The sequence below is a fragment of the Indicator indicator genome, chromosome 3 (genome assembly GCF_027791375.1).
Source record: "Indicator indicator isolate 239-I01 chromosome 3, UM_Iind_1.1, whole genome shotgun sequence".
In the NCBI taxonomy this organism is placed as follows: Eukaryota; Metazoa; Chordata; class Aves; order Piciformes; family Indicatoridae; genus Indicator; species Indicator indicator.
In genome coordinates this window covers 41,977,572-42,121,750 of record NC_072012.1, presented here as the reverse complement: position 1 = coordinate 42,121,750, position 144,179 = coordinate 41,977,572, and the positions used below count along the sequence as shown (strand labels likewise).

At 38.3% G+C, this 144,179-nt stretch overlaps 2 protein-coding genes across 5 annotated transcripts in view; both read right to left on the bottom strand.

Moving 5' to 3' along the window:
* Positions 1-54,417, bottom strand: part of MON2 (MON2 homolog, regulator of endosome-to-Golgi trafficking) — a 73,351-nt gene extending 18,934 nt beyond the window's left edge. For 2 of the 3 annotated variants that reach the window (XM_054399606.1, XM_054399605.1), the window contains exons 1-26: positions 54,307-54,417; positions 35,619-35,682; positions 30,884-31,011; positions 29,968-30,099; positions 27,066-27,195; positions 26,431-26,528; positions 25,240-25,365; positions 24,307-24,501; positions 23,451-23,575; positions 22,939-23,078; positions 21,648-21,801; positions 19,488-19,720; positions 18,089-18,170; positions 17,205-17,386; positions 15,862-15,974; positions 15,170-15,274; positions 14,843-14,923; positions 14,684-14,757; positions 14,519-14,609; positions 13,192-13,293; positions 10,293-10,403; positions 9,256-9,431; positions 5,425-5,587; positions 4,636-4,929; positions 3,718-3,916; positions 1,725-2,353 (exon numbers count right to left, since the gene is read on the bottom strand). In XM_054399606.1, coding sequence (XP_054255581.1) covers positions 1,725-2,353; positions 3,718-3,916; positions 4,636-4,929; positions 5,425-5,587; positions 9,256-9,431; positions 10,293-10,403; positions 13,192-13,293; positions 14,519-14,609; positions 14,684-14,757; positions 14,843-14,923; positions 15,170-15,274; positions 15,862-15,974; positions 17,205-17,386; positions 18,089-18,170; positions 19,488-19,720; positions 21,648-21,801; positions 22,939-23,078; positions 23,451-23,575; positions 24,307-24,501; positions 25,240-25,365; positions 26,431-26,528; positions 27,066-27,195; positions 29,968-30,099; positions 30,884-31,011; positions 35,619-35,682; positions 54,307-54,417 — 4,038 coding nt within the window. Of the gene's footprint in view, positions 1-1,724; positions 2,354-3,717; positions 3,917-4,635; positions 4,930-5,424; positions 5,588-9,255; positions 9,432-10,292; positions 10,404-13,191; positions 13,294-14,518; positions 14,610-14,683; positions 14,758-14,842; positions 14,924-15,169; positions 15,275-15,861; positions 15,977-17,204; positions 17,387-18,088; positions 18,171-19,487; positions 19,721-21,647; positions 21,802-22,938; positions 23,079-23,450; positions 23,576-24,306; positions 24,502-25,239; positions 25,366-26,430; positions 26,529-27,065; positions 27,196-29,967; positions 30,100-30,883; positions 31,012-35,618; positions 35,683-54,306 lie in introns of all 3 variants that reach the window. The other variant, XM_054399607.1, reaches the window with a different exon arrangement.
* Positions 54,418-73,175: 18,758 nt separating this feature from the next.
* USP15 (ubiquitin specific peptidase 15) lies at positions 73,176-138,411 on the bottom strand. Of its 2 annotated transcripts, XM_054399729.1 has the most exons (22): positions 138,323-138,411; positions 122,325-122,452; positions 117,631-117,761; positions 114,800-114,926; positions 109,348-109,493; positions 106,809-106,870; positions 98,151-98,234; positions 91,585-91,729; positions 86,081-86,254; positions 85,576-85,734; positions 84,671-84,895; positions 83,514-83,597; positions 83,332-83,426; positions 82,334-82,522; positions 80,404-80,519; positions 79,999-80,274; positions 79,627-79,697; positions 79,138-79,253; positions 77,022-77,171; positions 76,335-76,438; positions 75,393-75,481; positions 73,176-75,139 (listed from the first exon to the last, which is right to left on the bottom strand). In XM_054399729.1, the coding sequence occupies exons 1-22, from the start codon at positions 138,409-138,411 to the stop codon at positions 74,954-74,956; spliced, it is 2,946 nt and encodes a 981-aa protein (XP_054255704.1). In that variant the 3' UTR covers positions 73,176-74,953. The 2 variants fall into 2 exon arrangements, with proteins under 2 accessions (XP_054255704.1, XP_054255705.1); XM_054399730.1 differs by lacking the exon at positions 98,151-98,234.
* Between the last annotated feature and the right edge of the window lie 5,768 nt (positions 138,412-144,179).

The window sequence follows — 144,179 nt, the reverse complement described above, 5'->3', positions numbered from 1 at the left end:
TGGACACAATACTCAAGATGCAGCCTCACCAGGCCAGAGTAGAGAGGGGAGGAGAACCTCTCTCGACCTACTAACCATACCCCTTCTAATACACGTTTTAATTTTTGTTATTATTCATTTCAGGATCAGTGGAAAATAATTTCAGATGCTAGTTTTTCTATACTGGTGAACAAAAGCAGTGCATGAATAGCTTTTTACTCACCACATTTTGTGAAACTCTGGTAAAAACTTTATTTTACAAATAGAAGTATTTTCTACCCAGTCTACTAGGTCATTTAGTTTTGAAAATTCATCTAACTGGAGTCGCTTTTCAAAGAGGTTTATGCTTCAGACTGACACCAGTTAACTTTAACTCAAAAACAGCCCAGCAAAGTGTGTGAAGAAGGATGTTGAAAGTAGCTTAAAGAGCTGCATACAAAACAGAGTAGTACTTTACTACATTAAGTGCACTGATTTACATACCTAAGTAAAGAACTATTTATAAATTAAGAAGTAATAGGCAACAATAAAACACAAAACTCAAAATAAAACACCCTACAGGTCACTGTTTGTAATAAAAATTGTCAGAGTACTTTAGTTTCAGAAACTTCTGCTGTAAGGCACTCTGCAGTTTAACATCTTGACAAGAACAAGAGTATAAAAAACCATGCGAAAGGGCAGAAAGCAGACTTGGGCAGGGCTTAGCAGACTGGTATTACAACTTCATGCTATTTATATCCCCATATACAAAACTGAGATTTAATATCAACTTCAAATCTTAAACCTCTGTTCTCAAAAGACATTCATGAACATAAACTAAAGGAATGACAAGACAATGATTTTCCCTTGCTTGTGGGGTTTAAGTAAGTATAAGTCAACCCACACAAAGCAAAAAGAAAACAAGATACTGAACTACTGCTTATTTAGTAGGTACCATGTGTTCTGTGAGCTAAATGGGGCAGGATCCTGTTGAGAGCAGGACGGTATGACCATGTAGTCATAACATGAAAGCCCAAAGGGCATGAGAGCTTTAATTCTGACATTTCTCAAGTAGGTTTTTTTGAGGGGTGTTTTTTTTAAAGCAGTGCTTAATACAAATGCACAATCTCATTCATTTTCAACTCCATGATACAACTCCAGAAAAAAAAAAGAATATTTTTTTTTAACTATCCAGGAAAAGAGCATCCTGATTTGTTGTTCACAGGTTCACTTGCATGAAGGGTGCACTCTGAAGATGAGTTCTACAGTAAGAATTAAAAATTTTTCAAGAGGTCCAGCATTTTCCTCAAACTACTGATCATTAACAAAAGACAAGAAGGTAGTTGGTCTGCCAGAGAATTTTTTACATTTGATGTTTTGCAAGAACTCAGAGTTCTCATACTTACTCTTCTGCTAGACTTTGTTTATGGCGGCACTTGGGACAACATAAAGGAATACTGTTTGTGGGACTATTTGTCCATTTCCATCTCCATGATACTTTAACATTAGACAGACAAGTAAATAGCTACGCAGCACTACACTTGAAAGTGTTTCTGCAATTAAGGAAAAGTGCATTTCATAAAGATTCCACCATTCCTTTCAAAGCAGAGCACCTGGGTTGTACCAGGAATGGAGTTATGATTGTTCTAATTCAGTACACCGCAATTCTAAACTTGATTTTTTCAGTTAAGTCACCTCACTAGTTCTGAGAAGCATTAAGACAGTGCAGTTCACCTTTCCCCACACATCTGAAGTCACATTATTACCTTTTGTAAAACATCTAAAGCTGTAAGCACCGCTTCCTGTAAACTTGTCAAAACTGCTTCAGTGTAAGACGGAAGGATAAAAGGGGAAGCATCCGAACTGATTGGAACTGAAACAGCACCATGCAAAATGACACCCAGCTTTTGGAGATCATCCATGCTGAAACCAGTTTTGATGTGTTGGTAAAGAGCTGGGAATATCTGAATTAAAGCTGTAAGAAAAGGCTGGCTGGGAATGAAAGTCAATTTATCACAGGTAAGTGGAGGCCTTGTACTTTCTGAACCAATCCTATACCAGCTGTTCCAGGCTGCCCACCACAGATTCAAATCTTCAATTTCATCCGTTACTACAGGTGGTTCAGCTCCGTTGTATCTTCCTATTCTTTCTCCTATGGAGTCAGTTCTCATGAATGATCTGCCAAGGCTAGTGGCAGTTGTTGTACCTACGACCACAGGTACTGAAACATTGATAGCAGGTGGTGTATCAGGCTTCTCCAAGTCTCGGGCAGGAGAAACAATCTGTAAGATCTCCTGGAAGCTTTTTAGTGCAGCCAAGGAAACTTCATTATTTTTGCTGAGTGCTGCTGATTGGATGTGATCAAGAAGAACATCCCAGGCTTGGGAAAAGTCTCCTATTTTAAAAAACAAGAGGGCGGGGGGAAATAAAATCAACTCAGAACTGGCTTAGTGTTCCTCTTCCCACCCACACTGTCGCTAAAAGGCTGTTCATGTACTTGGTAACACAGAAAAATTTCATGAGGTTAGGCAACGGCTTGAATGACTTTCTGAACATATAAGTTCAGCCATAATCAGAAAGAATGTGACTGAGAAACACACAAATACGAAGAGTGAAACAAGAGATGTATGCTGAATTTGTAAAGAAAAAAAAAAAAAGCCAGCCATATCTCATCAAAAAATACCTTTTTATTTTTTTTCCATTCAGGATAGTGAAACTAATATTTTTCTTACAAATACCAGATGCCTGTTGATTTCAAGAAGTGTTAGGTGTGTATGAGGAATTAAGGTTCAAATTTATAATCATGCAAGTCATTTAGAGAGATCTGATTTTAAAATGATCTGATAATTACACTGTGGAGCAAGATGTTATTTTTGGAGTTTGAGTTTTTCATTAAATTTAGCCTTAAACGTCGATCTTCTATGTCACTAATTACAGAGTTTGAATAATTAAAGTAGCCCTGTAATCTTTTCATTTTTTATTCAGTTTTAACTCAAGTTTAATATAGTTTAAAATCTACTACATTTCTGCAAATGACAGATTCTGTGAAATACTCTTAGTAGCTATTAATGAATTGATTCTGTATCACAAATAACCAAAAATTAAATAATATGCAACCTATTTTTTGTTAGATACATTAATTGCATACTAGGGGATGGTGAACGTGTATTAGTGTAATGGGTAACTTTCTTTGTGAGCTATACATTCCTCATTTACTTTTCACTTTCTCCTTACAGGAATTAAACATTAGGTAATTTACCACACTAGTGTAAAATCTTATTACATACAATTGAACAATGCAAACATCTAATACTTCACTGACTTCACAAATGAGTTCTCTTTACTTTGTTAAGAGCACTGTTAAACTCGACACACTGATGCCACAAACAGTTCCAGGCAAGTGTATAGCCCTAGAAAGGCATGAGGAAATGTATGTTTTGACAACCAAAATAACAGAAAAATTCCTATTGTTATCAGGCTGCTATAAACTATAAGCTATCAGGCTGCTCTTTGTCACCCAAAATTCTGGCTAGCAAAATTTAATCTAAAGCACCATGATATAGAAGACAAAATTGGTACTTGAAATCTTTTGGCTTTAAGGAGCATGAACTAAAAACTCCAGAATTTTAATCATATTTAAGGTAAGATGCACGTTTAAGCTAAGATTAACATTCTTGCCCAGTACTTTAACTTGAAAAATACACAAAAGTAGAAAGTTTACTATTGCACCCATCAATAACTTTAAACCATAAATTTTACCTAAAGGCTGCAGTAAGTATCTCCTTGTGTTAAATATTCTTGCAACTCCAGCCAGTGTCAATACCCATGTCTCAGCCCACTGCTTCTCAGCTGTGTCCCTTGAATGATGGATAAGAATGTTGCCTCCTCCTGATTCAATCTTCTCTTTGTCAGCTGTGGTAGAAGATTCTCGAACCCTATCCAAGAGGTGAAATAAGACCTGAAATTGTCACAAAAAGAGTGGGGTGGAGAAAGGGAACTTTTCAAACAATTTAGTTGTATTCACAGTGAAATAGCAAAACTCAGTAATTTTTCAAGTGGACACAAATTCTGTGTCTCCTTGAGAACTCCCTCATTTTAAACAGTCTCTGCTACAGCTAAGAATAAGAATCAGCCAACTAATGTTCCCTTGAGAAGGGTTAGAAACCACTAAGAACAGCATTAGCAATACAAGGCTAGACTCATTGCACTTGGATACTTCACTGGGTACAACAGGCAGACCCATCTATAGCCTGATTTTTTCCATAAAGCACAACCAACATGACTGTTATCTAGAAGAGGGTATTTGACATATCCTTTAAAGAAGAGAGACAATAGAGTGCCAAGTAAACTGAATCTAATATCCAATCAGTCAAATCTCATGACCCTCACATATCTCCATGTTTTTGCACACAGAAATGAGTCATTCATCCTCGTAAGAAAGGGAATAGCCTTTTAATCCCATAAAGAGATTATCAAGATACAAAAACTACACTTCGTAAGAGGCTTTAAGGGCCAGAGGAGTGTAAAAGAACACCCCCAAACCCCAAGAAACTGGACTTCTGTCACAACATGCGTTATCTTTAAAATGTCTTAGCAATCTAGTCAAATAGCACATCAATGGTTATTACAATGTGAATGCGATTTTAAAAACCTTCAGTGGAAGCTTACACATCATACCTTCCATATTACTGTGTGCCATGTGGAATGCTGCAATAAAGTTCCATGAGCACCAATTGTAGAAAACAATGTCTGCCCTGCACTCTTTCTAACTGCAGGCCGGGGATCCACACACAGTTCTCCAAGTTTGGCATAGAGGCATAACCAAAGACAGTCAAATGGTGGTGCAGGATGAAAAGGTCTATTCAGCACTACTCCCTTTTCTTCTGCCTGTTTCTGCAACACTGCTTCTTCTTTGTTTAGGTCCTTTTCAATTATTTCACCTCTTTGGAAAAAATAATCTGAAATATTCCACTACAAAATAAAGAAAACATATGCTGTTGTACAATTAAAACATTATAATGCTCTTAATGATCACGAAATAAATTGTTTCAGATTTTAACATTTAAAAGTATTTTGCAAAGTATATCAAGATAGTACTACTGGAATAAGAGCAGCACATAAAGCAAGGTGCAGAAAGTATTTTCCTTAGCCTCAGCTTTTAGGCCTCAGTTACACATGAAGTACTAGAAAGTGAAGGAAAGCATTAGGACACTGATGAACATGGTTACAATATAATACTATTTATTTAACTAACCCTGGAGTCATGCAGACTAAAGAAAAATTTTGCTCACTCAATTTATATACTATTCCTAATGACAGCATGGAAGTTCAGTAAGAATTTACAAAAAAACCAAAAACAAATCAGGATTTGGCATTCCTTTGCAAAATTGACTACAGATTAACTTTCATAAACAAAAGAAAATGAAAGGTAGAAGCAGCATCACTGTAAGTTAACATAAAACTCACCAACAAACCAATTGAAGTTAAGCTAATATTTAGCTCTTGATTGTGAAGTCCAAAGCTTCCTGCAACTTCAACAACTATCTGTAGACAAGTACACGGCATTGTTGGAAGAAAGTCTGTCACAACCAACTGAAGACACTGGAATGCAGTCCGTATTAAGGACTCTCTTAAAAAAACAAAACAAAGACAAAACACACACTCATTTCAAATTTCTTCAAGAGCACAGGAATGTTTTGAATACAATATCTCAGAAAATAGCATTATTTTTAAAAAAGGGAAAAAAAATTAAAATCCACTTAATGTTTTTTTTAGATGAATTTTCAACATTTAAAGTGTTTCACTTGGATTTTTTTTATCACAGAATCACACCACTGTCAGGTTGGAAGAGACCTCAAGGCTCATTTAGTTCCAACACCCCTGCCATGGGCAGGGACACCTCACACTACATCATATTGCCCAGAGACACATCCAGCCTAGGGATGGGGCTTCTACTACCTCCCTGGCCAACCTCTTCCTGTGTCTCACCACCCTCACGGGGAAGAACTTTTTCCTAACATCCAATCTGAATCTACCCATTTCTATTTTGCTCCATTCCCCCTAGTCATATCACTTCCTGACATCCTAAAAAGTCCTTCATCAGCTTTCTTGTAGGCCCCCTTCAGATACTGAAAGGCCACAATAAGGTTTCCTTGGACCCTCCTATTCCCCAGACTGAACAATCCCAACTCTATCAATCTATCTGCACAGGAGAGGTGCTCCAGCCCTCTGATCATCCTTGTGGCCCTTCCCTGGACACGCTCCAGCACATCCATATCTTTTTTGTAATAGTGGTTCCTGAACTGGACACAGTACTCCAGGTGGGTCTTCACGAGAGCAGTGTAGAGGGGAAGAATCACCTCTCTCAACCTGCTGGCCACACTTTTCTTGATGCAGCCCAAGATACGGTTGGCTTTCCGGGCTGCATACACGGAGATACATTAAGCTGAAGCTTCAAATTCTGTAGTACTGTAGACCATGTTAACTACCAAGTGAAGTTCAGCAAGAAGTTCAGATTCTCCAGTGGTCCTGAGCTAGTTTTATATAGCAAAGTCCCACTTCTCTGTTCTAGAGTTCTACGACTTCTTAGTTCAACCACGTCAGCTAAAACGTTCTAAAAAGGTCACAAGAGACAAAACAAAGCTGAAGTTTAAGCACGATAATCTTCCAAAGAGTAAGATGTTGTGAACACTTTCTTGTATCAGCAGATAGAAATTACTGAAAGTATGCCAAACAGGTAGGCAAAACGTCTTTTAAATATTATTAGAAAAGATGCAAACTAATGTAAACGATAGTCTCACTTCTTACTATACTGTATTATGTTAGACAAAAATATTTTCAAACTATCTGCCATTAGATAGATCTTCAGTAAGTATTTTGCCTTTAGAGTCTGAATGCCAACATAAAACAAAAATGCAGGTTTGTGGGAAGGAGCTTTCAATAACCAAAACCTTGTTTGAGACTTAAAATGAAGGAATCATAAGAAGCAGTGGAGCATGGATGAAATGAAATAGTGAAGCTGCATTTAAATTTCATTATAGGTTGGGTTTTGGTTTTAATCCTTACGGTACCAAACATTTGTTCCTTCAGAACATATATCCCAGGAAAAAAATTAGAATACAAAGATGTCAGTTACATATTTCAGAATCCTAAATAGAATAATAATTTTTCAATTAAATAAAAATTAAAGTCATAGGTAGGCCATTTCCACTATGTCAAAACAGCCAAGATGATATGGAAGTCAGAAGAAGGCACAAGAAAATTCACTAAGAAAATAAAGGAATAACTAGTAATTCTCTATTATGATGCATACTGCAGAGAGACATCCACCCTGCCACATAGAATCAAAGGATTTATCTTTGCTATACTCATGGAGGAAATGCTCATACACTACTTGGATCCTGTACTAGTTACAGCAACTCTATAAAGTGAAACACACCCAAAACTGCTGCAGTTCCCTCTCCATTACAAAGTTCCAGAGGTGTGTGTATGCCTTCAAGGACTCTTAGAAGGGAATGAGGCAGGAAATGAAAATAGAGTTACACAACTCATTTTGAAGAACTGAGTTAAAGGGAAAGTAATCTTTCTAATCTTCAAATGAGAGACCACTAGAACAAATTCAAAAGCATTCATTTAGTAGTTGATGTTCCACACTGATATGTGTTTGGAGAAAGGTTTCAAAGCCCTCTGTGCAAGTAGCAACAGCAATACAACTCTTCAAAATGTGAAATTGTCCTTAATGTTACAAGTTGCCTCCAAAAAAGCAAAATACAAATGCAAGAAAACTTAAGCTTTGCTCAAAAACTTTAGATCATAAAGGGCTTTATCTATCTTTAAAAGAAACAGGGGCATCCCATTGAAAAATTCTTCAAAGACAGATCTTCTTTTGTTTGGCAGGCTAGTACCATGCAGTCAAGAAGTACCACTGGCTCTCAAAATAGCACCTTTTAGCATCCTGGCAAGATCTCCTGGAAGGTAAATGCATTTCTGTCCTCAAATCCAGGATGTTCACTAACCAGAGAGAAGACACTTGTAAAGAAAGCCACATGATCAGAAAGTTTATATTTAAAGTATACAGCGAAAACAGTGCCTGCATCCTGTGCTCACAACTGTGAGGTGAGAAACTCCATTCTTTCCCAAGATAAAGGAGGCATGCTTAATTTTTTTTTATCTCCTGTAGTTGATATGATGTGTGGAAGCACTGCTATGTAGTTGAAGGAAAGCAGATTATCCTATATGCTTTGTAGGAGGAGACTAAAATATAACACAGGATCTTAGTAACATCTGTCAGTGAGGTACAGGTTTGAGATATAAAGAAATCTGACGACTGTCTTGAGACTGAGTCTGTGTTGGTTCCTATCCAGTGAAAATCAAAAGGCATGTAGGGATCACGGAACACATTGCACCAGTTATAGAAACAGCAGGTACCAAAGGAACCATGGTTACCAAAAAGAGGATGCTCACAACCAGGAATGCCAACATGTTGGGGGATTTTGGCAAGTACTACCACCAGTGCAAGCAAATACTGGGACTGAAACTAAGGTGGGGCAAAAAGAGTGATATGCCAAGCTGAATTCTTCTGACACCCACCAGAGTTATTTGATGATTAGCACCAAAGAAGGAATAATATGGTCTAAGTGTGTGGGTATCTTTCCCAGTGCGTAACAGTTCAGGCTCATATGTTCAGTTCAGTTCCCATTTCAAAAAAACACCACCCTGCAATTTCACCTCTAACCTTCCCTTGTGGGCAAAAGGACCAGTTCACTAATATTCCTCCTCTGCTAGTACGAATCAGCTGTGTTAGTTAGTCAAGGGATTTACACAGCATATTCCATCCTTGTGCTACCAAGAGCCATTTAGGGAGGAAAGCTTCAACAAAGAGAGTGTGTTCAGAAGATGACACAAGCTAGGGACTACCCAGAGAGATTTAAGAAGGAACAACAGAGCAGCTAAGTCATACAGAATTATCTGCAAGCATGAGAGATGTGTCCAACAGATGGTTAAGATCAAATGAATTGGTACTGAGTACTCCTCAGTGTATACTGCATGCTGACCACAGAGAGGGTGGACTGAAACAATAATCTGGAATTCAGGAAGATTTAAGTCAGTAAAATAAAACTGTGCTACAGGGAAGAAAAAAAAAAAGGTGTTTTTTGAGTAAAATTAGTGATAAGTTAAAAATTACAATGAACGTTATGGCTGCCACCAAAAACGGCTATTAAAATAAGAAAATAAAATCAGACTTCTTTCTACTGTTCTTACCTTACATGACTTTAAAATTTTATTTTCACCACTTACCCCTGATCACTTCGAATTGCCCCCATGACTCCAAGCACCAATGGCCAGCCAGGTCCTAAGCTGTCACCTTGACTCTGCAAAATCTGTAGCACACACTCCAACTGCTTGATTCTGATATCAGGATGACTAATGTTTGACAGTTCCTTTAGTGGATTCAATAAAAGCAGCTGCAGTCTCTAAAAGTAAACAATAAAGCATATTAAAGATGCTAAAGCTTAACTGATCTTTAATTACTTTTATGTATAAGTAAAAATACATAATACCAACTGAATATCCATTAAATTAATTCAGTAATTCATTTATTAAATTCTCAAATTCAATGTCAGACTGGCCCTTCAAAAAAACTGTTTCTAAAGGATCTCACAGCAGCAATCTACCTTTTTTTGTTAGGTTTTGTTTGGGTTTTGTTGTTATTAATGGGGGTTTTTTTGGTTTGTGGGGATTGGTTTGTTTGTTTTCCCCACAACCACCTGTTTTCTCCAGGTCCCTCAGAAAGCAGCTGTCTGTCACAGTTGCAGAAAAGCCACCATGCAACATTTTGCTCACCCAGTAGGGCTAGACTGAGCTTCTTACTAAAGTTGAAAAAAAAAACCAAATCTACCCACTGAACCTCAGTAAAAGTATTACAATGTTTTATTAACAATGGATCAAAATAACTGATTTAGAAGGTTTGGAAGTTTATTTTTCACTGCTATCACATCACATGTGTATTTCTAGACATTTTGGAATTGTTTTGCAGTCATTAGGGTGATCCATAATCTATTGTAACAAATGGGCACAATATGAGAACATCATCACTCTCTGTTACGCATTTGAAACAGGAAGGAAAGAGAGTTCATTAGAATGCATGAGGTGATTCTCAACAGTTACATCTGAACATTACAGCTGTAGGCTTTATAAACTCAATAGTGAAGCTGCTTTATGAATTCCTCCTAATCACTGAACTGTAGAAAAGTTCCTCTGGGGAAGATTTTGATTTCATGTTCATTTTAAGTTCCAGGAAAGGAGAAAAGCAGATGCTCTTAAAGTTACTTTACCTGATTTTGAGATAATGGAGGATCGTGGCTGAATGTCAGCCCCGCCTTAATGAGAGAAGTTAAAGCTTCTGCTCCCCATTCTCTCATTCTGGAGTTTGGATGCTGACAGACCTGAAAACACAGCGATGTTTTGTTTAAAGTCCCTTTTATTTAATCAATATTTGAATATATGTAACAATGATTATATTAGAATTGACATAGAACATTAAAATAATATTTTAAGCAAAAAATAAGTAAATCTCTAAATTATAAAAATGAGGTTTAACAGTAAACAAATATTTATCTTATGAATAGACATACCTTCTGAATAAGGAAGCAATAGGAAGCAGTGAAAGACACAGAAGGAAACATAATGAAAACCACAGCAGTTCATGCCAATACACTTTCCAAAATGAATATACTAACTGCTAATTCAGATAACAACTGATTAAAAAGCACCAAACAACTCTTCAAAGAATGCCTGAGAACCTCAGGTTCGACTTAGCCTTAAGCTACTATAAAATTGAAAGTTTCATCTTTCACACACTGCTGAACATAATCAAGTGAAGAAGCATGACAGTAGCCAACACAGAAAGTGTCTGCTCTTTTATATTTTCAAACACAAAAAGTAACTAAATAGTGAATGTAAAATAAGCCTTACACTCCAATATTTCAAAGGCTTGACACAACAATAGCAAACATTATTTCCATCTGAAGTTTCAAACATGTTTTCCTTTCTCTGTCTTATTATCTAAACCTGACAGGTTCGCTGATTTTTTTTAAAGAACAGAAAAATTAAAAACATTGTGCAAACCCACTGCACAGATATCCAGTATGAACCATACTCCCATATTTGATATGTTACTCTCAAACAGGTGAGATAAGACTACTGTTTTGTTGACCTCTTGCTGTAGGTTAAGGGAAGTCAGGAGTTAATTGATATAACCACAAAGAAAAGTCCTCCAGAGGCTTAAGAATCCCAGGGGGGTGGGCAGTTCATCCCAGGGTAAGGTAATCTGTAATTCTATTCCATTTTCCCATATTTCTCTATTTAAGAGAGTGTACAGCCAAATCTCTCTCTCCTCCCCAGTCAGGATGCACACTCTTATCTTTATAGTTCGTCGGGGAGAGCTTTTCTCTTGGCCAGCGGTGAATTTCCAGCTACACTGCTGGGCCTGTTGAAGTGTGTTGTAGACCTGGGTGTAGCTGGGGGCAGAGGGCAGTTTGGCTGCTCTTGGGCCTGCTGAGGCTGAGTCTGGGGGAGGTTTTAGGAAGGCTCTGGAAAGTTTTGGTCTGGTAGGAGCAGGTGGAAAATCGAGCCTAATTTGTGAATGTACTCCTTTTACCTGAATACCTTTTGTATATATTTGTAAATAGAATTCCCATTTAAACTTCTAATCCTGTGTGAAGCATTTTCATTTTACTCCTTGGGAAAGGGGTAAAGTATCTTTTCTGTCCTTTTGCCCTGGGCAGCTTGTGGCTCAAAACTAGGACACCTTTCCATAATTATTTCCATCCACCCTTCCAGCCACAGCTCTGATTCTGGATTCACACACCATCTAAGTCCACGGCAGCCCCGTAAGGAAGGCTGATGGTTTTGGATGGTGGACTATTCCCTTATCAGCCACTAGTCAAACTGAAAAGGAGGACAATGCAGAAGAGCCAGCTTAACGTTAAAAAATGGTGGCACAAAGTAGCTGCCCTCCTGAATTACTTATATTTCTATTACCTTATATAAAAAAGAAAAGTTAAACTACTTCATGATGCTCTGAATCTAACCAGATAATCGGTTCCAGAGACAGGGAACAAACTCTTCCCTCAGGTTGTGTTTAATTGAATTTACAGCTGGTGGTTTCTCCTTCTTTATTGTGCCTCAGTGACTTAAGATTAAAAGGAAATAAGGCAGTACTTCAAAAGAAACTGAAATAGACTGTGTATTTTCTACAAAACAGTGGCAAATACCCACAGTGGATAAGAGACTGAAACAGACTGCTTACTAGATAAAAAGACAAAGTCTCAAGATATGGATGATAAACCTTGTCCTGGAGGGGGGTAGGTGGGACAGGGAAAGGCAAGAGAAAGAGATGTCTGTGATTTAAGTCTTCATACACCTAAGTATACAATCTTTTTCTCCTAGATATAATATTATGCAGAGATGATATCCATAGAAAAGGAGAGAGACAGCCAATCCTTAATACTGTTTGAAATAACGTTCTAAGGAAGTGTCTGATACTTTCTGGAAAATGAGGAAGAAAAGCTTTGTCCTTCACCCACTTTAATCAAACCCTGTTCTGGCATTTCACTCTTCTACATATCTGTGTAGAGAAGCAAAACTTTATGATTATATTCTGTCACCTTTTGTAGTTTAAAATTCAGTATTTAAGATTTTTTTTTCTTTCATGGATCTTTCATGTTGAAGTTAAAATACTTAAGAAACTGAAATGAGATTATGACATCTATTGTTGTATTGGTACAGTATTCTCTTGATAAGACCATTCAAAATGTTATCTTTAAACTTTTTTAAACAAATAAAGTGTTTGTTAGTAAATCTAACAGCCTCAATCTTTCTGGTAAGGACACAAAAATGTACCTTAAGATCGCCCTATGTACTATGAGAATTTAAATTTAAATTTACTGTAATTATAACTCATACATGAAGTATAATAAATTGATCGTTTTAAACATTGCTTTGTTTTAAACATTTTAAGGATGGATAGCACCATAAAGACAAGGTCAACAAGAGATCAAAATACTAGAATATATAAATTGAATTCAAATTGTGATGCAATCAAGTTGCAAAAAAATAGTGCACGAACCAAAAATTCAGTATGTTTTTAATTACACTTTACAAATGCATTTTCACAAGACCTTCATTAATACAAATTAGGTTCTAGCACAACTGATGAAAGCAATAAGTTACCTCCAGAAGATGACCAGTCAGAGGTCTCCAAAGAATCTCAATCCTGTGCATGTTAACTAGTCCTGTTTCCAGTAATTTAGCAACAGCAAAAAGCGAAGGTTCCTTAATAAAACAGAATTTAAACACATAATCTTGAGGGAAGCCAGATAATGTCAGAGCCTTTTGCTACACTATAACATACAAGTTAAGATACAACTAATCACACTGAAATACAGTTTCGTAGGTTGTGAATGCTGTTACAGCAGCTTCGGGAGCACGGCTGGAAGCTTGCACAGCATTTGCGGTACTTCACGAGAGGCCACAAGGGGGTAGCAACAGCACACCATGAAGACTTCTGTCAAATTTCTTACATTGTTATCCCCAACTTTTGACAACCACCAGAGCACTGATATTCCTTTCAAAACTCTCATTTTTACACAGTCCTCCAATCAGTTTTGTAACACACTTTACTAGCAAAATAGCCTTTTTCTCATCACAGCTTTTAAAATTAAAATTATATATGAACAAACTATACAAAGTATATAAGGATTCTTCAGTGAAATATTCCATCTTTCACTGGCTTCATAAATGCCCTGCAGGAATCTGATAAATTCCCCCTTTTTATTTTTTTTTAATCAACATATAGTAAAAATGGCTGCTGCACTGGAATTATTCTGTTCCCATTTCTGATAATTTTTTGTTCTCATTTTAAACAGAGTTTGTGTTTAGAAACAGTTGATTTCAAATCACTCTTTGTTGCTGTAATATTATAAATGTATTTTCTGTCATCATTATCTCTAGTGAAATAAATCAAGGAAAGTTTTCCAGAGCATCTCCTCTGGGATTAGATTATAACTAGGAGAATATATGCACAGGGCCTTTAATCTTTCTTGACTACAGGTCCTGAGGCTGACAGGTGTATTACCATTTTCACAAGTAAATATGAATTATCAGAGGGGTGTTAATATCTGAACTGGCAGGCTTTTTCTGAAGTATATTATAAAAGAACATTGAGCAGCTCACAGAAAATGCTATTCAGAATCCCTAACCTCTGAAATTACGAGGGCTTTTAAGTAGTTTTATCCACCACCAACATGATTCAGAGAGACAAATGACATTCCTTAGTTAACTAAAGCCACAGCAGGAACACAATGAGAATGCTCATAGAATTTAGTAACCTTACGAACCATAATAAACAAAACATTTCCTGGTTCATAATTTACTTTTTAGTCTAGAGTATCAAATGTATTACTGTCTTAATATTAGAAATAGAAAAAGGATAAATGTACAAGTCTTCTGCCTGTTTCACAAAAACATCTAGAAAGAAAATGAAGAACTCTTTTCTTACCTTATTGTTGCCGTAGGCCATATCCATGGCTTCCAGAGACAAGGAGCAAAGGGCATTTATTAAGTGATGTAAAGATACATCATCAAGGTACCTGAAAAATAACAGCCATCAAAACACTGCCAAGTTTGATACACGCTATTTTAATTGTCAGATAAAGTTTCTTACTGTGAGCTTTCAAAAAGCCTTGATAGTATGTTGGATATAACTGGCAGATCAGTCATAACTGCTGTAGTCAGAACCTTGAAAAAGAGACAGAAATGCATCTTATAAATTGCAACAGAGAAACACTGCATAATCTCTAATTATAGAGAGAATCGTGCTTACTGTGCTAGGCCCTTCTACAGCTCTTCCAGGTTTTAATGCACCCCCAACACCAGGCTTCAGTCCCAGAATCCACACAAGATGCTGAAATACAAAAGAATCATTTTCATCAGAAAAGCCTTTCCAAGCAGAGAGGAAACTAACATTGTACTCAGGCTAGCTGTCAGCCTTCCAGAATTCAGGGGAAATGCTACAGCACTTACTCAAGGCAATTCAAAGTACCCCATGAGTTGAATCAAAGGTTCTTCTATTGCTTACATAAAAGCTCAAAACCAAATTATGGCAAAAGAGCAAGGCATAAAAGCAAGGCATAAATACTTCCTGTTATACCTGAAGAGTAGCCAGCACAAGTTGCCATGATGTACCAAGAACAGCTCCATGGCAGTGAGCTAAGTTAAGTAATGTCCTCATACACTGGATATTTTTTGAAGTCAGCTGAAAAAAAAAAGCAACCAAAGGACCACACAATTTTTACTATTTTACAATAAAAATGTTTCTAAGAAACATGCAACTTTTTGCTAAGTAACTTAAAGATTACATTTTATTTGCAATGGTAAAACATTCTTTTTTACAGAAGTAGCTCAGTATCTCTTTTTTCTCTGAAGTTTTATCTTGCTAGGGTTAAATATGGCTTGATCACTGCCCTTTCTTCCCAGATTCACATTATCAAATACACAAGTTCAAGTACTCCAGCTTTAAGTGCATCTTCTCACAAAAAAAAAACAAACCAAAACAAACCAAAACAAAAATCCCATGTAGAAGTGAACCTCCACACACAGGCCCATAACAGAGCTGAGACCACAGGGTTTCCAAACAGAAGGGATGGGAGCTGCTGAGCTAAGAATTGGGCACAAAACAAGTTGTCTTTAAAGTCAGAGAACTTTGCTGCCCAAAGCTACTCCAAATTGAAAGCTCAGGATAATACTTCAGATAAGTACTATTTGCTTATCTGTTGCCTCGTTTTGAGACTCACTGAGACGCAAACAGAAGCAGTTAAGCAGGATGAGATCACTTGTACTTACCATTACCGTTCCCTGTGGCTGAAGAGCTAAGGGTTGCCCTACGGCTACAACTTGCTGATGAGACTCACTTGAAGGACTGATCATTTGAACGTTCTGTCCCTGAATGGAATATGCTGGAGGGAAATTGAAAAGAAAAGCAATCTAAATTTAAAATCCAGTACTTACCTGCAGTAGCAACCACCTTGTGGCAAGCATGCTCCAGACAATTTTTTCCACAGCATTCGCTTTTAAGGTACTCACTTTGAGACCTTTAGTTATATTTAGATTATCATGTCATTGCCTTACAGAGTTGAAGGACCCAGTAATTACTCCCTCTCACTAACTATTAGATATTGCTTGCAATAAATACATTTTATGTTGAGAGTTAAATATTTGCAGTAAGATGAGAGCATTACACTATGTCTCAATTCAGTTTTCTGTGGTAATGGTGTGTTAAATGGTATCACTGTGTGCTACTATTATAATTATGTACTCAGAAAATGATGGTGTCATAAATGCTATGTCATGATGCTTTTCCCCAATACAGGGCTTCAGGACATCCATTTTATAACTCATCTATAAAAATAAGACTAACCTCCATAAAATAACTTCAGTTTACTGATTCATTTCCATAGAGATTTGTGTAGCTCAGTCATACATACTGCTTTACTGACCTAAGATCTAATAATACGCTTAGCTTATGGGCTGGAGTAAAGGTGCCGGTCCTTGTTTCCAGAATAAGGTATTTTCAGTATCTACTAAGAGGTCTAATGTTACATCCATCTGAATATTCTCCATGCAGTTGCATTTCTTGGTATATAACTCCTTCTCAAAATTATAAACAGAGTACATTCTCAGCTGGCATATTCCATGAATTACAACATTCTCTCAGAATGTAGAAAGCCTCTTCTTGCAAGCTGAACAGAGCTCAGAATTTAAGACCTTCCATTTACACAGTAAGCAGTACCATCACTAGACAACCGTAGAAAAGACTGAAGTACACCACAAATGCAGAATGTTCTAGCCAATTCGTAAGTATCCGAGCTGGCTAGAGACCATTTCAGAATTTGAATGCCTTAATTACGTATCCTGACAGATCTTTGAGATGACAGACAGATATCCTTTGAATACAAAATTCCAACATGCCAAGCATTCAGTAAGTTTTCGATTGACTAGGTGGATAACCAGCAGATGCTACAAGACCTACCAGTTCTGGAAAGACAGTGGTCTAGATCCTGTCTGAGGATTTTAACATAACTTAGTATAGCCAAATACTACAGTCACATATTTTTTACAATCACATCCAGAGAAATTTGGGGTTCACAATGTGTGAAAACACAATTAAGGAAAACCTAAGTACTTACATTTGCTGGACAGAGCTGCAGTTGTGCTGTTTAATACAGTAAGGGCATAGTGAGGAGGCAGGGATCCTTTGCAAATGGCAGTGATAAAAGCATCTCTTGATGTTACAAGACCCAGCCTTCCACAAAGTGCAGCCATAGTCAGTTCCGCTTTTAGAATGTTTTCAGTGGCAGCTTCATCAGTGCTGAAAGAGCACACATCATTTAGGAAGAATTAATCCAAGGCACAGAAGCAGGCAGCTAATCAAAACTGAAAGCAACGAGAACATAAACTTTAAACATGTCAACACTCTAAATACTGAAGAGAAAGCACCACCAGTGAACAAAATTCTTCAGAACCACTTCCTAAAAACCCAGTCTTCAGTTTTGAATGATTTGGGAAAGGAGACTATCAGGAAGTATTTTGCACTAAAGGTGTTTGATTTAAACAAAACCAAAAAAACTCTTTCAAAGAGTTACCAAAGTTATTAGTAAACAAGTTTTTCCACTTCAAAGACTGCATATTGCTAACAAGTACCAAGATACTATTCAGTCGCTTATCAACAGTAATCAGGACACGGGCAGGCTCACTTCACTGTGTTGAAACATTTAGACAAAACAAAAAGGAATAAAAATAATGGCCTAAATGCAAGCTTTTGAAAATTTAATTAATTGTCCTATAATTAAGTACATTAAAGACTGATGTGAGACTTCTGGAGACTTTTGTGTCATTTGCTCTTAACACATCCCCATGCAGTCAAGCTATCCCTAACCTACAAACCTGTCTGCTCTGGTGCTACAAACCACACTCTGTCATGCAACTGTCACCTTGACCAGTATAAAAGTCAGCAAAAATATAGCTAGGAATATCATTTTTGAAAAATTGAGAGAAATGAAAGACCAAATACCTTGCATCAAGCAGGAGGGATAAAGCAGCCAGAAGACCACACCAACAAGCATTCACCATTTCTTCCCAGACAGCTCTGCTAACTTGAAAGAAATACATATACTTGTCGATAGCAGAAACACAGTATTTTACTTAATAACTTTAAATTAATTCACAATCAAAATGATTGCTACTGCATTTTTTAAAGTGTGGGGTTTACATGTATGTTTACAAAGACACATATATATGCATAAACAAGCACACTCACACCAGTACCATTGAAACAGCTGCATTTAAGGTAACATTGCTAATGTAAAAGATGTCACCACGGTAATGCTTATTCTAAACGATACCCCAACAATTAAAAAAAAAAAAAAAAGGAAAAAACCCTTACATATACAACTATTTTTAATCTTTGTCTGTAAAAAATAAAAATTCAGAAGTGCATAAATGTGGGACAAGATATTGAAATTTAGCAGCAATGGAAAAATACTCTCCCCTGGCATTTGCAATTCTCTATATTGTTTCATTTTTTTAATTTAATAGGAAAAACTTTAAAAATTTTTAGAAGTTTAAAGTTTTAAAACTTTAAAAGGTCTATCAGGCCTACTGCCTTCTCCTATCATTCCCACAGCACCCTCCCGCTACTACGCCGAGAGCCTGGGGGCCAGTGCACAGCATGGGCCTGCAGAACCATGGAGAGCTCTTTTTGATGGTGCACAGTAATAAGGAACAAAGAATGGATACAAACTTGAACATGGAAGGTTTCACCTCAACATGAGGAGAAACTTCTTTACAGTGAGGGTGATGGAGTACTGGAACAGGCTGCCCAGAGAGGTTGTGGAGTCTCCTTCTCTGGAGACTTTCAAACCCCATCTGGATACATTCCTGTGCAGACTACCCTAGGTGATACTGGCTTTTGACAGGGGGGTTGAACTTGATGATCTCTGGAGACCCCTTCCAACCTCTAACATTCTGTGATTCTATGATTAAAACCTTGCACTTTTTATCCTGTTACTAGAAATCGGACTATTTTAGAAGAAAAATCTAACTGCCACATTTCTCTTAGGTTGTCTCTTTTGAACTTGGATCTCAGAGTCAAGCAGAATTAAGGACACAGGAAGGAAGACTAATAATTCTGGAGAACAGAATGCCTGTCATCTCTCCCTCACATTCACTATACATACATGTAAAACAGCATTAATAGGCCATAAGGAGTCTATGGCTAAGGTGCTATAGGACAGAAGTAGTACATCCAGTCAAGTATTAAGTTTTTGGGAGACTACTGTTATTAAACCTCACATCATTAGAAGTTTGCATATGCAACTTAGAAATAAATGTAAGCAACAAAGCATGAACTGTTTTAATCCTGCTTCATGTAAAACTGCTGTATTTTACATAGTGTTTGCATTTTCAAATACCTAGTTCTTTCTCTGACTGGTCAGACACAGACTGCAAGTCTTGCTGCTCTGAAGACTGTGCTGGTAATGCAGTTGTCTCTGCTGTGGCTTGAACGACTGTTTCTACCTCTCCCAACTCTCCTTCAATCATGGAAGTAATACCACGGACAAGATCCAGTAAACAGTGAAATGCCACCGACATGGCATAGCCTTCAGGAATTGTAGGTGGCTCTACTTTGTCCAGCATTTCCAAACTAAAAAATTGAAAACATGACAAGTAAGTGTGTAACAGCACCAGTGTGATTCAAAACAAAAAGACAAGGTTCCAAGTGCATGCTAAGTAGAAACAGGCCCCAAATACCATCCTTCAGTATTTATAGCAACTCAAGAAAAAAACATCTTAAGTCATCAAGAGTAAATGAGCCACTAAATAAAATATTACATGAAAGGGTACAAATCCACCCTACAGTATTCAGATCTGAAAATATTTTTTTTTTTAATTAGCACCTACAAGCAAGTGTTACTGAATTAATTATTTTACTTTATTATTTTACTTAAAGCCTGCAACGGAACTTGTTCAGAAGAACGTAAGTGGAACAACAAAGGAACAACAGAGGAAATAGGTCAGAAAGTCATGATAGAGTGAATATAGTTAGGACAAGTTCAGAACAAGTCAGACATTCCATTATTGTTATCTTTGAGTCCATATGCCCGAAGAAGCCTGTCAGGGCTAGGTAATATATGGCCAAATATGTACAAAGGGGAAATGTCCACAATTCACTGCTGAAAGCCATGCAATTAAAGCATCACTGCTAGACCTACAGCCTCACTGTCACTTTGCTTCATATTTCACCTTAAAAACACATAAAAAACTGCTGAGTTACAAACCCAACAGGAAACAGATTGTAGCTGCCCCAGCAGCAGCATCTACATAAGGAGAGACAGTCTGTTACAAAGACTACCTGCTACCCCAGGAACCACTATTTCATCACTTGCTCTACAAACTACTCTTAAAAAGGCTAAGCATTCCAGCTACTGTATACCAAAGACACTTCTATACTGTAGTGTCACCAATTTTTTGCACAGATGATTTTCCTTCTCCTAAACATGCAACAATTGAGTTATTACTTCTAATTTGATGACGATGGCTGCCTTAGGTACTTGAAGGCACGGGCAATATAGGTAGATCAAATGGTCAGCACTTCATTCTCTCTCTACAAACAAGCGTGTGAAGATATGGCTCTAATCAAAACTCTTAATGGGTTTTACAGTTACCATGTACCTGTGAGGTAGAGGTTAGGTACTCTACTTTCAAAGCCAGGAAAGCAACTTATTGATTAAATGATTTTTTTTTTTTCCAGTTACATGAAAACTGTCATAAAAATCATGACTAGTCTTTGTCTGTTCCTCTCAAAAAAACACTTACTACCTTGTGTAAAGAAGACAAGAAGGCCTCATGGTTTGGGAAAAGACAAGCCGACACTCACAAAAAGGCATCTGCTAGCTCTGGTCACAATTCGTACCTCCAATTAAATCATTGTGTAAAACCATAAGATGTGGCTTTTGTATGAAAATTCAATGGCATTAGTAGGACAGAATCAGTAATAGTATGTGACCCAATCTACAATCCACTGCTGGAACAAAGTCAAGTCAACACATACATGTTAAATTACTGAAATCTGAAGATCAATTTTGCATCTCAAAGAGAGATAAAGGCGTCTCTCCCACTGATGCCTCATGTTTGCCAATACACAACCCAACAAAAGATATTCCAAAGTTGTTATATACTGTAGTGAGGCTGAAAAATGAAGAGTTAATAGAGCAACAGTATGGTGGAAAAAAAAAATCCAACAGATGCTAAAGCCGTAGGAATCATTTGGATCAGAATCCAGAGCATTCAGACAAAATAGCAACAACTCAGAACACCTTATTGCACCAACAAAAAGAACACATGTCAGTGAAACGAAGGCCTCAATATTCGCTAATAAAAAAAAAAATTATTAAACCATCGCCCATCTGGATGCATTTCTGTGCAACCTGCGCTAGATTCTATGGTCCTGCTCTGGCAGGGTGGTTGAGCTCAATCTCTGGAGGTCCTTTCCAACCCCTAGCATCCTGTGATCAAATTGAAAATAAAAATATTTGCTGTATACATTTTCAAAAAGATAAAAAGTTGCTTACTAGGTAGCTTTAGCACTCCCTTGTACTGTTACATTCAGGATAGGTATCCAAGTGCCTCTGTACTCAAAGGCAGGTAATACAGTTGTACCTCCTCCCATTCCAAGAACTCCTGGGTTAGCTTGTGCTGAGCCAGTATTCCCCAATGCATTGCTTCCTGTGCAGAAAAACAAAGTGATAAAGTTATCCAATTTTAGCAAACAGCAAACATCTTTTTTCTCCATTTGAGATACATGGATTAATCTAACATGCCTTGCTTGAGAATAAAAACCATCAACACCACAAAATCTGTTTTTGAGCTCCCTCTGCTGTCTGAACCATGATCTTATGTGCAAAGTAGTTAGCTTAAAAGGTGCAGATGATTGATGCCAACTGCCTTATTTTCAGTCACAATAAAAGGCTTTTGTGAAAAGAACAGCAGCATTCATAACATTCTGTGAATGAACTAAACTTACATGGTCTCAATAAAGCAATATATGTTTAGTGATGAGTGAGGTATTTAAAAGTTAAAAAAAAAAAACAAACATATCAGACCTGGAAATACTTGCTTGTCTCAAGCTAGCTTTTCACCTCAGTGAACACAGAAACATAGAATTGTAACAAGCAGCTGAATATGAGCAAGCAGTGTGCCCAGGTGGCTAAGAAAGTCAATGGCTTGTATTAGAAATGCTGTGTCCAGCAGAAGTAAGGAGGAGATAGTCCCCTTTGTACTCAGCTCTGGTGAAGCCACACCTTGAGTATTGTATTGAGTTTTGGGCACCTCAATACAAGAGAGATGTCGAGGTGCTACAGCCAGTGCAGAGGAGGGCAATGAAGCTGGAGAAGGGCCTGGAGAATAAATCTTATGAAGAGTGACTGAAGGAGCTGGGGCTGTCCAGTTTGAGGAGAGTGAGGGGAGACCTCATCGCTCCTTACAGCTACCTGAAAGGACATTGCTGGTGCTGGTCTCCTTTCACCATTACTGATAAAACAAGAGGGAACAGCCTCAAGCTGTGACTGGGTAGGTTTAGACTGGACATTAGGAGAAAACTTTTCAGGGAAGGAGTGGTCAGGCATTTGAATGGGCTGCCCAGGGAGGTGGTTGAGTCACCAACCCTGAATGTATTTAAAGGTCATTTGGATGTGATGCTTGAGGATATAGTTTAGGGGTGAACCTTGTAGAACACAGTTATCGGTTGGAGAGTCTTTTCCAACCTAAATGTTTCTGTCATTCTGTATATATTGAATCAAACCAGAATTTATTATTATAAGGAGATGCTGGAAAATTGAAGTGTTCGTAAGGTCAAGGCTTTACCAGTTTGGTTTGGTGTTGTTGAAGTGCATCCTGTGCTTGGTACAAGAAATAACGACTGGATGAAGGACCCCAATGCGTTCACAATGTCACGGAAAACTTTAGTGGAATGTTGCTTCATATCATATGATTGACAAAAGGACCTGGAAAGCATTTTATAAAATCTAGTCAGTGTTTCACAAATTAGGGACTAAAATCATATTTGAATAGCAACTTCCCTCCTCACTGTAGACTAACCAAACATTTTAACTGCAAATATTTAGGTAAATAATAATATTTTGTGTTAGGTAAATGCTCCTCTGAAACTGGTAAGACAGAGCAGTTTTGGAATACTGAACTGCAGTTCAGCCCTTACTGGATAATAAGCATTGTCTAATGTTTTATAAAAAAAATCATCTTGAAGAGTTTATTGCATCAAGTTTCTACAGATTTACAATGTTTTAGGAAGCATTTACCATCAGAGGAAAATAAAAATATTTCTTATATTTTATGTATGTATGTAAAATATTTAATACCTTAATAGCTGAGGTTGCACACAGAGCCTGTGAATAGATTCTACTGCAACAGCTCTTAGCCACTGTGGTTTGTCTGCATCCAGAAACTTAACCAGCAATGAGAGAAAGATTTCACATTCTGTTACCTAAAAGATATAGTTTATAGTCATTAAATGAAAAGAAAAAGCCTCCTACAAAATAATTTCTCAAAAAACTTCCACGTAATCTTAGGAGTCCTGTCTCAGCAAGTTTTGCAGGAGATCTAAAAAAAGTACTTCAACAAGTATTTAATCAAAAATCATATTTAAAAAATTACCTAATAATCTTTTTTTTTTTGTCAAATTAACTCCATATATGCCACTGTACTGAAGGAGTTAAATTCCTCATGGGCATTACAGTTCTTATATGTACTACAGTAAACAAATGAAATGTAAAAAAAACAAAAAATAGTTTTTTTAGCAAATACCTAAAATCCAAGGGGTAAGAACAATTGAACAGGTGGGGGTTTATGCACATTCTGTCAACAGCTTTAGCAACATGAATTAAAGGCCTCTTAGCAAGTACTAACAAGACACAGCAGTTGATATTATCTAAACTAAGGAAACAATGTCAGATCAAAACATTGCCAAAACCTTAAATGAAAGGCAATTATGTACAGAAAACATCTAATCCAGTTTGAGAATTTATACAGGCCCATGCTTAATAAAAATCCTACCTGTAGAATACACACAGACACATAAATGGAAAAGAATAACTAGACTTTTCTTCCCTCACTATGCAACGTTTCCAAGAACTAATTCATACTATTACTGATCACGGCAGTGGCATATATGTAGAAAACCAGAATTGCATAAAGAAAATTTGAATACATTCTTACCAGCAAACTGTAAAATTGCTTAATCAAAACAGAAACTACTCTCAATAAACGCATACAGATGGGGAAGTATGGTTTTTCCACTGGTGCTGGGGAAGATGACGTGCTGGAACCTTGCCTGAATTTGATATTTGGGGAGAAGAGCTTTATAACAAGAGGGCATACTCTTTCTTTAAGAAGAAAACTGAATTCCTGATGCTGAAAAAGAAAACAGAACAAATTATAATCAGGTATCCATTAACTGTTACTAGTAGCTCTGATTATGCATCTTATTTACCTTTACTGCTATTAACAAGCACTCTGCAGTCATCTAAACCTTCGTATAAATTACATGCTCAGGAAATTAAAAGGAAGAATAATAGACAACATTGTAAATCTACCAGAAAGCATGATGAAGTGACATGGTCAAATTAGTACCATGTACCCCTCTTGTATTTTGCAGAGTGAAACAGGCTGTTAATTCATCATTTATCCTATATTTATTTTTTAAATTTAGCTATTGTCTGTTAAATATATTACTGTAGGATAACAGTGCATTGAGATGCAGTAGATCCACAGAATTCATAACTGTGATTCTTGCTGCTTTCCAAGTGGGGTGAGGTCAATGGTTTTGTGGAAATAACGTTACAAACTAAGTTACAAAGCTGTCATAAATCATGCAAGACAAGAAAATGCATCTCTGGAGGAGATATAAATGGTATAACAAGAAGTTGGAATAAAACATAGAATACAGCATGCTCCACAAAATGCACAAATAAATGCATTTGAATAGAAAAAAAGTGGGCAAAGAGACCACTTGGTTGATAGAAACTCAACATGTAAAAGCTGTAAGTCTTTTTGAAGAGTAGTAATTGGGCTAACTTAGATAAATGAAGTGTAAATCTTACTACCCATGCAAACAAAAGCACTACTGTTTTCCCTTCAAGAGCTACTCACTTGTAAAAACACCTGTGGAAAGTCATTGAGGACTGACTCAAGAAGTTCAAGGCCAAATGTCCGGGTCATTTCTGTCATACCCACAAGCCAGTAGGGAGCATCAGCATTAACTAACTGACAAAGATCCTTAAGAAGAAACAAAACAGCATTTACATTCTCTGCACAGTACTGTAACAGCATACATTTTCTGAGTCTACAACAAAATCTACACTATCTTGTGCTTTTGTCACCAGTAATTTTCCAATTTCAGCATTTTTCCTTCTACATAAATTGTCAGGCAAAAAAAAAATCTTGAATTTTGCTGGTATTCTTGTAGCAACTATGTTCATTCCAGCTCTCAAAAATATCCAGAGAAGAGCTACAAGGATGATCAGAGGGCTGGAGCACCTCTCCTATGAGGACAGGCTGAGAGACTTGGGGTTTGGAGAGAGTTGTTCAGTTTGGAGAAGAGGAGGGTCTGAGAAGCCCTTATTGTGGCCTTCTAGTATCTGAAGGCGATCTACAAGGAAAGTGGTGAGGGACTTTTCAGGGTGTCAGGTAGTGATAGGACTAGGGGGAATGGATCCAAGCTAGAGGAAGGGAGATTTAGATTAGACATTAGGAAGAAGTTCTTCACCGTAAGGGTGGTGAGACACTGGAATAGGTTGCCCAGGGAGGTGGGGGAAGCCCCATCCCTGGATGTTTTCAAGATCAGGCTGGATATGGCTCTGGGCAACCTGATCTAGTGGATGGTGTCCCTGCCCATGGCAGGGGGATTGGAACTAAATGATTCTTGGAATCCCTTCCAATCTTGACAATTCTGTGATCTGTGGTCTCAAGATTGTTGAATTTGTAATGACAAGACTTTTGTGTGTAGAATACAACTACTACTTTTCATCATATATTCAACTTTAACATACAATACAAAGCAACAGAAGCAAGACTGAACTACAGTAGCACTGTTTGGCTCATGGCAAAAAGAATCTTGAATTTAATGTGGGCATATTTATAGTAAAACATCTTCCAAAGTGACTAGGAAGGGTCCAGATTTTCCATTCATGCTCCTGGGATACAGCATATCATTGCCAAATACAAAAAATGTGCATAAGGAAGCCTGAGAAGGACCTTGTCAATAAGCCAACACAAAATTTTTGACATTTCTTATCCAAATGTAGAAGCACCCCACCATAACTGCAGATGCTCCCCAACTACCTGAAAAAGCATATATGCATCTTTAGCACATGGCTTCAGTGTGCTGACAGATCTTCTGTTACTATTTCCTTGAACTGCAACTGGCTGGTCAATAGTATCTGTGTAAAAACAAAAATCAGGTTTGCTGACAAAGGAACTGCTGCAAATCAAGTATGTCTTAAGTGTTCTAACAAAAAGATTCAAGGATAATGGCCAGTCAATTCTCCTGCAACTTCTCATATCACAAAAATAAACCTTAGATTGAATACGAAACAGCATCAATACCAAGTACTTGTTTCCAAAAAACGTTCTCTTCAACAATACTACTGCCACATAATTCACAGTAATCTAATTTGCCTTCACCATAAATGACACTCTCATCTCAAATGTCTTCACAATACTAACCTGCAGACAGTTCTCACAGCTTGAAAAAAATCCAGGTTTCATATACTGCTAGACTGACACAATGGCTAAAGATTTAATCTCCTTAGAATACAAGTACATGTATAAAAGACAGTAAAAAGTAATAATGTCTGGCTTTTTTTTTTCCTTTTTTTTATAGACTTTTTGCTACTTCTTTATCTGCTAAGATAAACATTGGATGTGTCCAAAGCAAACAGGTTAATAGAAGCAAGCAGAGTAAGAAGTATACCCACCTTTATATCGTTCATCTTCAGCAACCACCCTCTCAAATACAACAGTAACAACCTGCCGCACCGTAGCTGCCGCAGTGTTATTGGTGATATTATCTTTTGTGAAGTGCAATCGAAAACAAAGTACAATTGCCTGAAAGAAAAAAAATAACATCAAATAAAGCAAAGAATCCCCTTACATCAATTCTTTTAGCTGAGTGGAGAATGCTTTCTATTACTACACTTTGTCAAAAGGTTGCCTGAAAAAAAAAATTTAGTAATTTTAAATTTGAAGAACTAGAATAAATTTTACAGATTATCCTAACCAAAAATCTCTTTAATAATCCTCCCCAAAAGGAATCTAGAAGTGGTATTAACTGATGACATTACAGGAAGCCAATAAAACTGCACTTGTCATACAGAGAACACAGGGTAATCAACCACATAAAACAACCTGTATGAATACTGATTTCAAAAGGACACGAGGATTATACTGTTAATTACAGAAAGGTCATTCAACTCCAAAGCTAAAATGCCATTCCTGTCCTACATTAATCACAATACTTTCACAACCATGTTGCCCTGACTGCTATTAGTCCTCTCTAAGGTGCATATTTTAGCATGTCATTGTGCTGGCAGTGACCTGAATACTGTTTCCCATTGGATTTCGTATCACCTCTAACACGTAGTTTAATATTTAGTTTATAAGAAATTTTTATAATTAACATCTGTATGTGTAGTGAAACTTGTACTCCTTGTTCTGTTGTCCTTATTCCACGTTCTTGCACTTAATATGAACCTCAACCACACCTGGCCATAGCACTACATGCTCTAAGCCATACAAGATTCAGAATTTTCTTCTGCTGCTTCTTGCAAACGATTTGTAGACTTGGCTCAGATTAGAAGTTATCTTCCACAAATTCCAGGAACCTCCTAGACTGTTTACTATTGTATTTCCAGCTGGCACGTGCTAAGCTTAATTCCCACGTGAAAACAAGGGCTAGCAATTGAGAGACCTCTCCCAGCTGCTTATAAAATAGTTCCTCTGCTTCTTCATCCTGGCTGGGCAGTCTGTAATAAATTCTCACCATGGTTATCTGCCTTGCTGGCCTTTTCCTTTTTCACCAAAAAAAAAAAAAAAAGTTGTTTTTTTTTTTTTAAATTCTAACAGCAGTGCCTGTACAAAGGGGCTTTTTAAGATGATTTACGAGTAGTTGTCTTAATTTAAACCAGTCAAGCTGAAGCATATTTATACACGTCTGTCTCAAACTGATTTTCTCTGAGGATTTCTTAACATGGGGGGAAAAATAATAATTAAAAAATAATTTCAACTTTCAGACATTTCTCAAAAGAATCTCAGGGGCAAAACCCCAGCCAGACAAATCATTGCACCATTGTACCCATGCCAAGTAACATTTCCATTTGGTTAACTGAGAAACTAACAATTTCAGGCCTTAGACAACACCAAGAAATTTTACAAGAGATAAATATTAGAGAGATGAACAAATAAAAGATTTTGAAAAATGGGTTTGGAACACATACAAAAATAGTTAAGTTAAATAGGATGTAGATCCAAGAATCCAAGAAGAGGAGGCAAAAGTAGGTGGATATATAGAGGCAGGGGAAAAAGAATAAACAAGGCAGGTAATGAGAAGCAGACAGACAACATGCAGAAGGGAAAGGTACCTTGGACTTAAACGGCAACTGCCTCGATCTAGAGCCTAGATTCAGACTTGATAAAACGACAAGGTAGCAGATTGTTAAAGAACACATGCTACCTGGTTCATGACTGACAATTCTACTTTCTAAAGTATTCCCATTTTCATCAAATATCATGCTTCTGCTCAATATCATACCACCTCATCTGGAAAATGAGTGTTATTTGGAACAAAAGACACAAGATAGTGACATAATCTGACTACTCAAGTGAAAAAAGAACCTACTGACAAACCATTCAATCCTTAGTAAGTTTCTATTCTGCCATTTATAGACTTTACAATTTTTCCATTATCTTCCTGCCTTCAGCAGGACCTTTGCAACTTAAGTTTTGTCTTCCTTTCATGTTTTCCCTTCCCACGGTTAAGTAGATAAAGAGTGATACCTAAAGATTTAACAAGCTATGAAATTATCTCATTAAAAGGAGAACTGGAAACTTTCCACTAGAACAGAATACCTTCAAAAACATTGTTCAGTTATACTCTCTCAATTAAAAAAAAATAATTAAAATAATTGCTCTGATACTAAATACTGAAAGCAGACTGTAACAAAGATAGCAATTTAGAATGATTTGGTTTTAAACAAATCAATCTTTCTTAACCTAAAGAGAAAACATTACCTCCAATCTAGAAGAGGAACTTACTTTAAAGAGAGCTTCACAATTCATGGATGGACAAAGAACATTACTGCTTCTAAGAAAAGTATCTAGTAGTTTCAAATTAAACTGGATCAAAATCCTTTTTTTTTTTTGTCTCATTTGAAACATCATATTCAAAATGTCACATGCAATAAAGTTATTTCAGTTCTGACTGAAAGTGTCAGAGAGAGAACTGGACTGCTTCAAAAACAGGTCTAAGGCAGGGTGCCAGGCAGCTTCTAATATTTGCTTTATTAGTGAGCACTCACACTGCACTGTGCGACATACATATAATGAATTTAGCTGATGAGAGGGACAGGCATTAGCTCAGCATTTTTAATTCAAGTTCCCATTAAGCCAGAAATGTCTTATTGTGAAGGAATGAAAAAAACCAGGTTGAAAAGGAAGCTAAAAGAAATCCTGTTTTCACAGTCTAGATATAAAGCCAAGCACACAGAATCAAGAAAGCCCCTTCCTCTTCCAAATACTTACAAATTCCTCACATGTAAAATTTCTCCTTGTAACTCTTATTAAGTATTTTAAGTACAACAGTCGGTACTAGCAAATTCTTACCTTGGACAGCGCTTCATCATGCACAACTGTATTAGTTGTTAAAAGAACAAGAACTGTCTGGAGCAACTTAAGTTCTTCAAGACTATTTTCCATCAGTTGCCAAAGCATATTAATAATGTTTCCCGCTGCAGCCTAGAAAAAAATAATTTGTTGCCACACAATTAAGATGTTCAGGTACATGTGTATACATACAAGAATATCCCCCTCAGAAACACATCTCATAACTGAGTTTGCTTGTCTGTCTACACCGTTGAGAACATAAAGCCAATTTCATTGTCACAAGCTTCCCAAAGTACTCTTAAAGAATTGACAGCAGACATCTCTCAACGTGTAGTCCAAATTAAAGTGCATACTTCATTTTTTACTTTGAATTATAGAAGAGAAAGTACAAAACATTTTACCCCCCCGAATTAATTCATATCAGAGTAAAATCAGTGTGATTTTACATTACACAAGCACAACTGAAGGTATATTAGTAATATTTTCATCAGCCTCTTAACACCTTATATAGGCATAGCATAATATATAATAACAGCTGCAGGAAATGTGCATCTATTTTATCTTCTTTTAAAAAGTAAGATGTAACAAAAACATAATGCACAATGTTATCACAGAGTAAATTCTGTGGATGTAACTTGAAAAATTACTTCTATCAAGAACCACTACATGTTCTGTTCCTGCAGTGTAAGAATACAAAGCAAATGAAGTCATTTAAATTTCGGTGAATTTGCTTCTCGAAGTTATTGTTTCCTCACTTCTTGTGTTACAATTTTTAAAAAACAGATATGAGTAAAATATTTTACAGACTATGATAATTATAATACAGTCTCCTAAATAAAAGGCATTCATCTTCAGTTTGCAGCCTGTTATTTTTCACACTGAAATATTTACATGTTTATATAAAGGTTGATCTTACCTCAGAAACAACTTCATGGGACATGAGCCTCTGTATGGCTGCTAGGCATAGCTGAGTGATCTTTGGTTCCTTTGTTCCACAACCCATTAGAAAAGGCTGAACTACCTCTGAGCTGTTCTCTTTTAATGCTTTCAAAGAGAGATACAAAAGCAATCACTGTTTAATACTTTGAAGAATACAGTGCAAAATTTGTTAATCATACCTATTAATAAAAAGCAGCCTTGGAACTTTGAGATTTACTCTTGCACCACAGGGAAAAGCCAAGTGAAGACAGACACTGGGCTGCCACAGGTCACTTCCACAATTACCCTGGCTGAGGCTCAAATCCCAAACACCTTTGCCCTTACAACCTTCAGGATGACTATCTGATTAGTAAGAAGCTGTGAGATTCTGCCCCTCTGGCCTTGCCATGGCGACTGTCCTCAGGTTGGTAGCTTCCTCCTCCTGCACTGCTTCACCTCAGCACCAAATTCAAAAGCAACACAAAGTGTGGCACAGAGAGACATACCAAAGCATGCAGCACAAAGAATAACAAATCGCCACTGACAAAACAGAAGAAAGAGACTGGATTGTTTGTATCCTGGGTGTACAACCTGCCATACTGACATTTTAAAAAGTTCTTCCCCATAAAAGTAATTCTAGAAATTTAAGATCAATTCTATAAAATTAAAAGGAAGAAAATATTTCTGAAAGATGAATGGAAAGCATGACTCTGACCAGTGAGTGCTTTTCTGTTTGCAGGTGTGGTTGTTGATTCATGTAAACTTTTAAGAGTTTAGCTGCTCATCATCAATCCAGTTACAAAAAATTCCTCAGCTGAAGGTTCAGTGTGTCCGCACACTGCATGTCATATACCACATTTTAGTCTGTGTAGCAAGAGAAATGTGTTCATGAAAACGTTTCACACATGTTTTTAAAGCACAGATCTTACTGCAAACAAACAAAAAATACAACCTCATGTAAAACTGCAAACATGATCTATTCTGTTTTTCTTATTGAGCAACTTGAAGTTCGGCTCGCAAGAGAGTTTGCTATTAAGTATCACGGCTACTAAATTGAACCTCCAAGGTTAAAACTACAAAAAATTTTCCAATTAAAGCACTAAGTAACATGACTAACAAATTTCTATGAAAAGAATAAGATAATAGAAAACTACAGATGTCAATTTTCTATAAGATATTAACACATGTACAGTCCACAGATTCATCAGCCTCTTTGGAGCCAGCACAGGCTCTATGTCTAGTTGACTAGACCTTGCACCAAATGCCTAATCAAACCCAATTAAAATGTCGACACAAATATGAATGAATACACATAATTAACAGTGGACTTTGAATTCAACAGATTTTTAAACTATGAAGCAAAGAGATCTGCTTTTAAAATATACAGTATAAACCACATCCACCAATACCATTGTCTTATGAAGCACTCCATGATTTTCAAATTAAAACCCAAACATTGACTATTTCATCAAAAACTAAATTTTGTTCCCAATTAAGACATGTAATACAGGCCTCTAATTGTCAGTGTCTATATGTGAACTGCCTAAGCTGTCTTTATGAACACCTACAACACACTGTAAACAGAGCCTAGAGAGCTCACTCAAACGCAGGCACAAATGTTTCCCCACTCTCATAAACTTCTGAACTGACACTGACTTCTAACCACCAAGCAGAAAGAAAAGAGCAAACTTTTTAAAAAGATATCCCAAAAGATGTATCCTTAACATAAGACTCATGATAAAGTTCAGAATGGCATAAGTAGCATGGAAGTTAACAAATAACAAGACAAAGAAAAATTTAAACCTTTTACAGTGTTTTTCCTATAAGCCATAAAAAACAATAATCTCACAACAGGATACATAAAAGGACTTTATGAAGCTGAGAACTTTATGGTTTGTAGATTTGGTTTGGTAGCAACTATTATATTAAATTCAGTCTTAAAATACACAAAAATTTTCTTCTACTCAGATCTGCTTCCACTTTGCTACTGAAATGATGTAAAAATATATTAAAAAAAAATCTATCATAATGAACCACACTACAAAAGAAGGTTTGGGAAAGTAAAACTTACTCCTTCAGTCCATCAGCAAGATTGTAATTTTTTAAAAATATTTTCTAGAACAGAAGTATGAATTGTACATCTCCTTGCCACATGGAAATAATTTCTCAAATTTATCTCCTGTGACACAAAGCACAAGCTGACTCCTCTTTTAGAATTATTCAAATCCTCATAAATAAATTAGAAAGCACATACAGACTGCCAAGAACTAAGACTGTGAACTGCTCAACTTAACATTTCTAAAAGAAAGAGATCAATGACCTCAGAATTCTGGCAAGTTAAACACATCTCACCAGATATAATAAACATTTTTAAGATTTTAATGAAGATTTTAAGACTACATTTATTTTCCTAAAAATTGTAACCCTACATGGTTGTGGTAGGTTAAGGGAAATCAAGAGTTAATTGGTATAACCACAAAGAAAAGTCCTCCAGAGTCTAGAGTCCCAGGATATTGTAATCTGTTATTCTATTCCGTTTTCCTGTATCTCTCTATCTTGGGGGCTGCACAGCCAAATCTCTCTCTCCCCTCTCCACCTCAGGACACATGCTCTTATCCTCATGGTTTGTGGGGCAAAGGCTTTCTCTTGGCCTTGGCTGGCAGCAAATTTCCAGCTACACCACTGAGCCTGTTGAAGCCTGTGGTAGGCCTGGGTCTACTGGGGGGTGGAGATGGAGGTGGGGACAGCAGTTTGGCTGCTCTTCGGTCTGCTGAGGCTGAGGTGGGGGAGTTTTTTGGAACACTCTAGAAGGTTTTAGCCTGGTAGGCCCAGGTGAAGAACTGAGCCTAATTTGTGAATGTATTCCTTGTACCTGAATGCCTTTTGTATATATTTGCAATTAGAATTTCCATTTAAACTTCCGATCCGGTGTGGAACGTTTTTATTTTACTCCTTGAAAAGGTGTAAAATATCTTTTCTTTTTGCCCTGGGCAGCTCGTGGCTCAAAACTAGGACAATGGCATAAGGCTTTGAGAGCACATCAGGTCAGATTATTCAAAACAATCTGAAACAGCTGTTCTCATCTATTTTAGTGAAATGAAAAATCATACCCTAATCAAAGTACTTGGGTTACTCAAACACCTAGTAGATGCTCTTAAATCACCTAGCAGTTAAAAAGTATCTTCTTTACTAGATTTCACAATTAGAGGAGCCTTTTACAGATTTGTTATTACTGAAGTACACACAGTACCTTCCTCTAAAAAACACTTAAGTAGCAGATAGGAGACAACAGAGATCTTGACATTAACTTATCTACAAGATTAGATTACAACTGATAGCTGAAAAAATACAAGAGCCCATCAAGAATTAGGACTATTTAATGGGATTACATTTATACTCTACCTGCACATTATCCTGACATGTCAGAGTATATGTACCCCTCTGTTCCACAGCTTCTTATTGGGGAAAAAAATGTTACTTTACTAGCAAAGATTAATCAAAATAACTTTCAGGACCTGCTGATTTTCCAAAGCTCCTAACACCAAATCTGCACAGGTGTTTTTGTTAACCAAATAAATGCTAAGAACATGTTAGTTTAAACCTTCCAAAGGAAAAGCAGTTATAAAATTTGACGAACTACCAGAAAGTGTTCCCACAAAAAGATGACAGACTGCCTATCCATGCCCAAAAATCAATGACCTTTCACATCTCTTCACTTTGAGATGAAGATTAAAAAAACAATGAATTTTTCAGAATCACAAACTAGCTTTCTAAAACGCCAAATAATGTTGACAGCTTCTCAAATGGCTAACTAGAGATTTCTCTTGATCATTTGTGTATTTTGATATAGCTGACATTACCTGGCATAGTTTTCCCACTTATGTCAGCATTCATGACAGCAGTAAAAACAAAGAAAATAAACAAATAAAAGAGAGGTATTAAAGTGAAATATTAAGAGGTGGGACTGCTACTTCAAATAATTCTACAAAGTACCTCCTTACCAATATGATTTACATACCTCAAAACAGGAAATACTTTTACATCTACATCATTTGGACCTTTCAAATAATTTAGCATTTTTATGATTTTGCTCTAGCTGGGGTAGACACTCAAGTTTTTAAATAGGGACATTCCTGGCCAAAAGCTTCACCAGCAACTGGCAAGAAAACATCAAATTTCACGCTCTTTAATAAAGCTGAAGAAAGTTGGAGATACTGTTTTAATGTTCACAAAACTTCAACTCAAAAGACATCTCCTGTCCCTCAAGGAAATGGTACGTCTTAAATTGAATAACCTTATCTCATATTAAGATGGATTATTGCCTGTCAGGTACAAGTCTCCAAAAAGCTAAATTCTCATATTAAATACACAGATAAGGGTAATATTGCAGAGCTCCACACAGAGCACTGAACAACTGCTGTGGTAAATGTAGACAGTGAATAAGCATTGACAATTTGGAAGCCTAAGTATTTAATGCTATTTTTTATAAGTGTATAATTGTTTTTGTACAGCAACAACTGAAAACTGAGACCTGCATCAGTATAGGACTAACATGAAACAGAAGCAATATTAAAAAATGCTCATACTACTGGATTTTTTGCTAGGTGCCTGGAAGTGAATCATCAGTGATATAACACATACTAAGAGACATGTAGGATTGTTACATGTATCCAAGACATCTAATATTTTGATCTGTAGCCCAAGTTTATTTTTCCCATTGCATTGCAAATTACCTGCCAAAATATCTGTGTTCCGTGCAGCTATTGTTTTCACTTTTATTATTCCTGATTCAGCAGCCTGGAAGAGAAGAAAACAAGTCATTCAGATGCTATTTTATCTGCAAGGAAATAAGAAATCTAATCATAAAGAGGTATAGTTTTAGAGCAAAAATATCTTTATGGTTTTCTCTATAAAAGCAAAGATAATGCAGAAGTGAAATCTTTGTAGCTTCTGGAATTCCCTTCCAGAATTCCACAGGAAGGGGTAGATTCAAAATCATGACTTTCACTGTACTACTTTCCAGCCCTAGGAATACAAAGAAAAATCACTAGACACAAAAAACCTGTTACATAGAGTGCACTGGGATGACCTTAGAGTCATCTAGTGCAACCACCCTGGGGTAGGCCCAGATACCTTTAACTAGATCAGGTTGCTTAGAGCCCATCGAGCTTGACCGAGTCTCTGCACAGCTTCAAACTGTGAAATAATTACCGTGATATATAATCCGTCACATTCATCAGGCTGAAATGCCCAAGGAACTGAGAACATCAGTAATTATCTCAATGCTTAATACTTAACATTTCAAGCAATGAAATCCAGTTAACAAATTGGGTGTGGTACACAACACTTGCCCACTGTCACTGTTCTTCCAGTCAAGTAGCAGTATTTTCTTTTCGAAAGCTAACACTTCCATTAACAAGTATCAGAATGAAACCCATTTTCCCACGGATTTTGTAACCTGAGTGCCCTACACAAATTAATCAAGGCCCATATCATGACGAAGCCTGCCTAACAATACACTCTGTTCTTCCCAACATGCCACACGATCCACACAAACAGTTCCTCCCCTTTCCCTGTAGGTCTGACCTGACAGACCAACAGTACCCTCCTCTCCCTCATGTCCCCCTTCATCAGGATGATGGCTGCATACATGGAGGATGCATTTGCACAAATTGCCTGGACGGCAACCAGGTACTGCAGATCTGAGCAGCCCACCTAGGAGATCATGTACTGTTGCAAGGGAACAGCAATTCTCTCTTCAACTACTTCCCAGCATAAATCTCCCCTATGAAAAGAGACTGAAATCCCTGGGGCTATTTAGTCTTGAGAAGACTGAGAGGGGATCTCATTGATGAGTATAAATATCTGAGGGCTGGGGGTCAAGCAGAGGGGGCCAGGCTCCTTTCAGTGGTGCACAGTAATAAGACAAGGAACAATGGGTTCAAACTTGAACATAGAAGATTTTGCCTCAACATGAGGAGAAACATCTTTACAGTGAGGGTGACAGAGCACTGGAACAGGCTGCCCAGGGAGGTTGCAGAGACTACTTCTCTGGAGACTTTCCAAACCCCACCTGGATGCATTCCTGTGCAGACTACCCTAAGTGATGCTGCTCTGGCAGGGAGGTTGGACTGGATGATCTCTGGAGGTCCTTTCCAAACTCTAATATACTGTGATACTGTGATCACTACAGTCATGCCACACTGAAAATACAACATTGAGGCTTTGCATTTAAAAATTATTATTTCTGGCAAGTTTTGCATACGAAACAAAAAATACATTCCAAATGGTGCCTTTCTGGTTTTTAATTCTGTTTATATGCTACAAACCTCAAAACAATTAAAGGAATAGTGCTCAATACACTTTTACCCAAAATAAATGCAATGGGTTTTCACAAACTATGGGTCACAAACTGCTGGAAAATACTGTTCTGATAAATTTGAAAGTACATTTCTCCTTCCATTTCAGCTTTGCATTTGTGTGTACTTCCCACACTAAATATTTCCATTTTTCCTCTGATATTACTATTTAAAGAAGTGTGCCATCACTATATAAAACAGCTTAGAGAAGCCGACAAACTGTGGCAAGGGAAATCTCTAAAAGACAGTACATATGTAGAACTACATAAATTCATAATAAAATATTTTATTTAAGAGTTGATATATATACTTCTATGGAAAAATGGAATTTTTAACTTCTATTTAATATCCCAAAGCTACGCAGAAAGACTAAACACTGCCTTAAGATCACTGATGAGATTTGTGAAATTCTAGAGAATTATTTAAGCTTTGCTGAACATCATGTTTCTACTTCAAAAAATACAGACAGATACCTACAGTGGCTGAACTAACACACAATGAGCACAAAGTCACGTGCAAAAACATTTTTCACATAATTGAGTGTCAAATGCAGTTCTCATTTATTTTCATTAAGTTAACTTAATGTGTTGAAGTATCTTAAGTTTTAAGACAATCACTGCTCTTCAGTTATAAATTGTCAGCTAATTAGGGTGGGTCTTGTCACAACAAATTGTTTCTCATAATTAGTATGAAGGATTTGTCACAGTGCAACTTCAATTATCTTCAAACTAAACATCATCATGTCTAGTGGCAATCGATTTCCTTCTTGCCAGAAGTGACAAATTCACTCTGAATCAAACAAATATTAAGCCTGTCCACATGTGTGACATTCACAAACATCATGTATTCTGTGTGAAGAAGGAAAAGATTATTTCAAACATAATGTCCTAGTTAGTTGTTTCCATGCTAGCTTTATATAAAATAGCATAATTTTTTTTTTACACCTTACTTTAAGTTTTTCTTTCTAGAAAGTTCTATCTGCATTATGCTATGGTTTCTATTCAGAATCCCAATTCAGAATGTTTACAGTTAAAACCTAATTACACTACACACATCCTACAAAAAAAACCCCACCCCAACACTCCACTATCCCTGTTAACAAGGACCACATATTAACATTTACAAAATAAAAAAATACCTCAGTTGATCACAAATAATCTCTAGGAAAAAAATGTAACAGTCATCTGGCTACTCTGTATACATTAATATAGAAGTATACTTGAGGGCATCAAATTAACTTGGCAAGCTAAAAGAGATTTTAAGTTTACAAGTTTACATCAATTACTACAGCACTCTCCAGGACACTGCCTCATTCAGAAAGGATCTTATAAAAACACTAAACAAGGACACAGCCAGTATCATACTGTGTATTTATGGGTACAAATAGGATAATTTACTTTCACACAAATATAATGCATGAACTTTTTAAAGCAGTCACCACTTTTAAAAATACATTACTGGTTTCCTTCAGCATCGCAGTTAATAGTATCTAAAGAGCAAGTCACTACATCTCTTTCATTTTAAAAAGAAGCAAATACACATATTTCCTCTAACATAACAAATTTCAAGTGTACCTGAAACCTTCAGTCAATTAGATTTCCCATTCTGCTACTTTGAAAATAACTGAAATGAAATGCCTCCAACACACATTAGACATTATTGAGTTATGCTTCATGTTTGTGCTGAAGCAACTACAGCATCCAGGTTTGGGAGAGGAAATATTGATGAAAAATAGAAATTGACTATCAGTGATAGCACATATTCCAGTTATTTTATATGGTTTTAATCAAGCAGTCAGTAATCTCACAGCAATATTCATCAGGACCCTCCACATGCAAGCACTTGCCTCATCATCTTTCTGTGTCCCTGGAACTTACCAAGTACTTGCTGATTACATGGACATCACCTTACTAGAAATCAAAGAAAGGCAAATGGAGAATTTATGTACACACCCCCCTCCCCCCCAAAAAAAAATCAATGCACACAGAGAAGCTTGTGCATAATATTCACCTCCTGGCCTCAAAGTTCCTCTCCCAAGGTACAGTCTGACAGTAACATCCACAGCTCCCCTTGAACTGCACACTGAAGCTATCTTATAGACAGAGGCTCATGGCACAAGAGAGATGCAAATTCAGAGACTTTCAAACGCAGAGTTAAGTTTCTCAGATTCAAAACTTACCCTCCTCACAGATATCTCAGTCCTCAGTTCAAATAGGGAATACCTTCAGCTTTCTTGTCATTAGACATGCTGTATCCAAATCTTTAGAAATTTTAACCCTTGTGCAGCACCAAAAGCAACAACCAGGTAACAGAGAGAGGTAATTTCTGCGCAGGCACTCAGCAACTTAAGCCATCCTCAAACAAATGTTTTCCAACAGCCAGGTAACATTCAAAAGCTAAATTTCTCCATGTTATAGTCCATGTGCACATATTTAAACATCAATAACTGATATATAGCATATGGAGGTGTTAAGATAACTAGGGTATACAATTCTACTAGCTACTGTACAGGATGATGTAAAGGCTAGCCACCCATATCTGCAGTAAAGCAGTAAGTGCATCTGAAAGGCATTAGGTCCTCATCGGTCTTTCAGGGACAATGTGGAAGCTCTCAAACCCAGACGCAGCAGACAGTCTATCACCAAAGGATCATAGAATGTTAGGGGATGGAAGGGACCTCCAAAGATCACCCAGTCCAACCCCCCTGCCAGAGCAGGATCAGCTAGAGCAGATCACACAGGAACACATAAAGGCAGGTTTCAAGTATCTCCAGAGAGGGAGACTTCACAACCCCTAGTGCTCTGGCAACCTCACAGTGAAAAACTTTTTCTCTCATGTTTCCATGGAACTTCCTACAGATCAACTTCCACCCATTGCACTTGTCCTGTCACTGGGCATCACCAAGAAAAGCCTGACTCCATCCTCTTGGCACTCACCCTTTACATATTTATAAACATGAATGAGGTCACCCCTTACTCTCCTCCTCTCCAAGCTAAAGAGCCCCAGCTCTCTCAGTCTCTCCTCGTAAGGAAGATGTTCCACTCCATGATTTTTGTAGCTCTGTGCTGAAATCTTTCAAGCAGTTTCCTGAGGTCCTTCTTGAACTGAGGGGCCCAGAACTGGACACAATATTCCAGATGCAGTCTCACCAGGGCAGAGCATAGGGGGATGAGAACCTCTCTCGACCTACTAACCACACCCCTTCTAATACACAACAAAATGGCACGGGCCATCAGAAAATACTATTATAGCTAACCCCAAACTCATAATAATGTTACCTGGCAGCCTGAGAATTGCCACCAAGAATGATGGCATGGTATGTCCTGAACATGTAACTGTGTGATTTTTTAACAGTTTACTTCTCACAGGCAAAGACATCATGGGCCCCTACTGCAACCATTATGGACAGGCAAGCAAGGTACCAGAGGTGTCTCAGCTGGGATGTGATCTGATAGCACATCTGTTGCCCCACAGTAATCCCCATGGATTTGCCCTTACTCTAGGACAAAAATGTAAGAGCTACCCTTCTTTCCCTGAAAAATATAATAACCAACTTTTCAAAAGAGAAAGATGATACAAGATTCTAATCCCAAATCTCTTACCAATGACCCTTTTCAGAAAGCAAAAAAAAACTCATCTGCTCTCTCAGCAACTTTTCCTAAGTTTCCAGAAAGGGTTTTCAAAAATGTTTTGAAAAGGATCAACTTGTGTACATCAAAGAAACTGGTATCTCACATTTAGGTCCTACTTTTAACCAAAAATTATATTTCATGTGACAACCAGGTGTGTGCTAATTTCTACTAAGGACTGACCTAACATTCAAAATATTTCTCTGTCAACTTCTAAATGTGCTAGCATTGTTAATAAAAGTAATAAAATAAAGGATTTTCACTGCTAATGCTCTGAATAACCATTTGTGCTTTGATTGTATGTTCAGAGCAAATTGCTGTCTCCAGAGATAGAAAAATTGCTGTAAGGTTTGCAGCTCTTACTATCTCTTACTATAAAAGCTTTTGATTTGTCTCTCTAAAAAGAAAAGCATTCAGCAATGCTTACAGGAATGATGGTCTGTGTTGGTATTTACATGCTGCTGTTTGCCAGCCTTCTACTGAGATTGGATGAGAGCAATCTATGTCATCTATGGTCACTTCCACATCTATTAGATGAAATAAAAAGAGCAATTTTTTTTCTATTCATCATTCTCTGCCTTTCCAACTGGAACATTAGTCCTATATCCCACAGTTTATATAAGAGAGCCTCCTGCCTAAAGTACAGTTTCGTTTCATTGTTATTCTGGCTTGCTTTGCAAAAGCACATTCTGGACCATTACGGCACTGCTAAACTATTATCTGGAAAAGGGCACTCTCAGAAAAAGCTCTACACTGAATCATCCTCATGAAAGCACTTGAGTATACCACATTTGTGTGAAAAAGCACTGTACTTGCCTTCTGTATTTTTATCTTCCTCCCCAGGAGTACAATCCCTACTCAGACCTTTCTGTTTTATATATGCTCATTCTACCTGTGAATTAAACTGGTGAAATGCCAGACATGATCTGACAGCACTGTACACCCACAGGGATTTATTATATTGAATGATTTAATATATTTGGATTAGAGCTTGCTTACATTTCACTTACCTAGAGCAAAGCCTACCATCAGAATCTCTGGGAATAGAGCACCACCTGCCATAAAGACAGAAACAGGCCTGGAGTACATGAACCAAGTACTTACCTCAACCGGACACATACAAGCCCACGCACCCAAGGGTCAATGGCATTAAAAGGACACCTTCTATCAGGATCACAGTTACTGAGGAAAGTGTGGGCTTCACACACATCTCAAGGTAGAGCAGGGAAGAGCGTTTAGGGTACTACAGACAAGTCAGCTTCACATCAGCCCCCAGGATGATTATGGAACAAATCCTCCCAGAAGCTATTTCTAGGCACACAGAAGACAAGAAGATGCTTAGGAATAGTACAGCTTCCAGGAGGATCTGTTCCATAATCTTCCCAGACAAAGGTGAGGCTGACAGGACAGTAATTTCCAGGGTTCTCCTTTTTACCCTTTTTTAAAATGGGCATCATGTTTCCCTTCTTCCAGTCTCTAGGGACTTCACCCGACTGCTACAACTTTTCAAATATTACAGAGAATGGCTTTGCAACTACATCAGCCAATTCCTTCAGAACTCTGGGATGCATCTCATCAGGTCCCATAGACTTCTGTATGTTCAGGTTCCTCAGGTGGTTCTATGATAGTTTGAAACTGTCTTTTTAATTTTTCTTCTCAAAGTTAAACCAGAGAAAGCTAAAGAGTGTAAATAAGTCACTATTGGGTGTAAGAAAGCAAAATAATGATTATTCTAAACACTTCCATTGGATAGATAGAAATGTTTAAGAACCACTACTCAGAACAAAGTTGGGACAGTCAGAGTAGGGAGTTCACTTCCTTGCGGGGCTGTCTGGCTGCTGCTTCTTCTTCTCTTCTGGCTGAAGATAACACACTGACCTTGGCGAGCTAAGTTAACAGCCTCTTTGCTTTTTAACTAACTCTGCTTTCTGCCAGAGGGGTCTGAGGGGAAAAGGCCCCTGGGAGAGAGGCCCCTTGGGAAAGTCCCCTATGGGGGGAAGCAAAGGGAGCTTGGTTGTGCTTTTCTGTTGATTGTACATATTTGTAAATGTTGTGAATTTTGTATATTTGTACATATTCATTGCATTTCATCATGGATTGTAGATTTTGCTTGTAAATACAGCTTTTATTCGCTTCCAGACTGAGCTAGCCTGGTTATTGTTGGTGTGGGGGGAATTTCAGCTCACACTGACACAGGTCCTGAACTTGATCTTCCCTTACAGTGGGAAGCACCCAGTTGTCCATCAATGTGGAAGGGGGACAGAGCAAGATTGCTAGCGAAGACTGAGCCAAAGAAGTTAGTACCTCAGCCTTCTCCTCATCTGTTGACACCAGCTCTCCATTCTCACTCCTCACAGGGTCAATGCTCCCTTGAACCTTTCTTTGCTGGTTGATATACCAGTAGAAGCCCTTTTAGTTATTTTTCATATCCCTCACCAGGTTCAGCTCTAGCCATGCCTTGGCCTTCCTGACTTCATCTCTACACAACCCAAGCAGTATCCTTATACTCCTCCCAGGTGACATGTCCCTGCTTCCACTGCCTATGCAGTTCCCCTTGCTCTTTATTTTGACCACCAGGTCCCTATTCAGCCATTCCAGTCTCTTCCCTTCCTTGCCCAATTTCTTACACGTGGGGATCAAGGAAAATATTCTTAAAGATCTGACAGCTATGCTCTGCTTCCTTGGCCCTGAGGATTCTTTCCCAGGGGATCCTACTGACTAATTCCTTAAGGAGCTGGAAGTTTGCCTTCCTAAAATTTACTCCTTGCCTGTCCCATATCTCTTAGGACTGCAAACTCTATCAGTGCATGATTACTGCAGCCCAGGTTGGCCCCAGTCTTGACATCACTGATGAGTTCACTTGCATTTGTGACCATTAGGTCCAGCATCACGTTGCCTCAGGTAGGGCTGTCTATTACCTGGCTCAAGAAGTTACGGAGGCACTGCAAGAGTCTCCTTGATTGCCTACAGCTTGCCATGCTATTTTTCCAGCAGATGTCAGGGGAGTCCAAGTCCCCCAGCAGGACAAGAGGCTGCGAGCGCAAAGCCTCAAGTAGCTGCAGTAGGAAGGCTTCATCAGTGGGCTCCCCTTGATCAGGTGGCCTGCAGTAGACACCAACCACAATACCTTTGTCTCTAATCCTTATATCCATAAGTGTTCAACCTGTTCATGGCAATTCTTCGGGGACAGTTTTTCACATTCTATCCATTTCCTGACATAAAGGGAAGCACCTCCACTCCTTCTTCCTGGCTTGTCCCTTCTGAGCAGCCTGTATCCATCAATAGCCACACTCCAGTCATAGGATTCATCCCACCAAGTTTCAGTGATGGCTTTTAGGTCACAGTTTTCTAGCTTCACATTAGCTTCCAACTCCTCCTGTTTGTTGCCCATGCTGCATTTGTACAGAGGCTTTAGCTGGGCTGCTGGCTGCAGCACTATGTGCAGAGTTCCCATTCATTCCCTTGAGGTGTTTCATGGGAGTTTCCTAGATGGCTTGTACTGCCTCAGGAGCCCCAGTGAGTCAACCCTCTGTTTGTCACAGGCAGTCCTGTTTTCTTTCCCCTTCCCCTTCATTTCTAGTTCAAAGCCCTATCAATGAGTCCTTCTAGTTCCTGGGCAAAGACTCTCCATGTAGGCTAACCCACTGTGAAAGAACCCCAAACTGTGATGCTGACATCAGCCATGGAGACACGTATTAATGGAATGGATTTGCCTATCCCTTCCAATGTGTCTGCCCACCACTGGAAGGAAATGATAACCTACGCCCACAATTCCCTCACTAACCATCACAGGGCCCTAAAGTCTCTTTTAGTTGTCTTTGGGCTACATACTACAGCTTCTTTTGCACCCACATGGAAGAGTAATAGTAGGTAGCAGTCTAAGGGCCTCAGCAGGCTTGGCAGTTCCTCAGTGATATCTCTAACCTGGGCTCCTGGGAGGCAAGAAACTTCCCTATGAGAAGGGTCTGCCCAGCATACCAGACGCTCTGTTCCTTTCAGAAGAGAGCCACCTACAACTATGACTCTTTTCTTCTTTGTGGAGGTGGCAGTAATAATACAGGAGGTAGTTCTTTTTGGTATTTGTGACTCCTCAGGTGTGGATGAATCAACACCCACACTGTCCACTCACTGATCTTCCAGTTCTGGAGCCTCATACCTATTGTGTAGTGGTACCTGGGGAGGCATTGTGGGCAAGGAGAGAGTTCACTTGCATTACCTAACGGGGACTTGTTTCCACTCACTGCTAACTTTCAGGACCCTACCTACATCCTGGTGGGGGCAGTATGCAGGACCCCTCTGATTCTGACGTTTTTGTAGTGGCTGTTCCTGTCCCTTGTCTCTTCAGTTGTTCTCACCTCTCCAAAGATACTGCTCAGGTTTATTCTACATTGTGATCTACTTATGCTCAATGAAGGAAACAGTGCACATTTCTGATTCCATACTCAGGCACAACAACATTTCAAGATACCAAACTACTACTACTACTACTACTAAGACTTGCTGCCATTCTCAATTACCAGAGCTCCAGCATTTTTAAAACAAACAAACAAAAACCCCAAAAAAACACTAACTGATTCTATTACATGCTTTCTCTACCAATTCAAATTTTATGATACTGCTGTTTTGGGGGTTTGGTTTTCAAAAACAATCTGGCTGATTTCCAGCTTTGTTGCCACTGTATTCCTTGCCCTGATATTAAAAGTGCTCTTTCACCTGACAGAAGTAATTATTCCTCTGGTCTATTAATCTTCTAAAATTGTCAGTTTGCAGTATCAGCAGCCAATTGAGAATCCTGAAGGTTAATCATCAATAATGCCAGAAGACATGCCAGTGTTATCTATATGGCTGCAGCACTGCTGCCTCTGAAGGTACATCACTTGATGTGAATGTAGAGGTAAAGATAATGAAATACAGATATTTACTATCAAGAGTTCTCATTTGACAATTAAGATACTACACCTCAGAAGGAAAAACCATCACATATAAATCAAGAGAACAAATCAGAATGAGCAACATAAAAAAAATCAATAATGAACAGCACTGATGTAGACCAGAAGAAGAAAAGCTAACCAAGATTTGATACAGAAGAAACACAGCCTGTCAGGAACAAATTCTTCAGTTATACTTCTCTCTTCCACAGTCAGCTAGAATCAGGATGTAGCCTGTATTTTGTGCTGCATATAAATTGCATATATACACTAGCATATATATATTTATATATAAAAAATATTTTTATGTAGTGTATGGCTATCTTGAGAGGCTATGTCTACCATTAATGGATTTCTGAGTGATCCATCAAGAACAACACAGAACTAATTACTCTCACTGAAATAGAGCACTGGAATTTTCATGCAAGTTCTGTCACAACAATCATCATTCCATATTAAAAAAAAAAGACAAAAAACGAAAACAACCTACACCCCGCTGAGAACTTTAGGAGTGTAATAAAAATGTATATTTTTATGTATTTTATAATTAATATCTTGGGCAGTGGTATCTTCAAACACCACTGTAACTTACTTACAAAATAAGTATTCACAGGTTCTATTATTCAGTCCACATATAAAGACAGTTAAATGATTTAAGCACAGATCTAACATTTCCAATACAGCAATTCAAACTGGAAATACAGGTGGGTTTCCCACAAATGGGATTCCGTGGCAGATTGGCCAGGTAGTCACAACTTGCTCCTCTGTCTGGTGTCTTTCCAGATGGTATGGCTATAATTCCAGCAGTCCTTGGCTCGGAGAGGGCTAAGGGGCCTCTCTCTTGTCATGCCAGTTCACAGTCTGGAGCTTGCCCTTGGCTCAGAGAGAGCTAGGGGGCCTCTCTCTTGTGTGCTCCCTTGCTGGGCTGCAGCCTCTTCTGGGAGTTAATTCCCTTGGAGCTTTCCCCCTTTCTGCCTTGGTCCATGTGCAAGGCCTGGGTGAAGTTGTTGGTCTGCTAGAGCAGGTTCTTCATCTGCTACTCAGGCAGCAGTTGGCTCGTCTCTTTGTGGTAAGCAGGCCCTCAGCTGCTACTTGGACAGCATTTGGCTCTTGTTGCTGTCTGGGTGAGAACAAGGCAAGTTGTCTGACTTCTTGGCTGGTTTAAATACTGTCCCAAGACAATTAATGCTCTTTGGTAACACAGAACCCTGATAACTGGACCTATGGGATGGGGCATATCCAAACATGGCCAGGGGCACACACAGTTCACAGCTGTGTCACAAAGTTAATCACACATGGTACATGTTTATCTGGACTCCAGGAAGTCTCCAGGTTGGCACATGCACAGGTGCTTAGCCCATTGTCTGGGCTAGGGCATATTTGGAGGTTTGTCCCTTTAGGACGAGGACATTTACACTTGAAGCTCTAATTTCACCTTCATCTTTTCCATCAGAACAGACAGGAACAAGCAACTCCTGAGGCTTTGCCACAAATACTATACTCAGAGTCACCCAGAGACAGAAATGCCTGTTTGCCATGCTACCTGGTAGAAAGACACAACAGAGGTCATTTTGGACAACAGTTAAGAACTGGAGTCACTAAGAATTTTCAACTTCTGCAACAGGATTCCTGCATAATCTTCAGGACACCGTAAGAGGCAGACAGGGATTAAATCAGAGACTAAGATGCACAAATTTAAATATTCAGATTCCCACTACAATGGGCATTTAGTCACTACTGAATGTTCCTTAACTCTTAAAGTCTCTCCTTAAGCTAATTCGGCCAACCCACTAGTAAGGGCTAATACAGAGGTCTAAGCTTAGAGCTCTTTATCAGACACGACTACACGCAGACAACAGAACACCCATGCTCTTCTGGACCAGCTGGTTTCTTTGGTTGCAGCAAAGGAAGAAAAAGTAATGTATCCCAAATGGCAAAGATGCCTAGTATATGGGCAACAGAATGAATCAATCCTCTAGCTACAAGACCCTCTGAATAGCTGTTTGGCTCAATTAACAGTATTTCCATACTAAACCAAGCCTGCACCAAGTCAATGAAGGGAGCTTAGACACCTGAAGTTAGGTACCTTCACATTTCACTGAAGTCTAACTTAAAGTTTACAGACAGATCAAGATACAGAAAATTTTAGTCGGGTTTTTTTTATTCATTAAATTGTAAGGTATTACATGATGGAAAAATTGGGTCTATGTGCATGGCATGAATTGTTTCTGAATACAAGACATTTCTTATCAAAGACTAAAATGATGACATAAAATTTAGGATTTATAATAAATCTTGAAGCTTAGAAGTTTCCTAGGGGACTGTCATTTATTCAGATAAGTAACAGTATGTTTTAAAACACAATTTTGAAAAAATACTACTGTACATAGATCAACACCATATGAAAAGCACTCTGAAATTAATGGACTCCAAACATGAAGCTAGCACCCTGCAATTGGGAAAGATCAGGAATTATAAAAGGAACTGTGGGAATTATTAGGGATCACCTGTTTCAAGTTACCAGCTCAGCTATGGGCTGGCAGCTAAAGAATCCTACAGAATAATCTCCAGTCACATGCACAAAACACATGCCTGAGTGCAAGCTGTCTAATTATCACAACATGCATTTTACAGAGCATGGTTTCTCTGTTTCATGAAAAGCCTTTAAAATATTATTTACTTGAATATCTATTAAAGCAAAGAGAAAACTCTATAGTATTTGCATCTTCTGAAAATTAACCAACCTGGAAAATTCAGTGCAAGTTAAGTTTCCTGTAGGCATAAAAATATAAATCAGGAAAACCAAACATTTGGTTACTCCTACAGAAAGGTACCTTTGTACTAAGACAATTTTGTTTGTATCTTTTGTTTGTTTATTGCCAGGTCCATTTGGTTCATCTTTCTGCAACTAGAGTAGCACGAACACAGAGCTCTGAGAAACCACTCAATGCTAGCAATATATCGAGTGACTCAAATGCCCAAATCAGAAGTCTTTTCAGTGTGGTGTTTCCTGTCTCAGCCTTCTGCCCTTTGTGTCCTGTGCTACATTCAACAGATTTTCTGAAATAGTCACTGTTACAGAACAAACAACTAATAGTCAAATTTTTTTGTTCAATTCCTTCCAGTTGCATTAGGAATCCTAGTGATCATTTTTGACATCATAAACCAAATTAACTGATCTGTACCTTTTCTTAACATGCTTACATTTTGCAACATATCCTCATATTTTGTTTCATACAGCTACCCAATGACATCAGAAAGGTTCCCTAAAAAGGGACAAGCTTCCCAACTAACGTTTTGCATTAGTCTTAAGAAGTGTTTAGGATCAACGTATCATTCCAAAACAAGAATGATTCATCCACCCAGTGGATGAAACTGCCATGTACATCGTTCAGTGCAGACTGGACTGGACTCCAAAGAAAGAAATGTATGAATAAAACCTGTCTTCACAGAACACAGCAGCCCCTCAGAAAGGGTACATCCTAGCTCTTGGCTCAGCTAACCCACATCACTTTCAGTGTAATTGAGTAATTTAAAATTTGCTTTATCCAGAACTCACTTCAACTTTTATCCAAACAACTTTAGGCTACTTGCCTGAAAGTAGGGTTACTTAAAAGGAAAATGAGATTGCAAAATTGGATTCTTCATTTTTCCCAGATACATCAAATTAATTTACAATGCAGTTTCAAAAATGTGCCTGTATCCCAAAGGCATACACAACTCAAACAAGCAAAAGCAATGCTGTTTCAAACAAAGATCTTGAAAAGTAACAGTGCAGATAGGAGCTCAAAAACTATTTTTCAGCATTCTCAAGAGAGCACTTCAACTGAGCAAAGTATTGAAAGCTAAAACTGTGCTTCTTTTCCTAGTTGAGGGAAGCTGAGCACTGTTTCTTTTCCAGTCCTGCTATTCCAAATCACCACCACAGCAGCAAACATCCTAAAACATGAAGACACCTGCAATCCATTACACAACTGCTATGCCGAGGGCACGCCCTGTCCCAGGATGGGTCTAAGGCAGGCCAAACTGATCCTGCCATGGGAAGATGCAGTCCCTGCCCTCCCCAAACCCACCTACCCACTCCCATCAGCACAAGTGTACTTGTAACTAGGCAAGGAGCTGGATCAGAGTTTTTGTTTTGTTTTGGTTGGTTGGTTTTAGTTTTGTTTTGTGGTTTTTTGTTGTTTTATTTTGAGGGGATTTTGTTAATTTTCCTTTTATTACTATTTTTAAATCAAGAAAAGCCCCGAGTCAAGAGACACTACAAGCCTACCAGAAAGCTGAGGCTGTTTGACTGGATCTCCATAAAAATCAAGGAGTTACAGCGACTGAAACTCAGGCTGAGAAAAACTTTTGGGGTATACCTATTTTTCCTTTTAAATTCATTATTCCTGCTAATTATAAATATTTTCCCCTTGTTTCTAAGGTTTCTCATGCAGTGAAATTATCTAACTGTATCACATGCAACTTACAAAACAATATTTGCATTTAATAAGAAGCAGCAGCAGGTAACCTACTTATGACACTAAACTATTTTCAATTTTGTGATAAGACAAAAATTCTTAATCCACTTCACTGAAGAGAGCATCACCAGCTTTGTATACCACACAATTTAGTCCAGAGTTAGAAGCACTACAATGATCTCTAGCACAGAGCAAAGCTTAGACTCCCCAGTATTAAAACCAACAGAATAATGATCAAGTAGTAGAGTTTTCTAGGAGAAATGCCAGATTACTTAACATAAGCATAACTGATGCCTGCACCAAAGACTGCTTCATCCTCTGTAATTTCAAACTCCAAAAGATACTGTTTCATTTATACTTGTACTGAGAGCTTCTATCACATCCCTGGTAGGCTTTTGTTTTTCTAACTAGGAAATAGAAATACCTTGTTAAAATATAAATACATTTTTCAGCTATGTCATAATTTGTATATCTGCCAGTATAAACAGTTTTGTATATTGCAGACAACCACCAAATCACTCCTTGGTCATTGTATATAGCCTTCATGTTTAGCATACTTCCATGGTGGATGCTGATCTGCAGAAGTATCAAACAAACTGCAACAAACAGATATGGATCTGAAGTCTAATAGTAACTGGTATTCTCCACACCCTTAAGAAGTAAGTCTAGCATATTACTTAATCCCCAAACATCATCAGCAATGCAATTTCCAACCCACAGATGGTTTCCACAGCTCCCATTCTCAATGTGTTAAGCGACGCCACCTAGGAAAATCCTACTTGAGTATTATTTGTCACACAGAGCAAAGACAAGGAGTGGATTGCTTTGGAGTCAACAATGCATTCTGTTATTTCTTAGTTAAAAGCTGCACTTTTGCCAAATATTTGTGTCATATGTTTAACACTAGAAGAAACTCAGTAAAATGTTTCTTAACAGGTTATCAAAGAGTCAGCAAAAACCTCAGAATCCACTGTTGTGACTGAACTTATGTAAGTTCCACATAAATGGGATCTACTAAGAAAACAGATACAGAAGTAACTGAAAAATATGAGTACTTAAAAGAGTGAAGAGTTCAAGTTCCGTTTCCAGTGAGGGTTTAAGATTTACCTCCAGTTCCTGAGAGCACAAAAGCCTGCAGCCTGTAGGATCCCACAGCTGTTTCTCCCCTTTTCTGTTGCAGCCCACATCCCCCATTCCCTCCCCTTCTGTAACCCCCAAATAAAACAAACAAACAAAAAAAAACAATAAAGCTCTTCAGGTGTGTCATCTATCTGCCTGTTCAAAGAATCACTTAATATTGTTTTGGTCTCTCTGTACCTAATAGACAAGGCACTAGTTTGCAATAACATATGCATTAGAAAGACTGTTAAAACCTGAGAACTAAATGCCTATCTAATTAAAAGAACTCAGGCTTTATTTTCCAGATCACACCATTTTCCATCTCCTTATAGTATTGATTAACAAAGGATTCACTCAAATTAATCATTTGAGTAACAAGTAGAACGAGAATTACACTACTTTTATCTGCAGCCAATGTATCAGCTAAATTAATTCAGCAGTGTTAACAGTATAATAGAAAAATAAAAAAAAAAAACCAGAAGGCAAATCATTTTAGAAATGGCTGATGACAACAAATAGCCATGAGCAAAATTTTAGATTATGTCAGAAAGTGGATAGATTATTAAGAAGCAATTTACCTTCAGTAAGTACCCATCAAATCTAACAACTATGATACAGCTCATAATTTTGACTAGGAGTTTTTCAATAGCTTTATCACAATATGATAAGGGTATGCTCCCATGTCACTTAATACACATCAGCTGCAAGATAAACTCATAAATTACATTGCATGTAGTAATGATGAGGATAATCTTAGCTACACTGCAAGTAAAAGTGAGATTCAAAGTAGCAGGAATCTGTTACAAAACACCTGTGTTTAAACATGGTTTAAAAAGCTAGTGCTTCTCCAAATCAGTGAGAAGAGCATGCCAATCCTCTGATCACTGTAGCCAAATCTAATCAGCATCAGACCAAATGCATGCAATTAAAATACTTGTTTAGCAGTTGAGATTTGACAGAAAAGGACATCCGTTTCCTTTAAAACTACCAGAACAAAAAATGGCTTCCAGAAGTGAGGAAGTAAGACTATTTCCTGCGACTGTATCATACATCCTACTGAAGGACTGCTCGCAACTCGGAACTCTCTATATGAGCCCACAACTCACAGCAGGAGTGTCACCTCTTTATAAACACCTTCCAGTAGTATTCCATTAAATTACACAAACTCATTGGTTTTAATTAAGCTATGCAAATTGCTGTTGGGATGTAAAGGGAACATAAAAGTCACACTTACACAAGAATATGATAAACATACTGAATAAGTATCTAGAACTGCATATGCAGTGGTTACTCTAACCTTCAGCACGGCAAACACAATGAAGCATTACTAAAAAAAAGCAGCTTAAGAACTACATTGCCCATCTCCTTTGTAGATCCTGAAGGAAGTAAACAGTAACGCAGTAGGAAAACTTGTTTGGAGACCAAACGAGAAAGTGGAAGCAGCACCCCAACCTGTCTCCAAAACACAGATATTTGTGTTCAACTGACCACAGCTTTTTATTACTTACACATAACCACATCAAATTTCTCAGAACTGATCACGACTTTCTCTAGTTTTTCTGTGACCACACACAAGTTCTCAAACACACCTGCATTCCTCTGCAACCTACACCCTACACATAACATGTTCTACCACAATGTGTCACTTCATGCCTTTCAAAAGAAGCACAGTCATTACCTTCAGTTCATCTGATAGAGTGACTAATACTTCATGCAGTAATAAATATACCATCACTTAATTGGAACTGGATTCACATACCAAATTGTTTTCTTCCAAACTGAAAGAAGTCTTTACCATATTGTCCTGGGTACCCTTCTGGTTCTGCAGCTTCAGAGTTAATATATTAGTAATTTTCTTCCCGCTATTGAGTAGAAAACTTTTTTTTTTTTAAATGGCAAGTGGCAACTTCCCGATAGGGGAAAAATGAAGCTACGCAAACACACTAGAGAAAGACTGTTAGAATTTATACTTAAAATTAGAAAACATTTGAATGTCTTGCTGCTCACCAGGATTACTGAAGTCTCAAGCTGTGCACAGAGTAAAACGAGGTTTGAAAAATAAAACTTATCCTACTGTCATGCATTTATTAAAGGGACCTTTTTAAAAGGAAGAAAAAAGTAACCTGAACTTCTGTGTATCCCAAGCTTCCTGGGTTGCAACCATACCACCGGAGAGTCACACACCACCAAAATCGCAGGGTATGCTCACAATCACTAGCGATCCACAAAGGTAATATCAGCAGACACAGGTGTACGACACGGGGAGGCAACACACGCCGGCTCGGGAGCCAGACTTCAGAAGTCGTATGCGCTCCTTACGAGGTAAGGCAAACCTCAAAGCAGATTTGTGAGGCCGGACAATTCCACGATAGCCGGAGGGGCGGCCATGCCTCGGCGGGGGCAGAGCACGGCCCTCACCGGCGGGGCTGCTCCTACTCGGGCCCCGGCCAGCCGCTACCGAAGCGCTGCCCACCAGGCCCTCCCCAGTTGCCTGCCTGCCAGCGCGCCCAGATCCTCAGCACCCAGCCCGCCTTGAGCGAGTTTCGTGAGCAGACGTCGAGACAGCCAAGCCAAACTTTGCCTCTCCCCCCGTGAAGCCGCTGAGGGTGAAGCGAGGCAGCCCCATTCCGCCTGTCAACAGATGATCTATCTCCCTAACTCCACTCCCTGAGGTGAACTAGTCCGGCCCACGTCCCCTGCCTCGATAACGCATCAAAAACAACAACCCACAGACAAACACGACAGGAAAAGCCTAGCCTCAGCAAAGACCGCGCTCAGCAACCCGCGGCCACAGAGGAGGGACCTGAGCGGGACCGGGCTGAAGACCGGCACACCAGCAGCCTCCGCTCCGGCCAGGCCCCGTGGTAAAGAAGGCCCCTCTGGAGCGGCCCCCGACGCCCGGCCGGCTCAGCCCGCCCCTCACCTCCTTGACAGGGGGGAATTTTTTCCGGCACTCCAGGCTCAGGCTCCGCAGGTCTCCCTGCATGTTTTCCAGCAGCTTCTTCACCGCTTCGGGGCTGCTGGTCCCGGACATGGCGCCACCGGGCCAGCCCCAGGCCGGCCTCTGTTCCTAGCGGGCAGGGGCAGCGCCTCCTGCTTCGCGGCCCCGGCCGACACGTCTGCGCCCAACACCGGAACCCGTCAGCTGCGGCCCCGGCCCCTTCCACTCCCTGGCGCCGCCGCCGCCGCGGCCCCCCTGCTCCCACAATCCCGGGCGCCGCCAGCGCCGCGCGTCAGGTCGCTTCCGCACACACAGCCCTGGGGCGGGGAGAGTGGCGGCTCGCCGGGGGAGGTGGCTCCGGTTCCGGCCTCCCGAGCTAGAATCAGACTGGAGTGGGGAGTGGAACTGGTCCCCTGATGTGCCACTACAACCGCACTGGCACGGCATAAAGGGGTGGAAGATCGCGCCGGGGCTTGGGCCGAGGGGACTCTCCAGCGCCGACGAGATGCCGGCGAGGAGGCGACAAACTGCGGCGTTGGCGAAGAGTAGCTGGGGAGGAGCGTGGTGAAGATCCTTGTCCTCGCTGCAGGTCGCTTGCAGGTGGTCTTTAACAACCACTGGCCCTGCGGAGGAGCTAGAGGAGCTCCTTCTCGCCGAGTCCGGCTGTCGGGGGGAGGTCAGCGCTGAGTGCAGTTTAAAATAAAATCGAGTCAGACTTATGTTGTCTTTGTTATTCCTGAAGTTCTTAGCTTTCTTCTGCAGGAGTGAAGGGTTGTGTCCTGCCTGACCCGTATGCACACGCAGCTTCTAGAGTTAACCCTTCGTTGACAAATAGAAGATAAACACAAATGGGGCAAACCTAAAGGGACAGGGGCAATCGGCTCCCAGTTACCTTCCTTGCCACTGGCAGTGCCCCGCTGAAATCTGAAAGTTTTCCAACCAGTTTTTAACCCGTTTGAAAAGCAGGCGCCCGGACAACGAGCATGAGCTCTTCACCCAGCATCTGTTCCTTCCTTCCCTGTGTAACTTCAAGCCACGGCAAAGGCTTCCCTCCCAGCCACGATGAAGGTTGCCTGGGAATGTCCTTCTAGAGGACACCATTCATCAGCAGACAGTTACTATTTTGCGAAGGTTTAGGCCTCTGCAGTACTTACTTTTTCCATACTCAGTGATTCTGTATTCTGGTTGCTCTAAATCCTATGCTGTAGTTGTCTGCCTGTAATGCAAGTATGGTTCTGTTTCTGGATAAACCCAAGGAGCTGGAAAACATTCCCCAGTTTCTACTGTCTAGGGGGTTTTAAACTTTGGAATCTTGAAAATAAAATTATGAAAAAAATCAGAACAGAGAATAAATTTTTATTGCCTTACTATTTAAAATTATTTTATTTTAAATGATGACTTCTTCAGAGTTTCCTGAAAGTCTTCAGTCTTCTTTAGAGAATGTTCTTTGGTTTGGTTGGTTGGGTTTGGGTTTTTTTATCTTTGTGAATGTGTGTGTCTTGTAATGAAAAAAGGAAAAGAACTTACTATGAATTTGACCATCCCTACTTGTATTTTGGGGTTCATTTTCTGTGAGACACGTTGCAAACCATACAGTGAACAGGCTCCCACTGGAACAGCCCTGTTTACTGTAAAAGTGCAGACCTGCTTTCTAAGTAATTTATTATTTTAAGATCTTTATATACAAATACTGGCGGTTAACTTGGCAGAACTGGTTAAATGGATGTGCGTTTTTCAAACTGCCTGTAATACTAGCACAACTGAATTAGGTGGTCAAACTTTATGTGCCTTCAGACAGGAATGGAGAATTTCACACCCCTGTGTTCAGTAAAATCAAACCCATGGTTCTGTGTATCCTCAAAAACTTTGATTTTTTAATTTTTATTAAAAATAGAACAGCACTGCTGTCTTCAGTAGAACTGTTTATAAGCTTAACCAATAAACATTTTCCTAAAGAATTTTCTAAGAGCTACAATTCTGGGCTTCAATCCTGATGACAATTCACAGAGCAATCCAGATACCTTAATTAAGAAACATGGATAATTTGCTTGCAGAACGAGTCAATTAATTATTGACTATGCATGGGTATTTCTTAGGTAAGCTTTAATGATTTACTTCCTTTTGGTTGTTTGGAATTTTCCACCTATTTACTATACACCGTGAGCTGTGGGCACGTTGGTACTCCTTGAATCTCCTTGTCTGCCTAAACTGAAATGATTCAAATGTGAAATGAGGGTCAGTAAACTGTTCTGTAACATTGACTCTCTTACAAAAAGGGTGAAAGTATTTTTGGTAGAATTTGTCTGAATGTGTCCAAAGAAGGCCATAAGGATGATCAGAGGGTTGGAGCACCTCCCCTGTGAGGACAGGCTAAGGGAGTTGGGGTTGTTCAGTTTGGAGAAGAGAAGGCTCTGAGGAGATCTTATTGTGACCTTCCAGTATCTGAAGGGGGGCTACAAGAAAGCTGTTGAGCTGAAATTCCTCCCCCCCCCCACTGACAATAACCAGGCTAGCCCAGTCTGGAAGCAAATGAAGGCTGTATTTACAAAGCAGAATCTACAATCTATGATGAAATGCAATGAATATGTACAAATATACAAAATTCACAACATTTACAAATATATACGATCAACAGAAAAGTACAACCAAGCTCCCTTTGCTTCCTCCCAAAGGGGACCCTTCCCAAAGGGGCCTCCCTCTCCCAGGAGCTTCCCCCCCATACCCCCTTGGACAGAAAGCAGAGTTAGTTAGAGCAGAAAGTTGTTAACTTAGCTGCCAAGGTCAGTGTGTTTTCTTCAGCCAGAAGAGAAGAAGAAACAGCAGCCAGACAGCCCAGCAACTGCCCCCACTGCCGAACGCAGAATGTGCAGAGTGCCCACTTTGTTTTGGGTAATAGTTCTTAAACATTTCTATCTATCCAATGGAAGTGTTTAGAACAATCAGTATTTTGCTTTCTTACACCCAATAGTGACTTATTTACACTCTTTCACTTTCTCTGTTTTGAACTTTGCAAGGTGAAAAATTAAAAAGACAGTTTCAAACCATCACAGTCTGGCACTGAGAGGACTAGGAGGAGTGGATCCAAGCTAGAGGAGGGAGATTTAGATTAGATGTTAGGAGGAAGTTCTTCCCCATGAGGGTGGTGAGACACTGGAACAGGTTGCCCAGGGAGGTGGTGGAAGCCCCATCCCTGGAGGTTTTTAAGGCCAGGCTGGATGTGGCTCTAAGCAACCTGATCTAGTGTGAGGTGTCCTTGCCCATGTCACAGGGGTTGGAACTAGATGATCCTTGAGGTCCCGTCCAATCCTGACAGTTCTCTGACTCTGACATCTTGAGTTAAATTGAGTTAAGTTGATCTACTGTCATTATTATCCCTGTAATCAAAGTGTGAAAGGTGAGGAACATTGTTTCCCTGTTAAGAACAGGGAGACAAGTAAGAAGAATTGAGATTAATCACTCTTGAAGCAAGCACAGTAGTATGCATTAGATTGTAAGTGTAAATTAACTTCCTTAATATCTTACTGTTTTGTTTAACCAAAAAAAGACTTCTTGCTGTAAACATTCAGTTTGGACTGGGGACTATTCTAACATTGTAAATGCCTGATAAGTTAACTTGTATGAAAGATAGATGATATTTTTATTAATCAAAGCCATAGCAGTAAATCTGTTCGCTCTTCCTCACAGAGTAATGCCAACTTTTAAAGTAAAATTACTGAGGAAATAGATGATTACTGTGTTTGAGTAAAATTGACAACTAGTTGCTGTATGATTATGTTGTTAAGAACTTTGTAAATAAACTAAAAATGTTTAAGAATAGTAGTGATAAATATTTTGGAATATAGACTATTACACCTCTTAGGAAAAAAAAAGTTTTCTGTATTCTTTGTGGTGTAATTTATACTGTTTGTGTAAAATTATTGTTTCTTGAGAAGCAGCAGATTATTTCATGCTGTTAGTTATTTTTATCATATGAGCTTATACCTGCTGATTATCCACCTTTTCTTATTCTAGTTGTGTAGTGACATAGAACTGGGAGCATGCTACAGGCTTTCTGTATTTTTAACAGCTTGAGAGCAAACCTGCTCTGTCTCTTAACTGTAACGTATAAAATTACTTCTAAAGCTGTTCCTGGCTGACATTCCACACTTTTCACTAATCTCAGTTTGCTCATGACTCTATTTTACAGACCAGAGGAAAAAAAAGACCATATGCTACTCTTCTCATGAGCAAAACATATTAATGTTCTTGATTCTTAAAATAATTTTCTTCTTACCTTATAGAATCTTAGATTTATTAGTCTGCTGAGATGCATGGGAAAAAAAAGACATTACTGCAACTCTTCCATTGTCTGTAATGGTGCCCAGTGTTTAGCTTTCAGCTATCCACTGTCCTCTGCAGATTAACAGCACCCTTCTTTAATAATGTCAGGCAAAAGTGGACACAAAATTGTAATAGTGTCCCCTTCACACTACTGCAATGCCAAGTTAATCTTAGAATATTATAACAACATTTCCTGGGGAATTTAATCTGCTTCTAAAATTGAGATTATTTTGATTTTGTAGTATCACATAATTTCTACTTATACATTGTGATACTTTTTGAACCAAACGCAGTACTTGTGAATTGGTGAGATCTTCTGTAATTCAGGATCTTTGGAAACTGGGTAGAAATTATTTTATTAAGAAATATATCTACTAATTAAAAGTTTGTTTGGTTGGTTTTTTTAGGTTAGGTGCAATCTCCATCTTCTCTGAAGGCCATTCCGTGTTTGGTACTTAAATCTCAGTGATCAGCTTAGAATTTGTTCTACAAGAAAGCTGGTGAGGGAGTTTTTAGGGTAGTGATAGGACTGGGGGGAATGGTGCAAAAGTAGAAGTGGGTAGATTCAGATTGGATGTTAGGAAGAAGTTCTTCATCATGAGGGTGGTGAGACACTGCAACAGGTTGCCCAGCAAGGTGTTAGAAGCCCCATCCCTGGATGTTTTTAAGGCCAGACTGGATGTGGCTGTGAGCAACCTGATCTCATGGGAGGTGTCCCTTCCCATGGCAGGGGGGTGGAAATAAATGATCCTTGAGGTCCCTTCCAGCCCTGACAATTCTATGATTCTATTTGTATATTGCTCTTTTTGTAATTTACTTTTATCATACCTGCCTTTTCAGTTACCAGCTTTGACACTCAGTCTGCTCAGCATTGCCAGCCAAATACAGCAAGACTGAGTCTGGAGCTGAATCATACAAGTGGTTTCAGAATTGAAAACTCTTTCAGATCTGCTGATTGCAAGAACTGCAACTGTACAAGTAGTTGAATCTCAGGCATGTCTCTTTAAACAAAAGAGATTCTTTCTCACTGTTTTGATATACACCCTTTGTAAATGCAGAAGGTTTATTAGTTAAGCTCAACCAGAGCAGTTAAACTATTTAAACTAGCCAGGATCCTTCTAAGTGATACTGATTTGATTGTGAATGTGATTTAATACAGTTGCATTTCACAGAATCACAGAATTGTCAGGGTTGAAAGGGACTTCAGGGATCATCTAGTTCCAACTCCCCTGCTGTGGGCAGGGACATCTTCCACTAGATCAGGTTGCCCAGAGTCACATCCAGCCTGGCCTTAAAAACTTCCAGGGATGGGGCTTCCACTATTTCATTGCAAAAGATACTATTGCACGTATTCCTAACCCTGAGTAAAAGTGCTGGTCTCTCTTTTGCTATGTTTTAAATACTTCAGTTTCAATTCATGTTGCTTTCAAGTCAGAAAGTGGAGCAGTGTATATGGACATTTCTGTGGCTTGTTTTTGACTAGCAAGCTAAAAATGCTGGTTAGCTGTGAAGGCAACTTTTTATTACACTGCAATTATTATATTGCTGTTTGTTATTAAATTGTATGTCATTTAGTGATGGGCAGTGGATGATTGAAATCATTCCCTTAGCTTAATGGCTCTAATTGCAAACAGAAATTCTCATGAGACCTATTACCTTCTGGAATCAGTGCTCATGTTCATTCCAAGTAACATGCATCAGTCCTTTTGATTCAGTTAAGCTTGGGATAGCACTTTGCTGTATTAATTTCAGGTGTTTACTCCTAGTTACATTCCATCCTGGTAGATGTAGGCAGATGCAGACTTTGGGTATGAGAATAGCTTTCTGTCACTGTGCTATACGGAGGCAAAACTATAGGAATTCACTACAACAATGGACTGGTTTCATGGTGCTAGGAAGAATTGTGCCTTTTCCTCTGAGTTCACTTTACTAACATTTCATAGATACTTTTGTAACTGATATGAATACATACATAGTAACAGTACTAAACAGACTGGGATATGAAATAGCATCAATTGTGTGGTCAAGTAAAGGTGTTTGCAGGCATCTTTGGTGCTTTTCTATGCTGCAGAGTTAAGAGTCATGATGGAGAAAATTTTGCCTCATAGTTGATTCAACATGGATACTGATATCAGGAAGGTGGTGGAAGCCCCATCCCTGGAAGTTTTTAAGGCCAGGCTGGATGGGGCTCTGGGCAACCTGATCTAGTGGAAAGTGTCCCTGTCCATGGCAGGGAGGTTGGAACTAGATGATCCTTGAGGTCTCTTCCAACCCTGACAATTCTATGATTCCATATCAAAATGCAAAGTTAAATTAATAAAACCAATATTTCCTGTAATCCTTTATAAAAACCTATGTATTGTGTTCTGTGTAAGCACAAAGAAGCACCACCCTCCTCCCCCTAGTATTTTACTATTTGAACAATTTGAAGGCTTCTTCTTAAATCACAGACACAAAAAATAGGGCAAAATGAGCAAGTCCTTTGACACAGTCCTCCACAGCATCCTCCTCGCTAAGTTGGAGAGATATGGATGTGATGGGTGGACTGTTCAGTGGTAGTGGTCAATGAGTCAAAGTCCAGATGGAGAACAGTGACAAGAGTGTCCCACAGGGGTCTGTACTGGGACCTGTGCTGTTTAATATTTTTATCAATGTTATAGACAGTGAGGTTGAGTGCACCATCAGCAAGTGTGCAGATGACAGCAAGCTGAATGATGCTGTTGATATGCCAGAGGGACAAGATGTCATCCAGAGGGACCTGGATAAGCTGGAGAGGTGGGCCCAGGTGAACCTCCTGAGGTTCAATAAGAGCAAGTGCAGGGTTCTGCACCTGGGCCAGAATAATCCTCACTATCAATACAGACTGGAGGATGAGATGATAGAAAGTAGCCCTGAGAGGTGATTCTGCCACTTTACTCTGCTCTGGTGAGACCCCACCTGGAGTACTGCATCCAACTCTGAAGCCCTCAATATAGGAAGGACATGGACCTGATGGAGCAGATCCAGAGGAGAGACATGAAAATGATCAGGGGGTTGGAGCAGCTCTGCTGCAAGGACAGGCTGAGGGAGCTGGGGTTGCTCAGCCTGGAGAAGAGGAGGCTCTGGGGAGACCTGATAACAGCCTTCCAGTACCTGAAGGGGGATACAAGAAGGATGGAGAGACACTGTTTATAAACACCTGTGGTGATAAGACAAGGGACAATGGCTTCAAACTAGAGCAGAGCAGATTTAGATTGGATGTTAGGAACAGGTTCTTTACTATGAGGGTAGTGGAATACAGGAACAGGTTTCTCAGGGAGGTGCTTGGGGCTCCATCCCTGGAGATATTCAAGGTAAGCCTCGACAGGGCTCGGGGCAGCCTGATCTAGTTGAGGATGCCCCTGTTGACTGCAGAGGGGGTTGGACTGGATGACCTTTGGAGGTCCCTTCCAACCCAGACCATTCTATGATTCTGTTGTATTTCTGTTGTAGCCACAAATGGGTTAAAAGCAGAAGTAGTAAACCTTCCCTCTAGTACCTATTATTCTATTTTTCACAAAACATAAGGGAAGCCCTTATTCTTTTAGGATGTGGCTGCATGAGGAAATTTAGACCTACCAGCAGAAAAATACTTTGTTTTCCAATGTGAACTTCTTTTGAATTTAGCTGGTGTTCCTTTCTGCAGTGCTGTGAGCATATATTTACATTTCATTTGTATATTTGCAGTTAATACCCATTTTGTTTAGTCAACTAAAACAAGCAATCCCAGCTGCTGTCAGTGAATCATCCACTTTGTCATTAGCAAACTATCAGTAATTATGTCACATTATCTTTAAGGTCACTGGCAAAAACGTTAAGTAGCAATGGCCAAAATGTCAGACATGTCAGACCCATGCAATGTGTTAGATACTCAGCAATATTCCCTGTCGAGTTACAGTATGATCACTTCAGGGCATACACATAAATCTCTCAACCAGAGGCTTAGTTGCTTCCATGACTCTTGTGTAACCAGCCAGCAAAGCTGTTGTTCCAATTTTTCCTGCTTGAATCTTGTCCAAAGAGATTCTAAAAGCAGTGGTGGTTTGTTTTATATTTTGTTTTTGCTTGTTGGTTTGTTTTTGGTTGGTTTGTTGATTTGTTTGTTTTCACATTGCTTTTCTGAGTACTCGTGGTTGAATCAGCTGAATGTGGTTGAATCAGCTGAATGTGCTAACATCTTTCTGAGAGAAAACTACTGTCCACTGCAGGAGGGAGATTCAGACTGGGTGTTAGGAAGAAGTTCTTCACCATGAGGGTGGTGAGACACTGGAACAGGTTGCCCAGTTTGGTGGTGGAAGCCCCATCCCTGGAAAATTTTAAGGCCAGGCTGAATGTGGCTCTGAGCAACCTGATCTAGTGTGAGGTGTCCCTGCCCATGTCAGGGGGCCTGGAACTAGATGATCCCTGAGGTCCCTTCCAACCCTGACAATTCTGTGATTCTGTAAATTGACATATTGCTGTCTTAGAGCTATCAGTGTGACAACAGACGATCAGATACACGACATTAACAAAATCCTAGCAGCAGCTCCTATACCCTTCACACTTAAAACTAGACATGAGTCAGGGCAGATTAAATAACTTTTCCACCTCTACACAGGAAGTATATATCCAGCCTGGGAAATAAACCTTACTCTGTGTGTTGAATTGAATCTCTCTCATTCCCTTACACAACAAAGAGTATTTATTAGATAACAGAATTATTATGTGTTCAGGCAGCACCTGTGTATTTTCCTGGCAGAATATGTAATGCATTGCATTCATGATCTGTTTGTTTGGTTTTTTTTCTGCCAAGAGTAGGAAATACCAAAACCACGATGGAGATTTTATATGACAGCTGTTTACATTGAAAAACCCCATGCTGACTGGTCCTGCTGCTATCTTAGCAATTAGCCTGAGGGTGTTGTCAGCTGATGAAGAAACTTCACTGATGTTGCACTTCTGGTCAGAATTCTCTGCAATCTACTTGTCTATTATTAGAAATTTTGGGTTTGGGTTTGAAATAAAGGCATAGATGTGTTGAAGCAAAATAATTCTGATTCTAGGCCTTGTGATTTGATCCAGAGCTTTGCAGTGGATCATGGATCACAGGATCACAGAATGTTAGGGGTTGGAAGGGACCTCTGGAAATCATTGAGTCCAACCCTGCTGCCAGAGCAGGACCATAGAATCTAGTGCAGGTCACACAGGAATGCATCCAGAAAGGTCTTGAAAGTCTACAGAAAAGAAGACTCTACAACCTCTCTGAGGAGCCTGTTCCAGTGCTCTGTGTCCCTTAAAGTTCTTTCTCGTGTTAAGGTGGAACTTTTCTATGCTGTAGTTTATATCCATTGTGCCTTGTTCTGTCACAGGGCACGTGAAAAGAGCCTGTTCTCTCCCTCTTGACACCCAGCCCTCAGATATTTATAAACATTTATTAAATCCCCTCTCAGTCTTCTCCAGACTAAACAACCCCAGGTCGTTCAGCTACATTCTTGGAAGAAGTCTTTTCCTGAACATCTCATTCAGACTGCAGGATGTGTAACATAAAAATGCCTGTCAAGAATGCTAGAAGTATGCTTTGTGCTGCTCTCTGTTTATTTTGTTCTCTCACCTATTTGCCAAACACCTCCCTACGTCTTTTTAATCATCTCCCTTTTATCATTTCTTCAGCTTGTATGAAAATTACAGAACTATTTCTAGACACCTAGTAACATGCAGGCGACCTACTAATCACAAAGGAGTGCCAGACAGGAGAAGGGTGTTCCCCTTTCTAAAAAGAATTCTTTTTTTTCGCTGCTGCAGCAGAGGGAAGCCACTGGATGCTTTCTCCAGGCTCTGGTGAAACCTTCTTTAAGATAATTGTTGCAGGTTGCAGTCCTGGGGCTGGTGAGTGACACTATCTTCTATACCATGCTATTCTATCTACTGAATGGATGCTAGGTCCTTTGCACTAGGGGTGGGCTCTGTCTATGCAGCTGTCATAGCTATAAAATGCAGAAAATAACTATAGAAAGTTATATTTTATATACTCACAGAAGTTGCATGGAGGCCAGTGTACTATCTAAGTATTCTTTCCTCGCACTGCCACAGCTACATTGCCAGCATGACCAACTTAAGACCAGCCTAGAAAAGACTCAGAACAGCCATGTACTTCTGAAAGTACAGAGAACTGAAATGTAACCACTCTTCTTTCACAGGCAGTTCCTGCTATAAACCATAAGGATTAGAGATTATCTGTGGATGAGATCTTGCTGAAGAGCTGTTTGGTGTAGAGACCTTGAATTGCTTTGTATGTTGCTCTCATCTTTGTTGTTATATGAAGATTTTTACTGTTGTTACTTTCATTCAGAGGACTTTGCCCCAATATCAATATTTGTGTGGCTGCATGTGTGGCTGTGTTTATAAGCAGCAGTCTGAAAGAAATTTTGTTACTCAGATTGAGTCAAAACAGATAAACAGAGTGAACAGACTTCTTAGGTAATCTGGAAAACAGACAAAGAAATCCAGCCATTAAGAGTCAAATGCATTTGTTTTTGGTAAAATGACTATGTAGATTAACTCCACATGTGAATATAGGAGGGACATGGACCTGATGCAGCAGACCCAGAGGAGGGCCACAAAAATTATCAGGGGGTTGGAGCACCTCTGCTATGAGGACAGGCTGAAGGAGCTGGGCTTGTTCAGCCTGGAGAAGAGGAGGCTCTGGGGAGACCTGATAGCAGCCTTCCAGTACTTGAAGGGGCCTACAGGAATGATGGAGAGAGACTGTTTACAAAGGCCTGCAGTGATAGGGCAATGGGCAATGGCTTCAAAGTAGAGAAGAGCAGATTTAGATTGGATGTTAGGAACAGGTTCTTTACTATGAGGGTGGTGGATCACTGGAGCAGGTTTCCCAGGGAGGTGGTTGGGGCCCCTTCCCTGGAGACATTCAAGGTGAGGCTTGACAGGGCTCTGGGCAGCCTGAGCTAGTTGAGGATGTCCTTGCTGACTGCATGGAGGTTGGACTAGACTTTTGGAGGTCCCTTCCAGCCTGGACTGTTCTATGATTCTATATATTCCCAACAAATCAGGGCTATACTGTAGTATGTATCTGTGTCCTGGGTCATGTGCAAGCAGGTATATCAATATCCAAAGCTGCAAACGTGTTTCAGTTTCATACTTAGTATTGGAAGTTGCATTCAGTATTTCCCAAATGGAAATTTCCCTTTCTGAAACCCACTCCCAGGACATGGTGGATGAGCTTGTCCATCTCCTCATGGCACATGGAAGTGCTGCCTGGTTGACCACTGTCTGAAGCATAGGAAATTCCAGGTCTGAACACTCACTCTTCCAGCTGACAGCCAAGCCCTGGAGCTACTGGATGGATCATTAAGTGACATGTGTAAGAATCTTGTGCAAAACTCGTTCAGCCAGTCTGAGGCCTTATTTCCCTCTGGCAGCATGGTCATCCATAGATTCTTATGGTTGTTTTCTTTTAGGGGTCTTGCTTCCCTGCTCATCACGGAATCACAGAATGTTAGGGGTTGGAAGGCACCTCCAGAGATCATTGTATCCAACCCTCTTGCCAAAAGCAAGATCACCTAGGGCAGGCCACACAGGAACCATGATCTGAGAAGACATGATAAACAATTTAATTATAAAATTAGCAGTTAACATGCAATAAGTATTGACAGATTCTTCACCAAATGGCTGTGTTGCTGACTAGCTCAGTGAAGTGCTGACTGCACTTCAGTGTAGGGGATGCAAACATCTGGTGCACTTGAGGCTCTTATATCTTTCATGGAATTCATAGAATACCAGGTTGGAAGGGACCTCAAGGATCATCTAGTCCAACCTTTTAGGGTAAGAATATAGTTTAAATGAGATGGCCCAGCACCCTGTCAAGCTGGACCTTGAAACTGCCTAATGTAGGGGATCTGCCACCTCCCTTGGGAGTTTATTCCAATGTCTAATAGTTCAAATGGTGATTTTTTTTTTCTGGCATCCAGTCCAAACAGTATAGACCTTTCCACACTTATGCTCTTATCTTAGCTGTGATTCATGTGATTCAGTCTGGCAGAGAGGGACCTGGGAGTGCTGGGTGACAGCCAGCTGGACATGAGCCAGCAGTGTGCCCAGGGGCATGGAAGACCAATGGCATCTTGGCTTGTGTCAGGAATAGTGTGGCCAGCAGGAGTAGGGATGGAATTCTGCCCCTGTGCTCAGCACTGGTGAGGCCTTGTCTCGAGAACTCAAGTTCTGTGCCCCTCACTTCAAGAAAGATATTGAGGTGCTGGAGAGGGTCCAGAAGAGAGCAATGTGACTGGTGAAGGGACTGGAGGGAAAGTCTGATGAGGAGAGGCTGAGGGAGCTGGGGTTCCTTAGCCTAGAGAAGAGGAGACTCGGGGGGGACCTTAACACACTCTACAAGTACCTGAAGGGAAGTTGTAGTAAGGTGGGGGTCAGGATCTTCTGTCAGGCTACTTGTGACAAGATGAGAGGGCATGGCCTGAAGCTGCTCCAGGGGAGGTTTAGGTTGGCTGTTAGGAAGCACTTCCTCATGGAAAGGGAGAGACTGGAATGGACTGCCCAGGGAGGTGGTAGAGTTGCTGTCCCTGGAGGTGTTTAAGGAAAGATTGGATGTGGCACTTAGTGACATGGTCTGGTCAGTGTGGTAGTGTTAGGTCAGAGGCTGGATGTGATGATCTCAGAGGTCTATTCCAGCCTCAATAATTCTGTGATTCTGTAATTTCTTCCTCTTTCCCCTGAGTTTTTCTTCTTTGGTCTCCTACTAGTGCAGTGTCACTGGAACGGACTGCAGAAATTTAAATCTTAAATCTGGTTTGTTTTCTTTTATTTTTAACAACGCATTTGTTCACAAAAACACTGGGAAGATTATTATTGGTTAAATAAATTAAGCTGATATATCGGTGTGGGCTTTTTATTTCAAGGAAAGAATATCACGTCTGTCAAATTCTCATAATGTTGTCAAATGCTACTGGGAAAATGGGGACATTATAATCCATCACACTTGATATTAAGGGAGTAATTTACATCAAAACTGAGCTTTCTAAACAACAATCTCAGACAGAGCATGACGTTAACCCAAGAGAAATACATAGATTAGAGAGAGGACAACCAAATGTTGACCTTGGCTGCACTGCTTTATTGTGGCTAAGGGGGCCTACAAGAAAGCTGGGGAGGGACTTTTTAGGATATCAGGTAGCAATAGGACTAGGGGGAATGGAATAAAGCTGGAAGTGGGGAGATTCAGACTGGATGTGAGGAAGAAGTTCTTCACCATGAGAGTGGTGAGAGCCTGGAATGGGTTGTCCAGGGAGGTGGTTGGGGCCCCATCCCTGGAGGTGTTTAAGGCCAGGCTGATCTAGTGTGAGGTGTCCCTGCCCATGGCAGGGGGGTTGGAATTAGATGATCCTTGTGGTCCCTTCCAACCCTGACTGAATCTATGAATCTATGAATCTAAGTACTAACAAACAACTCTCTGCTCTTCTCCTTTACCATGTACAGGGGGAAAGGGAGCAGGGAGGGGGAAGCTATTGGTAGCCCCCTGGTTTTGTCCAGGGGGGTTCTTCTGTTGTTTATAGTTGTAAATACCTGTAAATGTTGTATATTTTATACATATTCATTGCATTCCATATTTTAGATTGTAGTTTTGCTTGTAAATATAGCTTCATTTGCTCTCAACTGAGCTGGTCTGGCAGTTTTGTGTTGGGGGGGAAATTTCAACCCACCACATTCTGAAAAATGTGTCTGAATCTCGGTCTCAGCTCCACAGGTTTTATTTAGGATCCATGTCATACATGGCAAAGTTATTCAGGACACCAGTCTCACCAAATAAATATGTTATTTAGGCACTGCATTTAATCTCTTGAGCAGCTGTTAGGCCACACAAAATCAGTCAACATGACTAATACATTTTACTTGATTTGACAAACTACAGAGTAGCAATGATGAGTAACTTTTAGTAATGTGTACACTTGTAGGTGACTTCTATGGGTTCATAGAAGCTGTTGTTTCCCCATTGGAACTGGGTGCAGAATTCAGGATCCAAACACTATCTCCCCTTATTGTGCAAACTGCTTAGGAAACCAGTCCTATAGGAGCAATCCTAAACTGTATTTTCACAGGATTTCACAGGATGTTAGGGGTTGGAAGGGACCTCTAGAGATCTTCAATTCCAACCTCCCTGCCAGAGCAGGACCAAGGAATCTAGCACAGGTCACACAGGAATGCATCCAGATGGGTCTTGAAAGTCTCCAGGATTCTACGACCTCTCTGGGGAGCCTGTTCCAGTGCTCTGTGACCCTTACTGTAAAGAAGTTCCTCCTCATGTTGAGGTGGAACTTCCTGTGCTGTAGTTTACATCCATTGCCCCTTGTCCTATCCCAGGGCACAAGTGAGCAGAGGCTGTCCCTTCCTGACACCCAGCCCTCATCTATTTACATAAATTTATTAGATCCCCTCTCAATCTTCTCCTCTCCAGACTAAACAGCCTGAGGTCTCTCAGCCTTTCCTCATAAAGCAATGCTCCAGTCCCTTCATCATCCTTGTAGCCCTCCATTGAACTCTCTCAAGTAGATCCCTGTCCCTCTTGAACTGGGGACCCCAGAACTGGATGCAATATTCTAGGTGGGGCCTCACTAGGGCAGAGTAGAGGGGGAGGAGAACCTCCCTTGATCCATCTGAGGTGACAGAAGGTATGTTCTTTGTATTTTAATAAGTGATACAAAGTAATTACTGTCCTTCCTGTTTGCAAGCTTTCTCCTCAAGGGAGACACACACTCACAGAACACCCACAGCTCACTTTGTTTTTTGTAACATTGACAGATGTTGGAAACAAGCATAGCTCATCTGAATTCTTTCCAGAAACCCTTCCCTGTGTTCTGGAAAATGCCTTTGTGCTGCTAGAAACTGCTGCAGACCTTGTTTCAATTGCATGATGTGTAGGTTTTGCTTTAATTGTTAGGAGCCATGTATTTTTCCCCATGGGCATATCTGAACTGGTCATTGTGAGGAGAGACATGAAAATGATCAGGGGGTTGGAGCACTTCTGCTACAAAGACAGGCTGAAGGAGCTGGGGTTGTTCAGCCTGGAGAAGAGGAGGCTCTGGGGAGACCTGATAACAGCCTTCCAGTACCTGAAGGGGGATACAAGAAGGATGGAGAGACACTGTTTATAAAGGCCTGTGGGGATAGGATGAGGGACAATGGCTTCAAACTAGAGAAGAGCAGATTTAGATTGGATGTTAGGAACAGGTTCTTTACTATGAGGGTGGTGGAACACTGGAACAGGTTTCCCAGGGAGGTGGTTGGGGCCCCATCCCTGGAGATACTCGAGGTAAGCCTTGACAGGGCTCTGGGCAGCCTGATCTGCCTCTAGTTGAGGATGGCCCTGCTGACTGCAGAGGGGGTTGGACTGGATGACCTTTGGAGGTCCCTTCCAACCCAGACCATTCTATGATTCTATGATTCTAATATAGATGCACCTAGAATTATTTATCAACTCTCTTTTTCATGTATTGCCCTCTTCTCCTCACCCCATCCCCAAATAACAAAACTGACTCTTCATAAAACCACACTGTCTGATGTGAATTCTTTATCATCTGTGGTTTGTATCAGCTTTTGCATTATTTGGATGACTGTTAATGCTACCTAGCACTTAGTAACCAAGTTAATTCCCTAGTTAATGGGGTAAGTTGGTCATAAATTTGTCACATTTGGCTTCTTCCAGGGTTTCTGTGCTATTCCAAAATTTCATTCAAGGCATGTCTCAGTAAAGCATACAGTGGTGGAACTAAGAAAGTGGAACTGTTTTCAGTTTACAGAATTACAGAATCAAAGACAGTTTACCTTCCTAAGGAAAAGAAGGGGTTGGACCTGATGATCTCTGGAGGTCCCTTCCAACTTCTAATGTTCTGTGATTCTGGGATTAGCAACTACCTGTAGGTGCATGTTTCTCAATCATGTGGCAGAGTAGTATCTGACAGCTTTACTTTTGTCTTCTCAACTGTAAGGGAGGCAGGTAGGACTTTAAGTGTGTAATAGATGAGATCAGGGAACTGATCTGCACCAAAGCGTCCAAGACCCCTCACTAAAGCCAACTAAAACAAGAGGTTGTGGGCAGTATCTCTTCACCTCTCCTTCCTTCCCAGACAGACTTTAGAGTATGCATTGCTGTCACAAAATCTGGCAAGCTGTCTTCTGCCTCCCGTTCTGTTTTGTTCCTGTGGCAAGTTAACAAGGTTAACTGCATCTTATAATTCTGGGGTTTCTGCTGATGCTTATAGGCATCAAAAAACACATGCTGTCAATGTAACCCAAAAAAGAAAGCATACTGCAGATTTTTTATCAGACATGATTCATAAAGAGATGTAGAACTCTGTCTGTATCTTCTCCGTATACATGACCAGTTGAGTGGCAGTAACTTTTGATAGACACCATAAAAAATGCTTTCTGTGGGTTTAATTTTAAGCATGTCCACAGTGGATGCATTATTGTATCTTATGTCTGAATACACATTAGATTTATGAAACTCACAACTTGGCTGATTTTCCAGAAACCTTTGAGATACTCATGTAGAAATGACATTGATTTTTCTGTCTGATTAAGAAGCTTACACACTGAGTATGTGTGATCTTGGAAGCCAAAATATTGGTAACAGAATAAACAAGTAGAAACTATCTCTGCAATGATATGACTATTAGTAGATAAATACATTGCTTTGGAGGTCCTATCTATCTATCTATCTATCTATCTATCTATCTATCTATCTATCTATCTATCTTTATATCTATTTATCTAGTTCTATATGTATATATCTATATCTATTATCTATCTATAACTATATATTTATTTGCATTTTCAAAGGGAGAATAAAATGTGTTAGGAGACTGAGTTAACCAGGTTCTAAAGCTTCAGTCTACAAACTCCTGTCAGAATCTGTCCTTTGCTCCTTAATGATTTTTCCAAGTAAGTTCTAGGCTAACATGATATAGGAAAGCCAATGGAAGTATCAATGTAAGGGAGCTTTTGTGTTATTCAAGGAGATGATTGATCAATTCTCCAGGATTACCTCCCTCTACACTTCAGAAAAATCTCATCCCAGAATATGTACACATATGCCTGGTTTGAAGAGACCTCCAAGACCATCCAGTCCAACCTTCAACCCAGCACTGAAGGGCTGACACTGAAACACGTCCCTAAACTCCGGGTCCACATGCCACTCAAACAACCCCACGGACAGTGACTCCACCACTGCCCTGAGCAGACCATACCAATGTTTGATAAACCTTTCAGTGAAGAAATATTTCCTAACATCCAGCTTAAACCTCCCCTGGTGCAGCTTGAGACCATTTTGTCTAGTCCTGTTGCTTGTCATCATGGAGGAGAAGCTGGCCCCTTCCTTGCTCCAAACTCCCTTCAGGTAGCTGTGGAGAACAATGAGGTCCCCCCTCAGCCTCCTCTTCTCTAGAGTGAAGAACCCCAGCTCCCTCAGATGCTCCTCCTAGGTCATGTGCTCCAAACCCTTCATCTCTCAAGTGCTCTAATTAAAATAAACAAGCTAAGCTCACGAGCTGTTTATTACACAGCTTTGTATTGTATTGAATGCCTAAATACAAGGGTTTAAGCCAAAAGCTTGGATCATTTTCCTGGCACTGTATCAAGTCTGTCTAATCTCAAATTGTAATGCCTCATTTCACCAATGAGCTCAAAGTTAGTATCTTTCCATTTGATTATTGTTACAGTATTACTTTTCCAGAAAAAAAAAAAGTTTTGTGACAAACTTATTTTTTCTGCAGCTTTCTAACTGTTTTTAGACTCAGATAATGCCAGGAGAGGGTCCCTTTTATATATACACTATCTTCTGGTATATTAGAATGGGTGTGGTTAGTAGGTCAAGAGAGCTTCTCCTCCCCCTCTGCCCTGGTGAGGCTGCATCTGGAATATTGTGCCTACTTCTGGGCCCCTCAGATCAAGAACCACAGGGAAATGCTTGAAAGAGTCCAGTGCAGAGCCACACAAAGGACGGAGTGGAACATCTTCCTTACAAGGAGAGACTGAGGGAGCTGGGGCTCTTTAGCTTGGAGGAGAGGAGACTGAGAGGTGACCTCATTCATGTTAATAAAGATGTAAAGGGTGAGTGTCAAGAGGATGGAGTTAGGCTCTGCGTGGTGATGCCCAGTGATAGGACAAAGGGCAAGGGGTAGAAGCTGAGGCATAGGAAGTTCCATGGAAACATGAGGAAAAATGTTTTCACTGTGAGGGTGATGGAACACTGGAACAGGCTGCCCATGGGGGTTGTGGAATCTCCCTCTCTGGAGATACTCAAAACCCACCTGGATGTTTTCCTATGTGATCTGGTCTAGGTGCTCCTGCTCTGGCAGTGGGGTTGGACTGGATGATCTTTCGAGGCCCCTTCCAACCCCTAACATTCTGTGATTCTTAGACTTGTTTTCAGACAGAGACCACCCATTACACAAACACTACAAGAAAAGAATTTGTAAGAAAATGGAAGGACTAAATAAGGCCTTGAATAGCTTTATTGAAATCTGTATAAATAAACATGCGCATTTCAAATGTAAACCCAAGTGAACTCAAGTGCAGACAAAATTTTAACCTCTGTCATGCAGGAGGTTAGTTTACATTAAAAAAGAAAAAGAAAAAAAAGAAAAAAAAAAATCCAACAAAAATTAAAATCAACCTCAAAGCAGCTTTAAAATACCAGGATGAAACACCAGTTTTAATATCAAGGTATAAAGCAAAGCCACATCCAACATACCTCATTTATATCCTGGTCAAATGCAATTCTTTTTTAAATTTTTTAATGCTAACATAAATAAATAATTTACCAAAATGTGCACTCACAGAGTGAACTTTTATTTACAATACACAATTTATAACCTATTGTATTTGATTAGTTCAAGTGAAGAACATCATACTTTCCTTTTTTGTTTTCTTCTTTTCAAAAATCATTTGTTTAAATGGTGGGACACAAAGCAGTTATCCAGGTAGTAGATATGTGAAGTGTGTCCCCAGATTTTTAGGAGCCCCCTCTCAAAGGCAGTATTGTATACAAATCAATAATACATTCTTCCAACTAGATCAAAGGGAAAGCAGCAAATTAAAAAACGTTCCAGATTTATGTCACACTTCTTTTGGCATCCTGGACCCCTGAACATAGTTAACTAAAGTCCAATTTGAAGTTTGTATGCCTTATATACTGTACAGGTTCTGACTTGAACATGCAATTGCCAATTCTCTTAATTATGAGTTACCTTTCCCGATATGCTGTAAGGCTATGGTGAATCCCATCAGGAACACAGAGCAAATTAACAGGCCCACCTTTAAAAGAAATTTTGTTCATTAACTATTTAAAGGCAGGTTATGTTCAAAAAATTCTCACCTAAGCCTGATACACAGTCATTACTATGGATAGAGAATACTATTAACTCTGACCCTATTACAGAGTAGTTTGCAAGCAGTCAAACTACAAAAAAACTGGGGAGAGAGAACTGAAGAGCACGATTTTCAATTTTGGACTGACATCAGATTAAAATGATGCATGTCTTGTAAGCAAGAGAACAGGAGTTATGTCTGCAGAGTAGATTCCCACAAGCAACGAAGGATACTTACATTGAATTGAAAAACTTTTTGTTAATGCAGCATGAAATCCAGAACCTGTTCCACAGCAGCAGTAAGATGAACATAATATTCTGGATAATCAACTATATCACAAAAGGTTAAAACACCTTTTCAAGCTATTTCTTCTATTGTGACCGAATTATTATTATTTTTTAATTAAAAAAAAAATCAGGGAGAAGCAAAAATTTGCCCTTTCAAGAAAACTACTGCTTATGTATTTATGACATTTTTACTTGGAGTCTGTGTGACAGCCTAAGGAACATGTACATATTCATCCAGAAACTAGACTTGGCAGTAGTATTCTTGCAGTACTAAGAAATAAATGTCAGAAGTCCACAGATTTAACATTTTAGTTATTAACTCACATCCAAACCAAAAGAAAACGTAATCCATCAGAACAGCAGCAGAAAACTTAAAAGGGGTTTATTTGTGATTTCCTATATATAGCTTGTGAATACAAGACTGTAAATGCATTAAAGACAATTGCTGTTTAACTTTTTATTGTTTCACTTCAAGTACTGCACATGTTAAAATGTATTAAAGATTTACATTCTGTTATCCGAAATTCCTCATCTCAGATTTTTTTTAATTCTTAATTTGCTGGGTAATTTCACTCTTTCAATTGGTATCCCCAGGGAGAAAGTCTCTTTTATGGCTTCTAGTTCTTCCATTAGTTAGTATGCATACAATTTTCATTTTCTAGATCATTATCATTTTCATTGCTGTCTTCATCACTTTCTAGTGGGATGCCTGTGGCAGCTGAAGCACCTTGTTTAGTTTCCCGGTCAAGAGGGAAAAAGCCAGTTCCACTGATAGTGTCCTGTCTCTGGTAGAAGAGCACATATGCTGCTTTGGACTGTAAAAGAGAGATTTATAATGCAAGTTACCAAATATTTTTTCCAAAGTACGTTTTTCAAAGTATATTTTTCAAGTACAAAGCTCTCACACCGGTTGTTGTTGCATTTTGGAGAAAACAGTTTTTGTACTGTCCCTTGAAAGAACACAAATGGCTACCTACAAATGTACTGTGTCAGAATTTACTCTTTAAACTCCTTCAAGAAGAAAACATCATCAACAGCCTAAGTTTTAGAAACACAAAAAGTACTTGCCACTATTTGGTCCTCACATGCAGTGGACACGCTACTGTCATCAAAGTAGTACCATTTTCCATCATCCTTATTTTTTGCAAAAGCAGTATCTAGGACAAAAAAGTACAATGTTTAAGGACTTTGTATCTTCATAGATGTAGGCAAAGAAAGATTAGCCAGTAATGTCCTACTTCTAAAGAGAATGTATAATGACAAACCACGGTCAAAATAAAATCCCACAGTCACTTTTTCATTTTTGTATCTTCTTTCAAGGAGATCACAGATGTTAGGGGTTGGAAGGGACCTCTGGAGATGTTTTGAGTCCAATACCCCCTGCCAGAGCAGGACCACAGAATCTAGTGCAGGTCACACAGGAACAAATCCAGACAGGTCTTGACAGTCTCCAAAGAAGGAGACTCCACAACCGTTCTGGGCAGCCTGTTCCAGTGCTCTGTGACCCTTACAGAAAAGTTCTTCCTCATGTTGAGGTGGAACTTCCTGTGCTGTAGTTTACATCCACTGCCCTTTGTCCTTTCACAGGGTGCAAGTGACACCCAGCCCTCATCTATTTATATACATCTATTAGATCCCCTCTCAGTCTTCTCCTCTCCAGAATAAACAGACCCAGGTCTCTCAGCCTTTCCTCATAAGGTCTGATGCGCAATGTTCAAAAATACAGACAAGTAAAACCCAATCAGCTGCAGGGGTACAAGGGTACACTTACATTTTCTATTCCCCCCCCCCCAATATGCATAGTTAGAAGATTAAAAGAACCTACAATTATCACTGAAAGCTCATTCTGTACAGATTTTTGTGTTAAAATAGTTGTGAAAGCATTTCAAGGTAATGAAAATAAACCTGTCCTTCAACCATTAAAAAGGCCACTGATTCAAAGCAATGAGTAATTGATAAACAGGGAAAGAAAGCTGGCATGTAGAGTGATGATCTTTGAGGTCAACTTACAGTGCCCGCCGCCCATTCCTCCATAGTGGTTGGAGACAGCGATCAAGTTGTAGCGGCAAGGCCCTGCGTTGGGATTGATGAGGAACTCTGACATGTCCAAGTCACTGTTTAAAAAAACAAATGAAACCACAAAAAATTCAAACACACACACACACAAAGCCAAAACACAAAGAAAACAACCAAAAGAAAGTAATGTTAATAATATTTTAAATATTTTCACTTTTTGGTGGACTTTCAGACCTTTATATTCCCCACGAAACCCATATAGAGACCAGACTACACTGACAGCACATCTTTTTCACTGGAACCAGTAAGCTTAGCCATAACCACTGACAGGAGTTCTTCCACATATATCTACTATTAATATTTTTGCAAGTTCATACTTTTCACAGAATCACAGAATTGTCAGGGCTGGAAGAGACCTCAAGGACCATCTAGTTCCCACTCCCTTGCCATGGGCAGGGACAATTTCCACTAGATCAGGTTGTCCAGAGCCACATCCAGCGTGGCCTTAAAAACTTCCTACAACCTTAAAAGCTTCACTTACAAGCATTTTGTCATCAGTGTTTACTAGATCCATGTGTGGAAGCTGAGAACAAATCCATTTTACCCAACTGTTGAATTAATCATGTGCCCTAGTTCTGCTAGCATTTACACTTCTAGAACCAAAATATTTAGGTTTCTTACTTTACTGGAAAGTCAACCAATGTATCCAACTTGTCCCTCATGTATCTGCTGTAGGAAAAGCGTTTTAAATGAACTACCAGTACAGGGGGCAGTGACCATAAGTCTAACTTCTTGGTAGCTTGCTGATGTTCTTTGCAGTTTGGACAATACCTAAAAGAAAAAAAAAAATATAATCAATGTTAGATAACAGCAGTCTGTATGTATGTTAAAACACATCACCATAGAGAAAAACAGTATAATCACAGAATCACAGAAATATTCAGGTTGGAAAAGACCCTCAGGATCACCAAGTCTAACCAATAACCCTACTCTACAAGGTTCACCCCTAAACCATATACATCAAGCACCACATCCAAACCACCTTTAAATACATCCAGGGCTGGTGACTCAACCTCCCTGGGCAGCCCATTCCAATGCCTGACCACTCTTTCCCTGAAAAATTTTTTCTAATGTCCAGTCTAATGCCTCAGTCGCAGCTTGAGGCCATTCCCTCTTGTTCTGTCACTAATTACCTGTGACAAGAGACCAGCACCAACCTCTCCACAATGTCCTTTCAGGTAGTTATAGAGAGCAATGAGGGCTTCCCTCAGCCTCCTCTTTTTCAAACTAAGCAGCCCCAGCTCCTTCAGTCACTGTTCATAAGATTTATTCTCCAGGCCCTTCCTGAACTTCATTGCCCTCTTCTGCACTTGTTCCAGCACCTTGACTTTTCTCTTGTAGTGAGCCCAAAACTGAACACAATACTCGAGGTATGGCCTCACCAGAGCTGAGTACAAGGGTACAGTCACCTCTCTGCTCCTGCTGGACACAGCATTTCTAATCCAAGCCAGGATGCCATTGGCTTTCTTGGCCACCTGGGCACACTGCTTGCTCATATTCAGTTGCTTGTCTATTAGAATCCCCAGGTCCCTTTCTGCTAAAATAGGAAGAACTGAACGAGCAAAAGCTGAAAACCACATCCCCTCTTCTGCTACTAATGCCATTGATATCCCTTACAGTTTAAAATGTGAGGTGCTAGTGTGCAAGCATACTCACAATGAAGATCGACAGCATTTGAAACACTAAAGTAGCACCCCTCCAAATATAGGATTCTTGTCTCCTGTAGTAGTCCCTGTGTCCATAGTTAAATGATATCTTTCTCATCTTTTACAAACTGTGGTTCTTCCAAGTTTCAATTGCCAAATTCAGCTATCTTGCAACCCATCCCACCTACCACTAAAACCAGATAACAGTGACTACTGGGGACCTGAAGAAACTCCCCCCTATAAAAACTTGCTTTCTTACTAGGCAAGTACCAAACAGGCTGTGACTTATAAATTTCCACTCCCTGCAATGCATACTTAAATCTTTCTAGAAGTAAGGCTCAGGAAGGAAGATTAAGTGTCCTGGGTTGAATTTAAATGTGCTGCTGTTATTCACAACCATCCTGCCTCATGCCAGCTTCAAGATGAAAGCACTGGCTGAAGTGAAGTATTAGGGGGCTTGAAGCACTTTGCAACAGGAGAGGCTTCCTGTTCCAGTTGCTGCTCTTCGCTTCCTGGTTCCTGCCACAGGAACGGCAGCAGGATGGGTGGGAATTGGCTAGTTCTCTCTTTTTTCTGCTTTATGCTGCATTTTTTTCTTTTTCTGCAAATAGGCTAAGTTAAGACAATTGTGCATTATAGTATTGGCTAAGGTAGTTGTACATTGTATTATTATCCAATTTGCTCTGTAAAACTTTTTTTCTTAACTCCCTTTTATCTCAACCCACAGTATTTTTATGTGTTACTTTTCCCTCACTTCTATGTTGGGGGGAAACAGGCAGGTGAACTCATGTATAGTAAATAAGAACAATGCAGGGAAGCAACTCTTCTGTGAAGTGGTCTAAGCATATTCTGTATCTTGGTATCTGACAACTGAAGATATAAGGGGGGAAAAAAAAAAAGAGAGATAAACCCTAATTAAAAAACGCTGCACAAGTGTCTTTACATAGCAACATCAGATAAAGAAATTAAAACAGCAAGGGCTACACTTGAAATTCAAAGATTCAAAACGTTATTAAGAAACCAGTTAGATTTTTTCATTACATTTTGAGAAAGGCAACATAAAACTTAACAATTTTTTTTTTTGTCCTTACCATGGATCTTCAGCACCTAGTTTTTCCTTTGTGGTGAACAGTTCAATGCAATCTTTTAATTTCACAAAAGGCTTTTTGGGAGGTTTATATTCCACACTTTCATGTTTTTCAAAATCCTAAAGAGAAGTATTTCTTGAGTTAAGAGAACAAATGAAACAAAACTCATTTTAGTGATGTTATCTTACTATAAAGAGTAACTACACAGCTCCTATACATGGAAAAACTCACTGAAACCATTGAAGCAAAAAGTTTTCACAGCTTCAGATTTAGTCCCAAATTATTAAACCTCAGACTTGCTAATTACTTAGATGTGTAAACGAAGTTTATTTAGGACAACATACCTACTATGAATAATGAGGAAAAAAAAAAAAGACATACTAGCTTCCTCTTTTGAAAACTTACAGTCTCTTTATGTGTCTTGAATTTAGTTGTATTTTTCACATTGAAGTTGTATTAGTGCTGGAAATGGGAGTATCATGAACAGCTTACCTCTGCTGCACTATCATCAAAATATCTCTTCTTCAGTTCAGGATCCCAATCCAAAGCAAGAAAAGATCTTTCTAAGATTAAAAAAATGTTTTCTCTTAATATTATTTCTTGCTTTACATGAAATTGTATTAACTTTGGGCAAACACTCTTCAAAATTAAACAATACTAGCATGAATTTAAGATTAAAAAAAAAAATTGAAGCACAATCTCTGCATTTCTAAGAGTTAATTACAATAACAATACAGTAACAGAATTTATTATTAAAAAAAAAGTATCAAATGACACAGAAAGAATGAAACACTATTCTACAGAAGTGGAATCAGAGAAAAAGTATCAGAATCAAAAGTTGCCCAGCCTGTCCCCATGACTTACCATCAAGCCTAGGTTGCCTATCATCAAATCTAATATGCCTGGTATCATCTTTGATGTAGTTTATATCAGTATTGCCTAAATTATTGAACTGGAATGTAAACAATCGCTTCTTGTGTCCCATGAGTGGTTGACCTTTGCAAGTATCCTCAGTACATAATCCATTTTCAGAGTCATTGTCACCTCCAACTGAGTCTTCTGATTGGCTGTTTTCATTCTCTGAAGGAAGTTCCTGATCCTGGCTGGATTCATCATCTTGTTCATCTGTTTCCATTTCACCTGAAACAATTGGAAACATAAAGTGGAAGAAATAAGGTAGAATAGCAATAATTGAAAGACACTACAGAATTAACTTCATTTTCAAATGGAATGCAAAATACTAAACAAGTTTAGACAGTTCAGTCTTACTTGGAGATCCCTCTTCATGTATTCCATTTGGGCCATTACCATTGATACCATGGTCCTTACAGCAGTGCAAGGATCCTTCAGTGTCTTCACTTTCAGTAGATGTTTTTACATATCGGCTACATATAGCAAATGAAAGGCACAATTAGAATCAATGAATTTTTAATGGACAATTAAACCATTACAGCAAATCATTCCTAGCAAACTGTATTCATAGAATCATAGAATCACAGAATGGTCTGGGTTGGAAGGGACCTCTGAAGGTCATCTAGTCCAATCCTCTCTGCAGTCAGCAGGGACATTCTCAACTAGATCAGGCTGCCCAGAGTCCCCAACCACCTCCCTGGGCAACCTGTTCCAGTGTTCCACCACCCTCATCGTAAAGAACCTGTTCCTAACATCCAATCTAAATCTGCTCTTCTCTAGTTTGAAGCCATTGCCCCTTGTCCTAAAGGCCTTTGTAAAGTCTCTCTCCATCCTTCTTGTGGACTGCCTTCAGGTACTGGAAGATTGCTATGAGGTCTCCCCAGAGCCTTCCCTTTTCCAGGCTGACCAATCCCAGCTCCCTCAGCCTGTCTTTGTAGCAGAGGTGCTCCAGCCCCTGCACTCCTTTCTGATTTATTCAGAATGAATTGCTTTATTGCCTAACAAGCGTGTCTGAAACGGCACATCTATGAAAGCTTTGGCAGTTACCTGATCTTATATCATCTGATTCTTTGTATTAGTTTCTGTTTTTTCACAAATCACTTATTTAACCGTTCACTAACCATGTTTTTAACAGGCACAAAACCCATGTTCACTTACAGAGCAAGTTTCATCAACAGAAAATAGAGCATAACTGTAAATTGGATGTTACATGGTTCCAATTTCTTCCACAGAAGGACACTTATTCAAGTCTAATTTCAGAAAGTGTCTACCATGTACCTTTATAAAATAAATTTGTGTATAAGCTTTACAGCAGATACTGGAGGTGTAACCATAGCAGCATAATTGGCAAAACATTTCCATTTTATGAAGCCCTAACAAACACCTACGTGTGCAGCAGAATTAATTCCCCTGAACTGACAATACAAATCGACTATCGACTTCTCAAATAATTTTATGATGAGGTTATGCTAACAAAAAATCAAATTAAAATCCACACTAGTTGTGACAGCCCAATCCTCTACTGTCTCAAAACAGTGTGTGTGGCAGGACTGGGCTGATAGCCCACAATGACTCTATTGTTTCAAACAAAGTGTGACATTACCTGATCTGAATAGACAGGGTGGTTTTGATGGCCTTTATAGCTCTGGAGGAGAGCTGTTGGCTGACAATGAAAAGATAATTTCTGTGAAGGTGGGAATTCCCTCTTTAAAACCACTGCAACAGCCACTGAACAGCCAATGGCACCCCTCTGAGCATACCTCTCTTTGTGACTTGGAGAGACTGCTCACCCTGCCAAAAGGGTATAAAAGGACTACAACCTCTGGGTCCAGGTGTTGCATCTACAACAGAAGACCCTGCTGGGATGTACAGCAGCCACCAAGAACACAGACTATGCCTGTGACATTACTGCATCCAATGAGTGGTGGTATCTTGCTATTTGTCTGACTTCTTAACTCTCTCTTCCTCTCTCTTCATCCTCTCTGCTCCAGTCCAATCTCATAAACCCAACTCATCAGCCATTTGGTGTCAGTTTGCTTTAATTTACTCCAAAGGAATTCCTGAATCTTAGCACGACTTGCCCTGCAGCCCAGGGTTGGCTCAGGATACTGGGTCACGACACTAGTTCACATTTTGAGTGGCTAAAATTTTAGTTAACAGAAAGTCAATGAAAAGACAGCACTCAAATCTAACCAGCTTTTTAGCAATGCATGCAAACATAAGTGCCTACTGATTCCATCTATTAGCATCATTCATAACATCCAGGGTTTTCTTGAAGTAACCTTACCACATTCTTAGCAGTAGCAGGTTATACAGCTTATCTTCAGTATTGTTTCTAGGCACTGCTATGAGAAAAGGTTGACCAAACAGTGAAGAACCACTATGACTGTAGCTAGTGTGCCTGCATTTTTCCCTCAAACAAACAGGAATGATAACTTGTTCTGTGTCTTCCGTTCTATTGATAGCAATTTCAAATCTAAAAGAAAAACAAACAAATAGAAAGGACAACTGTCAGCTGAAAGGCTACAAAGGGGAAAAAACAGAATGAAACCCCAAACATCTGGCTTTATCTTATGTCTAGGTTTTAATCTTTTGCAAGTAACTAAACAAAAAGCAAAGAGATCATTGAATCACAGAATCTTAGGGGTTGGAAGGGACCTCAAAGGATCATCCAGTCCAATGCCCCTGCCAGAGCAGGATCACCCAGAGCAGATCACACAGGAACACATCCAGGTGGGTTTTGAGTATCTCCAGAGAGGGAGACTGAACAACACCCTTGGGCAGCCTGTTCCAACGTTCTGTCCTCCTCACAGTGAAAACATTTTTCCTCGTGTTTCCATGGAACTTCCTATGCCTCAACTTCCACCTCTTGTCCCATCACTGGGCATCACTGAGCTTAGTCTGGCTCCATCCTCTTGGCACTCACCTTTTACATCTTTATAAACATGAATGAGGTCACCCCTCAGTCTCCTCCTCTCCAAGCTAAAGAGCCCTCAGCTCCCTCAGTCTCTCCTCATAAGGAAGATGTTCCACTCCCTTCATCATTTTTGTGGCTCTGCGCTAGGCTCTTTCAAGCAGTTCCCTGAGGTCCTTCTTGAACTGAGGGGCCCAGAACTGGACACAGTATTTGAGATGCAGCCTCACCAGGGCAGAACAGAGGGGGAGTAAAACCTCTCTTGTCCTGCTGACCGCACCCCTTCAAATACACCCCAGAATGGCACTGGCTTTCTTCGCCAGAAGAGCACATTGCTGGCTCAAGATATAAAGAATGTTATCTATACTTACATATAAATGTCATCACGTTCCATAATACTACTTAGATTGTCATCCATGCCAAATATCCTGTGGAATCTGTGATTGTATATATCAGTAACAATCATCTAAAAAGGAAATGGAGTATACATCATTATATCAGGTTATTACCTGTTAAAATGTTCATTGTGTTTCATTTAAGAAATCACACTTACCTTATCTGCAGCAACACCAGACAAAACTGACAATGCTGTACAAAGATCCATTATGTTTCCAATTTTGGGAACAACTACTTTGTACTAAAAAAAAAAAAAAAAAGTCACTTTAATTTCTGCAGTGGACAAATATGCATGAGAAAAAACACAACCAAACAATGTGTATGCATGCTATTGACTAGATCCTTAAAACTAGAATATAAAACAAGTTGTTTATAAAGTATTAATGTGGGAAAAAAGCAATGGCAAGCAATGGATAAAGACTGAATTCTAATTTCATATGCAGAGAAAACCTGATGATTAACAATCAAAGGAAACCTCTTTGTGGCTTCCCATAGTGCAGTTCACCTGCAGTTAGTAATGAAACTCCACACAGGACTCCTATGTGTTATTTGCATAATAAATAAAACAGGATTAATTAGAAATAAGGTATTATACCTTTGTAACTAATTGCCAAGTGCAGCATGTGTTCGATATCTACATAAGTCAGAGTTGTTTAGACTCACTAAAGCTCTGCTGAACCTGTACTTTTCCCAAACTCTTTCCATTCCTCACAACCATCTCACATATCACAGAGATTAATCTTCAACTACTCATGGCATTGTTCCATGCCATTCTAAGGTGTAGAATACCAACCTCTCAAAAAAATGCAAATTAATGCAAAATATTCTTTACAAAGAAATCTTATCTGAATTTTTTTCATTTGACTATTAAGTGTTAGTATAGAAGACTTCAGGACTACCTGATATATTTAGCCATGGGTTCTTTTGCACCACTTATTTGACTTCTGAGGCTAAGAAACTAAGGAACTAACTATGCCTGAATTAAGAACTTAATTTTTTTTTATAACCATAAAAATTAGCTATAACAACATTTAAATAAAAAAATGAGGACAGCATACATTTTAAAGATTAAGAAACCTTATTAACACAACCATAAGGAAATCGCCAATATCCTCCTTAAAATGATAGAAAAATAAGAATGTACGTATAGTCTTCCTCAGTCTTTGCAACTGAGACTTTCAGAGCTAACCAGAATACCAGAAAACTAAAGCTTGCTGGATTTGCTTATTGTACTTGTAAAAAACGTAAAGGAACTCAGGTTCCTTGTTAATGCCACACGAATCAGGAGTTTTGCACATAAAGCAAGAGGCTTACCTGCATAGGCTTTGCAAGTGGATCCATTCTAACTAAATACACTTCCAAAGTGCGTTCTTTTTTCATGGGTAGTGGAAGTGTCAAGTAACAAAAGGGATCAAAGGTTACAGATATCTTAGCACATTCAGGACAAACTAGAGTGGATTTAAAAAGGCCATGAAATATATCTACAATGATGGAATCGTTTCTTTTTAAATGGTTTTCCCAGGCTTCTTCAGCAACCACCTGCAATTAAAGCACGACCTGGGTTATGATGAAGTAATAGGAAATGAATAGTGAGAAACAAGTCAGAGTACTTGATAGAACATGCTCAGTTACCACCTAAACATAGAGACCTCATTCCAAAGAACCCTGTAAAATACGTTACTACTATTAGGATTGCAGGTTAAGACATGTATGCTTTTCCTAGGACAGAGATTCTGTCAGCTGTATTACACAGTCTGAAAGAGATTTCAAGTGGCTTGGGGCAAGGAAAAAAAAAAGCAAATAAAACCAAAATTTCCATCTCAAGTAACTCATAACAAGAGAAATTATGTATTATTTCTATGCTTGTAACTCAGTGCTGGAAGAGTTTTCCCTAAAGTAAGAGCACTGGAGAAAGACAGAATATTGAATGCTGTAGATAATAAAGAACAACAGAATGAAAATTATTTTTCCAACTGAACAAAAAGGTCTTTAGCAAAGCCTTAACAGCCTCCCAGATCCCAATTATCTTCCAAATAAACAGAAGTTTACACAGGTACTTAAACATGATCTCCATCTTAAAGTCTTGGCTTATTTTCTGAAACCCCCTTCCAGAAAAAGTAATATGCATTGTCCCAACCTTTCTGTGCACAGTCACACAGAAGTATCTTGTAATGTATAGCTGTGACTGAAATGAAAATGATCAACACCAAAACCTCTACCTTGTCTGGTCTGCCATCTGCATCTTTTAACTGAATGTAAGGCTTTTTCCTAATTCGATTCAGATCCTCATGTAGTCCATCCAAGAGAAACGCCAGTAGCTCTTGGCAATCTTGTTGCTGGTAACCAGAAAACTGTGGTGCAAATCGTCCTACTTGTGTCTAACAACAACAACAAAAAAAGAAACACACACAAATACTTCTGGTACTTAATTGTTATAAAGAATAGATACTTCCCAGAAGCTACAGCAGAAAGGTTAAAAGGTTAAGCTTACAAAAGTATAAAAGATAAACTTTTCAGTGGGTACAGGAAGCCAAATAAAATTCTCAAAGACCAAACCTCAAGGATAGTTGACACTTATTTAAATATACATCCAAGTGTTTCAACAGTCAAATGAACAGACTGCATACTGATGACTGTTATTCTTGTATATTTCCCTAAGTTTTGTCTCCTTGAACTAGAAAAGCAAAACTGACAATGTACATTCAAGTTAAATTCCTTACTGACCTTAAAAGCTCTTGGGGTAACGTAGCTGTATTTTCCTGACCACATCTGCTTGATAAGCTCTGCATAAGATTTTGCTATTTCACCTCTCATTCCTAAAGGATTGTCGAAATTCAACTCTTCTTGGTATTTATCATTGAGGAAGTATTCTGTAAGGGGAGGTGTGTTGCTCAGACACTGCAAACAGAGATGCACAATTTTTACAAGTGATTTGAATTAATACTATCCAAAGAAGGTTTGAACTTTGTTAAACACTTTAAACTGTAGTACCTACTGCCTGCAAGGAAAGAATAACAAACAACAACCCCCCCCAACAAAACAAGGAAAGGTATTTTCCAGAAAGAAACAGGTTTTAAACTCAGACTGGCTGCAGCTGTTATTAGAAGTTTTTCACAGGTAATATTTTTCACAGAATTATTGAGGGTGGAACAGATCTCTGAAATCATCAAGTCCAGCCTATGACCTAACACCTCCACACTGATTAGATCATGTCACTAAGTGCCACATCCAAACTTTCCTTTAAACACCTCCAGGGATGGCAACTCCACCACCTCCCTGGGCAGTGCATTCCAGTCTCTAATTACCCTTTCCATGAGGAAGTGCTTCCTAACATCCAACCTAAACCTCCCTTGGCACAGCTTCAAAGCCATGGCCTCTTGTCTTGTCAAAAGTTGCCTGGGAGAAGAGCCCAATCCCCTCCTTACTACAACTTTCCTTCAGGTAGTTGTAGAGTGTGATAATTTATTAGACACAGCAGTCCAGCCAACTACAACTCAGTTTGTATCTACAAACAAAAGAAGGTGGTTCTTGACGTCTGGATAGTAGCTTTATCAAACTCTTTGCTGAAAGTTTTTATAGATGCATGAAGTTTACTGAGCCTCAAGCAAGAGACTACATAGGTATTGGGAGAAGAGAGCCAATAAGGTTTATTAAATCCCATTACACCACATTCACAACATGCAAGCAAAAAGTAGTTGAAAACAGATTTTTTTTTTTTTTTGGCAGGGGTGGGAAGGAAGGGAATGTGAGGATGCTTGCCCTATTCCTTGTCTTCTTAGGCATCTGGTTATGGCTGTTGTTGCAGACAGAAATCTATGCTAGATGGAAAAAACCTTGAATCAGAACTGGTGCAGCCCTTCCTGGGATCTTTTGTGAAGCTACTTAGAGCTAAAATTAGTTCAAGGAAAGCAAGGGCCGTGGGTTTAGACAGAGATAATGACTTATTGCCTGTACCAGATATTATAGAATCATAGAATTGTTAGGGTTGGAAGGGACCTCAAGGATCATCTAGTTCCAATTCCCCTGCCATGGGCAGGGACACCTCACACTAGATCAGGTTGCCTAGAGCCACATCCAGCCTGAGATTAAAAATGTACAGGGATGGGGCTTCCACCACCTCCCTGGGCAACCTGTTCCAGTGTCTCACCACCCTCATGGTGAGTAACTCCTTCCTAATATCTAAATCTCCACTCCTGTAGCTTGGATCCATTCCCCCTAGTCCTATCACTACCTGACACCCTAAAAAGTCCCTCCCCAGCTTTCTTGTAGGCCCCCTTCAGATACTGAAATGCCACAATAAGGTCTCCTTGGAGCCTTCTCTTCTACAAACTGAACAACTTCAACTCTCTCAGCCTGTCCTCATAGGAGAGGCATTCCAGCCCTCTGATCATCCTCGTGGCCCTTTTCTGAACACATTCTTCTCCTGTTTTTTAATCAAAACCCCAAAACTTTGTGACCTCTCAGGGTTTCATGGCAAAAGAAGACAAAAGCCAAAAAAACCCCATTTCTCGCAGAGCTTTAGTCACTGGTAGCCCAACCAAAACGCAAAGCAGTGCTTAGGAAACATCTACAGGTGGCAGCACAGCAACACTACAGGAGATTCACAATTTTCTAATTGTTTTCAGCTCAGAACATAGCCAATGTAAATACCAAATACTACTACTTTTTAATTTTTTTTAAAATTTCCTGATATGGGTTCAAACATGCATAATAACATGTTTTACCAAAGCACACAAGCTGTTCTATTTAATGCTCAGGCCTGCAAAAGCAGATATTTTAGTCCTTAATAATAAAAATTAAGCCTGAGATGTTAGCCCTGAAGTAAATTAAGTATAGATATATGAAATACTCCTTCAAAAGAATCTGAAAATGCTATATAACCAAAATATGAAATAATTTTGAATTACTTTTTTTTTTTTCTTTTTAGTAAGAAACAGTGGTAAGACTGTTTCTTGAGAGAATTATGAAGGTATCTTGACCTTACTCCTAGTCAGGCTAGGGAGGGACTGTTTAGAAGGCCTTGTGGTGATAGTATGAGGGGCAACAGTTTGAAATTGAAGCAGGAGAGACTTAAAGCTGGACATCAGGAGGAAGCTCTTCATAATAAGGGTGGTGGAACAGGTTGCCCAGAAAGGGGGTTGAGGCCCCATCAATGAAGATATTCAAGATCAGACAATATGGCCCTGGACAGCCTGCTCTAGTTGGATCTGGCCCTGCTGACTGCAGGGGAGTTGGACAAGATGATCGTTGACAGTCCCTTCCAACACGACGTGATCTGTGAATCAGCTTGCAGCTGTTTATGGTATCAGACAGGATCTTACCCAATCTCTTCAACATCTCTCCTCTAGTTGTTCTGAGCTTTGTAACACCGAAAGCTCCTACTTGGAAAAGGAAAGGTCTTTTTACAATAATTACTTGGAAGGATGAAAGGGCAAGCCTAACCATACCTATGGAGTGAAGAAATATTAATGACCTTGCAACAAAAATTAAGAAACTGCCAGGATTATCACATTTCTGCATAGTACTGCTACAGCACAAATATCTTCAGACAAGCATGTCAGACTCTGCAAGGCAAGATGTGCAAGGAACTGGACCTCTTCTTCAAAGAACACTGTTAGTAGTTCTGATGGAAACTACCTTCTCTGTACCAAGTGAAGAGAAGCTGTCTGAGAAATGAAATGGTTTCTGGCTCTTAAGTGAATGCTAAGGGGTGTCAGTGCTGTCTGGGGAGGATAAGATCTGAGAGAAGTGGTAATCAGCAGTAGTGTGTACAAACTAAACTCTGCTTCCATTGAAAGACGCTGCATTAATTACACTCAGCACTGCCTGAATGAAAGGGATCAAAGCAGAGCTTTTGGAATAGAACATGAATAGAATTTGAAATTGTTTCAGAGTCAAACTCTACAGTAAACTCTTTTGTTTATAAAAAAAACACATTTATCCTGATAAACAACCATGTGTTGCCATGACTGTGAAGTAAGACACCTTAAGAAGATAAATAAGCTACTGCAGGTAACTGAAGGCACCTTTGGAGGTTGTCTGGTGCAACCCACCTGCTCAAAGAAGGGTCACCTAGAGCAGGTGACTTGGGATTATGTCCTGTCAGGTTTTGAGCACCTCCAAGGATGGAGGCTTCACAGCTTCCTTGAAAAACCCATTCTACTGTTTGATAACCCTCGCTGTAAACCAGAATTTCTTATATTTAAATAGAACTGCCTGTGCTTCAGTTTGTGCCCATGGCCTTTTCTTTCAGTGGACACCACTGAGAAGGGTCTTGCTCCATCTTCATTTCCTCCCACTGGATATTTATACACATTGATAAGATTGCTCTGGGGCCTTCTCATCTCTGGGCTGAATGGCCCCAGGTCTTGCAGCTTCTCCACGTAGGTCAGATGCTGTAATCCCTGTATCACCTTTGTGGCCTCTCACCAGACTTGCTTCAGTTTATCCCTTTGTCTCTTACACTGGGAAGGACAGAAATGAACCCAGCACTCCAAGGGTGTCTTGCCACTGTTGAGCTGAGAGGAAGGATTACCTCACTCAGTCTGCTGGCAATGCTCTTCTCAATGCAGCCCAGGAGGCTGTTGGCTGCCTTGACCACAAGGGCACATTGCTGGCTCATGTTCGGCTTTTTGTTTAGCTTCTCTGCCAAGCTGCTTTCCATCTGGTTGCCCAGTCCCCTTCCCTCCTGGCTTCCTCTCAGTGTACACTGACGCCTGGGGTTATTTTTTCCCCACATTCCTTTGACTGAACTTCATGAGGGTCAGGTCTGTCCACTTTTCTAGCCTGATGAGGTCTCTCTGAATGGAAATACTGGTGTACTGGTCCCTCCTTCCAGATGTGTAATCTCTAATCTTGCACTTTGAGGGTGCACTCTGCTCCATCATTCAATATTCCCAACCAGAATTCCAATAAAAAGCACCCAATATTCCCAAGCAGAATTCCCTAGTCTGCCATTCACATGCTATCTGGGCCCACCCCTTTGCTGCTTCTAAAATTAGGCAAGACCAAATGTGTTCAGAGGGTTTTGGTCACAGGCATTGCACCTCTAGCCAGAATAATCCAACGTTACTCTGGTAACAGTAGGACGTGCAATTAATGGCAGATGGGATGTATGCTTACAGCCCAATTGGAAAAAAAGGTAAAAATTAAGTGGTGGCAAGAGGAAGAAGACAGAAAGACTTGCAGTCTGCCAGAACATGTAATACTTTCACTAAAAAGCACTTCCATGGATTTCATGAATAACATTAACCTCTGAACAATACTTTACTTGAGAGATACAGTGGGTGGAACTGAAAACCTTGCTAAGAAAGCTGCCAAGTGATGCATTTGAAAAAATACAGCATCAAGGACATACTAAAGGTACCATGCCAAACTAAAGGCTGCACTGCCCAATGAACACTTGATTTTCTTACCCAGAGCACTGTCTTCTGATTTATCATATTGCATTTAATTTACACTATAGTTTCTAAGAACTTCTTTGAACACTCAATTCTTTAGATATAACTGAAAAACAACGAAGACAAAGCTGATTTGGTGACAATACCTGAATTTTAGAATTAAAAACCCCACCAAATTAAACTACTAGTTATTTCTGATTATTAATTACTACTACAGCTTCCCCTTAAAAGTGTAAGGAATGTTTTTCTTGTCTTGGCAAAAGTAATACCAGCCATATCAATATTTCCCTTGCAATCATAGCAAGAAACAAGCCATGACATCTCTTTAAAATATCTCATCCATGAAAGGTGAAAGGTGAAAGGTCAAAGGGAAATAAATTCAAGGGTTCCCTGCAAGTTAACCTGTACAGGAAAAGTACACAGTAATTAGTTAGAAAGAAAGGCCCAGTAATCCACCACTCATCTACTGTTTGACACTTCAGCATTACAATCTGTACTCAAGCACAACTCAAAATGAAAAAGTACTTGTTGTGACATGCATGCATGGTAACTGCTACAAAAAGCAAAGAATCCCACTTCAGGATTCACTCAAGTAGAATACAGGTCAAATCTCTTCCTGACATTGATCACTGTGCAGAAAGAGAGGAAACAACAAATGCAGCTATGTAAATCAATTTTTCTAGTATACCAGTATAAATATATAATTTCCTCAGTTTTAATTCTATCCTGCTACTTAAAAGAGTCTCTTAGTTTCCAAACATGACAAAATATAACAAGGTATCAGTATCCAAGCAATAAGTCAAGCTAATTTTATTCTGAAGTACATACCTGAATGGCTGAATTCATGAAACATGTATTCCCCAAGTTGCCCAGGCCACACAGGCCTGGCTGCTCATTATGTCTTCCTGGCTCTGAATAATCATAATTCTTATAAGCAGTATATGATGGCAGACAATAGTTTGAATTTTTCACACTGTAAAAAAACCAAAACACATTTTACAATGTAAACACATATTCTACAGTATTTTGATACATTCAAATACTTTATAAACTTAAATGATTAACAATGTTAAAGCAAGTTCTGTGAACAAGAAAGGATTTTAAAGGAGCATTTAACTTTGCTAATAAGGTTAACTTCATTTTAAAAGTCACCTGCACAAACAACCAAAATCTAATGTACTGCAATGAAGGTAATTATTATTTCCCTACCCCTTTCTGATAGGTGGAGCTTCAGAGTTTACTCTATTCTTCATTGCTCCATCAAATTTAATACACTCAGACTTTAGACACCACCAGCAGCAATCAATCATTTATGTCTCTTTTGCATCCTGCTACTGCAAGCGAGGTCGGTGGGAATGGGAATGTAGAGTTACAGGTGAAAGCTGAGATTTCCAGGGCCACTGTGGCATAACTGCCTCACTGCATCAGAGAATCTATTTATAGCTTCCCTGCTAGGACAGCACAATCCAGCATGCAAATGCAGGAAAGCCTTGAGAGGTAAAATGCGCAAAATGCCTTGCAACAACTTCATTATAAATCTTTATGATGCATCTGTTTGGAGAAACTGGAGAAGACTGAAAGAGGTAAAATGGTAAGATTTAAAGCAGTTTGTTTCCAGATGAAATCATGCAAGCACTAAATATAGAATAACCCTCAAAACAGTAAAGTAAGCATATTCGAGAACACTATTAAGGCAAAGAATCTTTTAAGAGGACATCCTATAATATTATGGATGTTAGAAAAAGCAACCCACCAGAAAGGTTAAAGTCTTTCTTAAAATAGTGAAATCTGCATGACAGTAGTTTTTGCTAAAGCTGAAGAGTATTTCTGCAGCCACTAAACATTATTCAAATCAGAAGCAACTTGAACAAAAATCTGGAAGTCAGTTGCTAAGAATGACAAGGAAAAATATGCAGTGCAAAGAATCAATCCTGATAAATAACAGATTCGTAATTGTAAAAGACTGAGGATGCAAGTGCCCAATCCTCCAGTCATTATTTCTGCACAGTATCACACTCTACATCCAACTGAATTTCAACTGCTCCCTCAGGGCACAATTGCTCACTTTTAATGAACAACAGTTTTTGTGTTTTAATCACAAGTTACTGAAAATTTTGAACAGAAGCCGAAGAAAATTTCTCCCTCTGTCCATGTCCTCAGAAAGCTGTGTAGCTTATAGCTCCTTTGTCCATAAAGCTGCTCTTCTCAAATTTTTCCATCTGATAATTTCTTTTTAATAGTTGTCTTTCCATCCTTCCCTTTTCCATACATAAGCATTTCTCTGTTCTCTGGCTTGCCCCCAAACTAGCTAAGTGGCTTTCTGTTTACTGGCCATTCTCCATGAAAAAAAAATCCTGTAAAGTTACTTTTGCTCATTCAGCTTAATAAGAACTTAAATGCTTCACTCTAGTTTACACAAGGTACTTTATGAACTCCAGGGCCCACATACCCTTCAAGCTTGCTTCTCAGGTCAATCCTTCCCCGTCTTTGGTTCCTGGGTCACCCATTTGTGAGAGATTCCCAGGGAAAATTACCTTTCATCTCCCTTTGCAGCTCCAGTCCAGCTACTGCAATCAACCCCAGTTCCCTTAAGTTGGCAAAAGCCTTAGTTCCCCAGAAAAAAAAAAAATAATAAGCTTGCCACTGGTGCCAACGCAGCCTCCACAGTATAACCAACCACCCTCCCCAGCTCAACACTGCACAGCAGCAACAAAAATGCAAATGTACAGGGTACACCGTAAGCCCTACTGATTTCCTGCTGCTTTCCTCACCTGACTCAAAGAATACACTTCTCACAGGGTTAACAGAAGAGAAATCTCTTTAGGAAATTTAGGAGATGCAAGGGTAATAAAGAGACTGAATGTAGTTTTCCTGGGAATTTTCACTGCCCTTCTTTTTCCTTTTTTGTAGCTTTCCCTCCTTCACAAACTGCAGCCTTAGGAAGGAAGGAGAAAGCAAGAACAGACAACTGGTGTCTTTTGGCTGTAGCACATTAATGTGAAAGATTTCCTCAAATTAGCTGAGTAACATCTTGATAAATCAATTAAAGATAATTGTAATGCAGATAGATTCCCAGTGTCGATTTGCTCTAAGCAACAAACTGTTACTTTACTTTTCAAAGAGGAAAGCCATTTCTGAGCTCTTTCATCTTCTATACTGGCCTACAGAATTACATTTGAGGGGTTTAGAGAATATGGTTATCACATCCCATGAGTCAGGTCTATTAATAATTTTTTCTTTCAGGGTCCCATAATACTTTATCAAAACATATCTGGCAAAATGCAATGCCTACTATGTGCAGGAGACTAAGAGATGTCTCTTTACAGCTTTATCAGCCTGAAAATTTATTTGTTTTGAAGAATTATTTTAATTTTAATTATATTGTGCCTCTGCTTTTTATACTTTTGAAACTGGACAAAAAACTATTGTTAAAAGTCAGCAGTAAATGGCTAACAATGGAAAGCAAGTAAAGAGGCAAAGCAAGTCTACATAAACTTCATTCAAATACAAATGCCCTAGAAAAAGTAACTTGTGATAGTGTGTCCTCAACCTCCATCTGCTTTTTCTGCAAAACTTCTAGAAATCTGCCCTTAATGAAGCAACAATGCATGGAAAAGGAGAGGGGTAGTATTTGAAACTGGTGGTCATGTAAGGGCAATAACAGAAAGAAAACACTGACGGCTCTTAGAAAAAATTGCCGCAGAGAAAATAAGGCAAGACTTAAAAAAAATGAAACTGTCTTTAGACCCTTTAACAGCTAGTCAGGGATCTTGAAGAAGTGAAAATGGTAAAGGAAAGTTTAAAAATTAGATTTGATTATCTGGAAATCTATAAAATTTGAGTTGTATGTGCCATATTTGAAATGACTGTATCCTGCCTTTAAACCTCAAAGCAGCTTTCAGATGATGAAGAACCCAGAGCACTCATTGTGCAGCTGGAGTTCTAGGAAGCATGGATTTGGAAGAGAGAAGTTTGGAATAGCATCATTCGCTTTGGACAGGACACAATTTGACAGTGAAGTGCCATAAATCAACAACAGAGGGGCTGTGAAGGGAATTTGAATTGCAAGAATGAGCCCAGAAAATTAAGTCTGGAACACTTACTGAGCTCCGTAATATTTCAACCACTTTAATGCACTGCCAAAGTGTTTTTGTGACCAGCCACTTTAACTCATAACTGGGTTCCATCAACTTTTAGAGATGCCTGAGGCAGCAGGAGAGGCCCATGTCATTACACAAAGACACAAAGTCTTTGTTTCTGTTCATGATCATCGTCTGGAGAGCAAAAGATAACATTATAATCTATTTAAACAAAGATTTTTTTTTTTAAAAAAAGTGTTTCTCACAATATTTGCCTCTTTCAGTGCAACATGAATAATCTACTTCTACAGGTGAGGTAATTAATATTTCTACTTCTTGAAATATACCAAGCATGTGAACAAAGCTGCCAGCTGTACATCTTGGGACAAGCTGACCCTACTGAATGATCAAGCAAGTCATTTTAGGAGATGGAAACAATGGTTATAAATGAAGGAAACAAAATAACTTTTCACTTAATTCCCCAAGGAAAACCCTGCTCAACTGTTTTTAATTCCCATCCCACATAATTTAAAAAAAATACCATGTGAAATGTATTGCTTTATAACAGCAATAAACAGAAATTCCAGTAAGACCTAAATGATGCGTGTCTCTCCCTGCTCTTCTGAATCCACTAACACATATTATGCTAATCCTCCTATGTTATTCTTTCAACAAGATCACCTGTAAAGGCAAAAGAACATCAATGATCAATTATATGGAATCCTCCAGTCCGTCAAGTGCAAACTCACATTTATAGAAATGAAGGCTTTGGACCTGATAAAATATGCACAAGCTACTTCTATTACCTGGTATATGGCTAGCTCAACACACAATTCAGTATTTCCCAATGTGAGGCTCACTTGTACTCAGAACACTTCCTGGATTAGACAAGTATTACAGAAATATGAGCCATACAAAGAAAGGTGACACTTTTCAGAGTTTCAACATAATTTGTACTCCATAGCTATGCTATAATAATTGCATAAACTAGCACTTTTGGATATTACCACAAACAACCTGCTTGCTTTTTCTGCTAAAATAAGCTTAAAAACAAATGCTGAAATTTCTTTTAGGAGTCACAGTATCTCAGGTGCCAATGGGTCCTGGAAAGCCACAAATTGTACTACAGATAAGGTGCAATGTAAGAGACAATGAGGCAGAAACACGAATACAAATTCCAAGCAAAGCTGGTATTAAGTAGTTTTTTTAGGAAAGCAACGAAGATAGGCAGAAACTGATCTTAACCCTTAACGATATAATGCAATTAAATACAGAGATGCATCTTTCCATTTGCCTTGTGAAGCCAAAAATTCTTAATGCAACAGTATGCACTTTAAAGTAAACAGTGTATTAATGGGTATGACTTTTCTATCACTGAACTAGTTCTGTGCTGCTAAAGATTATGATTATAGATTTGTGATTTGAAAAATACTTAAACTCATTATAATTGGAATAGTGAATTGTAACGAAAACCATATACTTCTGCACCAAATACCTACCTTACATTACATCCAGATACATGGTGTTTTGAGCTACAAGAGGAAATTGGCTGGTATTTCATAACACTAATAAATAATATGTAACAAATGTATGATTTTACAAATGTTTAAGTTACAGTAAAGGCACTTCAAAGGACCAATTCCTTGTCAAATCTGGATTTTATCTCTCCTCCTTTTAAACATTTATTTTGATTTAAAATCCTCAAATAAAAAAAAAACCCAAACAACAAAATAAAAAACAACCCCAGAATTTTAACTTGAAGTTCTAATTCTGGCTCCAAAATAAACCAAGAAATAAAAATAAAATCAGCTAAGCAAATGAAGAAACTACCTTTAAGTGCTCCAAGAGCTGGCAACAGGTTTCGTGCTTCCCAAAAATAACTAGAGCATCACCAGGGAGAAACTAACACACACACAAAAAAAGGCAAAAAACCCCAAACCAAATCAAAAAACCACAAAAGGGTGGGGTTGAGGGGAAAAAAGAAAAGAAGGAAGCCTTGCTGCCTTGATTTGAAAGACAGACTCCCTAGGCAAAAGGGACTGTTAAGCTTTGGTTTTGACATTGTAACTGTATTGCCTAAGCAATGGGGGAAGGAGAGATTACTTCTCAGCCGGAGGTCTGGTCAAGTAATTTTTCACACAGTCATAGATACAATGTACTTTTTATTTACTAGGCATTCACACACAGAGTACAGTAGACTGCAGTTAAATACATGGATTTCAACTGTTTAAGAGTGAGAGTTGGGGCTACTCACAATTGGTAGAGGCACAAGTGACACTTCACCCCTTAGGAAAAATCACTTCTGATAAATGCAGTATTTAACTGGAAGATATTGTATAAGATATTTAATATTTATGTCACTTTTTTAATATTCAACATCGTCATGTTTGATCACAAAATGCATGTTTGGAAAAATATTTTAAATTTGAATGAATTGTTAGAATAAGGCTCTTCAATTTCCCCAGCTTGCATTAAAGATGAGTGATCTCTGGTTTCAAGCACTTGAAAGATGCTTCGTTATCTGTTCAAGTGAAATAATTCCATTTTTTTCTATATTTACCAATTGGTGTTTTTTTTTTTTTTACCCAGTTGTGTACAACAACAAAAAAAAAAAGATTACACATAAAGTTTGTGACTGGAATACGAAAGCTCTTTTAGAGTTTTATCCCATTCTTTATTAAGTAAACTTCTTATTTGGACTATAAAGGTGAAATCCCTAAAAAACCGAGATACCTCTTTTACTAAGCCTCTGCAGATTCAAACACACTTATCAGACTGAACTCTCACAAATCTTGTAGCACTAAGACACAGAAGTTCCTAATAACTGATCTATGGCTATAATCACTATGACAACCATCATAGCTAAAACAATTTGGTGGTCTCAAATCACATATCACATATGCTGCTATAGTGTCTTAGCATTCATAAATAAAGAAAAACCTGACCACCATAAATTTAAGTAGTTTATGTATTTTTTGTTGTTGTTGTCCATCTAAATTCAGCCAGGACAATAATAACAACAATGTATTTTTAGCATAATAAACTCTAAACAAAGTCTCTATATATTTTCTTACAATGATCAACATTCTTTATAGTATCCATTCTACTGAGGACTAAGAGTTACCAAACATTCTTAACTGTGTTTCATTTCCTGCTTTACAATACCTACACTACATGAAATAGTGACTAGTAACAATTCACAAACTGAATATTGTCGAACAAATCAAAATCCTTAAGAGTTATAAAACATCAAAATTTGTTTATGTCACACTGAGGTGATTAAATTAAAAAACTGGTTTAAGGTATATTGCTTACTTTCTGTTGTTCATGTTGTTATAATTATTTGATAGAGAGGGAGAGATCTTTGGTAAAGTTGAAAAATTGGATGCACCTGGGGACCTTTAAAATATGAAAACAGTAAATTAGATAAAGATGCTGAGATATTAAAAACTAACAAACGAACAATGCATACAAACAAGCATTAAAAAGAAATATTTTTTTTAAGTGGGTGAAGTACTAAAAACGTCCAGGAAATGAAGCCCTCAGAATCCATCTGTTAAAACTTCAAATGACTCACAATACTTTAAACATTGGTGTCATGAAGAAACAGAGCAACCAAGCAAATAAAAAATATCGCAGGGCGCTGTGCTAAAAAAAATTGTTTTCAGTTTATAGTATGCCTACAGATATTTTGATGTTCTAAAACCTAAAGTTTCTAACATGGAAAGTTAATGAATTTTTCATTGAACCATAAGTGGATGTTGAGACAAGATACAAAAAGTAGTAAGATCCATAGTTCAAGATTAGTTTAACAGCAGCAGGAAACCATTGAATTAAAAGTCTTATTAATACTGTTCAAAAAACCCCAAGATAATTATGCACAATACCAAGTAAACTTCAAAACACTTTTTTTTGCCACAAGTAATACTATTGTCAGTCACCCCCATTGTTTAAGACTATCTTTAAATATAAGAATACTGATAATTTTAATCCACAGACCCTCTGAATGTAGCAATTGGATACAACTGTCTTGCAGTGTACTTTTCTTTTTCTGATCAAATCTCACAGATCACCATGGTAAAGGCTCTGAATACTCAAAGGAATTTATGCACTTTCATGTTTTTGTGGGCCCTATGCAACTCCAACTGCTTTGCAGAAAGCTCCAGCTGTCACTGGAAAGCTTTGAAATACATATCACAGTATTAGAAGAAGAAATTCTGCATGCCTCTGCAAGAAGATAAACATTTTTACACAGGGAATTTTCCGAAGTATATTTTCACATTTATTTTCCACTTTTTGTTAATAAATATTTTCCAAAAGATATCACCATGAGAAGAAAATTGTATTTTTTTAAAGTATTCTGACCAACAGTCATAAAGCTTTCCTGTAGATTTCCTTTATCAACCAAAATCCTCTTCTTTGAATATTATCTTCATAGAAGTAAAATAGTGTCCACAAGAAAGATATAAAATTGAAGTCAGTTTAACCCTAAAGACAAAAGTTAAATTACGCACATTCACGTAATTATTTTAGAAGAAGCAATCTAAATGATTTTGAATAGAAATTGAACTATTCAAAATAAAGCTTTTATATAATATAAGCCAAATTCAAATGCAACACTTTTTTAAATTTAAAAGCTCAATGTATAATTGTTGTCTAAAAATAAAAGAAACCAGAATCTGCTACACAAATAAAGGTCTGGTTTTCACCAAAACTTAAAAATAAGTTAATGTGTTTCAGAGCAGATTCAGTGAGACTTGGACAGACTGGAGAGTGGGGCAAAGAGGAACCTAATGAGGTTCAACAAGGATGACTGCAGAGTCCTGCACCTGGGAAGGAATAATAAAACCGCACCAGAAAAGGTTAGGAGGAGATCTGCTAGGGAGCAGCCCATGGAGAAGGACCTGGGAGTCCTGGTGGACAACAAGTTACCCTTGTGACAGCAATGTGCCCTTGTGGCCAAGAAGGCCAATGGGATCCTGGAACACTGCATCCAGTTCTGGGCTTCCCAGTTCAAGAGGGACAGGATCTACTTGAGAGAGTTCAGCGGAGGGCTACAAGGATGAATAAGGGACTGGAACGCTGCCTTATGAGGAAAGGCTGAGAGACCTGGGGCTGTTTAGTCTGGAGAGGAGAAGATTGAGAAGGGATCTATTAAACATATACAAATATCTGAGGGCTGGGTGTCAGGAAAGAAAGGACAGCCTCTTCTCACTTGTGCCCTGGGATAGGACAAGGGGCAATGCATGTAAACTACAGCACAGGAAGAACCTCAACATGAGGAAGAACTTCTTTACTGTAAGGGTCATGGAGCACTGGAACAGGCTCCCAGAGAGGTTGTGGAGTCCTGGAGACTTTCAAGACCTGTCTGGGTATGTTCCTGTATGACCTGTGCCAGATTCTATGATCCTGCTCTGGCAGGGGGGCTGGACTTGAAGATCTCTAGAGGTCCCTTCCAACCCCTAACATCCTGTGTTCCTGTGAGATGACAGTCAGACTCTTGGATAGCATTTTCTATCAAATACAAAGTGATAATAACAGATAACACAGTAAAAGAACCCTACTACTATGAGGTGTGCAGCCTTTCTGTTAGCTTGTGGCTGCTTACACTGCTAAATCCTGTGTACAGAGAAGAACAGAATTCATTTGCAGAAATCCCTCACCCATCATTTAAAAAAGAAATATAAAGGAAAAAAAAAGTGCAACAAAAGCTCAATAATGTTTCAAACACAAGGTTCTAAGTTATCATTCTTTTAGTAGAATACTAACTTCAGCACGTATTAATGGCAAACACCACAAAAAGATGTCCAACGAATACAACTACTTGCTTGACAAAAATAATCCGTTTTGAAGTCTGGTTGTGAAAAAGACCTAATAATCAGTAAATAGCCTTGTTTCTCAAATGCAGGGGAAGAGTGAACCGAATTCTCAACATAGCTAGAACATCAGGAACTATGAAACTGGTAACTTTGAAAGGTAAATTTCTACGATTTAAACAAAATCTACAAATAATTTTATTATACATCAGCATTTTAACAGTACAGCAAAAGAGAGCTTAAGCCCCAAATTTTAGTGCAGTCCTATGCCAAAACAGACAATAATTCACATCAGATACTGACATCCCTATACACTTCACTAACTCTACATAAACTGCTCTGTAACTCCTGTACTGATCCACGGAAGAGACAAATACAGACATCACCAAAGTTCATGGGCATCTGCTATAGATTGCCTGGATCGGGATAGAAAAAAAGAGCCGACAGAGCTTCTTTGGACAACTGGAAGAAGAGTAACATCCAGAGGCCCTAGCCCTTATGGGTGACTTGAACTATTGTGATACCTGATGGGGGGACAACACAGCAGCATACAAGCAATCCACAAAGGTTCTAGAGTATATCTCTGACAGCTTCTTAACACAGGTGATTTAGGATTCAAGAAGGAGAGGTGCTGAACTAGATCTTACACTTACACTCCTACAAGCAGGAATTAGTTTGGGATGTGAAGGTTGTGGCCTTGGCTAAAATGACCAGAAGACAGCACAAGGAAGACATAGGCTGCTGCTAAGTGGGGCAGAGACCCTGGTGACAAAGAACATGGAAAAGGTTGAAGTACTCTATGCCTCCTGTGTGTCAGTCTTTACCAGTAAGACTAGTTTTCAGAAAACCCATGCCACTGAAATAAAAATCTGGAGCGAGGCTGACTTAATCCAAGTGGAGAACAATCATGTGAGGGAGCATCTAAACTCACTAGGCCTGATGGGAGGGTGCTGTTTGATGTTACTGGGATGGTACTGAATGCTTGGGCCCAGATGACTGTGACCAGTGGCACAAAGTCCACTTGGAGGCCAGTCACCAGTAGTAAACTCCGAAGGTCTCTAATATCTTTATTAATGACCAGAACATCAGGACAAAGTGCACCCTCTGTGAGGGATGACAAAATTGGAAGGAGGGGCCATATGGAAAGCAGCTTGGCAAAAAAGCACCTGGGATCCTGCTGAACAAAAAAAAAAAAAGAAGAACATGAGCCAACAATGTACCCTTGTGGCCAAAGCAGCTGACAGTCTCCTGGGCTGCACTGAGAAGAGCATTGCTAGCACTGCCAAGACACCTCCTGGACTGCTGGGTTCACTTCTGGGCTTCCTAGACAGGAATATACTGAAGCAAGTCCAGTGAGAGGCCACAAAGGTGTGGAGAGGTTGAGAGACCTGGGACCATTCAGCCCAGAGATGAGAAGGCCCCAGAGCAATCTTATCAATCTGTGTAAATACCCAATGGGAGGAAATGAAGATGGAGCAAGACCTTTCTCAGTGGTGCCCACTCAAAGAAGAAAGGCCATGGGCATAAATTACAATTAATGAAATTTCACCTGAAAGTAAGATATGCTCACATAAAACCTGAAAGTGATAAGCTGTCACTTATTTTTACAGTTAGGGGAGTCAAAAACCAGAATGTCTGTGCAGTCTCCAGGCCTGGAGGTAGTCAAAACGTACCTGAACATGGTCCTGGGCAACCTGCTCCAGTTGCCCCTGCTTTGAGTAGGGGACTGGATGATATTAACTCCAAAGAACCTGCTATCCTCAAGGACTCTGATTCTGTGAAAGTGTGGTTATAATCAGGGTAGCACACAATTTAGTATTACAAGGCAAGCTTTAATATGTTTAATCTACTTCTGTTTAGACTATTCTCTTCTTCCAAAACCCAAATAATTCAGGTAATCATACTTCTATGGGGATTGTGCATGAAAGGCAGGTATTTTAACATTCAGCAATCAAAAAAATTCTAATGTTCAGGGCAGGCATTTGTTAAAAGAGTTTCTCAACACTGCATTACCTGATAGTAATAAATGTTTGCTAAACTAACTCGAAAGCATCTGTTGTACATTACCAATATTTGATTTTCACCCACAGGGGCTCAAATGCATGGCTACCTCAGTCTAAAAGTTATTATGCATCAGCAAATGGCAGTCCAGCCCTTAACTGTCAGCCAACCTCTGACAGCTCTTGTTTTTACAATTTAAGGCATGGGAGTAAGTTTCCACTTAGCTGTACTATCCACAATTATCTTTCTTACAGAAAATTCAGTAGAAAGGTACATCTGTTTTCACATCAAGTGCTTCAGGGGAAAAAAAGAAATAGATTTTTTAAAAAATTAAATCTCTTGGTTAGAGATGGTACTATTTACTTCAGTAGGCAGACACAGTTTTTCTTTTGAAGACTCATGGATATTTTTTCCTAAAAACCTTGGATAAGCAAGCATTAATCAAAAAAAAAGCTGGCTAGGCATTTTTTATTCTTTTTTTTTTTTTCCTCTCTTGAAAACTTTGTGAGATCTTGCTCAGGAACAGAAAAGAATCAAGTAAAAGCCTTCAGCGCTTTTTCAAGAAAAAAATGCATATATTTTTGAAGTAGAAAAAGAATTGGGTAAAAAATTACCATGTGACAAATATTGGACAAAACCACTCATTATTACAAGAAGAAAAAACTGTGAATGTGTCCAGTCAAATTTTTGTATGGCCAAGAAGAATTCTAACGTATTCCTTCTTACATGCAAAACCTGTTAAAGTTCACAGCAGACCCTCTGTAAATTATGCAAACTAACAAGCTATTTGCTTGGGATGATTTATTCCACAGTGAATTTTAAAGAACAAATAAAATACCAGAATTAAATCAGATGTATACTGATGGATTTATTAAAAATTCTTTAGATCTTTTACCATATATTGAAGCATTGTTGAAGACTATGATGGATCAGGAGATTTAATACTTATTTATAAAGTTTTCTAACAAAACAGCAAAAAATATTTCTCTAAAATTAGTAAGAAATAAGACTCTAGTTCATAGTTTCTCTGTATATTTCTCAAACTTGCTTTTATATTTGCAGATAAACAGGTAACAACTTATCAACAGAAAAGTAACAGAAACCTTGTCCTGGCTGTTCATTTAGTAATTTGTGGAATTTCAAAACTTAAATTTTAAAACTCCAAGTTTTACAATCACAGATTGCATGAAACATTTGAATTGCCGCACACCTAATTTTATTTTGTAGCACAGGTGTTTAAGTTACTTGAACTACAACTTTAGATTTTTTTTTTTAATATCTTAGATTGTAACACCCACTGCATGATAAAAAAATTGCATTCGAATAGGATTGTTTGGTTTTCTGCCTGTGGAATAACCTCCCAGAGAATTAAAAAAAAAAAAAATAGCCTGCAAACAGATCAGAAGTCCTCATACAAGACTTGGGATCAGCAGCAGCTAAGCTATCAAAGCCAACTGGGATGTCCATGTTTGGGTGAGTTTGTTACATGTATGACATTTAGGAGACAGTTATTCACAGAAAAACTAGTGTAACAATTTTCTGCTGAGATGCCTATTAATGCTGACCAATATCTGTTTTGGCAGCTTATGACAGTAAAGACATTATAGAAGTCACTATGAGCTTCCTAGAAAAAAATTTCACAGAAGCCAAGCTTCTTGAGCAACAAACATCCCAATATCTGATACAAACAGAACCTCTCTTGAAGTTCAGTCAAAGGAAATGGAAAGGCCTGCCCTTGGGGAGCAATAACCCCAGGCACCAGTACACACTAGGATGGGGTGGGAGTTGCAGAGGCAAAACACCTTTGTAGTGCTGGGCTGTCTTCAGAGCTCCTCAGTATCAAAGAGACAGGGATGTACTGGGGCAGGTCCAACATGAGGGCAAAGGTGATAAAGGATCACAGCATCTGACCTATGTCAAGTGGCAGAGGACTGGGATTGTTCAGCCTGGAGAAGAGAATGCCCCAGAGTGATCTTATCAACGTGTACAAACACCCAATAGGAAGGAATGAAGAAGATGGAGCAAGACAGTGGTGCTCACTGAAAGGAGAAAAGGAAATGGGCGTAAACTGAAGCACAGGCAATTCTGTTTAGACATCAAACTGTGGAATTAAGTTTTCCAGGGAGGTTATGCGGACTCCATCCTTGAAGATGCTCAAAACTTGAGTAGACACAATCTAAATCAACCTGCTCTAGGTGACTCTCCTTTGAGTAGGTGGGTTGCAGCAGTCCCCAGAGGTACCTTCCAACCTCAACTATTCTATGATTCCGTGAAAAACATGGCTGATATTCTGAAATGATCCTGTCTTTTTCAAGCATTGTAAAATTTTTTACTTTCCAATATTCTGTATTCTGACCTTTTAAAATATGGTATTTTATTCCCTGGCCTCAGAATTTATGTTTACCATTTGATTTGTACTCTTCTAAAACAAGCACTACAAAGCACACAGCAGGGACCGGTGTGAGATCACTCTGTGACCAATAACAGGAATGTAGGAAGGAATCTGGATGTGCACTGTGATTACAATCCAATGCTTATGTATTCCGCACAGAAAACTCAAAAGCAGGTGTTTCATATTTCTACCCCTTTAAACATTTATTAGATTTTTTCTTATAAAGTTTTAAACAGATGTAAAAACCTGTCCCCATTACTGCTTGCTGGTAGTTTCTATTGGAACCCACTCTATTTTGCAAACCTTCCACTATTGCAATGCATTTGAATACCAAATTTCCATCAATCTTTCTGAGAGCTGTCAAACCTCAAAAACATTCCCCAGGCTTCACAAAAAAGCTATTCGTCCTCATTTGCTAGTTTACTTAAGGCCTCCTCATACACCAGTATTCTCAATTACCATTTTACTCGTCCTCAGATCAGATGTTTTCCAGGAGATATTCTTTAATTTATATACTGCTCCTCAATGCCTTCCATAAAGTAGAATGCAAATTTAGCAGAATAAAAGCAGGAACCATCACCAAGAATATCTTCCTACAAAAGCTTCCAAAAGAATACATGACATCCAGTTATCTAAATTATTTTAACCTTCAAAATCTACATCTAAAATTTGACTCAGAATTTACATTTCTAATAGATGCTTTTTGAGTTCAGAGATTAAACTTCTAGTATTTTGCATCCTATTTTTGCTGCTCTGCAGTTTCAATTCTTTGTGTCAAAACATCTTGCTAAACAAGACTATACTGTTCATACTAAACTTAAATTGAACTCAGACTTTATAAGCAACTTGATATAAACTAGGTCTCCTAATAAAAGTGCTTGAGATAAACCATCAAAGATTAAAGAAATTCTGTCTTTCAAATGGTAAGCAATGATACTGTAAGAATGTTTTAAAAGAACAGTGAATCTCAATTACAGGAATGCAGAATAACCAAAGGAATAAAAGGAACTTAAAAGAACACTTTATGGAAGTCATGCTCAAGAATCAGCCCCCCAAATGGAAAAAAACACAGTTAATTATTTGTATGGCTGAGATCCTGCTAGTTTTCTAGTAACTTGTTCCTGCTGTTCTTCAAAACTTACAGAGCATGATTTAGAATCAGGAAACAATATTAAAAAAGATTTATCCATCTAATCGAAAAAACCCACACTCAAATCATTCTACTCACTCACTGCTCTCAAGGTACTGCTGATAATGACAGCAAGGAGAATAGGAAAGTAACATCTACTCTCTCAATTGATGACAGCCCATCAAAGAACAAAAGCAGTATGCTGATAATGTTGACTGCAGTTTAATTAATCTTTATGTGCAAATGGTATTAGATGTAAGAAAAACACTGAAAAACCGTCTGTGTTCATGGAACAGATACTTAATATTTTGAAACAGAAATCTAAATAAACCAGACTAAATTTTTATACTATGGGATTTTTTTCCCTAGCTTTAAGCAGGATAATGTATATTGCTGGCTGAAATCAACAAAATTAAGCAACATATATGCAAGAATTCACAATTATGATGTCCTGTTCTACAATGTGCAGCACCTATAACAAATGCACTATTTGGCCTGTTTTCAGCTAAAAGACCTGAAAATAGATTTAAAAAATAAAATATCACTTTCAAAAGTGGTGCTTTTGAAAAGCAAAAAATAAGGTGTGAAAATATTTTAAGCTATAGTGGACAATATGACTTAAATTCACAACTTACTTAGGAGTTGAAGGACCTCTTGGCCATGTGCCATCCTCATTCTTCTGCTCTATCACCAGTACCTACCATAAAAAAGTGTAATAAGAAAACTGAAATACAAATATCAGTAGATTGCTTTCCATTCCAATCTTTTTAATGTATTTGCTGACATGATCAAGATGAAAATTCCTGATATTTTCTTACAATTTCCTAAGGTTCAAGAATATTACATTCAATTACACAACTCCTTCCTCTTGCTCTAGTCACTTTTTTCTCCCCACGTCTTAATTTGTGCATCTTTGGGCAAGCCACAATATTTCTTAAGCCTCAACCACTCATGGCTACAATAGCAAGACCTTACCTCTCAAAGAGGTCAGATGACCTGCAATATTTAAACATCATCTATGAATCCATAGAAATCACACACCCATACAACAGCCCTGTTAAGGAAGGGATACTCCTGAAGAATTTTGCCTCACACAGAGCACAGTTTGGTAAAAATAAAAAAACACCCCAACCCAAACTATTTTCTGTCTTGATAGCCTTAAAACAATACCTGTCTGATTACTCCTGCATTTTTTGCAAAAGCATTCACATAATGTTAATTTTGCAATGGGACATGGATAATGAAATTAATTGCATTCAGGTTGTTATTGGTAGAAATGAGAACATAGAACACTCAGTCCTAAACACAGGAATCAGATACCATTTGAAATGTCATTGGGTGTTTGAAGTATCTGCCCTATGCTGGCAGATATGACACAGGACCTACAAAAAGCTCATGCCTTTCTGGATTGACTGCTGACATAACCTGATCATTTGAGACAGCAATTAGACTCAAATATTTAAAATTAATCTAACTTAATTTTCAAGGCAACTAATTGTACAAAACTGTACACTGATGTCTCAAGACACTACTTAGCTGCCATGCTATGCCTGTACATGTCTACACAGCAACATACATTGACTTAATGTACTTATGCTCAAAACCTCGTCACACTGCCACTTGAAGATGTCATCACATTATCAGTCTGAATACACTACAACATGACACTGAAAACCAGCCTGCTATCATGATGAGCTTTCTAACTGGGAAACAGCAGTCAGCTGTCTTTCGTCATGAATGCTGTAAAACAGATTCAGCTGTATTTCCCTCTTCTCAGAGACTACTATTTAAATGGAAGATTTAAATTTAAATGTTCGATGAAATCCCTAAAGGTTCAATTCAGAAACCAACTGATAAATTCCAAACATTCATTTACTCCATCACACACACAGTTTAGAATTACACAGTAAAAAATAACTATTAGGTTGGAGAAACTAACAGTCAGAATAACTATTATTAGATTAGGAGGCTCAGCAAGAAAAGTAACAACATTGTGTGTGTCAGCAAGTGCAACTGACCAAACACACATGGTGTACCATGACATTTACATTTTCAGAAACCATGGTTAAACTCAGATTTGAACAATATTTGTTTTGCTAAAAGTACAGATGTCACCTAGAGATCTTTTTATGGCTATATTACACCATGCTTGCCTCATAGTTAATGTTTCACTGGGATAGAGGCAATTTTCAAGTTATGTCTTTGGTGCAAATCTTTTAAGGGAGATGTGGGTTCTCCCAGCAGGACCCCTGCATTGTTAAAATTACCTGTGTGAGGGTTTGAGCGCAAGCATCATGAAACTAAAGGGCACGACAGTTCAAGCTGTTATTTTGGTGCACTATTACTTACCTTCCAATGCCAGGAAAGAAAACTGAAGCATAGCATAAATATTGCTGGTAAGTAGGTTAGAATGAAGTATTTCAAGGCAAAATGAAATACTTAATATAATCTCACCTACTGCCATCAAATTTCATCCATTCACATTTGTAGCACAACAGCATGAACTACCGCTGGTGAAAAAAAATCCAACTATTTGAAGACTAAAGAATCAAGGTAAATCTTGAAGTTATCTTAATGATAAAATTGCTCAGTATGCTTTTATATTTGTTTAATAGCCAATATTTTTTCTTTATAGGTATCTGGAAAGTTAAAGAAATTATCTTTTAAGAAATCCTCTGAAAGAGACATTTAAAAGTGATGATATAGTCTCGCTCTGAAGCAGATTTTTAAGTTCTTTTGTCTCTGTAGTACTTATCTGAAATATTTAAATTTTTCCTTAATGTCTTTCTGTAATCTGGACAGAGAAATGTGACTGGAAGGCATTAATCTGTTAGAGTACTGAAAAAGTTCTTCAACTTATGGGTTTTAATATGGGTACATGTCCCAGCCCTACCAATACTTTTTTATTTCAGGTTTTACCAAATTCCAGTCAGCAATGTTATGTTCATTTACTTTTATCTCACCAGGAGAGTTAAATTAATTTTTAATCCTGAAAATACACTCAAAGATTACTTTTATTTTGATGAATTTGTTTTTAAAATCCTCTATCCCTAACATATAATCTATTAGGCAGCAATTTTCATTTAAAAATAAGGAAGATTCATAGGATACAGCTCCACACTCATGAACAAAAAAAATAAGCATATTAAATAAAGAAGTAATATTACACTATACCTGTCCCTGGTATAAACCAGCATCCTGTATGGTACTATCTGGTTTATTCAAAGGTTCAAAAGTATTACTCATGTATTTGTTCCACAATCTGGTCTCTTTTTCACCTGGAATATTGAAGATTTTTCTTATTTCTTTTTCGATTGTATCTGTTTTGAAAGGGAGAGAACACAAGTTTAGCATTTCACTACAAAAACAGTATAAGGCTGAATAAAGTATCAAATTCACCTATGCTTTTCTTATATTTAAAGTGTGAATGGAACTACAGAAATAGCTATGCAATTACATCATGTTTTAGGCAAGCAAGAAGTTGCTAGTTTGCTTGCCTTTAAAATGGAGACACTCATGGGCCTATTTTATTCTGCCCTAAATCTCTTAGCAGAGCACACCAAAAATGACAAGTTCGTAAGTAACAAATGACAGGAGGTACCACACTATTTTCTCAGTGTGGTAACAAGGGAGTGTTGGTGGGAATCAAGACTGGCAGCCAAATCAGGTGCAGGGAGTGCAAAGTAATTGTGTTCCTCTCGCTAAATCAAACCCTTTTTTGTTTTCAATCTTCTGCTACCTATATCCCAGTACAATTATCGAAAATTACAATATATATATTCATCAAGTTTAATTTTCATAGAAATTGAAGACTACTCTGAAAACCCGAAGCTTATGTATTTATTTTAAATGGATCATGAAAGATGTAAAAAGCTCCTACTACCAGCTCCTACTCTACCTGACAGATCTATAAGCGTTACATAATTTTAAGGTAGTATAGCTATTGTCTACAAGTGACATTTCAGGAGTTAGTAATTAACTTCATTCTCCTTATGCAAAAGTAGAGTTTGTGAAAGAGTTCTTTAATTAGAACTCATATGTACAGTGCTGTACCATTAACAACCTAATTTTTTTTTTAATTGGTACACTCATAAAGCGCCAAAGCAGTCAATTCTCCTAACAGCTAACAGAGAAAAAACCCCAAGAGTCAAGAAGTTTATTCTTGATGATCACTGAAATCACAATTATAAAAATGGGCACTGTAGGCTCTTTGAGAGACATTCCCCTGAAGTCTCAGGATAAAACAACAGTGTATTAGCTCTTCTAGCATTCCTCTTTTTACTCAAGATTATTATTTTCCCTTCCATCACATTAAGTATGAAAAGTCGAAATGAGACCTGAAGCCTAAAAGCACTCTGCAAAAACCCAGGCATTGACTTGTGAAATGCATGACAATTGGTCAATGGCATATTTGTAGATACTGTAGATTATTGTAGATATTGTTCAGTTGCAGGCAACTGAATGCAATTTCCTGCTCTACTAGTTAATATACATTTCAGTATGCAAGCAAGTGTTAGACTGGATCATCTGTTTCTGTGATAGAGATGGTACGTAGGCAAGGTAGGTGCCATAAACAAGGCACAAGCTGTTACTTCATTAGTTGGGTTTGGTTTTTTGTTTTAAAGCATGTACTGCCTGAATCAATCCTCAACCACTGACTTTAAATAACTATCTCTGAACATAAGAATGAATTTAGTCAGCAATAACCTTCCAAAAACAACAATCTAGATTCATCAATGACTCCCACTAAGACTTTGCAAAAGGGTTTTTTTCATTATCTTCTTATGCCACGACAATTAATTAGAGCAGTGCATCTCATACTCTCTGCAAGTAACTACTAAGTTACCATTTGTTTTTTTAATTTTTAATATATTCCAGCTTCACAAATAGAAGTATTATGAGAGAGGGGATGTATCAATCCTATCAGATGACTACATATTATTTCCAAGACTCTGGAAAGAGCAGGTTGCACTTAACTACTATGGAAATACGAGACTGTGAAACAACAGTTCTTTTACACACTTCCATGAACATAACCAATGCACACTTTCTAACTCTGCTCCCTACCCCCTAGCAAGTATCCACTGAAGTGCTGTCTTATGATCTAAATGAAAAGTGCCTTTTCCACTATAAATGAAAATGTTACATTGAAATAAGTATGGTCTGAGGCATATTGTGTACAAGGTTCTCCCCTAGAAGTGCTATACACATTCCATGTATGAGATTATTACTATGATGATGTCTTAAAGGGACAGGGAGAACTGCCTTTTAAAGATGCCTCTCATTTCATCAGCTATGTATCCACAACATGAAATAGTTCAGTTTGAGAACTAAAAGTTCTGGACCCCATATAGGATGTATCTTACTTTGCTAAAAATAAACAGCTGTATTATTTTGCAAGACTAAGTACAAGAGTCTTTTTGAGGTGCTAGAGAGCTTCAGTGGATCCTATCACCAAGTACACCCTAGCTACTAAAGGCTAGTGCTATCACAAAAATCAGGCTAAAGGAAACAGTAGTAAAAGGTTCATCTGTACTATGAAAAAGTAGTCCCAGCTTCCTAAAGAAGGGAAAGACTCATCAGAGATCTTAGAATAAACTGTCCTCAAGGGTGGCAAGTGTTACATTCTTGTATTCTGCAATTTGTTAAGATAATTCAGTAGCAGAAGTCCAAAAGTCCATTAGATACAGTGGCAGTGCTATAATCTCCTACAAAATTTATCAACTCACTTTGGGAATTGTTTTATGGCATTTCAGACACAATCTAACTTCTATTTGTCCATAATAAAGGCTACACATAGTCTTTCTGTCATTTTGTGGTTTGTAAAACTCTTGAACCAAGGTAGAAAAGTCCTGCACATTAGCCAATGACTTAGTTTTATCATCCTTTCACATCATTAAGACTCCTAAACAGATCATTAACTCATTTTCACACAGAAGCCCTGATGCTCTCTAGGACTACTGAGAACTAGACTGAAATCCTGTCTGATCTACATCTATTGTCTAGCTCATTTTATTTTTAGAATTAAAACTCACATCCCCAGAAAGTGTTAGTCATCTACCAGTCTCAAAATTAATATACGCTGCATCCAAGGCGAGAGTCATCAATTGTAGGAGATTCCCATGAAGGTTCAAAGAACACAAAGAGTCATTATTAGATCTTCCCTTTATAATCACTTTTCCCTACTTTGTACTATCTTATTGACATACAGCTTAGCTTAGTTCCTATTTGAGTGGAAAAGAACAGGTACTCCAGGAATAACATTTGAAGACTTGTGGGTGAATATTATATTGTGCTTAGAGTACTTAAAGTGCTTCAAATTTGAGTACTGATCTTCTGAGGACAGCAAACAATGTAATCAATGATGGCGGGGACAGTAATTAAAAACTCCTTGAGAAGACCATAGTATTTTATAGCCATTGTCTTCAGTGGGGCAGATAATGACTCTTCTGTTCTACAAATCTTTTGCAACTATTTTTTGAGCTCCACACTACAAGAAGGACATTGAGCTGCTGGAGCGTGTTCAGAGAAGGGCAACAAAGCTGGTGAAAGGGCTAGAGAACAAGTTGTATGAGGAGTGGCTGAAGGAACTGAAGGGGTTGTTTACTCTGGAGAGGAGGCAGCTGAGGGCAGACCTCATTGCTCTCTACAACAGCCTGAAAGGAGGTTGGAGCGAGGTGGGGGTTGGTCTCTCCTTGCAATAAAACAAGAGCAAACAGCTTCAAGTTGCACCAGGGGAAGTTTAGATTTGATATCAGGAAAGAATTATTTACTGAAAAGTAGTCACGCACTGGAATAGGCTGCCCAGGAAGGTGCTGGAATCACTGCTCCTGGAGGTAGGTGTTAAAAAACAGGACATGGTTTAATGGCCATGGTGGTGTTAGGTTGATAGTTGGGCTCAATGACCTCAGAGGTCTTTTCCAACCGAACCAATTCTATGATTCTACAATGAAAATGAATCCCTTACCAGCACATACAATGAAGGATGAAAAATGATCAAGATTCTGTAAGATTCACCTTGCATATTATTTATTGCTATAGTGAGCATCTCTGCTATATATTTAATTAATTCAGGCATTGCCTTAAATATACTTAAGGACAGACTTAAAACCCCACATAATCTTTTTAATGGAAGAAAGAAAAACCTCGGGTACCAGTTATTTTTTCCCTAGTTCTTCTAAGATACAAAGTGCTTGGTGCTCTGCATAAGAGGCTTCAGCTTCAGAAAGGGCATGTTTTTAAGGCTTCCAAGAGCATGTTATCCCATCTCCAGAAAGCAAATAAGGCCAGTGTCTGGAAAGAGGCTGCCAGTGAATCAGACTGTTTCTCATTATCCTTTATGACAACTATATCATAATTGTAATTATCTAAGAAAAAACAAATACACCTCCAAATAAGAGTCCTTCCAAAATGCCTTGCTTCTGATTAGAGAAACAAAGTATCAGAAATTCATCCACTACCTATAATAATGCCATTGATACAATTTAAATTCAGTATAGCAAGTAAACCAGCTTGCACTCATTCCTCAGGGAAAGCTACTGTTAAATTGTTTTTTTTCCCAAGTTTCTGGGTTTGCTTAGAGAATAATTAAGTACATCTTCCCAAGCTAAACTAAATTTCAAGAAGGCCAATTAACATACAACACTGAAGCTTTGTTTCAAGGACAAATTTCATAATTTTAAAGTTTTTATTCTAATAGATGCAGATGATTACTTGTTTAACTTAAAGATTAAATTTTAATGAAGTAAAATGTTTCCCATTTTAAAGCAAGCAATCTGCAAAGAATTAAGGGTAGCAAGTATAAGCCACTACACATCATGTAAACAAAAGCAAAACCTGAAAAAACATTGTTGTTGAAGAACATAAACAAAGATAATGGCTGGGCAAAAGTGCCAAGGGCATAAAGTAAAACTTGAACTACATAAATACAGCTGATTGAAAGACTGCCCTCAGATACACATGCACAAATACACCAAAAATTGAGTTTATGTACAATCAGCAATATCTTTGCATATGTGTTCAAAGACAAATATGTAACCAAAATGTGGTTTCAAATAATGACACAATGCTCAGAGTGGTCAAAATAATTACAAATAAAGATAAGTCAAAGCTTTAATCCAGGACTCAGGAACTGTTAAAGATTTTGTCTGGCCTGCCACTTCACAACCCAAATAATACTGCCTTTCTAGGTCACCTTCAGCCATTACTTAATGTGCTTTGCAATATATCCTTCTCTTTGCATATATGACTAAAAAGTGTTGGCTGATGAAAGACATGAATACAAACATATGAAAAAATATCTTTCTCACACACCTGAAGCCAAGAAAAAGCATGAAGTCAAAAAACAGCACACAGCTCACTTCCTCAAAAGCACAAACCTCTAGAGCTAACATAGATGCCTAGCTAATAAGACAAACCATTATTTTCTGCTATTTGTATTAGAAATCTTGAATATTCCAAACAATTTAACTTAATTTTTTGACCAAGAGTAGTCCCATCTTTTAATGGTTACAAGACTCATCTCATTTTTTTTTACCTAGAGATGTATTTTAGTTCTTGCTACCAAGTACTATTTAAAAATGTAAAACCATTAGTACCATATATTTTTTAGAAGAGTTGTGCTTACCTATTGTATCAGCTTTACTAAATCTTCGTGTGACAACATTGTTCATATTTCCATTTTCACAAAGCTTCAGTTCTGTCAAATATACTTCTACTTTGCAGTGCTTTACAAACATACCCTGTTCAACAACCTGAAAAACAGATTGGGATCAGGTATCAGTCCAAATATGTTTTCATATACACACTTCAAAATATTTTGAGAACTCTTCAGGAAACTGAAGTTCAGGGAATGTAAGACACCTAACAAATGCAAAAAAAACCCAGAAGTGCAATTTACCTGTAAATTTTTACAAATAGTGAGCTAAAAAACCTTTTTTTTTTTCCCCATACTGATGTTGTCTTACCTGTATATAACACCACAACTATTACTTTCAAAGTGTTAAGCACAGTAGAAATCACAGATATGCATACTTAATCAAAAGATATGATACTTAATCAAAAGATAAAAAAAATAAATCAAGTTACTTTAATTTCAAAATATACGTGTTGTAGGCTACTTCTTAAAAACATGGAGAAATAGTTTTCACAGTTAAAGAATATTTATCAAAACCAGAATACACACTAATAAAATCTGGATATCACATTTGTAAATGAAATCTACACTTACATTCTGATAATGAATACATTAATTAGAAATTTCCTCAAACACAACTGTTTACTATATGCTCATTTTTATAATACTTACTATAAAAAGGATTTAAAAAAAAAAAGTAAAGTGTAAGAAAAAATAATATTCAGGGTCACCTCTTGAATGTTTTTGCCTTTGATCTTCCAAAGTGTAACTGCAGTACTTAGTCATGTAGACTGCTCCAAAAATAACCCTCAGTCTGATATATGATACATCTGACAAATACGGTAAAAAGAAAAAAAGCCACCAGCTAATTGCTAGAGGAGATCTGCTGTCTGCTGTACAAATATAACTTGTATGCATGTGGCACAGGAAAAAAATAAATTAGTAAATGATTTCATTGCCGCTCAGTAGTTTCCCTTCGCTTTAATGACTACCAAGGATGGTATTTAAACGAAAATGGATCTTAATTTGAGCAGCTTAGTAGAGTTTTCAGCTTGTAGAGTAACAATTAAAAATCTGTGCTGTATGGCTAGGACATCTCTGAGAATAAAACCAGCACCATAGTGATGGTATTACCACATCCTGTTTCTTAAAGTCATAAGGTAATTTAACATGGATCAAATACAACAATTGTATTAATTTAAAATTTGGATCTACATTAAAAACAAAAGGAGCATGAAAGAAAAGTATCATCCTACTTCTATGAAAAAACATTAAGGTAGACAGGAGAAAGAATCTTGAACACATGACAAAAGCATCAGAAAGAAAAATTCTGAACTAGACTATGCATCTCCGAGGATAACTACTGTTCATATTGGCAGAAAATCATGAAACAGTGCCAGTTTACCTGGCCAGTCATTACACTCTGTGTATTTTTCCAGTTATGTCTTTCCAAGCAGAAGGCAAGTTACTCTAATTTCCCTTCTCTCTCTGTTTTTCCACCAAAGTGAAAAAATTACAGAACTTTCACTTTACCATGATGATGGAAGAGCATTCAGTTTTCTGAAATCCATCTTCAGGAAAAACAGTAAGCTGATAACATATATATTTTTAAATGAGAGCCATTTTAGTGGGTTTCAGCTCTTACAAAGCTAGAGAAAGAGACATTCCAGGGATGTCTCCTTAAAAATAGATCTCTTTTATTGTATTAAAGAGAATGCTATAAAAAGCCAAACAACAAAGATACTTCTATTGCTGATCAAAAGAATCTTGAAGACACAACATTTATTTTGTAATTAAATCTGTCATTTATTTGAAAGTAATGCACTTCAATTAAGCAGCCAGCATATAAGCACTTAGACCATATTCATGTTAGAGAAGGGAAAAAGTTCTATTACACCAGAAGTCATATCAAACTTAATTCTAAGTATAATATTACTTCATCAGTTTTCAGCAATTCAAATGAAAATCCTTGTTAATGAAAGAATAAGCCCTAATGGTCAAGTTAGAATACCAAAATGTGTTTTAAAACTTAACTAATTCAGTCCAGTGGGGCTGCAATTGTAACCTGAAAATATTAAGAAATAATACAAACAGAAAAAGATTGCATGAACAATAAACTGTTAAAAATTTCCTCTGTTGCCTTAATAATAAGGAGGGTACATAGAATCATAGAATGGTCTGGGCTGGAAGAGACCTTCGAAGGTCATCTAGTCCAACCCCCTCTGCAGTATCCTCAACTAGATCAGGCTGTCCAGAGCAAACAAAAATTTACATCAAAGATGTTATCTCATACTGATGGGAGGCCACAGTATATACACTATACTATGGACTACTACTTGTGTTGTGGTAAGCTTTTTGCTCGAAGAAAAAACTCCCTTAGCAAGCTGCTGAACACAATACTGCTTATGAGAAAAGGAACTCCCATTACTCTGCCAGTGATAACACTGTTAGAGCCAGGCATTTCACTAATACAGTCAATATAGTTTTAGGGTTTTATACTTTATTACAAAACAATTTGCATTAATAGACTTCCAAGCTTCTAAAGCACGTCCTTCTTAAAATATTACAGAGATTACTTCTGGGGTAACAAAAGGAACAGAAAAGAATAGTATATTCTTTGTATCCTTGTTTTTTAACATTAAAAACGTAAGCATTTAAAATCTGAATTAAAATTTGCTATCTGCAAAACAACTAAAGCAGAAGCTGTCTATACAATTATCACAGGTCAGGACTTACAATTTTATAATAAATTGCTACACAGCTCCTGCATATTTACAGGACTATCTGAATCATATTCATCCTAGTAGGTAATGTAAGAATACCTTGCGTGCTATTGGCTCTTGACCTTCCATCAGTGTGTACCAGCTAACTAGCCTGTTCCAGCCTTCAGTTGGCAAAAGGATGTAGTCCAGCTCATCAATGAGATGTTCCTTGAGAGACTGAGAATCACCATCTATAAGAAAAAGATATTTTTACTTGAATATTGTAACCCTGTTACTTGAGTTTTTAATATAACATTTTTCATATAAATAGCAAACAGTTATGTGATCAGTATTATTGTGTTCAAAGCAAAACTCTTCTGAAACTTTTTAAGCAAGCTATTCCGGTTCATGCATAGCACATCTATTACAGATAGTATTCCTACACTCAGGAACCCAAGTGACAACTCCACATCCTCATGCTATCATAAGTGTCTAACTTGTTATCACACACCATCACAACCTTCAAAGAAACCAATCCATTTCTCCACCTACTTTGCACATATTTCCACATCACCATGGATACTTCCATTTCATGCTACAGCTGCATCCTGCACTGAAATTGCAGGAATGGGTAGTTGCAGTACATCCAAGACAAAGTTCAAAGTCATTGATTCCGTATCAGATTGAAAAAATAGTATGGTACAACCTTCCTACATAAAGGATCTTACATGCTATGGAAACAAAGTTCCCACAAAATTCTTCACAGGGACAGAGAAAGAAGCAGCACATGAAAGAAATTAAGCTTGACAACCTCTTTACACAAGTAGCATGTTTTTAGCTTTGGATTAATCATTACTACAGTGGTAAGATAGCAGTTGTAAGAGGTGACTCCGTATCTGAGCCACTGCGAACCTCAGTCAATTAAGGCAGCTGCCTTTCCATTTGGAAGTAACCAATTACAGGCCAGCAAACATCCCTCTCTATACAGGGACATCAAATAGGAAGACTCATATATTCAGTTCCAAAGAATGAATCAGGATGATGAACTTAACGAAGTATGAAAATAAATTAAGACGATGTATAGAGAATAACCAGACTGTAATAAATATACACTCTATTTATTCTAATTGCCCTATGTGAATGAACTGCAGAATTACACTGCACAATTAAAGCTGGGCATAAAATTAACCTTAAATAATGTCCAATTGCTTCAAGTACTGGCATTCTTCTGGGATTTTTTCCTTTAAAGTGATACTTCTAAGAAAATGAATGCTATTATCTGCATTTTTCTGTAAGGACAAAAGTAAGTGTGCACCATGCACTTACAAAAAAGCATTAAGGCGCTCTCATATTTCTGTATTCTCTAGTTTGTACAAATTGAGCAAACATCATAATATGACTTCAATGAAAAAAAAATCCTAGTATCAGAAAAGGCACACTTAAAAATTAATGGACAATTTTAATGCATAAGAATTTAACAAAACATGCTTCAACTTGACTGTTTCTGTAGGAGGGCAAGGCTACTGAAAACATTCAAGAGATGTGTTCACTTCCTGGGAGAAACAGTAAACAAGATGCCACTTACAAAGACTCTAGAGATCTCCCTACTCTACCTGCACTTGCTACACCTTCAGCCAAACAGTGAAAGCATGGGCCAAAAAAAGGAAGGCACGTTCTTCTGCTCCTATTATCATGGATGCTGACTCCTCCTTTCCATCTCCAGCTAAGCACCTGGATGTGTGAGCAAAACATGGGAGATACATAGTGTTCTCAGTTCATGTATTTTAAGTGTGCAGTATCTGTTACTACCATTAGCTGCTCAGAGATGAAAAGACGACATTGTTTCCATAATAAGCAGTCCATGCAGTTCAGAGATGACTTCATGTAGTCAAGAAAGCATGCATGCATGGTTTGCATGCATTTTCTCTAATAAATGCCATCATAAATGACTTAGTAGGAAGAGCTAAACAAAAAAACCCTAACATCAAAAACCCCTAAACAGAGCAAAGTATTAGAATGACAAAGTTATTTTAGAAACAGGAGATAATCAAGTTCAGACAAATTTCTTTTTTTCTATCTATGCAAACTATTTTTTGCCATTTTAGCAGGAAAAATACACAACAGCCACACAGAAAACAACAAAGGAAAGTGGAAGACAATCACTGTCTTTGGAAAAAAGCGGAAGGAAACGAAGACCTTGGATTCCACTTTGGGAGCCATGGTACACAGAATTTTCAAACAAAAAGTAAAATGCAGTTTCATATGAATATTTCGGTGTGCACACAGGTAAAAAGAATTCAGATCTTCATAGAGGTAAATATAACTAATATGATCTAATAAATGAAACTTCAATCCATGCTCCTGTTTAAAAGGTACTTTCATTTTCTTCCCCTTAGGCTGTTTCCCCCGACTGTAAAAATGACAATTTTCAAGACTCAAATTGTGCTTTGTAACTGTCTTGCCTGATTAGTGAAGAAAAAAATAATTTAAAAAACTATATTCCAGAGCTACATAAAAGAAACACTTGCTGAAATAATTCACAGCTTGCACTATCAATTCCTACTTGGCTCACTCAACACTATGCGTATGGTAGGTTCCATTAAAACTGGGAGCAAAGTGTGAGGAGAAATCCACAAACACATCTTCAGGTCCATGTATCTCTTTAAATGTTCATACTGCATTTCTGCACTGGACCTGATGTTGCTATAGGGGTTTATAGTTTTTCTAAAACTCCCAACATTTCATCTAGTAAAATGTTTTCACAATCTTATTCCCTCAAAGTCCCCTGACTCTGAAGACTCAGTCCCTCACACGCAGCCTTGTCTTCAATAAGGAACAGTCAGCTATTCTAAATGACTACTTCCTTGTGCTTGCTTTGCTGATCTACAGCAGACTACATAAGCCTTTATTGGCACATGTGCATTCTGTTACATTTAACAATATATTTACCCTGTGTTGAGATTAACTGAAATCTCTGTTACTTTCCAGTGAAATTTCTGAAGTCAGGGAACAGCACTTAAGTAACAGAAGCACATCATCTTGCTTCAGTTTTCTGCAATTAGTCTTTCTTGAATTTAGTAATAGTTTTCCTCATTGCTGCATTACACTGCAGAATATCTGAGAAAGCATGCCCATTTTAGGTTATTCTTTAAATCAGATGCAAAATTTCAGACTTCAACAGTTAAAGAGAGCAGTCAACCAGCATGCACTATGTGTCAAAAATAGGATTAAACCCCAAGCATTTTCAGGTTGGATTTATGCTACATAGGAAATCCAGCACAGAGGATTGCTGCTTTGCAGCAGGTAAAGGAGACAGCTACTATTTGCTGTGCACCAATGCCCTTAATTTTGAATCTGCTTTTGCACAGGAACAGTGGATGACAGCGAATAACTGGATGTATGGTATCATGGTCAACGCAGAGCCACAGTTTTAGAATCAGCAAAAAAAGAAGTTCATAAACTTCAATGCTATGTTTATTCTGTAAGGAGGATTACCAGTGTCAAAACAACAGAACACGGATTTCTTAGCTAAACAACTAATGTGACTTTAGATTCAGACAGCTAACCCTATTATAGACTTCATATCCACAGTAACTTTAAAACTTTATCTGAACATGTAGGGTAGATTAAGTTACAAATAATACGGAGCAACTTAACAGTGCTTTGCACACCTAGAAATCACCTTTTTTGTGGGTAGATACAGAAGAGAGAATAAGCTGATTGCACCTTACTGAGGATAAAAACATCTTGCTGTATCTGATTTCAACTGAAAAGTATCACCCAGCCATTCCTGCTTTTAGATTTACTACAGACAGTAGCTAGATTTACTACAAAAACATACAAAATACCTAAATCCTCATATTTCAGAAAACAAAACACATCACCCACTCAGAGGAAAAAGACCTTTGAGTTTGTGCATGGACGAGAACATATAGATGCATACAACAATACAGCACCCCCTTCAAAGGCACTGATAATAGTCACTGTGAGGCATACACACACACTGACAACTAGGGCAACATGGTATGACAAGTCCTGTGAAAGAGGAATGAGTTCATCATAAACCTACTGAAAATGAAAGAATTTGTATTACTATGTGCAAACAAATTATGCAGTATGTTACGTGTAACTACTGCTGTAACTACAAAGAAGAAAACCAATTATCTGCTAGATTTTATATCCATTAGATTTTGCATATGAAATATTAATGGCTCTAGTGGTACTTCAATACTGGACATGACACACAGAATTAAAGATTAAAATATCTTGGAAAGCATTCTGACACTTGTGTCCACAAATCTGCTCAGCAAGCCAGTTAGAGATGAGCAATTAATAACAGTGACAGAGTTCAACCTTACTTAGAAGACCATAAAAACTTAGGAAACTATCCTCTATCATTTCACATCACTTTATATGATCACTGAACTGCACGGTATCTCTTCTTCAATTGTTCCAGAATGAAAGTAAAGACTTAGGACTCATGTATAGAAAGAAATTTGAGAGTTCAATCTAAAAAAGGTAGCTTTAAATCAAACAATTCAGTTAAGATAAAAAAGAAAAAACACACCACCCCAAAAATCTTAGTGAACTCTGGCTAGCTATTTGTCAACCTGACTACAACTTCATCTCACAGGGTACCCCAAACTGTGACTATAAAGCAGTAATTTGTACATTATTAAATATTTAATGTGCTGTTATCATTACAAAGAAGTTCCAACAACTTAATTAGAAAATTGTAATTTCTTAGAGAAATTTGTGTGTCCAGTGACAAACACACACTAGTATTATTTAATTAAATAATCAGAAGTAGTTACCTTTGAGAAGTCCAGAATTATCAATAGGACCAGGATACACATTCTGATCTCCCATCTGGTATTTATCCCAGCTGTCAAAACCAACATATTTTTTCCACTGTTTGAACCAGCGACTATCCACTAGATACCTGAAATAGAAGAAGACATACAAGTTAATTATTGGCAGGTTACTACTTCCCACAGTGTCAATTAATTCATGAATGCAGTTGTATTCATCAGCCTTGGAAAATGGAGAATGTTTTCCTGTCTGGTCTGCTAACCGTTATCAGCACCTCCTACCAATAAGGACTTGAACTGGGGACAACTGAAGATACCACTAATCATAATGGACACGTACAGTTTTGCAGAACTGCCAGTGAAGTATATAGAAAGTTGAAGAATGGCAAGTTCAAAAACCATTTTTCTTTTTAGCTTGAAATATCATTGATTTTAGTCCCTACCCTCAATTAGTAGATTCTGGAGTTTCAAATTAAAGCTTTATAATTAGGTAGCGCTTTTTAGAAAGAGAGACAGAGAACTTTTAGCAGATTTTTTTTTTATTTCCTTATGGAGTTTTATTTAGAACATTCATATGCAAGTCACAAAGCTTTAGATGTCTGATGTCCTGTCAAGAACCAGCGTCTCCTAAGTGTTTTCTTCCTTTGAGTTGGCATCAACATACCCAGTAAACATTCTGCTTTTAAAGCAGTACTAGATGTTCCTCCTACATATAATTATCAGCTTTGCAATTCCATATAAAGGGATCTCTCTAAACTCAGTTCCAGAGTATTTCTACTCAAATTAAACTGTTGCCAGTCTGGCTTTTATGAAGTCTAGTGATAGCTACATTTTCTATCTTTTTGTCCAGAACTTCTTCAAGATTAAGATACCAAATTTGTTCACTGATCCTCAGATTACTTCATATACATATGTGTGTATATATATATATATATAGATAGATAGATATTTTAAAGACACCATCATCATTATTTCTCTTTCCTAGAAGTATCTATCTCCTTCTCTGCCTCAGTCCTTCTGCTACTACTCTAGTACATGTCAGAATGACACAAAATGCTAGGTCAAACTAAAGATCACAGTTAATTCTCATTCTTCTCCACTATTTGACTACTGACTTCTTATTTGCAGCATACCAATAACAAGCTATTGTGCCTTTAAGAAATCTCAAACCTTCTTGGTGTTTCAAACACTAGTCTGCTAATATATTTAGTTTTATTAGGCAATCATTCTGTAGGAGTTGCTCATCACCACCACAAGAAAACAGAACAAAAACATTAGCACGCACAAGTCTTGTAACCAAATAAATACCAAACATTGCTTGAGTGTACCTTTTACTGACTGGGCTTAAAAAAAACCCCATTAACAGGGCCTTAAATTTGTGCTTCTAAATGATGTAACTACGATAAGAAATAAGAAACCTAAGATATGTAATTTTTGACTTATTTTGTCTCCTCAAGACCAGTTCTCCTCTTACAGAGATCAAGCCTGGAGTCAGCCTCCAGAAGTACTGCTACCAAACCTCTAGTAAAGAAGGAATTACTACTGTGCAGCACTCAGTACTTTGTAGCCAACTTCTCAGTAAGTCCAAATTTTGCATTATGTACGGAACATACTCTTAAGTGTACGATTCTATAGGTAAAAGTCCTCTGGAAAGTAAGAGGAAGAAGGAGTTGCAAATCTCAGTACAGGCCTTTAGATGCTTACTTCTGGTACATTGCTTCAAGACCACCAGACTAATGTCTCAAAGACAACTTTACACCACCTATGACAACAGCATCCTAATTCATATGGTAAACGATCTTGATTGAAAATATGATTACGTCAACACTAATAATGAGTTTGTGAACAAATTACTCCTAGCCTTAGCTTGTAACTACCCTAAGCAAACATAAATAGGAAAGGCAGAGCTGTGTCTCAACTCCTCGACAGTTCTGCCAGTTTAAGAACTTTGGTCAGGGGCTAAATTCCTCCTTTACTGCATTCAAAGCCAGCTGCACTCTTAAGCACACACTTTTACCATCTCACAGCATTAACACTTGGTCTTATGTCTATTCTACTACCACAACCTCTTACCACTGCTCACAAGTCATCAACTATTAAGAGTTGTTAACTGTTCTAAAATTGTTCTGTACACAACTTCGTTCTGAACCTTGCAACACACATTCGCTGCAAAATTTTCAATAATAAAGCAGTCAGAAAACAGGCTCAGATTGCTTTTGGAACCAGAATGATATGGAAATAAGCTTCATTTTAAACACTATTGGGGAAACTTATATGAAAACTATTTTGCTGCAAAAATGCCCTTTTCCACTGTTACCAAACTCAGAAACAGACAGTGACTTAACAGGCTGTTCTGGGCACAATGCATTCCACCAAATCAGTAATAAAAAACCATACCTGAAGACCTATTCCAGAAAGATGTGATATTTCAATATTTTAAAATCACAGTGATAGTAATCATTCTAATGGTCCTGCACTGATTATCTCAGTTTTGTGGCAGAATTCAATTGGCACATTTTGTTTTGTTCAGAGATACTTAGTGCAATAGGTAACAAGATTGATCATGGCTAAGCTGTATTAAAAATGGTGAAAATTGGGATAAAACACAGTAAAATGTTAAAAACACAAGCTATTACAAAATTAAACATATTTCAAATTTATTAAAAGTTGAAAAAAGGTAAAATGGTCAAGTTCCAGCCCCACATACATTTCAAACTCAGTTAGAATACACTGATTTCTTGACCATTTTCTATCATCTATGCTGTTCAGAGAGGCTGTAAGAACTACCTAAGAAAGCAATGAGCTTCCCAAAATGAATTCAGATCTTTGTATACAGAAAACCTAATTTTGTAACACAAGAAAGTATCCAAGCAAAGCCTTACTGTCTTATGTAAAAGCCTTTTCCAAACTAAACTTTTCAGTTTCTCCCAACACAGCAGCAGATTTCATGATCACTGCAGCAAAACCTATGAAACCTCAAACAGCAAACTGTTGTGAAATTAAATGAGAATCAACTTCAACAAGCAAAAATGGCCAGCTTGCATATAATAAGCATATAATGTGACTATCTACTTAATTCTTCCCACTGTTAAACCATCTGACAGGAACAGGTCTGGTACGTAGCTCCAAAAAAGGATAGTTGAGGGCCATCAAAAGCTACTGCCTTATCTATTCAGACCATATATTATTTGAGATAATGGAAAGTGGGGCTCTCACAGACTTTAACATTTGGCATTATTTGTTTAAAACAAGCATTCCATTAAAAAAAAAAGCACGACTGTTTTTTTTAAACATCAGTTGAAAGCAAAATTATACACTTTGACACTTGCTACATCCCTTCAAAACAGTTTGCCATCATGCAACAAAGTGAACTAACATGGTACCAGCTCTCCACTATGCTTTAAAATACTTGCTACATTTGTTACTAAAAGCTTACAATTGTATTTTCATAAAGTGCTCCTAAGCAATGCTACAATAGAAGGAAAAAAAAAAAAAAACACCCATACAAATCTGCTTTGTTTTTCACATGTGCTTCCTTTTCTACAATCAACAGTCAGATGCAAATGTCTTTTGAATTGACCTGATTCAATGAAGACAAGAGTGGGTTTGGAGGTACAGGCTCAACAGTGAATACAGAACAGTTTTAACATTTTTCTAACATGTTAACAGATTCTCTATCCAATTCATGCCCAAAGTATGCCACATTCATCTATTACCTAGAAAAGGGAGGGATGAAGAGAATACAGCAGACAGAGAAGGCTGCAATAGGCAATTTCAATAGCACTGTTTTGGCTGGAAAAGACCTCTAAGTTCATTGAATCCAACCGTCAACCTACCACCACCAAAGTGATGTCCCAAAGTGCCATGTCTACTCATTTTTATTTTTTTAACACTTCCAGGGATGGTGACTACACCACTTCACTAGGCAGCTTGTTCCAATGCCTGATCATTCTTTCAGTAAAGAAGTTCTCCCTAATACGCAATCTAAATCTCACCTGGCACAACATGAGGCCATTTCTTCTGGTTCTATCACTTGACACTACGGAGAGCAGACCAACACCCACCGCCCCACAACCTCCTTTCAGGCAGTTGTAGAGTGGTAAAATCTTCCCTCAGTCTTCTCCAGACTAAACAATCCCAGTTCCCTCAGCTACTTAAGTTTAGTCTATTTAATTTAAAGACTGCATGATAAGAACTTAAGAATTCAGTGAATACCAAAGATAGTCCACTTTAAAATTACAAAAGAAAAAACAGGTCATTACAGGTCATACAAATTTCACCAAGCAGTAACTAAATGCTATAACAAATTGAGAATTATTTATGTTTCCTGGAAGAGAAAATCAGAAACTAGACACTATCATTCAAGTCTGAGTTGGTATAACCATGTTAAATAAAGTGACTTTATTCTACACAGTACATATATAACTATATACATATATATATTAAAGATAATTTTTCCTTTACCCCAAGTTTGCCAAAACAAGCCTCATGTTACTAAAACTGAACTGTTGGGATCTGTCATTTTCTTTTTAAAGTACAAGTACCAGGAGATCTTCTCATATTAGCAAAAATCCAGTTTTTTCATTCTTCCTGTATAAATCCCAATTCTATTTACAACAACCTTTTAATATTTGGCTCATTTTTCTTTAATAAATGGGAAAAAGAGTATCAAATTAGTTTAATCTGACATGCCCTTGTGTTTTGCTTTATACACAAAGTTTTCACAAAGTATGTTCTTATGAACATACTCAAAGCCAAGAGCATTCTGATCTTTCTCAGCTTCTGTGGCCACACAGCACTATTCCGTAAAAGCCACATCTAAGTGTGGGCATTGAACCCAATCACCTGAGGCATCCATTCGACCACCAAATCAGCCAGCTCTGTCCCTTAACTTCAAGTCAGGACCTCTACTTTCTTGATCTAAATTTGAATCAACTGTGAATCTCAAAGAAGGAAAGCTATAATTTTACATAGAAGGGAAATTATCATATAGGCGAAGTGCCCATTGCTTTATTTAATGCTTAAAAACTTACTGTTCCTGTGGAATCACTGCTTTCCAAATGCTTTGTGTTAGATGTCTGACATAAACCAGCAACAGTGATTAATTTATCAGTGATTAATTTCTCTGTTATTATTTAAGAGAAAATTTATAATTAGACCTAACAATGCAAGAGAGGTTGGGGTCTGCTGTGCCGTATTTTAAATGTTCACAATTACCTCCTTCAGTACTTCATCAGTTTTGTTCTTGCATAAGCAACTGATTTTACCATCATCCAAATTTTGCTCTACAATGTTTATTTACAGCTCTCCTCAAAAGAAAAGTTACAACATTTCTAAGTGCAAAAAATAAATAATTTCTCTTCAAGTTTAGGCATTTGCACTTACACACTAATGTAAGATTAATATTTCTAGCATAAATTGAAAGGTCACCTATAAATCGTGCAAGTAGCTAAGTGTGCAAAGAACTATAAACAGGACAGTAAAGTTCCTTCCCTGGAAAGAAAATGCCAAAGAGCAAGCCAATCTTAAAAAACTTCACACGACATTTGAAACTGAACAAAGTTTGTCCAGTACTAAAACGAGGGGAAACAAAATGAAGAATGCATGAACATCAAAAAATGTGAAAGCTTTTCAAATTACTTTGTCTTTATGTCTTCTTCTTTCCTGTTTCCTTACTTGAATTCATGAAGTAGCACTTTGTTAGAGTGGCATATTTTGGATGTATGGACAAAGCTGTGAGGAGCAAAGCTGTGAAGAACAATTGAAAAAAGAAACTAAACAGGTGGAAAAGACTGTTCTGATATTGAATTCTGCAACTGTAAAAAAGTAAGTTAATATCTGTACAGCATAGTTAAAACTCATTATGTTTTCTGCAAGATGCATTCTACTGAAGATTGATGAAAAGACTGAGAACGGAAGATCCTGTAATCCATGTGTACTCAAGGGCAAAGCTTAACGCTTTGGTTAATACTGCTTGCAATATAAAGTGGTATAGATCTATTTCTGTGTACTAAATAAAGTATAAATAAAGGATTTATTGAATTTCTATAGCCAAGAAAATAGATGTGCAGCCAGATTCTGAAACATGCTAAGATGTCATTGTAGTTGTGAATTCTTAGGGTGGCTATGTGTATGAATGCGCACACATATGCACATGTATATAGAGATTTTATACGTATTAGGCCTTTTAACGAGCATTCTGCTACTTCAGTCGAAATCTGATACAGGTGGCAAGTTATTTTAAGTTAATATGGAATACATAGCTGTAATCTTCCCCCTTTACAAGTACTTGTTCTTAACCAATAGATTAAATACTACTTTTTCAGTAAGATTAGGGAAAATGGAAATTTGCATTCAAATACCATATACTTCCCTCATCTTTACTCAAGAAGGATATACCACATTAAAGATTATGCTGAAAAAGAAAATTAATGCAATTACACCACACTCATCTTAGGGGATCAATCTGCTAAAGCACTTACATAGCTAAAGTCCAGACTTCTTAGCATTAAAAATAAAAATCAGAAATGTTTAAACTATAGCTTTTGATTCTACACACACATTCAATACAACATTCTCACTAAAATCAACATGACCACTCATCTACATAAAAGAGAGAAGGCAAATGGTGAAAAGGCAACTTAATTTATCTTCACCAATGTTGTAAGTCCCACAATGCAGGCAACCTCCTGAAAACTAAGTATTATCTATGAGGGATATTCAGTAATTTAAGAGGAAAAGATATCTCAGGTAAACAGAACTGCACCTGCTAAAACCTAATTTCTTAAATATGATGTGATCATCTTTTAGGGAAAAAATATCAAAAGCTTGTAGCATGCACTTGAGACCTGATATGCTCCACCGAATGTCCTAGATACAAAAATAACATACCATGCATTAGTGAAACAGACATATAAAATGTCTGTACATTCAACTTTGTATACTCTTTTGCTTTTATTTTTGTTACTATTACCTAACACAGGGAAGACAGTTCCAAATCAGTCTAATGGCAACAGTGTTTCAAACTGTGGACCTGATTGAGGAAGCCATCCCAATACACCTTGGTAAAGCTAAAAAATATGGTCTATGCATTTTTTAAAACTGATTTTAAAATGATTGTTACTTAACTGCAATGAAATCACACCAAGCAGGAAACACAAATGTTGCTGTCTTCGGATGCTGTTGGTCAAGTTACTGAGCAGGATAACCAACTCATTTTTCAGGATAAAAGATACCTGGGGGATTCATATCAGAGACTGAAGGAGAGAACTGTCTCAAATGTCTTGATACTCTACTTTGAGGGACAGACCATAAAAACCAGGACCACTTCACAACAAGGTGACTTGATTAAATCAGCAAACACTCAATATTTATAGGTATTTCAAATAAATCAGTCACCTCAAATTGCTTGATGAAAATAGTACAAGCAAGTTTGATTTTCCTGAAGTCACTTACAGTCAACAAGCTGATAACAGACATACATAAATATCGGAACAGCCCCAAACCCTTATCTAAAATTAAGTCAAAATATGCACGTATGACTTGCTGAAATTTGTTATTTTGGGTATTAATAATATTAGAAATATTTGCACAATTTAATTGGTTTTACATGTTTGTTTTGGTTTTTTCTTAATTGCATTATGTATCCTTAAAGAGAGCTAAATCTTCCTTGAGGACGTAGAATCAAAAAACTACAGTTCAAGTCTGGTCTACAGTACTCAGTGTTCACTTCTAACTGGAGCTTCAGATCACTTCATTAAGATATATCTGCTCTTGTCTATAAGATGTTTCTTGCCTGTCTGAAGCAGATGATAATATACAAGGGGCACTTTACATTCATGTTCCCTGAAATGCCAGATATGGAATAAAACATAAGGAAATGGCATGAAGCTGCATCAGGGGAAGTTCAGATTTGGCATCAGGAAAAGGTTCTTCACTGAGAGAGCAGTCACTATGAACAGTCTAGCCAGACATGTGGTTATGGCAGCGAGACTATGAGAGTTCAAGGAGTGTCTGGAAGATAATCACATGGTTTAGCTTTGGAAGTCCTGCAAGGAGCAGGGAGTTGGACTCCATGATCCTTAGGGTTCCCTTCCAACTTCAGATAGTCTATGAACCACATATCCCTCCCAGAGCACAATAGAAGCTTGTGTAATCTAGGTTACGCTATCTTGCGGACATGCCGTGTATCAAAATTTGCAGAGTATCTTTAGAACATTCCACAGCAGTAGAATTTGTTCTGATAATACAGACATAGAAAAATTCATGAATAACAAGCAGAGCACATAACATGCTTTATCACAGTGTATGTTTTACCTTTGATACACAACAGGTTTTGATATATAAGGATACAGTGCTACTGCAGAGGATGAAATAAAAAGATTAAATTCTGAACCTTTTAAATATAAACTCCAACCACATTCATCTTCCAGTGGCTGATGACAAAAGGCCTTATTTGAGATCTGAGGGCCCTCACATTGTATTTGCTCATCTTCTGATTCAGGGTAGTGTGAGAGCATTGATCATACAAAGCAGTTGAAAAATAACATGTTCTTTGATATCTTCCAATATTATATGTCACTTCACTTCCTCAAAAAGCAATGATAACTGTTGGTCATTCCATGCAGAAGCTATTTGGCAATACTATACTCCCATCTGGGTGTAATATTTCTTTAAGTAATTCTTTTATTTGACAACTTCTCGGCAAGTACTGCCAATTACAACGCTTAACATTTCCACCTACTTTCTTGTCCTGTTTTCCTAGGCTCAGATTGTTTAAAAGCATAGGTAAGTTCTGACCTTAAATTATTTTCAGTTAACATTACTCTCTTGTAGAAGAATATATTCCTCAAAGCTACATAAACCCCACGTGATCTTTTACTTCATTCCCATCATCAGAAACAAATAAGCTTTGTTTAGAAACATTGTAAATCAACATCAAAAAGTTAGTCATAACTATTTTAAGCTTGCTTTAGCTGAAGACACTAAACAGATATATGTCTATCTTTAGGACCTATCTATTTTTATTCCAACTTCATATAGCCCCTACAGACAAAGAAACTTAGAAGATAGTTCACTGCAGGTGTTATTATTATTAGGGTCGGTTGAGTGAAACGGTGATTATTTCTGGCATTTACAAAGGACTAGCTCATCTCTAAGATTAAACGCCTTTAGTCTGGTTCCTGGTTGTGTTCTCATCAATTACTGGTCTTACAGATTGTTCAATATAATCTACAAATTACAGAGCACTTATTTTATTATACTTTCCAATATAGGCACAACAGCAATTAATATTTCGGTCTTTCTACCCCTATACAACATATTCAAAAATTAAAACCCTCTTATCAGTTGACAGCCACACCTTATATGCAAATATATATTCATATTTGGTGATTCAATTAAAATTACCAAATAAATATTGCACCCTTCTGAACGATCAAGGGTAGCAACTTAGGGCAGCCCAGACTGGTATATTATAGCCTTTGTACACTGACCTAAAAGAACCAAAGAGTGAAGGTATTTCAAGACCTGTAAATGCACCTTATTTCCTAAATTAACAACAACAACAACAAAATCAATAATTAATTTATTCAAGTTTTAAAATTTTGGAACTGCGTGACTACATATGGACATTGTTCACTCAACAAAAGAACTAGCAGGAAAGTTGCTAACTGATTTGGAAAATTCTCTTCCGATTTGCATATCTGTCATGTAATTTAATTTCACCTGTGATTTTCTGCACATTTTAATAAACCAAATGCAGTATCAACATCACAGAAGTACAACAGCATTCATTCTTGACCTTCACACCTGGGTTGTAAGAAAAATATTTGGGCAGTATGACTATGATCTTGGTATTTCCCAGTGCTGTCAAAAGTGTTCTGACTGCATTGCTCAGTTACATATAGCCAGAACATTAAAGAACATGTCACCTAGATTTATTTATATTGACTGACAGGTTAGCCATTTAAGTTAAAAATCAAAACAGTTTAATATTCAATAAAGACACTTCTCAGAGAGACACTGATTCTGTCACTGCATACTGCTGGGACATCATATCTTCTGAATACAAGCTATCTCACTTTCAACAGCAGAACTGTGCAAATTGTCCAGAGAGACAGGTGAGGTTGGTTTTCTTCACCTTTCTCTCTGTACATGAGTACAGATTAAGCAATACTGAGGACAAAGTGGAACAACTGTGTTGCTGAAAGCAAATTAGGACTCCTGTTTAAAGGCACAGCATCCAAGTTTTGTTCTTGCACAACTGCAACTATAAAAATAAGAAAGGCAAGAACAGTTTTGTACCTGTATTTCTACTCTCGTTAGGCCAGCCAGAATTGCTTGATTAAGTACATTCATGATTAATAGATGCCTTCAAAATTAAATTTTCTTTCAGAATTAGTAAGCTCTTGAAAATTCAAGATTATGATAATTATTCTACTCTAGCACATACAAACCAAATGAAAAATTTATTCAAAATTTAGGTAAATTGATGAGGAAAAAAAATCAAGGGTCAGAGAGAAAAAATATATATCACTTACCTCCCATTTTAAAGAAATCTTGGCCTAAATATTTCACATTTTTCTTTAGAAATCAATTTTTTTATTCAACTAAATGCACCAAAATTATTTCAAATCAGCTAATCAAATTCTTCCTACAGCTCCCCATGCTCAGTTTCCACAACATGCTGCAATAGCCTAAGTGGCACTCCACAGGTACCACCAAGAGCCTTAACAAAAAGACTGATTCAGCCAAAATTAATGGACTGCATTTTAATTTTAAAACTTCAGTGTAGACATTACATTGATGACTATGTAAGTATTCTGTATATACCTACAAATTGTCCATTTATGTAGACTTTTCACTAAAATATAACTAACTCCTAAATCAATGTTTGACTTCCTATTTTCAGGCACAAGTCTGATTTTGAGCTGATCACATGATTTTTTTAGTTTAATATTCTCTCATTCTGCATAATCAATTAACAGAATAAAACTGCATCTACACATTTCCATTGCAAGCATTCTCCTAGTAGAATTTAAAACAGAACATTCTGTACTTCTTCATAAACTGTTGGTGAAATGCTACACCATTCTACATGCAGTGAGACAATTCTAACACAGAACTTCAGCCACAAGGTCTTAGAAGTCAAAAATCAGCAACTTGCACCTCATTTGAAAGAAAAAGAAGCCAATTCTCAATTCTATCCTTGGAACACTGACATAGTGTTCCTTGTTTCTCATTATATGAAACCATTAAAACAGTTTAGGATATTATACCAAGTATTACTGAGGTGCAGGTCCGTAACATCTCATCATGCTCTCAGTAAAGTCAAGTGAAATCTTCCATTAATTTTCAATCTAGATTCTACTCATGTATATCCAGCGATGGATGAAAAAATGTGGAAAACTCTGAGAAGACCACAAAGTAAAATACTATTAAAGCTAAGCACTTCGGTACCAAGGTTATCACCAATGACGGGCACTGCGGTATTTCCAAGTAGGGCTATACATGCCTGTTCACTGAGATTTATGAATTTTCATTGCAACCAGAATTAAAATGCTCATACACTCTTGGTGGGGAAATTCTTTAAATACACTCCTCGAGGGGAAATCCTTTAAGGCTAAACTTTTACTATCTATCATTCACTGGGAAGAATTTTTTATCCACTTAAATTTTTGCTTATTCTCTTCAGTGGCTGAATTTTACAATTAAACAGCCAATAAAATTCTCATAGGGAAAAAAGGAGAATATTTTCTTCATCTTCCAAGAAATGGAAGTCCCTCTAAACTCAGCAGAACTTCAGAAGAGAGGTATATCACAGACACATCTGGAAGAATTCAAAATACTGTATTTCTGTAGTTTTCATAATTAATGTCTTACAAATCAAGAACAGATTAAGAATCTAACTCATCATTCTGTTAAGTGATGACTGGTACCAAAATTCATTGGCTAGCAGGGCTGGAAAGCAATACCTGCTGCTTTCTGGTTTAATCCTGACTAGCTTCAGCTCACAGACAGTGTCTTGAATCTTTATTTGATCGTCTAAAAAACCTTGTATTAGAAGACAAGCATTTCAACATAGGACTCTATCAAAACAGACAGAGGCTCTTAAAGCTCTTCTCTGAAAATAAAGGCTTCCACCTTTCCTATTAAAGTTTGAGATTTCTCAACTTGTTCCACATTGAGCACCCCCTGTATCATTTGTACACCAGAACTGGACAGTATGAATGGTTTCTCTAATGTATTACTGTATACAGTACATCTCTCTACTGCTACTCAGTATTCCCTATTCAAACATGTAAAAAATATGTTTGTTTCTTTAGCCACCAAACACACTCCTTGTGATAGTCCACCGTAACAGCCTAATTCTTTTCCAAGTTGATGCTTTAAAAAATACAAAGAACATCTATATTCTCAACTGCTCACAAATTGCTACAGCAACAGATGAAAAAAACACAGCAGGGAAATTCTGTGCAAAAAGACAGATAAAAGCTGATGAAACTGATTGCTAAGGATGTTAGCCATTATTAACCACTACTACTCACTGCCATTCCTTGGCAGATGACACTTAAAGGCAAGAAACGTGGTCTCACCTTCTAGACCATGGAAAGTCAACATGTGTAAGAGGTAGCAAAGTAAAGAGTATGAAAGCATGTGTAATGCCATTATCTAAGTAACTGAAAAACATCTCTGGCTAAGAGAGCTACAAATGAACAGAACTACGGGGAAAGCAGGACTCAAAGTGGCCTTAAAGACAAGAAATTATACCTCAATATGGGAAGGAAATTACAGGGATATTCACACAAAAGTCACACACAAGAACTGACAGTCTTCATCACCTCTTTTCTAAGAAAACTGTTCCAAGATCAGTATCTTTCAGTAAAAAAAAGACCTGTGCCTTAGTGACATAGTAAACCCAGAAAAACTTGGTAATGTTCTCAAGAATATCACTGCAGCAACAAAGGCATTAAATAACATCAACACCGGTTTGTTCTGCAAATTGTACAGCGGCTAAAAAATTGATGAACATTAAGAGCTCTTCAATTTCTGAGAGCAGATGCGGGAAGACACTGATTGAGTTCAAATTTGTCTGCACCTGTAACAACTAGTATTTTTTGCCTTTCTAAATGAACGGTTACAAATCTCCACAAGCAAAAAAACAAAAACCAAAAACAACCTCATTTGCCACGCATCACTAGAATTTCAAAACACTGAGAAGTAATCATATCAGCTCCTAACATTCTAACATATGTAGAATGAAATACAGTATTTCTTCTCTTCCCAAACAGAATTCTAGGATAACACTGCAAAAAAGAAATATAATTCAAGTTTCATAGAATGCAGTGTGGCTTTTATACTGAATTAACTAATAAAAGTAGTCAACTCTATTGCAAACAAGTGTTAATAATTTAAAACAAATGAGGTTCTTGATCAGAAAAGCTTAGGTTTGATGTTTATTTAATACATGTTTAGAAAAATAAATCAAAATATTAAGGAATCCTCAATCTTTCCTATCTTAAGAGTTTCATAAATTAACATTTCATAAAATAATGCAAAAAAACCCATCAGGACAAACTAGCCCAATATCTTGTCCCTATCTGCCCAGTGAAGCAATATATTTTAACCTATACTATCCCCAAGCTACCAATAAAGCATATTCTACAGCTTGCTAAATTGCCTGCTCAAATGTTTCTTGATTCTATAAATTATTTTCCAATATCTAACTCTAAAAACTTTGCACTTCAACTCAGTTTCACAGTATGACAGTATATCGGAGGTTGGAAGGGACCTCAAGAGATCATCAGGTCCAACCTCCCTGCCAGAACAGGAGTTCATTTTTTCAGTTTCATTCAGTTTCTTACAGTTTCATTTCTTTCTCTCTGCAGTGCACATGAAGAACTAATGAAGAGGATCGGTGCCTTCTTTATGGATACTACAAGACGTGCCCCTCTTTGTCTTTAGTTAATTTCCCCTTAGAGGAAACCCCAACGCTTTATACTTTCCGTGTATAGCTTTTTGTTCTCTACACTCTAAATTCTGAAGACCATGAACAAGACCTTCAGTATAAATCAGCAACTTTAAAAGGGCTGTATATTAGTGCTTCAAAACGAACAAGCTGATATGGCATTACTCTCATTTTTTCAGCATTATTTACTGTTGAATGAGTGAAAATTGTGATTCTGAATCATGACTTAGAGCACTTTAACTGTTCTGTTTCCTTACTGATGCTCTCAAAAGGCCAAAAAAGTATTGACAAAATACCGCTGAAAAATGGTATCTGGACTAAACGTATCCCTTAATTTATGAAGTTAAAGGCACAGCTGTAAGTATTAAACTTACAAAAATACATGCATACACATTTCTATAGGTAGATTTCATAGTTCACGAGTAAAAGTTAATAGAATTTGGCATAGCTTGTTCAGTTGTAAAACACTTAAAAGTGTCAGAATCACAGCTAGATATATTTTTTAATATATTTTTCAATTAACTGATTTTTTCATGTTAAAATACGGAACTTATGGAAAAAATAAGAGCACAGTAAACTTACTGCTATAGTCACCATGTAAACTTGTCATAAAGTCACTTTAACTTCCAACAATATTAGCTGTTTGAGACTCATTTTAATACTTGGGAAGTTCCCAACAGAAACATTAAAAAATAATTGCTGAGATTATAAGCCTGAGCCCCCTTTTACTACAACTGGCCATTTCCAACACTGCAATGTGAATTGATTTCCTTTCTCTAGCTGATAATACTTTTTCAGTTTAAGAGCAGTCTGTTCATATGCCAAAACTGAACATATATTCAGCAGTATTTGAATAATGCATCAGAATGTATGCTTCTGACACATGCTGCAGTATCAACTCTGTTAAATATAGTCTTTTATAGAACTGGAACAGTGAGTGATGACAGCTGAAATGGGGTGGGCAAGTTCTACTTTTGTGTATTCATACTTAATTTTCAGTAACTCAATGCTTCAGTCTTTGTCTTTGGGTGACAGGAAGAGATGAAGAGGTTGAGTGGTGGAAAAAGTATTGGTTTCCTTTTTTTCTCCCCCTCTCCTAAAAAAAGTAAATCCTGTTTCCTAGCCTCAGAGAACTACAACTACAAAAGCTTGATTACCAAATAAACGCTAGAAAATGGTGTTTATCTAACTTAATTCTTTTCAACTAAGGATTTTTCTGTTGACAATCCGTACGGCAATCAACGAAATATTTTCTGACACACCAAGAAAATACATCTTCTTAAATGTTTATTCTGTAACCGCTATTATAAAGGCTCGTTTGCACCATCGGAAGCTGTTTTTTTTTTAGGCAGTTAACCCGTTTATAGCCCAAGTAAAATGTAAACTTGAGGTTTATAACAGCCGCGGACAGGCGTCAGGGTAGCCCACTCAGCGTTCAGCTTTGATTTCTGACAACTTGAAGGTGACGCCAGGGCCGATTCCTCCTTTCAGCGTGGGTAATGGAAGAAGCGCCTAGTAACGGAGCTCTTCTCTCCCGCTACAATCCCTGCTTCAGTACTTCTCCCCACCATGGACAAACAAGCCCTTCGCGGGCTCCGGGTCCCTCACCGTCCGGGGCCGCGCCCCGCCAGTCACGCCGCTCCCTCCCCTCCCCCGCAGCTTTCCGTCCTGCAAGGAGCTGACCTCGGTGCCTGCCCCCGCCGGGCGCCTCAGCGGCGCGGCCCTGCCAGCCACCAGAAGCCCAGGCCAAGTTGAGGGCCCGCCGCACTGAGGTGGCCGGTCCGCTTCTGACAGTGGCTGAGGGACCTGAGCAGCGGGAAGGAGGGGAATAAGGCTGCTCTGCTCTACCCGCCTTCCTCCCTCTTTCTCTCTCCCGTCAGTCCCCAGCGCACGCGAGGGGCCGAGCGGCCCCCGACAGCAAGCGAAGGGAGGCTGAAGGAAAGGAGGTCGGTCTCTCCGCCAGCCAAGCGGCACCGGGGGCGGAGGGTGCTGCCCGCGCCGATCATCCCGGGTCCCCCCGCCCCTCCCTCACCAGGTGTCGCCCTTGCGGAGGGCGGTTTTCAGCAGCGCCGCGACGTCCGTGCGCTGAGTCTCCAGATCCGCCGCGCCTCCCTCCGCCATCTTCTCCCCCCGGCAGCAGCGGCGGCAACGGCAGCAGGGGCAGAAGCGAACCGCGCTGCATGCTGGGAGTGACGCGACCGGGAGACGCCCTCGCCCCCCTCCCTTCCCAGAATCCGCAGGGCGGGGACGGAGGGGAAATTGGCAAGGCAGAGGAATGTTCGTGCGACGCCGTCTGGCGGCCCGGAGGTCTTTTGTCTCCCCATCAGTAATAGGCGTGCATGCGCGCGGTGCCGGCTGGGGAGCGACGGGGAGGCCGCCTCCTCCTCTACCGCGGAAGGGCTCTCCTTCTCCAAGCGATACTAGCGGCGCAGCGCAAGGCCGTGGGACGGTGTCCCGACACGGTCCGGTGCCCGCAGTAGCTCAGGCACGCGCTGCGCGTCCTGCCCGGGCGGTGGCCTCCTGCCTCGGGTGGGCGCTGCGGGGTTACTTCAGGTGGCCTGACAGGGCCGCTTTGAGGTCAGCGCTGCCGGTGAGGCACAACGTGCCAACCTCTGAACCCCGTAGGCGGACCCGTGTGGCCGGCGGGTGCCAGGCTGGTGCAGGTCTCCGGACTGGTGGCTGCCTGCCTTGGCTGGGAGCCCTCGGCATGCTCTGCCTTCCCGTCCCGGCCTAGGTCACGGCCTCTGAGACCGTGGTTTGGCGTGTGTCAGAAAGAGGAGATCTTATTTATAGAATAAGGAACTGTCTCCTTCGTGACATTCCCTTCAGTGTTTTAATTAAAGAGTGTGCATAATTAGATGCTGTATGATTTGCCAGCAAAGGAGTGTTTTGGATTCTGTTCTATTCTACGGACTATTACATAGTCTGTATTATTGTGCAAATACTGTTGGGCATTGAAACAGACTGTGTGACTTACATTAACTTTCCCAGATCTTTGCAGAAACCAAAGGATAATTTGTTGTGTTTGTTTCAGTCACTCTTACTTTTGTACAAGCAGTGCAACCTGTCTCTTGGTATTTTACCAAAAAAAAAAAAAAAAAAAAAAAAGGTCATGTTAACAGGGTTTTCTCTGTCATCACACTTGCATTGTAGATTTAATAAAATCAACATTGTGCAGAAATTTTGGGCTGTGGTGCTGTTTACAATCACCTGAAAGCAAAGTTTGTTCTTGTGGATCTAGCTGATGTATCCATAATGAATGCAACTCTGTAGCTAGCCCCCTTCCTCCACCCAAGTCATTATTCACTGTGCTGAGTTGTATGACTGACGTTAGAAACATATCATAGGCTGCTAGTCATAAGGTGTTAGGCATTATTAGCTATTAGCTGATTTGCACTTACAAACTAGTAGCATATAGCTGTTACAAATGGCACTGAAGATTGCTTTTTAGATATACCCACAGCAAAAAAAGCAAATGGAAATAAGGCTCTTATGCAACCATGGTAGTCCAAAACTAAGCAAATATTTTGCCAGGATTATCAGTAAAGATAATGATGATGAAATAAGGCAAAATTGGGATTTGTGGCTGGAAAGGAAATATGAAAATCATACTGAATGTATGAATAAGCTCCCAAGAGCTTAGAGGGATTGGTGGTGACATTCAAGTCTTTGAGAAACAGAATATGAAATTCCAGGGGGAGAGGCAAGCAAGTAAAAGGTATATGTCATATAGAGTTATAGTGAGTGCTGTGAATCTAATGGCTACATTTAGTGAGAGGACATGAAACTGAACTGGACAACAACAAAATTTCCAGCCATTTGAAAAATAAATTTCTGGGTTAGAATTTCAGAGTCTGGAAAGAAGAACAGTGACACCTTCCCATCCTGCCACACACCAGGTCTTGACAAATAAGGACAGTGTTTTAAGTTTGGCACAATAACTTCCATGGTTTAAATTTTTACCAAAATTATATTTTCCTGAAATTTGAGGAGAAAGTATTTCTTGATCCACTGTGCTGATAAATAGCTTCATTTTTCAGCAGTCTGTAGCAGTGCCATCAACAGTTTGCTTTACTGAAAGATTCACCTGGGTGCCTCCAATTTTTTGAGTTTCATAACTGCAGTTATTAGGTGAAAGATTTCCTATTCCTGAATTCAGTCTGTGTGTGGTACAGAAAGAGACACTAGAGAGGTATTAGGTGATACAAATACTAGACAGAAAAGCACATAACATGCCATCTGAAGCAGAGATTTGTTTAAGAATAGTAAAGGAGAAAAATGAGTAAGTCTCTTTCCGGGGCTGTCAGTGCTTCACAAGAAGCAGTCTTGCCTATCGTACTAGAATAGCATCCAAAACTGGAGAAAAACCTGCCTCTCCACAAAATTCTTGAAAAATGACAGTTAGTGTATTTTTAAAATAAGCTTTCTGAGCTAGCAAGGAGTTATTTCCAAGTACCTCTACCCTAGACAGTGCCTGAGGATCTATCTTCAGTTTTTAAAATATATAATAAAGAGAAACAGCACTGGAGATATTGATAAATGATCTACTCTCTCTGATGAAAAACAAGCATTGGTAATATAGATTTGTGTCTTACTGATATAAGTGAATGCAGGATGTTGTAAAGCTCTCTGAGGTGGCAGGCTTTCCAGGAATCACTGGGCTTCCATCCTTACCTGACTTCACTGCTATTGGATGAATTTTTATAAACATGTTGGGGGTTTTTTGGTGGTTCTAAACATTGATCCTAAAAAGGATGCAATTACTACCACGTAGAGCTGCTCAGACATTCAGCAAATGGGTTGTAGATAACAAACTGTGTACACTGATAATTCTATTGATTCCCAATACAACATAAAGTTTAAGCTCTCAGTTCTTGTTTTCAAATCAATTAGTGGACTTGGCTAAAGAAAATTAAAATATGACTTGATTTTTAGGTATATGAAAATGTCTCCTTCTCAGTAGTGGAAAATAAATTCTGTAGAAATATCAAGACAACTGTAAGTCTCACTCACAAGTACTACAATAAAAATTAACAACTTTTATTTTCTTCCTAAACCTTGTACACCACATTTATGAATTTATGGAGGGGGGAAAAAGGGCTTCAGATTCCTTTCCTCAGTGGCCTCATAAGCACTCATGCATATGGTAGGCTTACATCTTCTGGTGGCTGTGTCATTACAATTTTGTTTTTAGTCTGGAGCTGTGTCAGATATAGAGCTATCATAATGAAAATGATGAGTGTTTTACATGGGTTATTTTAACTTTTGCTTGATCAATCTGATGGAAACCCTTTTAGAGCTAATTTTACTAGTCTAATATGTTTTTAAAATTTTTAAATGAAGCAAAAGGTCAACTACCAGTGCCACCATGGCCAATTTTGTTCTATATCCTACCTTTTTTTTTTTTTTTTTTAGTTTTTTATTTATGGGAGTTGGTTGTTTTAAAACAGAACTGTAAGCCTCTTTGGACCAGTTCAATAGCAAAATCAAGAAAGCAGAAGTAACAGTGGACTATGGCAAGTTACACAGTGGCAAATTATAATAGTTATATATATAGTGGGTGAGATAAATCAGGGCTTCTGTTAAGTAAACATAGACAGGAAGACATGGGAGCAAAAATTCCGTACTAGACGAAGATGGGGGAACCCAAGGAAACATGGGATGAATGATGGACATAAGCAGGTAAGGATACACATATTTTTTAAAGAAAGAAAGAATCACAGATTGTTAGGGGTTGGAAGGGACCTCAAAAGATCATTCAGTCCAACCCACCTGCCAGAGCAAGATCACCTACAGTAGTCCACATAGGAACACATCCAGGTTGGTTTTGAAAGTCTCCAGAGAGAGAGACTCCACAACCTCCCTGGGCAGCCTGTTCCAGTGTTCCGGCACCCTCACAGTGAAAAAAATTTAATTCATGTTTCCATGGAAGTTCCTATGCCTCAATCTCCACCCATTGCCCCTTGTCCTGTCATTGGGCATCACTAGGAAGAGCCTGACTCCACTTGGAACTCACCCTTTACATAAACATTAATGAGGTCACCCCTTAGTCTCCTCGAAACTAAAGAGCCCTCAGCTCCCTCAGTCTCTCCTCATAAGGAAGATGTTCCACTCCCTTCATTATTTTTGTGTCTCTGCACTGGACTCTTTTCAGGCAGTTCCCTGAGGTCCCTCTTGAACCGAGGGGCCCAGAACTGGACACAATATTCCAGAGGCAGCCTCACGAGAGCCTAGTAGAGGTGTTTAGGAAAAGACTGAATGAGGCACTTAGTGCCATGGTCTAGTTGATTAGTTAGGCTTGGACTTGATGATCTTGGAGGTCTCTTCCAACCTGGTTGATTCTGTGATTCTATGATTCTGTGAGGGGGAGGATAACCCCTCTTGACCTACTAACCACAGCCCTTCTAATCCACCCCAGAATGGCATTGGCTTTCTTGGACACAAGAGCACATTGCTGGCTCATCGTCAACCTTCCGTCTGCTAGGACCTCCAGGTCCTTTTCCCATCCCCATTTCTGTCCTGCAGATAAACCCATGACTTCCTTTGTAGTTTTTGAACCATATTCCTCCTCCTAATCTAGTCTGTGCATGGTTTGCCTTATTCACATAGGCTGAACATAGCCTTGTTAAACTGTTGTCTCAGCTAGATGGAATTGTTATTACTAGATATTATTGCAATAACACACTTTCGATGAAATAGGAAAAAAACCCCAAATGTAAAAAATTGTTAGTTTTTTATTTAGTTGGTTTAATCAGACATACACTTTCCCTACCTTTTTAGTAGTTAGTATTACCAAAAGGATCTTTCAAATGAGAGAACAAGGGTATAAATACTTGGAGCAGGGACTGTTGTTTTTCAAATGTGTGTAACATTTATGCTCAGTCTTCATTCACGTTCTTACCTTCATGTGCTAAATCTAGGAGCAGACAATCTTGGATGAATTCAGTCAGAAAGTTCATAGGACTGAATATAGAGGGAAAGTTCAGTGGAATCAGCAAAGGGTGTCCCAGAAGTGTTCCTAATTTAATAGCAGAAATGCCAGTGTTTTCTCGTTACTCCAATTTTAGAATTTTTAAATATAGAGAAGAGGAGAAGCCTTTTTTTACTCCTGTGTTTTGTTTTGGTTTTAATTTTCTGAAGAATTACTCAGGAAACTATACAAATAAAAGAAATAATAAGCTAAATATGTTATGTAGAAATATTAAAATAATATTTAAAATTAAGTGTGGTTGATAAATTGATACTTGCCTAGATTAAGCATTTCTGTAATATACCCTGAAATATTCAATTCTAATAGCCTAGAATATTTGAAAAATAGGCTTTTTTTCCTATTATATGATTTAAATCAGATATTAATTTAAACAATAATTACTCATTTTCAACAAGATAAAATTACTTTCCATGTCCTTAACTCAATGCTTTTACCTGCACAAAAGAAGTCTATTTTCAAATTATTACAAATTATTTAACCTTTGTATAGCTCTTTCGAAAATGTTTTTCCTTCAAGACTTTTAAACACAGAAACTAATTTAAAAGGTACAACGGCAACAGATTTTAGCCACGGGTGGCAGATATGTCAAAACTTTTCCCAACTTCTATATTTGATTTGCAAACCAGAATGGATCCAAATTTTCTCTCATATGGCTGCTAAATAAACTCTGCAGTATTGAAGGCAAGAGGTAAAATCAAATATATTAACTATGTAATTCAAGAGACATGACTTTTAAAAGGACGATTAGTAATGTAGAGTTTAAGCACTGGCTGCTGAAGATGCATGAAATCTAAACACTGTGCAGAAGTTAAGGTTTGGAAGCTTTGCACTGCGTGTGCTAAAAATAGGCTGCTGTTTGATAAAAATAGTTGGTGATTAAGTGGAAGGAGGTAATACT

What these genes read in the sequence shown, in the direction of transcription:
- USP15 (XM_054399729.1), bottom strand. Translation starts at nt 138,411, where the DNA reads ATGGCGGAGGGAGGCGCGGCGGATCTGGAGACTCAGCGCACGGACGTC. An exon ending in AACAACATGAACAACAGAAA is followed by an intron (nt 91,730 to 98,150) that starts GTAAGCAATATA and finishes GTTTTTTTACAG; the next exon opens with TGTGAAAAATTCAAACTATT. An exon ending in CTGGTGTTGCTGCAGATAAG is followed by an intron (nt 83,427 to 83,513) that starts GTAAGTGTGATT and finishes TTTCCTTTTTAG; the next exon opens with ATGATTGTTACTGATATATA.